Raw genomic sequence first — 131,663 nt, 5'->3', positions numbered from 1 at the left:
GATTTGTTGGATTGAAATTATCATTTGAATGCCCCGCATAGGAGGCAGAGTCCAAGTTGGCCTCTGGGAGAAATCTTTCCAGTCTAAAGGCAGCATCTCTGCTACAAGGAGGTGTCTCAGTGGAAGCAGAGCTGTCAAATTCTGGGACAGGGCTGCCCACTTCGAGCAGTATTTCCAGTAAGTCTGTCAGGGGGTTGAAATAGCACAAGTTTGAAAGCTGTGAACAGCAACAGTAATTGTTAAGGCTTCGATGTAAGCCACATTGAGCCTGCAAAGAGGTGGGAAAATGTGGGATATAAATGTAACAAATAAATAAATACTGGCTACTGTCCATTTTGCATGTTTCATAAAAATTCAAGGGTTGATAGTCAAAGAGATTTAGCTGGCCAGAGATGGCTCCTGGCTAGTACTAGTTAAATTGCTCGTTTGGGACAATCCGCTAATATTCAGCCCCACTTAACTGGTTAGTGCCACTGAGTATCACTACAGACCATTAAACTCAAAGCCAGCTATTTTGTGGGTGGTCCTTGGGTAAATTTGGCACTTATGCGGTTAAGTGGGTTTATGCGGTTGTCTATCTCATATGTGGTTAAGTGCAATATTCAGAGCTTAACTGCTTATGGGGGTCTTTTACTAACATAGTAACGTAGTAAATGACGGCAGATAAAGACCTGTACGGTCCATCCAGTCAGCCCAACAAGATAAACCCATTTTACATGGTTTGTGATACTTGATATATATACCCGAGTTTGATTTGTCTGTGCCTTTCTCAGGGCACAGACTGTAGAAGTCTGCCCAGCACTGTTCTTGTACTAAAAGGTCAGAAGATTCTGGAATCCTAAAGAGTTACAAGATTCCAGAATCCCAATTAGTAGCAACATTCCATGTAGAACCCCAAAGAGTAAAATAGTAACATAGTAAATGATGGCAGATAAAGACCTGTACTGTCCATCCAGTCTGCCTAACAAGATAAACTCATTTGACATGGTATGCGATACTTTATACTTGAGTTTGATTTGTCCTTGCCATTCTCAGGGCACAGACCGTAGATGTCTGCCCAGCACTGTTCTTGTGCTAAAAGTTCTGAAGATTCTGGAATCCTAAAGAGTTACAAGATTCTGGAATCCCAATTAGTAGCAACATTCCATGTAGAACCCCAAAGAGTAACATAGTAAATGACGGCAGATAAAGACCTGTACGGTCCATCCAGTCTGCCCAACAAGATAAACCCATTTTACATGATTTGTGATACTTGATATGTATACCCGAGTTTGATTTGTCTGTGCCTTTCTCAGGGCACAGACCGTAGAAGTCTGCCCAGCACTGTTCTTGTACTAAAAGGTCAGAAGATTCTGGAATCCTAAAGAGTTACAAGATTCCGGAATCCCAATTAGTAGCAACATTCCATGTAGAACCCCAAAGAGTAACATAGTAAATGATGACAGATAAAGACCTGTACGGTCCATCCAGTCTGCCCAACAAGATAAACTCATTTTACATGGTTTGTGATACTTTATACCCGAGTTTGATTTGTCCTTGCTTTTCTCAGGACACAGACCATAGAAGTTTGCCCAGCACTGTTCTTGTACTAAAAGTTCTGAAGCTAACGTTGAAGCTCCTTAACATTTACACTCCAGCCCAGCCATATCTATTCAGTCACGATCAGGGCACAGACCTCAGAAGTCTGCCCAGCACTGGCTTTGCTTCCCAATTGCCGCGGTAGTGTTTTTAGCTTGTGGTAGAAATCAGCTGGCAGTAAATTATATTCCTATGGGCGTCTTGGCATTTACCGGCCGCTGATTTCTACCGAAAGCTATAAAGCTACCATGGTTTAGTAAAAGACCCCCTAAGTTTAGCAGTTAAATCAGACCACATTAAAGTCAGTCCTATCTTTATGTAGTGTCACTTATACGGTTAAATGCTGAATGTCACACGTAACTATATAATTCTCCTAACAACAACCGTTAGAATTACAAAAATCTTTTTTTTTTTTTTTATTCTTTATTTATCAATTTAGATATATTAAAACAAGCAAAAACAAACTTGTCAAGTAAGTAACATCACTGTTCAGGTGTATAAGGAAACAAATTAATATTCAAACAATTACAGTATGTTAATTAAAGTCCACATTAGTGAGATTCAAAAATTACAACATGGATTCCTGAAGAAAATATTTAAGGAAGCTTTCCCTTATCGGACGCTCATAAAAGATATCTTCTCTTAATATATAGGGTTCTAAGTTAATTACTCCCTTGTCCTTTTGCAGCTAGAAAAGAAGAAAGCTGTGCCGGCTCATAAAACACATATTTATTGGATTGATACTTAACTAGGCATTTGCACGGGTACTTTAGAAAAAACGTACCTCCTAACTGAATTACACCAGGCTTCATAAGTAAAAATCGCTGTCTACGTTTTTGGGTCTCCTTAGTCACATCAGGGAAGAGACTAACTTTTAAACCAAGGAAATTCTTATCCTTATTTTGGAAGAAAAGTCTCATCAGCCAGTTTTTATCTGGCGATAAGGCTACTGTGGCAATTAAAGTAGAAGCTTGGACTAGTTCAGTATCTGAGGATTCCAATATCAATGAGATGTCCAATTCTGAGTTTTCTTGGGGCACCTGGCGCTTCAGGGGCAAGTAATATATTTGTGTAAATGGTGGAACCATTTCCTCTGAAGCGCCAAGTGTCTCAGTAATATACTTTCTAAGCATTTCCCTTGGTAGAACTCCAACTTTTTTTGGAAAGTTTAAGAAGCGGATATTATTATTTCTGGTTACATTTTCCAAGAATTCAGTACGTCTCCTCAAGGAAATTAAATCTTTAATCATAGTCTCTTGGTTTAAATGAACCTCTTTCACTTGTTTTTCCAATTCTTTTTGATGTTTCGATATTGTCTCTACCTTGAGTTCAGTCTGTTGAACCTTATGGTCCATATTAACCATTTCTTGAGATAGTTGTTTAATTTGTGGACTTAGGGAACTTCCCAAGTCCACAATCAAAGTATATAGAGTCTCTAATGTAATTTCAGTAGGTTTCTGAAATTTAGGAAATTGTACCTCTGTAACTGCAACGACGGGCTGTAGTGCTTTATCTCCGGTCACAGCTTCCATCTGGTGCTGGTTATTAAATGTAATATCTCCCCCTCGAGAGGCACCTAGATCACAAAGAAGGTCCACACTATCCGTAGTTCGATTCTCCTCCTCGGTCCTATGGACGACTACACTCTTCGGTGGCGTCCTGCTAGGATCCGGCGTCGACGTGCTCGCTCCCAAGGGTTGCGGGGGAGGTGCCCTATCATCGGGGCTGAGCGATAGCTCCAGTCCAGCGGTCTCCGAAGTGGTTCCATTTCCACCCGGTCGTACAAAAATCTTTTAATTGTATTTATATAAATCTAATTTTATTGTTCTATCTTATTAACTCATAGTCATAACAATTTTTTTTATCACACACAAACACTACCATTCTCTCTCATTCACACATTTCAACAAATAAGCAAAAATGATACAAATATACTAAGACTGGTACTAAATAAGGAGTAATGCATCAAAACAGAATTAACAAATGCTGATTGAGCACACCCAACAAATGAGTCCTTTCCCCGTAGCAAAATCTCGTCCAAGTTGTGTACTGGATTCCACTCACAAAGGGCTTCAATACGAATGTTCTATACTGAAGTTGGATATCCTTTAAATCATCAATATTAAATGGGCGACGATCTTCAACCCACGTATAAGGGCTCGACAGCTCCACATTAGTACTACAGTCAACTGTTAGTTGATAATCTTCCTCATGAGATTATATCGCAATAAGTAGTCGATACACCACAGAACCTGGACCCGACATGATCATGTTTCGCTAGCGTCTTCAGGGGTCTTGTGCTCGGCTCTTCAAGGTGGTTGGGCACTCGAATCCAGCGATGTGCAGGTGAAGACGCCCCTAAGGACGCTCACCCATATTCACTGCCAGTGCCCGGACATGGTCTGGCATTGAATTTTTTTTTATTTTTATTTTTGTTACATTTGTACCCCGCACTTTCCCACTCATGGCTCAATGCGGCTTACATATTATATACAGGTACTTATTTGTACCTGGGGCAATGGAGGGTTAAGTGACTTGCCCAGAGTCACAAGGAGCTGCCTGTGCCTGAAGTGGGAATCGAACTCAGTTCCTCAGGACCAGAGTCCACCACTCTAACCACTAGGCCACTCCTCCACTGTTGCTACTATTTGAGATTCTACATGGAACGTCCACTAGCAACATTCCATGTAGAAGTCGGCCCTTGCAGATCACCAATGTGGCCGCGCAGGCTTCTGCTTCTGTGAGTCCGACGTCCTGCACATACGTGCAGGACGTCAGACTCACAGAAACAGAAGCCTGCGCAGCCTTCTACATGGAATGTTGCTAGTGGAATAGCAACATTCCATGTAGAATCTCCAATAGTATCTATTTTATTTTTGTTACATTTGTACCCTGCGCTTTCCCACTCATGGCAGGCTCAATGTGGCTTCCATGGGGCAATGGAGGGTTAAGTGACTTGCCCAGAGTCACAAGGAGCTGCCTGTGCCTGAAGTGGGAATTGAACTCAGTTCCTCAGTTCCCCAGGACCAGAGTCCACCACCCTAACCACTAGGCCACTCCTCCACATAACATCCTGTCATAACACTGGTGGTGGCCAAAAAATGCTGACTGGCTGAATATTTACCCCATTAATGCTTGTTAAAGCCAATTATTGATACTTATCGCCAACTGAGTGACAATTTAGTGACAACCTTATTAGATAATTGAATGTTGCTGCTAATTGGGTTTCTGCCAGGTACTTGTGACCTGGTTTGGCCACTGTTTGGAAAACAGTATACTAGGCTAGATGGACCATTGGTCTGACCCAGTATAGCTACTCTTATGTTCAGTCGATTGGCTAAGGGGGCATCGGTACATTTATAATGTTAACACGTATTTTTATAGCACTATTAGATGTACACAGTGCTGTACAGTGTATAATAGGTATGATCTGTCTTCGAGTTTGTGCCATAAGACATGTGAGAAGAGACTGGAGGTCTTGAATATGTAGATGTTAGAGGAAAGGAGAGAGAGGAGGGATATAACACAGACATTTAAGTATTTGAAAGGTATTAACATTCAAACAAAGCTTTTCCAGAGACGATAGGGGTGATAGACCTAGAGGACACGAATGGAGGTTGCAAGGATGTAGGCTGAGGAGTAGCCTCAGAAAGTACTTTTTCACAGAGAGGGCAGTAGATGCCTGGAACGCCCTTCCAGTAGCAGTGGGATAGATACAGGGGCTACCCAAATAAGATGAGGATGGAAACACAGCATGGCTGTTGAAGCGTTCGGAAAGAGTATTGGGAGCTGAGGCCGATGCCGGACAGACTTCTATAGTCTGTTTCCTGCAAATGGCAAAAGACCGGTGAAGCTTCTGCAACTCCAGTGTTGTAGGTCACTTTATTGCAGTGGCGTAGCCAGACTGCCAATTTTGGGTGGGCCTGAACCCAAAGTGGGTGGGCACAAAACTTTCTCTCTACCCCCCTCCCCCAGCAAAATTTAGTCACACTTTTCAGTGAGCTTTCAGAGGCCAAAACCTCCTGCCTCAGGTCAGTATAATGCTGTTACGGTATCCTCTCCTGACCTAAGGAAGGAAGTATTGGTCTCTGAAACTTTATTAACACAGGTACCATATTACTTTATCCTAAATTAAAAATAAAATTATTTTCTTTACCTTTGTTGTATGGCCATTTACTTTTTCTCATTGTGTTGCTCCCAGTCTCTAGATTCTGCTTTCCTTCGTCTTTCTCTTGTCAGGGTTTTCCTGTCCGTTCATCACCTATGGCTTTTCATCTTTTCCTCACCCTTGTTCTCCACATGCCCCTTCCTCTTATTCTCCAGTCTTTCCCTACTCTGTCCTCTCCCTCTTTCCATCCAGCAGCTCCCCTCTTTCTCTCCCCATCCTTCCAGTGTCTCCCCTCTTTCTTTTGCATCCAGCGTCTCCTTTTTCTCCCTACCCTTCCATCCAGTGTCTTCCCTCTTTCTCTCCTTATCCTTCCACTCATCTACCCTCTCTCCTGATCCTTCCATCTAGTGTCTCTATCTCCCCTCTCCTTCTATCCAGTGTCTATCGCTCTACCCTTTTCTGTTCAGTCTCCTCCCTCTCTCCACATCCTTCTAGTTTCTCCCCTTTCTCTCTGCATCCTATCATCCATCTCCCCTCTTTCTCTCCCTATCCTCCCATGTCCAGCAGCTCTCTTCCCTCTAGTCCCTTCTTCCTCTTCCTTCCTTGTCCAGCAGCTCTCTAGCCCCTTCCTCCTCTCCCTCCCATGTCCAGTAGCTCTCTCCCTTCCCGCCAGTCCCTCCCATGTCCCAGCAGCTCTCCCTTCCCGTCAGTCCCTTCTTCCTCTCCCTCCCATGTCCCAGACGCTCTCTCCCTTCCCTCCAGTCCCTTCTTCCTCTCCCTCCCATGTCCCAGCAGCTCTCTCCCTTCCCTCCAGTCCCTTCTTCCTCTCCCTCCCATGTCCAGTAGCTCTCTCCCATCCAATCCCCTCCTCCTCTCCATCCCATGTCCATCAGCTCTCTCCCTTCCCTCCAGTCCCTTCTTCCTCTCCCTCCCATGTCCAGTAGCTCTCTCCCATCCAATCCCCTCCTCCTCTCCATCCCATGTCCCAGCAGCTCTCCCTTCCCGACAGTCCCTTCTTCCTCTCCCTCCCATGTCCAGTAGCTCTCTCCCATCCAGTCCCCTCCTCCTCTCCATCCCATGTCCAGCAGCTCTCTCCCTTCCCTCCAGTCCCTTATTCCTCTCCCTCCCATGTCCAGCAGCTCTCTCCCTTCCCTCCAGTCCCTTATTCCTCTCCATCCCATGTCCAGCAGCTCTCTCCCTTCCCTCAAGTCCCTTATTCCTCTCCCTCCCATGTCCCAGTAGCTCTCTCCCTTCCTCCTCTCCCTCCCATGTCCCAGCAGCTCAGCCATTTTCCCTCCAGCCCGCCCATCCACAACCTTCCCGCTGCCCTTTTGTCCCGCGGAGGCAGCGTTTCCTTCCTGCCCTGTCTTTTCCCCAAGCTCCGCTGCATCGCCCCAAGTGGAATCCTTCTTCTTTTCGGCCGTCACGCTGCGCTGCCGTTCACACAGGCAGCTTCGCTCCTCCCCCACCGCGTTCATCCGGCCCTAACAGGAAGTGCATCAGAGAGGGCCAGAATGGACGCGGGGGAGGAGCGAAGCTGCCTGTGTGAACGGCAGCGCAGCGTGACGGCCGAAAAGAAGAAGGATTCCACTTGGGGCGATGCAGCGGAGCTTGGGGAAAAGACAGGGTAGGTCGGAAGGAAACGCTGAACGCTGCCTCCGCGGGACAAAAGGGCAGCGACAGCGTGCGAAGGATGGGCGGGCCTGGAGGAAAAATGGGTGGGCCTGGGCCCGTCCAGGCCCACCCGTGGCTATGCCCCTGCTTTATTGTCGCATGCTCAGTTCAGGGGGAGGAGAAGACAGCAGCAATACTTGGGGATGATATATGGTTATAATCAAGACTCCATTATTATTATGATTATTATTATTATTATTATTTATTGCACTTGTATCCCACATTTTCCCACCTACTTGCAGGCTCAATGTGGCTTACAAAGACCTGTTATGGCATCGCCATTCCAGGGTCAAAGATACAATTGGTGTTACAAAAAGATCAAGGATGACAAAAAAGATCTAAGCAAACAGTTATAGAAACATGACTTTCAGAATAAAGGTGAAGTGGTGAAGTGTTATAATTAAGCTATGGATTCTCGTGGTAGGCCTTGTTGAAGAGATAGGTTTTCAGAGATTTGCAAAAGTTAGTTATTTCGTTAATTGTTTTCAGGTTAGTTGGTAGTGCATTCCACAGCTGCGTGCTCATGTAGAAAAAGCTGGTCGCATGTGTTAGTTTGTATTTTAATCTTTTACAGCTGGGGAAGTGTAAATTAAGAAATGTGCAGGCTGATCTTTTAGCATTTCTGGGAGGCAGGTCCACGAGGTCTAGCATGTAGGTCGGGGCTTCTCCGTGAATGATTTTATGAACAATCGTGCAGATCTTGAACGCGATACGTTCTTTAAGTGGGAGCCAGTGAAGTTTCTCTCTTAGGGGTTTTGCACTTTCATATTTTGTTTTTCCAAATATGAGCCTGGCTGCGGTATTCTGGGCTGTTTGAAGTTTCTTGATAATCTGTTCTTTGCAGCCAGCGTACAGTGCTTTGCAATAGTCCAGGTGACTTAGCACCATTGATTGTACCAGGTTGCGAAAAATGGATCTCGGGAAGAAAGGTTTTACTCTTTTGAGTTTCCACATGGAGTGGAACATATTCTTAGTTGTATTCTTCACGTGGGTTTCGAGTGTGAGATTTCGATCAATGGTAACTCCAAGAATTTTCAGATTGTTTGAGATGGGAAGGGAAAAGTTTGGTATGGTTATGGTGGTGAATTTACTTGTATTATGTTGTGAGGCGAGTATAAGACATTGTGTTTTCTCTCTATCATGTTTGGCTGCCTGTATGGTTGGCATGGTGGAGTCTTGACAACCATCATTTAAGCACGGTTGACTAGGGCCCACACTGAGTGGTGGGCGCTGCTCTGGCCACCTTGTTGGATGGACAGTACGGGTCTTTATCTCCTGTCAGTTAGCATTACTGTGTTAAAGCTCAAGGAAGCCCAACCAAGGAATAGAAAAAATAACACTGATAAAAAAAGAACATTTAATTGGTTTTCCGCAATATTTATAATAGATTCTAGAATATTTTCTCCTAATCTAATGTTAACTTTGTACTTTTTGGTAAGAAAAGTGACGATCACAATTTTTTCAGCAGTATTGTAGATGTGTTTGTGCTGCCATTTTAGTGACCTACATGTCTGTTGCCCCAAGCTGTCACAGAGCCCTGATATTTGGGAGGAGTAGACTAATGGTTAGCACAGTGGGCGTTGAGCCTGGCAACCTGGGTTCAATTCCCACTGCAGCTCCTTGTGACCTTGGGCAAGTCACTTAACCCTCCATTGCCCCTGGTACAAAATAAGTACCTGAATATATATAAACCGCTTTGAATGTAGTTGCAAAAACCTCAGAAAGGCGGTATATCAAGTCCCATTTCCCTTTCCCTATTTGAGATTCTACATGGAATGTTGCTACTATTGGAGATTCTAGATGGAATGTTGCTACTATTGAGATTCTGTTGCTAATATTTGAGATTCTACATGGAATGTTGCTATTCCACTAGCAACATTCCATGTAGAAGCCTGCTCTTGCAGATCAGCAACGCGGCCGCGCAGGCTTCTGTTTCTGTGAGTCTGACGTCCTGCACGTACGTACATGCAGGACGTCAGACTCACAGAAACAGAAGCCTGCACAGCCGCATTGCTGATCTGCAAGGACAGGCTTCTACATGGAATGTTGCTAGTGGAGGAATAGCCTAGTGGTTAGTGCAGTGGACCTTGATCCTGTGGAACTGAGTTCAATTCCCACTGCAGCTCCTTGTGACTCTGGGCAAGTCACTTAACCCTCCATTGCCCCAGGTACAAAATAAGTATCTGAATATATATAAACCACTTTGAATGTAGTTGCAAAAACCTCAGAAAGGCGGTATATCAAGTCCCATTTCCCTTTCCCTATTTGAGATTCTACATGGAATGTTGCTACTATTGGAGATTCTAGATGGAATGTTGCTACTATTGAGATTCTGTTGCTAATATTTGAGATTCTACATGGAATGTTGCTATTCCACTAGCAACATTCCATGTAGAAGCCTGCTCTTGCAGATCAGCAACGTGGCCGCGCAGGCTTCTGTTTCTGTGAGTCTGACGTCCTGCACAGCCTGCGAGGCTGCGTTGGTGATCTGCAAGGGCAGGCTTCTACATGGAATGTTGCTAGTGGAGGTGGAGTAGCCTAGCGGTTAGTGCAGTGGACTTTGATCCTGGGGAACTGAGTTCAATTCCCACTGCAGCTCCTTGTGGCTCTGGGCAAGACACTTAACCCTCCGTTGCCCCTGGTACAAAATAAGTACCTGAATATATGTAAACCGCTTTGAATGTAGTTGCAAAAACCTCAGAAAGGCAGTATTTCAAGTTCCCTTTCCCTATTTGAGATTCTAGATGGAATTTTGCTATTCCACTAGCAATATTCCATGTAGAAGCCTGCCCTTGCAGATCAGCAACGCAGCCGCGCAGGCTTCTGTTTCTGTGAGTCTGACGTCCTGCACGTATGCAAGGGCAGGCTTCTACCTGGAATGTTGCCAGTGGAGGAGTAGCCTAGTGGTTAGTGCAGTGGACTTTGGTCCTGGGGAACTGAGTTCAATTCCCACTGCAGCTCCTTGTGACTCTGGGCAAGTCACTTAACCCTCCATTGCCCCTGGTACAAAATAAGTACCTGAATATATGTAAACTGCTTTGAATGTAGTTGCAAAAACCTCAGAAAGGTGGTATATCAAGTCCAATTTCCCTTTCCCTTATGACATCACAATATCAGAAGTGAGCCAAGTATCGGGCAATCAAGCCATTGTGACATCACTGATGAGGTTGGTTCTTATTGGTGGAATGAGTGGAGGAGTAGCCTAGTGGTTAGTGCAGTGGACTTTGATCCTGGGGAACTGAGTTCAATTCCCACTGCAGCTCCTTGTGACTCTGGGCAAGTCACTTAACCCTCCATTGCCCCAGGTACAAAAACTTAGATTGTACCTGCATATAACGTGTTCAGCGCTGCGTGTGTCTAGTAGTGCTATAGAAATGATTAGTAGTAGTAGTCAGTGAATGTTTTCTAGCAAAAAAGGTGCCGGTACTCAAATGCCAGCTCACCCTTCAGGGACCCACCCCACAATAGCCAGGCCCCCTGCAACCAATCACAGAATCTATGGCACAGCAGAATTGGTGTGTCGAGCCTGAACTCTTTCAGTAAAACTTGGGGACCATGGGTCAATTTTAGCAGACAATGGAAAAGGTGCCGGTACTCAGTACCCCCAAGTACCCCCTCAAAAAAAGTCCCGGTGGTAGTATTAGTTATGATGTAGATGGGAACTTAAAGGCAGTGACTTGCCCAAATGTCACAGTGTCTGTGGCAGAAACAGCATGTGATCCCGGCTTTAAGGGTTACCAGCCCAGTGCTGCAACCACCAGGCCACTTCCTCTCCTCAGACCACTTCCCTTCTGTCACTACCTACACAGTCTCAGGACTGTCACCGGGAGCATGGAAGCCCAGGCAAACACTGCCATTCGTGTTCACTATCATCCGCTCCTTCTCCCTCCTGACTGAAAAGCAGTGGACACTGCACCGCACAGCAGAAGTGCAACATTTCCAGCTGGGGATAATGGCAGCAGTTCTCATGGGGGTGGGGGGGGGGGGGGGGGGGGGGGGTGGGTAGTGGGGAAGCAGAAATAGGGACCAGTACGGGCATTTCAAGTCTGAGTCTGCATCTGAAGGGTAATTCTATAACTGGACATGTGCAATTACGCACGTAAGAAGCGCCTTAAATGGCAGTTATGCGCACTAGTGCTCTGTGCTACTCTATAAGGGATCACGTAAGTGCTATAGTGCATAACTGTACACATAGGTGGAGCATGGGCGAGACATGGGCATGTCTCCAGGGGTCTGTGCTGGGACTGCTGCTTTTTAACATATTTATACATGATCTCAAGATGGGAATAACTAATGAGGTAATTAAATCTGCTGATGGCACAAAGTTATTCAAAGTTGTTCAATCGCAAGAGGATTGTGAATAATTGCAAGAGGACATTACGAGAGTGGGCATCCCAATGGTAGATGATGTTTAATGTGAGCAAGTGCAAAGTGATGCATATGGGAAAGAGGAACTGGAGGAGTGGCCTAGTGGTTAGAGCACCGGTCTTGTAATCCAGAGGTGGTTGGCTTAAATCCCATTGCTGCTCCTTGTAATCTTGGGCAAGTCACTTAACCCTCCATTGCCTCAGGTCCAAACTTAGATTGTGAGCCCTCCTGGGACAGAGAAATATCCAGAGTACCTGAATGTAACTCACCTTGAGCTACTACTGAAAAGGGTGTGAGCAAAATCTAAATTAATAAATAAAGATTCTAGAATTCTAAAGAATAACAAGATTCCATAAAGAATTTTGAAGTGTAGCAACATTCCATCTAAAACCACAAAGAGTAACAAGATTCTTGTGATCTTGGGCAAGTCACTTAACCCTCCATTGCCTCAGGTACAAACTTAGATTGTCAGCCCTCAAATATCCAATATCCAGAGTACCTGAAAATAACTTACCTTGAGCTACTACTGAAAAAGGTGTGAGCAAATCTAAATAAATAAATATTTGAGATTCTACATGGAATGTTGCTACTATTTGAGATTCTACACAGAGTGGAGGAGTGGCCTAGTGGTTAGATTTGTAATCCAGAGGTGGTTGGCTCAAATCCCACTGCTGCTCCTTGTGATCCTGGGCAAGTCACTTAACCCTCCATTGCCTCAGGTACAAACTTAGAGCAGTGGAATATGGAATGTTGCTACTATTGAGATTCTGTTGCTACTATTGGAGATTCTACACAGAATGTTGCTAGTGGAGGAGTGGCCTAGTGGTTAGAGCACCGGTCTTGCAATCCAGAGGTGGCCAGTTCAAATCCTGCTGCTGCTCCTTGTGATCTTGGGCAAGTCACTTAACCCTCCATTGCCTCAGGTACAAACTTAGATTGTGAGCCCTCCTGGGACAGAGAAATATCCAGCGTACCTGAATGTAACTCACCTTGAGCTACTACTGAAAAAGGTGTGAGCAAAATCTAAATAAATATTCTTTGGGATTCTACATGGAATGTTGCTACTCTCTGAGATTCTGTTGCTACTATTGAAGATTCTACATGGAATGTTGCTACTGTTTGAGATTCTAGATGGAATGTTGCTACTGGAGGAGTGGCCTAGTAGTTAGAGCACCAGTTCAAATCCTGCTGCTGCTCCTTGTGATCTTGGGCAAGTCACTTAACCCTCCATTGCCTCAGGTACAAACTTAGATTGTCAGCCCTCCTGGGACAGAGAAATATCCAGAGTACCTGAATATAAGTCACCTTGAGCTACTACTGAAAAAGGTGTGAGCAAAAATCTAACTAAATAAATATAGCTAGGAGACATTATGGTTCCATATTAGGAGTCACCACCAAGGAAAAGGATCTAGGTGTTACTGTTGATTTATATTTCTTCTCTCAATGTGTAATTAAACCCTGGAATTCATTGCCAGAAAATGTGGAAAAAGCAGTTAGCTTAGCAGAGGTTTTAAAAAAGTTTGGATAACTTCTTATTTATTTGTAGCATTTATACCCCGCTCTTTCCCGCTCGATAGCAGGATCAGTGCGGCTTACAATGTATGGGTACTGCCAGATTCTATATAGTGCACGCGGAGGGGCATAATCGAACGCGAACGCCCATCTCCATGGGCATCTACGTCCGAGAACGGGTACGTGAAGGGGTGGGACAGACCGTATTTTCAAAAAAAAAAATGGGCATCCATCTTCCGTTTCGAAAATACGGTTTGTACGGACCAAAATGCCATGGATTTAGTCGTTTCCGAGCTGGGCGTTTGTTTGTTTTAGCGATAATGGAAACTAAAAACGCCCAGCTCAAAAACGTCCCAATCCAAGGCATTTGGTCGTGGGAGGAAAAGTCCATAAGCCATTATTAAGATGGATAGACTTGGGTAAAATCCACTGCTTATTTCTAGGATAAGCAGCATAAAATCCATTTTACTGTTTTGGGATCTTGTAACCTGGATTGGAAACTGTTGGAAACAGGATACTGGGTTTGGACTTTTGGTCTGTCCCAGCGTGGAAACACTTATGTTCTTATACATTGAAATCTTGTGCTCAGTGTGCAGCAGCAGCGAAGAAAGCAAAGAGAACAATGCTCGGCAGAGGGTTGGAGACAACGGAAGGAAGATGCTCTGGACTTGGGGTAAGGAAAGAAAGGAAGACAATGCTGCAAACAAAGAAGTAGAGGGGTTTTTTTTTGGGGGGGGGGCATGGGGAGGGCTGCCGGGGAGAGGATAAGAGAATGTTATCTGAAATATTTTATTAGTGTTTAAGATTTTTTTTTTTATTTTCAGTAATTGTTATTCTATATTTGTTTAGCATTTATTTTGATTTTATATTACGATCTTTTATATTTCTTAATTTAGTCGATATTTGCTGAACTATACACATTGTATTTATTATCGATTAGGATGCTGTATAACTTCTTAATTTTCTGTTGAGGCATGATGGTTCTGTTTGTCTACTTCGCACTGAATGGAGAGTCTGATTTCTTGCAGTTTCCATTTCAGTTTTCTGTCTGCACGCTTCTATTTTTAACTCATGGTCACTCATTCTGTGTTTGGCGAGGGTCTGTCTATTCAGAGCGTGACAGAGGTCAGGTGTTCTGCTAGCATGCAGTGTGTGTGAGAGCTAGAGAAGCCCAGCTTGTTATGTTTTCTCAGTAGAAGGTGTTTTAGGGCCTCTAGTAAACATTTGGAGGTGTTGCTTTATGTCTTCTGGCAGTTGGTACTGTTCTGGTATGGCAGGTTTACTATAGAGGTTCTGAGTAGGGTTTTTTTTTTCACAGTTTTCAGTAATTGTCCTGGTTGGTACCACAGCAGTGCATGAAAATGCAAAGGCTTATTTTATAACAAGCTTCTTAATTTTTACAGCAGGCAGGCACTTAAGTTACACCAATTTTTAAAGGGAAGTATGTGCCCACAGGAAATAAATACCCACATACAGATGTATATGCATGTTATAAAAACTTGAACTCTAAAAGCCAGTGGCGTACCTACGTGGGGTCTTGGGGACCTGGGCCCCCCAAATTGGATCCAGGGCCCCTGGTTTGGCTAGCGGGGGTTCCCAACCCCCGCCAGCTGAAGCGTTTCTTCAGCGCTGTCCTCTGCGCATTGCCTGCCCTGCTTCCCCTCACGCACATGCTCAGTTTCACTAAAACCCAAGAACGCACGCGACATGAGGGGAAGCAGGGCAGGCAATGCACAGAGGACAGCGCTGGAGAAACACTTCAGCTGGTGGGTACTGGGGACCCCCGCCAGCCAAAGTATGTGTGGTTGCAGTGGGGCAGTGGGCCAAACTGTGCCCCCCCCCCCCCCCCACACACTTTGGGCTCCGGACTTCCCAAATGCCCAGGTCTGGCTACGCCCCTAAAAGCGATGATAGTCGATTCGGATGACTTGGGAAGATTAAACGGGGTGAATCCTTGGAACAGCTGTTTCGGCGAAACATAATTCATGTCGGACCTGCAGCACCCCAGGTACCGACATCACTAAGGTAAGTCATAGACTTTAGATAAAAGTAAAGATGTGAAAGCGATAATAAAAGATAGGTTTCAGAAAGACAAGCTGAACTGAAACTCCTTTTTGGATAACAGTGGGGTACAAGAATGCATAAATAAATATCTATATAAAAGAAAGGAAGACCAGTGACGATTTGGGAGTATTTCTTCAATGGACTATAAGTATACTCTTCCATGAAATAACCCAGCTGAGGTCTTCATAAAAACATAAAAATCATTTGATTTTTGAATGGTGAATTACATAGACCATTTGCACTTTATGATTGTTGTTATAAAAACTAAGCATAAGTATTATAAATAAAATGGCGGCACAAGTCCAAGCCCTATCTAAACCTTGCCCCAGGAATGCCTTGGACCAAGTCAGACAAACTTACGCATATACAGGCATAGACACGTATACATAGAGGCGTGGAGGGGCATAATCGAAAGGGGCGCCCAAGTTTTCCTGAGGACGTCCTCGCAGGACGTCCCGGCAAAGGGGTGGGGAAACCCGTATTATCAAAACAAGATGGGTGTCCATCTTTCATTTCGAAAATACGGTCGGGGACGCCCAAATCGCGAAATTTAGGTCGACCTTAGAGATGGTCGTCCTTGGAGATGGTCGTCCCCGATTTTCGGCGATAATGGAAAACCGAGGACGTCCATCTCAGAAACGACCAAATCCAAGCCATTTGGTTGTGGGAGGAGCCAGCAGTCGTAGTGCACTGGTCCCCCTGACATGCCAAGACACCAACTGGGCACCCTAGGGGGCATTGCAGTGGACTTCAGAAATTGCTCCCAGGTGCATAGCTCCCTTACTTTGGGTGCTGAGCCCCCCAGCCCCCCCAAAACCCACTACCCACAACTGTACAACATTACCGTAGCCCTAAGGGGTGAAGGAGGGCACCTACATGTGGGTACAGTGGGTTTCGGGTGGGTTTGGAGGGCTCACATCTATCACCACAAGTGTAAAAGGTAGGGGGGGATGGGCCTGGGTCCACCTGCCTGAAGTGCACTTCACCCACTAAAACTGCTCCAGGGACCTGCATATGACATTTGATGCTGGCATAAAGGCTGCCAAAAAATATTTTTAAAGTTTTTTTTTTTTTAGGGTGGGAGGGGGTTAGTGACCACTGGGGGAGTAAGGGGAGGTCATCCCCGATTCCCTCCGGTGGTCATCTGGTCAGTTCGGGCACCTTTTTGAGGCTTGGTCGTAAGAAAAAATGGACCAAGTAAAGTCGGCCAAGTGCTCATCAGGGATGCCCTTCTTTTTTCCATTATCGGTCAAGGACGCCCATGTGTTAGGCACCCCCCAGTCCCACCTTCACTATGCTTCCAACATGCCCCTGTGAACTTGGTCATCCCCGCGACGGAAAGCAGTTGAGGACACCTAAAATCGGCTTTTGATTATGCTGATTTGGGCGACCCTGGGAAAAGGACAGCCATCTCCCAATTTGTGTCGAAAGATGGGTGCCCTTCGCTTTTGAAAATAAGCCTGCAAGTTACCCAGTTCCAGGCTAGAGACTTTTTGGTTTTGCCCAAAGCAGTGTGAGATTTATACTGCCTGATCCTGCCCATTCCAATCAGGGTGTAAGTCCCATAATGCACCAGGATGGGGTGGTCAGAAATCCAGGACTGTCCCCAAATCTCCAGCCTGGAACTTGGCATCTCTCCATATATCCCAGGCCATTTTAGAAGAGACCCTTTATATGCACATACAATACTACAACTCCCAACATGCAATAGGAGGGAGGAGGGGGTGGGCAGGGGGTAGGCAGGGAGGATGAAATAAGAACTGAATCAGCCTTTTTGGTTGACATGGGGTGAGGTCACAACCATAAGCAAAAGCATCTGTTGATTATGTGATTTTGGAGAGTTATTCTATGTGTTTTTTTAAAACAGTTTTTAAAAGATTGTACTTAAGGGTCATTGGTAAGGGTAGGAAAGCCAGACAACAGCCCAGGTCACTGATGCATCTCATTCAGGGACTGGGGTACAAGCACTCCATGCTACTGCTGCTATAGTATCAGTAGAAAGTCCTTTCAAGTCCTAAAAGCATCTGCTACTGCAGTGCTTCCCAACCCTCTCCTGTTGGGTTTTCAGGATCACCATAATTGATATGCATGAGATAAATTTGCATGCAATGAGTCTCCATTATTTGCAAATCTCTCCAGCTATATTCATTGTGGTAACTGTGAAAACCAAGGGTGCCCCAAGGACCCCTTTTCCTAGTGTGTGGTCATATCGTTGAGTTTGAGGAGGGAGGCAGGGGGGAGCCCTCCACACATGCAACTGGAACCTCACACAGGTCTGCCTCTAAATGGAATAACGGGCTCTAGATGGGTGGCAGTGCTTTCCATATCTTATCTCTGTACTGGAGTATTTAACAATTGCTTTTAAGGATTTTTTGTTGCCTGGGCGGAGGGATGTAGTTGTAGCTTCTTTTTCAACTCTGCCCTGTCTCTCAACAAATGCCGCTTGAGGTAAAACCGCTGCAGAATGGCCGAGAAGAGGCTGTTCTCACGTGCAACATTTTAACTCTCCATATTTGATCACGGTGGGTGGGTTCCTTCCATCCCTTCGCTAGATGATCTGCGGCCCTGACGCCATTCACATCTAGAATTTATGAAGCCCCTGAAGCAGGCATTGTGCCGAAATATGTCAGGCATCTGATATTTGGTGAACGTAATTGTGACGGATGAATGGTGGACAGTGACTGCATCACCGCTGACATTCTTATGTCCTTTGTGAACCCACATGATTGTATTATTTATGTGTTTTTATAGGTAATTGTTCTGCGTATTTGATTAGATATTTGCATCAGTCATTTGCAAGCCTTTGTCCTGATTACTACTGTGTGTGTTCATTTACTTCTTTGCAGTTGTGTATTATTTTATTTATCAGGATTTATTTATCGCCTTTTGAAGGAATTCACTCAAGGCGGTGTACGGTAAAACTATTCAAATAACTATATGTGGTATACTACTTACAATGTCAACACAATACGTGATAGAACATTTTAATTGACAGTGAAGGGTATATGCAAAGACAGAACACATAGATAGGTACGAGAGTAAGAAGATTTAAAAATTAAGGTGACTAATCTAAAGAAAGTTGCACGGTTCCCTTTCTTGCATGCTTTTCCTCCCTGGCAGAAGGAAAGCTGCTTCCTTCCTGCCGTCTTACCCAACATGATCAAACTGGTGCTTGCTCAGCAGTGATTCACATTTTGGCCTGCATGTAGAGAGGCCCTGGGCTGACATGGAGCTGGCAATGATTTTGACAATAATGGGCAAGGCAGCGGGAGGTATTCTCCTGTCCTTGAAGGGAGATGGGTGGTGCAGGGAGGTTGGGGGAGGGGTCAGATAACATTGTTGTTTTGGGGAGCGGCTGGAGTGTTGGGAGTTCTGTGCAGGTTTGTTGTGTCATGAAGAGAAAGGTAAGTAATAGGAGTTTGCATGGCTAAAAAATTTGGTTTGTCTGTTTAAAATGTCCTTTCCCCAATTTTCAGGTTTTTGTTTGCGACGACCTCGGGGGGAGGGGGGGTGGAGCGGCAGCTGCGACCTCGGGGGGGGGGAGGGGGGAGCGGCGGTGGCAACCTCGGGGGGGGGGGGCCTGGGGGCGGCCTTGCCCTGGGCCTAGCCCAGTCTCTCGGCGGCCCTGTTGAGATCTTTAAGTCTGTCCCTATACGCTTTAAAGTACGCAAGTATATACTGCAGTTCTGTCCCACTCTGTCCAAAATGCGTTCCTCAGAATGCTGACACATAGAAGACATAAAAATATCATGCTTTTTTTGGCATACATACTGGCATGAAGAAAACCAAAAGAAGGGATGGACGAGTAGTCTTCCCAGCAAGACCACAGAAACACTTCAGAGGTAGGATCAAAAACAGTCAAATGTTTATTGAGGGGCCCTTTTACAAAGGCATGGGAGGGTTTACACGCATACAGCACATGCCAAATTGGCACTTCTGCCTGGTTAGCACGTAAGCCGAGTGGTAATTCCCAATTTGGCATGTGCCAAATCCCATGGTAGAAAAGAATTTTCTATTTTCTAACACGGGGGTAGCACAAGACCTTACCACTAGGTCAACGGGTAGTGGTAAGATCTCAGGCTGAAAATAGACGCGTGCTGGTTTCAATTATTTATTTATTTATTGCATTTTTATCCCACATTTTCCCACACATTTTCCCACACATTTGCAGGCTCAATGTGGCTTACATTGCTCCGCCATGGTATCGTCATGTCATTATAGCGCACATCTGTTTTCCAGCCCCTTAAAAAAAGGCCCTTTCCCCTAGATGCGGTAAAAAATGGCCCGGTGGGTGCCCAAAAGACACGTTCGCAATACCACAGGTCACTTTTTACCGTGGATTAGTAAAAGGACTCATGAAGCATCAAACTGGAGAAAGACTCATCTGTCCCTAATTTGTTTTTCTTGATTCTGTGTTTCCACATAGGTTTGTTTCTTCATTTTTGTAACAGTTCTGACTGAACGCATGCCGGTATTTACAGTGTGTCAAACGTACTTTAAATGTGGAATATGCTTTAGAGAATTAACCCCTTGATTGTAACCCTACGGATAGATATCAGTGATCAATTCAATATAGCCCAAGTTACAATGCTTGATGACAATGAGGTTAGTTTTATTGCACTCAGCTGACACACCCTGAAGTAGGAAGAGTTGAAAGAAAGATTTTATGAATCTCATTATTGTTAGAAATATTGGACAGTGCACAGAATGCCGGGAGATGGCTCAGATTTCACATTGGAGAGCATTCTGGTTGCAGCACTGGTGCTGTGAAAGGCTAGAATATTTGTAGGCTACAAAAGATTTTCAAGGAACTGCAACAAAACAGATCTAGTCGTACATGAGCTTTTTAGAGCACCCAGGACTTTGGAATAACACTTTACGAGTCCCTGATATATAGATAATAATATCTGCGATCTCAAAGGGAAAGTGAAAACGTTAACGAAGACTAACAGAACAGAGAGCATCAGAGTCATCTCATGCTCATCTCCTCTTCCCCTTTCTTCCATGCCCCATATCACACTTAAATGTGACTCAGAGAGAAGTCTTTATTTTAGGACACCTGATCAAAAATATTTTTTGTGTGTTGTGTTATCGGGAAATATGCTAGTTTTGCTCTGCACCTAAAAATATTTCTGATCAGGTGTCATCTCAGTAGAACAACATAAACCTTTTCCATTACCAAGCACATTGGGAAGTAATACAAAATGCTTGATTACACTGAGGTCAGTTTTATTGCACTCAGCTGGCACACCCTACCAGCAAATCTACCATACCATAACAACGTCAACTTCAAAACCTCACACAACGAGCCTACCCAGAAAAGAACAGCACTGTAAGTAATGTATTGGGGCCCTACAACATCCACAGCCCTCGGGGGCCACAACTCAGTCAGGTTTTTAAGATTTCCACAATGAATAGGCATGAGATTGATTTGCATGTGCTGCTTACATTGTATGCAAAAAAGCAGTGGCGTTCCTAGGGGCGCTGACACCCGGGGCGGATCGCCGATGCGCCACGCCCCCGGGTGCAGCGACCCCCCCCCGGAACAGCGTGACCCTCCCGGCGAAATAACCCCCCCCGGGTGCAGCGCGACCCCCCCAGCGAAAGAAACCCCCCCCCGGGTGCACGCCGCTGGGGGGGGGTGCCGCGCGCCTGTCGGCTCTTTGTAACCTGTTCCGGGGCAGAGGGAGCATGAAAACTAAGAGCCGACAGGCGCGCGACACCCCCTCCAGCGGCGTGCACCCGGAGCGGACCGCCCCCCCCCCCCCTTGGTGTACGCCACTGCAAAAAAAGATCTCATGCATATTCATTGTGCAAAATTTTGTGGCATAGGGAGATGGAGGGGAGATGCTGGACATGGCAGGGACATAGTGAGAAGCTGGACACAGGAGGTAGCATAGGGAAATGCTAGACATGAGGGAATTGAGATTGGGAATGAGAGGTGGAGATGCTGAACACAGGAGAGATAGGGAGAGAGAGAGAGGAGAGATGTGGGACACAGTGGATAATAGTGATAGAGAGAGGGGAGATACTGGATACAAGAAGGATGGGGAGAGAGAGAGAGGGGAATTGCAGGACATGGAGGAAATAGAGAAAGAGAGAGAAAGAAAGAAAGAGAGGAGATGCTCCAGGAGCCCAGAGCTCCCACCAGCTGCCTTCCAGGTGCTGTGGAGGACTTGCAGCCCATCTGCATATCCTCACAGCCTTCTCTGGGGTGACTCCCAGGTCCACCCCAATCAACCCAGGGCCTCCGCTCCAGGTACCCGGCACTCCCTCCAGCTGCCTTCCAGGTGCTATGGAGGACTTGCAGCCCATCTACATATCCTCACAGCCTTCTCCAGGTTGACTCCCAGGTCCACCGTGATCCACCCAGGGCCTCTGCTCCAGATGCCAGGTGTTCCTGCCAGCTGCCTTCCAGGTGCTGTGGAGGACTTGCAGCCCATCTGCATATCCTCACAGCCTTCTCCGGGGTGACTCCCAGGTCCACCCCGATCCACCCAGGGCCTCCGCCCCAAGTGCCCGGCATTCCCTCCAGCTGCCTTCCAGGTGCTATGGAGGACTTGCAGCCCATCTGCATATCCTCACAGCCTTCTCCAGGGTGACAACCTTGGGGTCATCTTTGACTCCTCCTTTTCTCTGCACATATCCAACAGACTGCTAAAACCTGTTGTTTCTTTCTCTAATATCACCAAAATTTGTCCCTTCTTTTCTGAGCACACTACTAAAACCCTTATCCACACTCTTATCACCTCTCGCTTAGACTAATGCAACTTGCTTCTCACAAGCCACCCACTAAGCCACCTCTCTCCCCTTCAAAATTCAGCTGCATGACTTATATTCTGCCAGTGTCACTATGCTCATATTAGCCCTCTCCTCAAGTCACTTCATTGGCTCCCTATCCATTTCCGCATACAGTTCAAACTCCTCTTATTGACTTACAAGTGCATTCACTCTGCAGCTCCTTTTTTCTCTCCCTACATTCCTCCCTGGGAACTCCGTTCATTGGGTAAATCTCTCTTATCTGTACCCTTCTCCTCCACTGCCAACTCCAGACTCTGTTCCTTTTATCTTGCTGCACCATATGCCTGGAATAGACTTCCTGAGTCAGTTCGTTAAGCTCCTTCCTTCTTTCCTTCCTTTCTGCCTTGCCTCACCCCATGCTTGGAACAAACTCCCTGAGCCCATACGCCAGGCCCCCTCCCTACCCATCTTCAAATCCTTGCTCAAAGCCCACCTCTTCAATGTCGCTTTCGGCACCTAATCACAACACCTCTACTCAGGAAATCTAGACTACCCCAACTTGACATTTCGTCCTTTAGATTGTAAGCTCTTCTGAGCAGGGACCGTCCTTAGTTATTAATTTGTACAGCGCTGCGTAACCCTAGTAGCGCTCTAGAAATGTTAAGTAGTAGTAGTAGTTCGTTAAGCTCCATCTCTGATCATCTTCAAATCTAGGCTAAAAGCCCACCTTTTTGAGGCTGCTTTTAACTCCTAACTCCTATTCACTTGTTCAGTACCCATGTCTGTTTTATCATTCCCACCTTAAGTATTTCCCTTATTTGTCCTGTTTGTCTGTCCTGATTAAGTTGTAAGCTCTGTCAAGCAGGGACTGTCTCTTCATGTTCAAGTGTACAGCACTGCGTACGTCTAGTAGTGCTATAGAAATGATAAGTAGTAGTAGTAGGAAATAAGGAGAAGGAGGGAGGGACAAACATTTTATGGGGGAAATAGGAAGAGAAAATAAGGGGAAATAGTGAATACAAGGGAATAGGGAGAGAGAGGGGCAATGCTGAAGATGGGCCATAAGGAGAAAAAGAGAGGGGAAATGTTGCATATGGGGGAATAGGGAGAGGGGAGATTCTGGATGGGGGAAGAGAAAGCAAACGAGAAGAGGATTGGAAGAGAGAGAGAGTCAGGGGGAGATCCTAGAGAGGGGAGGAGAGATGCTAGACCCAGGGTGAGGAAAGAGAAAGGGGAGAATTAGTTAAAGACTGGAGAATAAGAGGCTGTGTTGAGAGTTGCAGAGCCATAGGTAGATGCAGGAAAAGAGGGAGATTGAGTCTGAATGGTAAAGAGGAGTAAAATCTGAGTTGATAGAAATATATAAAAGTAAATGGAAGAAAGCTAAAATGAAAAGATCACTGTCAGAGATATATATAGGGGAGGAAGTAAAGACTGGAGAAGAGAGAAGAAATGACAAATGGACAGGAGACCCTGAAAGAGTTAAGAGAAGGCAGAGGAAAGCAGAAACCAGAAATGGGAGTTAGACAATTAGAAAAATAAAATGGCCAGACAACAAAAGTAGAATAAAGAATTTTGTTTTTGATTTAGTGAATGACTATGCCAGTATATATATATTTGCTTACAGGAGATCTGCACCTCATTATATTTATCTAGAAGTATACAGTTGTCTTGTTGGGGTTTCAATTTAATTTTTGTGCACATTTCCATGTTTAGTTTGTGGTCACTTGTTCTATACTTAGTGAGAGTCTATCTGTGTTCTGAGTGTGTAACTATCACCAGGTGTTCTGTTAGGATGGAGTTTCTATGTGGGAATATGTAGTAACATGGCTTGTTCAGTTTTGGCATAAACAGTTATATTAAAACTTTGAATTAAAAAAGTGAAAGCAGTGCCAAAAAGATATTAAACAAAGGAGTTAGCACAGAACCTCAGGGAACACCACAGTTTTGCCCTCTAAGTTGAGGAGTGTGGTAGCCGTGTTGTTAGAGGTAGCCCTCTAAGTTGAAAGGTAGCATCACCTGTATTGAAAGCACAAGTACGTCCACTGAGAAAAGAAAAAAAAAATGTCTCAGAGCTACTCCATCCACCCCAATCACTTGTAAACACTGTAAAAGGAGACGATGATCCACAAGGTTGAAAGCGGAAGCTACATCAAGGGACACTGCCAGAACCAAATCTCCAGCTTCCAAGCTACCAAACACCTCTCTCAAAAATGCTGCTAAAGTTCTCTCAGTACTACAGCCTCACCTAAATGTCGATTGCTGAGGATGCAAAATATTATGTAACTCCACAAACTCTGATAAATGTTGAATATCTACTTTCTGGTGTTTACAAGAATGCTGACTGTGGCAGCTGTATATTGATCCGTATGTGTTTGTCATGCCCTTCACCTGTTCTCTGTGGTCTCCCGTAGCATTCCATGCCAAAAAGGATCTGTTTACTTCCTGGAAGCCCAGCACTTCCTTTATAGCCCTGAAAGAGGGTGCTGGCTAGGGTTACCATATGTCCTCTTTTAAGAGGACATGTCCTCCTTTTGGACTTCAGATATATCCTCTAGGTTTTTTAATTTTTAGGAAAATGTCTTCTTTTATGTGCCTGTGACCAACACACCTACCCATATAATGAGAGAATCTATCTCTGGCCTATTAGTCAGTCTGGACTATGCCATGCTAAGACTTGTATCTCAGAAGCCAGCCAAAAGTTGTTGCGGGATATCCACTCCTGATAAGTACGCTTGGGCTCAGACTCAGTCAAACTCAAATCCTGAAGTTTTTGAAAGTAGATTATTGTCTACTGCTGTATTGTAAGTCAGTCACTGTTTGATGCATGTTTATTAATTAAAATCCATTTATATATTTGCTACGATTAAATATTTCTTTAGCAAAGGTAGCAGTCATTTTTTTTTTTTTTTGTGTCCTCTTTTTTGTCTCCACAAATATGATAACCCCAGCATTGGCTGATGTCATCACTTCCTCTCTGGTAGTATATAAAGAAGTTCCTGACTCCCAGCCAGGGCCTTTACAACGGGTCACCTAGCCTGGTCCACTGTGTGTTGCAGCCTTGTTCCAGTTTGTCTCATGTTCCTGCCTGTGTCTAGTTTTAGCCCTGCTCCTGCCTTCAAACTCCAGTCTTGTCTTCAAGTTCCAACTTTGCCTTGTCTTCAGTCCAGCCTTGCTCGAGTGTCTCGTCTGCTGCTAGTCAGGGTCTAGCCAGCCCTTGGGTTGGCTAAGTAGCTTCATCTCAGCTGTGGCCCAAGGGCTCACTCCAAATCGTGACAGTGTTCTTGGCTGTGACCTCACCCTCTGTATAGTGTTTTGATGAAGACCATTATAGCAAGGGGTTAAATTACAAGTTAGGAGGCACTTTCGGACAAGCATTAATAACAGCTCCACAGAAAGCAGAATAATCAAAACAAAAAATAGGAATCTTAACAGTTTGCTTGTTTGAATAGACAACTGAATCACCTAAAAACCTCTTTGATTGCATCAGTGCTTTAAAAGAACAGGTCAGGTGGAGATGTCACGACCTTCTACTGGTCTGCAGTAGGCAGCTTTCAAGAGAGAGAATGTGGAAAAGGGGGAAACATTTGGCTAAATTAGGGACAGTCTTCTTCCCAAAGAGGAAAGACTGATGACAACTCTGCTTCAGTCTTATTCTGAAGAATAGTAACATAGTAGATGACGGCAGAAAAAGACCTGCACGGTCCATCCAGTCTGCCCAACAAGATAACTCATATTTGCTGCTTTTTGTGTATACCCTACTTTGATTTGTACCTGTGTTCTTCAGGGCACAGACCGTACAAGTCTGCCCAGCACCATCCCCGCCTCCCAACCACTGGCTCTGGCACAGACCGTATAAGTCTGCCCAGTACTATCCCCGCCTCCCAACCACCAGCCCCGCCTCCCGATCTTGACTAAGCTCCTGAGGATCCATTCCTTCGGCACAGGATTCCTTTATGCTTATCCCACACATGTTTGAATTCCGTCATGTTTGAATTAGTCATAGTTGGTAGTATAAAGTTCTTATCCCCAGTTTGGCCCTGGAGAAAGCTGGATTCTTGGCAGATTTTGATATCTTATAAGTGGTCCAGCTTGAACTTCATCCAATGATGTAGAAAAAAGGGGTAGCCGTGTTGGGATGGTGTAATAAAAATGACGGAGGCAGGTGGCAGATTAGTTTATAAGGTGCCACCTATCTCTGGCATTTTCATTCAAAGATGTTGTACCTATGCTTTCAGGGCCACTTTGGTCCCTCCCTCAGATATGTATTCTCAAAAATTCATGACTCATCTTGGTTAGGTCTTACTTTGGTATCAACTAGTTTTTTATTAAGCCATTAGATCTAATGCAAGTGAAAAACCTATCGCCATCTCCTGCCCTGTATTAAGCAGCTGCAAATTTCAAAGCTACACGCTAGCTTCATCCACCATACATCAACCTATGGGAATATATGAAACAGTTTAGCAAAGCAACAAGTGAAATTGACCATTCTTTCAGCCACATCAAACTGAGTCACATATGCCCCAGGTTAACAGTAACTCAAGCATGAAATGAAATTGAAAATGCAGTGAGAAAGCTTTGCAAACTGAGAGAAAGCCATGCTGATGAGTATAGAAGGCAGAAGAATTTCTTTTATGGATCCCAGTAACACAGCAACTTAGGGCCCAATATTCAAAAGACTTTACCTGGGCAGGAGAGGCTCCTGCCTGGCTCAACCCCACTGAGCTGTCCCTCTGGCGATATTCAGTGGTACTTAATAACAGCTGCTGAATATCAGCTCTGACTGTCGCAGCACTGAGTAGTGCCAGGCAGGGTTAGGAGTTACGGACCAAGAAAGGGATCTGGGTGTCGTCGTCGATAACACACTGAAACCTTCTGCTCAGTGTGCTGCTGCGGCTAAGAAAGCGAATAGAATGTTGGGTATTATTAGGAAAGGTATGGAAAACAGGTGTGAGGATGTTATAATGCCGTTGTATCGCTCCATGGTGCGACCGCACCTTGAGTACTGTGTTCAATTCTGGTCGCCGCATCTCAAGAAAGATATAGTAGAATTGGAAAAGGTGCAGCGAAGGGCGACTAAAATGATAGCGGGGATGGGACGACTTCCCTATGAAGAAAAACTAAGGAGGCTAGGGCTATACAGCTTGGAGAAGAGACGGCTGAGGGGAGACATGATAGAGGTATATAAAATAATGAGTGGAGTGGAACAGGTGGATGTGAATCGTCTGTTCACACTTTCCAAAAATACTAGGACTAGGGGGCATGCGATTAAACTACAGTGTAGTAAATTTAAAACAAATCGGAGAAAATTTTTCTTCACCCAACGTGTAATTAAACTCTGGAATTCGTTGCCGGAGAAAGTGGTGAAGGCGGTTAGCTTAGCAGAGTTTAAAAAGGGGTTGGACAGATTCCTAAAGGACAAGTCCATAAACCGCTACTAAACGGACTTGGAAAAATCCAAATTTCCAGGAATAACATGTATAGAATGTTTGTACGTTTGGGAAGCTTGCCAGGTGCCCTTGGCCTGGATTTGCTGCTGTCGTGGACAGGATGCTGGGCTCGATGGACCCTTGGTCTTTTCCCAGTATGGCATTACTTATGTACTTATGTACAGGGTCGATTCAAGAGACTGTGGTGCCCTGAGACAACTTTTGGTGTGCCCTTCAATGGCATGCCCCCCTCCAGGTCTTCTTCCCCCTCAGCCTACCTTTAAAGGCAATCTCCCCCTCCTGAATACCAACAGCGTTTCACCTAACGCTACCTGCATCAGCCCTTAATTCTTTCCTCTGCCACGCCCCTGTGGAAACAGGAAGTTGTGTCAAAAGAGGGGAGGGCACGGCGTGCTAGAAGGAAGACGCTGGGGCTGATGTGGGTAATGTTAGGTGAAATGCTGTCTGTGTTTTGGGAAGGGAAACCTGCCTTCACAGGTAGACAGGAGAAAGTGGATTGAGATAGAAAAAGGAAGGCGGTTGCGGGCTCTTCTTTTCACCTTGCACACGCAATCCCGCCAGGTAAAGTCTGGACCAACTTAACCTATAGGGCCAGTCACATCACTGGCTCAGACATTTGGCACCCTTTATCTTCAGTGCCCTGGGCCAGAGTCTCACCTGGTCCATAGGTTAAGCCGGCCCTGGTGCCAGGGCAGTCTGGGGATAGAGTCACTACTTACTACTACTACTTAACATTTCTAAAGCGCTACTAGGGTTACGCAGCGCTGTACAATTTAACATGGAAGGACAGTCCCTGCTCAAGGAGCTTACATTCCGAAAGACAGGTGTACATTCCTAAGACAAGTGTACAATCTAAGAGACAAGTGTAGTGTCAATCTGATAGGGCAGATAGATTGGGGGGCATACTATATTTCTCGAAAGGTTAGGTGCCGAAAGCAGCATTGAAGAGGTGAGTTTTCAGCAGAGATTTGAAGATGGGTAGGGAGGGGGCTTGGCGTAGGGGTTGAGGAAGATTGTTCCAGGCATAGGGTGAGGCAAGGCAGAATGAGCGGAGCCTGGAGTTGGCAGTGGTGGAGAAGGGTACTGAAAGGAGGGATTTGTCCTGTGAGCGCAGGTTACGGGTGGGAACATAGGGGGAGATGAGGGTAGAGAGGTAGTGAGGAGCCGCAGACCGGGTGCATTTGTAGGTACTTAACCGGTTAGCAGTGATATTCAGTCTGCTAACTGATTAAGAAGTGGATAAAGTTAGGGTAGCAAAAAGACTGTCTTAAGTTTACCAGCTAATATACGATTAGCTTCTGGGTGCTTGGACATAGCCTAACATTGAATATCTATGCTCACTTCAGCCCATGGTTATAAGTGGTTTAAAAAAAATGCTGACCGCTGTGGACTGAATATTGACCCCTTAGTGAATGATAGCAGAGAAAGACCACAATGATCCATGATCTGCCCAGTTGAGACTTCTGTAGATGTGTATATGAGCTCCCACAGGCATCTGAGCCCAAATTTTCTCTTTGCATCTTCTACCTGATGTTTCACCCTCTTATCCACTGCTCTATATCCTCCCCAGAATGCCTCAAATTTGCTTCTGTAATGGCCTCCCCTAGCGCTACTGATTATAGGGTCGTGACACTTCATGGAATTATACAGATTCAAACATACAGCAATATATATTTTAGCATATAGTTCTTGAAACCTATGCAATGACTTAATTTATTATGGAACACCCACAGGCTTTATGGTTGCTACTGTTAATCTGGAGGCTACCAATTCACATACAAGTAAAATGTCCCATCATTCACTGGGCGTCAACACAGAGCTTTGTGTTCTGAAGATCAGGGATCAGGGCAGGGTAAATTTGTGGCGTGAGTAGCTCAGTAGAATCATTATAATCACTTAACTTACTTCAGATTAAACTGCTACTCATGCCACAAATTTACCCTGCCCTGATCTTCAGAACAGCTTTATCTCTCCACACCAGAAATCACTGCGGATACCCAGGCCAAAGTCTCGGCCTGCTTATCCGACATTGCTGCCTGGATGTCCAACCACCACCTGAAACCGAATATGTCTAAGACTGAACTTATTGTTTTCCCACCCAAACCCACTTCCCCTCTCCCTTCACTCTCTATCTAAGTTGATAACACCCTCATCGTCCCCGTCTCATCTGCCCGCAACCTCGGTGTCATCTTCGACTCCTCCCTCTCCTTTTCTGCGCATATCCAGCAGATAGCCAAGACCTGTCGTTTCTTCCTTTATAACATTAGCAAAATTTGCCCCTTCCTCTCTGAGCACACCACCCGAACTCTCATCCACTCTCTCATTACCTCTCGCCTTGACTACTGCAACCTACTCCTGACCGGCCTCCCACGTAGCCATCTATCCCCCCTTCAGTCCATCCAGAACTCTGCCGCACGTCTTATCTTCCGCCTTAACCGATATACTCATATCACCCCTCTCCTCAAGTCACTCCACTGGCTCCCAATCAGATACCACATACAGTTCAAGCTTCTCTTACTCACCTACAAATGCACTCGATCTGCGGCCCCTCCTTACCTCTCTACCCTCATCTCCCCTTACGTCCCTACCCGTAACCTCCGCTCTCAAGACAAATCCCTCCTTTCAGTACCCTTCTCCACCACCTCCAACTCCAGGCTCCGCCCCTTCTGTCTCGCCTCACCCCATGCCTGGAACAAACTCCCTGAGCCCATACGCCGTGCCCCCTCCCTACCCATCTTCAAATCAATGCTCAAAGCCCACCTCTTCAATGTCGCCTTCGGCACCTAATCACTACACCTCTTCTCAGAAAATCTTAACTACCCCAACTTGACATTTCGTCCTTTAGATTGTAAGCTCTTCCGAGAAGGGACTGTCCTTAATTGTTAATTTGTACAGTGCTGCGTAACCCTAGTAGCGCTCTAGAAATGTTAAGTAGTAGTAGTAGTAGTAGAACACAAAGCTCTGGGTTGACACCCAGTGAATGATGGGACATCTTACTTGTATGTGAGTTGGTAGCCCCCAGATTAACAGTAGCAACCATAAAGCCTGTGGGTGTTCCTTTTAAGAAGGTGGAGCTGGCCTCAAGATTTGAGCAATGTGAACTTAACCCACCCCAAATTTTCTGAAAAGATAAACTCCTTACATGTGGAACCCAAACTCACAGACTAGAAGAAGCCCTCTGGTACCCCAGGTAATAAGTACATATGATGAAGGGTTAAACTCTCTTCTTCCTGTTTTCTTCTCTCTCTCTCTCTCTCTATATATATATATATATGTATTTATACTTGTATTTTATAAAATCACTTCTTTAAAAGATTTCTATCGTGCATTATCTAAAAATCTAAGCAGGTTACATTCTTACACATTCCATAAACGTATATACAAATAATAAATACCAATTTACAATATTAAAATAGACAATAAGTCACGCTCCACAACATAAAACGATAATTCCCAATAATGATCATTAATAATCATTCTCTGGCAATACTCCCAAATTTAGCCAGGGACTCTACAGAGCAAGGAAAGCATGCGTAAACAAACGGGCTTCCAGTAAACTCATGAACTTCACCAGTTGTTTAATCAACCTCAGTTTTAATGACAATGAATTCCAACACACCGAACCAGTCCCGGAGATAATTCAAGAAGGAACGTCCAACACTCCTTGGGTTGGGGATCTTACTGATCAAGAAGGGTGATGCAAGGCGGCAGAAATATATTCAGGCACATTATTATACAATGCCTAATAGAACTTAATGCTAGCACTTTGAACTGAACGCACCAAATAACAGGGGCCAAGAAAGACTGTTTAAAACAGATGAAATACATCAAAACAAGAGACCTAAGGCATGTGCAGCTGCATTTTGAATTGATTGTAATGACTGTAACAAAGACTTTGATAATCCCACATATAAGGCGTTACAATAATCTAGATGTGAAATAATCAGATTCTGTACTGCCCCCGTTTTTTGACATGGGGGAAATACAATTTTTTTAAAAATCTTTCTCTTGACGCTCAGCTCTGCAACCTTTTATGCACTCACAATTGCTTAGCATTCCCGCTCATATCCTTCACTACACGATATCCCATTTGGCTGTGTCTTACCTGCTCAAACCAAGTCCTTCTGCTGTGGGTGCTTAACAAGAAGTGAATTACTGCAAAAAGTCCCTCCAGACAGAGACGGCAAATGGCTGTACGTGGGAAAACCCCCAAAAGACAGTTACTGTACGTTTGAATCATTTCATATTCCACAAACAATACACATCTGAGAGTGAAAGTTCAGGGCAGAAGAGGGATTTCGTTTCAACCTGTTCAGTTCAAGAGCACGGCCATTGCCCGTGTCCAGTTCTCTCCATGCCCGTACGTACTACAGACATATACTGAATGAAATAACTATCCTGGAATGACTATGTCATAACAAAACTCTGTAAGCCACATTGAGCCTGCAAATAGGTGGGAAAATGTGGGATACAAATGCAATAAATAAATAAATCTAAAGAACTTCATTACCTATCCATAGAACTCCATGCACTTGGTTAACTGCCCAAAAAATTCAGGAATCCATATGGGATGCCATTGGAAGCGTTTCCTCACAGCTAGGAAGGGTGCGTGTAATTGGTGCAGGGTACTAGGGTTGCCAACCTTTTGAAAGAGAACCCCCCCTTGCCCCACCCCCAACAAATCACCATAGTGAAAGCAGTGTAGCATTCAGCCTCTGTGAGCCACATCCCATGGGGGGGGGGGGGGGAGGAGAAATATAAGGATCTGAACACACTAGTTCCAATTGAACCACAGCTACCTCTTCAGTCCCTCAGCACACATATACTCTCCCATACACATGGTCCATCCCCCAGATCCACCTATATATATATATATATATATATATATATATATATATATATATATATATTCCCTGAAACAAAGTACCTCCCCAATACACTACATGCACACACATGCTCTGCTAAGGGCAGTATGTGAATCAAAGTACCATCCACAGGCCTCCCAACCTCCAAAGTTACCAACTCACCCCAGGTCAACCGAACAGAGTGACCCAGTTCTAGTTGTGCTACTTGAATTTCTAGTTCTGATCAAGAGAAATGAATGAGACAATTAGAAATACATCTCCATTTATGCAAAAGGACACACCACCTGTTTAGTTGACCTTGGATGACTGTACCCTAGTGGTTGTGACTTCTCAACCCCTCCAGCAGAGAATTACTATCCAGCTGCACTCATCATTCACCATCAGTCTTTCTAGACTCCCTGGCCTGGTTCAGCTTCCTAAGTGCAGGGGGTAAGGGAGGGGGCTCAAGCCCGATGTCTCCGGTGATGCCATGCCTCACTTAGCAGGAGTGTGTCACACTCATTTGAAGGCTCTCACATTTCATACTCCTTGAGCCCCTTCTCTCACCCATTGGAGACTCAGTACCAGTGCACTGATCCTGATTACTGTTTTTGTGAGAAGAAAGCCTGAAAAGACAAACCACCTGCCCCAACCAGTAGGAAGAAATATGAGCATACCTTCCTGTGTACTTTGCCTGCCCTATTCTTTTTCTGCTGTACCTGCAAGTACATGTGCTCTGAAACTTATGCACATACGTTTGGCCACGAGTGGAGGACAGTTTTTAATTTGGGAAATTTACACAAGTAACTTATGTTTAGTTATTGAGCTAATTCCTTTGAAAAATGTCTCACGCTGAGGGGCATTTTCGATTTGACGTCTAAGTTCAACTTTGGACGTTTTGCACAAAACAGCTAAAATCTGATTAGGAAAGAAGGTCATTTTCAGAAAAAGAAAAATGTCTACCTTATTTTTCAGAAATACCATTTCAAACAAGGTTTTGTGCTTTGTACGATTTTTTTTGACAATTTTCGAACCCCTCCCCCCCCCCCCCCCCCCACACACAAGTGAAAAACATAGCAAACCAAGCCATTGGGATGTAGGAGGAGCTAGCATTTTTAGCAGACTGGTCCCCCAGACATCCCAAGAGAGCAATGGAGCCCCCTAGGGGGCACTGCAGTGAACTTGAAATAAATGCTCCCAGGTACACAGATCACCGTTGCTCCCTTATCTTGTCTGCTGAGCCCCCCAAATCCCACCCAAAACCCACTATCCCCAAGTGTACACCACTACAATAGCCCTTATGGGTGAAAGGGGAACCTATATGTGGATACAGTAGTGTTTGAGTGAGTTTAGGAGGGCTCACGTTTTCCACCACAAGTGGAACAGGTAGAGGGAGGTGTGGCCTTGGGTCCATCTGTCTACAGTGCACTGCACCCACTACTAGACTACTCCTGGGACCTGCATGCTGCTCTGAAGGACCTGAGTATAACATCTAAGGCTGTCAAGTAATGTTTTTAATCACATTTTTGGCAAGTGGGAGGGGGGTCAGTGACCACTGGGGGAGTAAGGGGAGGTCATCCCTTATTCCCTCCAGTGGTCATTTAGGGCACCTTTTTGTGCCTTATTCATTCTAAAAACAGGTCTAGCTCAAAATATCTTAATTTTAGCTCTGGACAGTTTGGTTTTGTTCCATTATGGATGAAAAATTTCCAAGTCTTAGGAACACCCAAACCCCACCCTTAACGCACCTTCGACATGCCCCCTTGAGATTAGCACTACAGATGAACAGCATAGAAAAACATCTGAAAAATGGGTTTTGAAAATACAGGTTTGGACGTTTTTGTGATAAAAGCATCCAAATGCTGCTTTATGCTACTTTTGAAATGTTTTTTTCTCTTTCGAAAATGAGCCCCATTGTCTCCTCTCTGTCTGTATCCTTTCAGAGGCTCCAAGGAAAAGCAAATAACATTTTGTGCTGCTTTTTTCATTTATAAAACAATGTAATCCCCCCCATTATAATGGGGATTACTAAGTGATGTCAGCCCTTCCCTAGAGTTATGGGGGGGGGGGGGGGATTGGTTGGTAATGGAGATGTGAGAGGCCCAGACCTAAAGGGAATATTTCGGGAAAAGTGCAGAGGGAAAAGGCTCCTGGTTATTGAATGGCATTTGAGGAGGAGTGTATTTTGGGGAGTGCACGAGGTCTTTGGTTGCCTTCACCCCCTCCAGGACCCATGGGAGGAGAAGGGGTGTCCCCCAGAAAGGCCAATAACCTAAGGCTGGATAACAGGGGAAACAATTGCCAACCACAGCAATAACTGAAGAATGAAAAGTGCTCCGGGTGGGCCAAGGGGAGTCCGGCTTGGGAGCAGGAGCAGGAAGAGCCTGTTCAAGGCCAGAGATTGTAGTTTGGGGAACTGCAGCTCTGGAAGGAGAGGACAGACAGGGAGGTCTGATCCGCTTGTTGTAATGTAACCTGCGGTTAAATATTACTTTGTTTACCTGCAGGGGGGAGGCTCATTGCAGGCAGGGGGGGGGGGGGCTCAGGGTAGCCCACAAATAGCCCATAATGGCACTAGGACCAGTATATAAGATAAATTGTGCTTCTCTTTGGGGGTTTAAGAGAGTTTTAAAAGTGTAGATTTTCACATAATTCTCCTCAAAGCATGGCTGTAAGATGTTGTATGGTGTTAAGGGTGAAAATGAGAGGTTTCTTTAGAATAATTTTGACTGCTTTAACTGTGAGCTGTGAAACCAATCAGATTAAAACAGTCAAAATTATCCCCCATACTCTCTAGCATTTCCCCTCTGTGTCCCTATCCCCCTGTGGCTCAGCATCTCACCTTTGTGTCCTTGTCCCTATATTTATCTTCTCCTCGTGTCCACCATCTCCCCTCTGTGTACCTATCTCTTTCTCCATCATCTGTGTCTCTCTATTTCCCTCTTCCATGGTGATCCAGCAGCTCTCATCAGTGTCAATATCACTCTCCCCCCTCCCCAACAGCCCCAATGTCCAACTTCACTCCTCCTCAGCCACTGCAGCACCTTGGGTCCAGAACCTACAGCAGAGGTATATAAAATAGAAGGAAAGTGTGGTGCCTGCTTTATGCCCGTGTGTACGCTGTCATGTCCCACCCCCTCAAAAACAGGAAGTGCATTAGAAGGGCAGGATGTGGCAGAACCTCTTCACCATGCACATACCCTGTTTCCTCGAAAGTAAGACATCCCCCCGAAAATAAGACCTAGTAGAGGTTTTCCTGAATTGGTAGATATAAGGCCTCCCCCGAAAGTAAGACCTAGCAAATTTTTGTTTGAAAGCAGGGCCGCCGAGAGCCGGACAAGACCGCCCCCGGGCCGCCCCCCCCCCCACCTGAGGTCGTCGGGCCCCCCTCCACCCACCCTCCGTCGCTCCTGGAACTAACCTTAAACGCCTCCTTTCACCTTCGCAGCAAGCAGCAGCAGGGCAGACCTCTCCTTCCTTCCGTGCCCCGCCCTCGCGGACATTACGTCAGGCGAGGGCGGGACACGGAAGGAAGGAGTGGCTTGCCCTGTTGCTGCTTGCTGCAAAGGTGAAAGGAGGCGTTTAAGGTTAGTTCCAGGAGCGACAGAGGGCGAGCGGGCCAACCCCGATCCAACCCCGATGTTTCCCCGAAACAGCCCTTGAAAATAAGACCTAGCACATTTTGGGGGGCAAAAATTAATATAAGACAGTGTCTTATTTTTGGGGAAACACGGTAGGTTGGTTTTATGTCCTGCTGGGTCATCAGTAGGTCCTGTTTAGAAACCTACTAGGCTGGCCAAAGGGTGCATAGGGAGAGAAGAAAGCAAGACTTTGCCATCTCCACACACACACAAAAAAATAAAAGTCTGTTCCGATTAGCCCCTTCTTTGCTCGCCTGTGGCAGGAACACTAGTTGTAAAGGTAACAAACTGCAGAAAGATCAGTGCAGGGGTTTCAGAGCTGGTGCAGGGGACACATGCCCTGTGAAGTCCCACCTTTGCATAGGTTTCCATGACAACTGCTGAGGAAGGGGTGGGACTTCCACGGGGCACGGGGCCCACACGCCAGCTCCAAAGCCCTGCACCGAAGCTTTTGCTCTTTGTTACTACAGTGTTGCCAGGGCTGCGGATTCCCGCCCAATTGGGCTCCTTTCCGCAACTCGCTGCGGCTTTTTCACGCCGCGTGCGGGTTGCGGGATTTTGGGCGGCTTTTTCTTGCCCCGCCGGTGTTTTTTTTCACCTGCCGTCGGCTGCGGGTTGGCTCAGTTTTCCCGCGGCCACGGCCAATGGAGGCGGGCTTAATGATGTCATTTGTATGCAAATGGCCTCATTAATATTTATTAATTATGTTGTTCATATGCAAATTGACTCATTAATATTTATTAGTGATGTCATTCATATGCAAATTGACTTTGTGCGGTTTGGGGCGTGAACAATTTTTTCCATCTGGCAACACTGACTACAGTGGCTACTGTCCCTGCAGCCAGCAACATGGCAACAGCGGCTTCACTCCAGCACCTATCAAAATTTGGTGCCAGTGGCAGTTGTCTGTGTTGCCTGTGCCTAAATCAAAGCCTGGAAAGGGCTATTGTTTTAAGATATTCTTTTCATGCAGCTGGAAGGTAGATGACCTTAGAGTAATCATAAGATGACTCATTCCTCTCTTTCCCTCCTACACAAGAATAGTCCAGCTCCCCTCTTGGTAATACATGAGGGTAAACAGGAAGTACTGAGAGTGTTTACGTGCTGACGGAGATATTACTCAAGTTCTGGCTCCTTGGCACGTGGTGCTGGTTTGCAAAGGTACCTGACTAATAACGCGACTACTGGACTGTACATGATTCACTGTAACTGCAGTGCTACCAGGTGATCAATGAAGTTAACTACAGACTAAGACTATATCATCCCTAAAGAAATGTTGCCACTATTTTACAGTGGTATAAATGAAACTCATTATGTGGACGCGTAGCCGTCTTTTGTTTCTTTGGTTTCTGTAGGGAAACACAGTGAGGTTCATGCTTAAGGTAGGAAACCCTTTCCTTTGATGCCTGCTCGTCAATGTTAGACTAAGTACATTGGCGACTAGCCGCACTCGAGGAGCCTCATGAGAAATAAATCAGAAGGGCATGAAAGCCTTGCACTGAAAAGGAAGCTAGTGAGCTGTCATGAGACCCCAACCCAGAAAAACCTCTTTCCGTCTCCAGACTGCAGAACTTTTCCCATGTGATGTGGTGCTGCCTCACTACACATATAAGCACATAAGCACTGCCATAATGGGAAAAGACCAAGGGTCCATCAAGTCCAGCATCCTGTCTCCGACAGCGGTAAATCCAAGCTTCAAGAACCCGGCAACCCCCCCCCCCCCAAAAAAAAAAAATATATATATTTAATAATGTTCAATGGACTTTTCCTTCAGGAATCTGTCCAAACCCCCCTTAAACTCCGTAAGGCCAGCTGCTGTCACTACATTCTCCGGTAATGAGTTCCAGAGTCCAACTAAACGCTGAGTAGGGCTTTGTTTTACTTCCAATACAATTTGATTTTTCTTAAATTCATAAAATTATATCTATGCTTCTATTGGTTCTGGTCCTCAAAGAGACTACACCTATGTATGTATTGGCTCCTTGTGAATTGGGGCTGAAAGTTACCCCAGAGATAGGTATATAGTCAAGAAGTAGTGCCTATGGCCAAATTTGTACCCATCATCTCTTAACTTTACCTCATGCCATACAATCAAAACCAAGTATGCGCAATGTGAGGGGAAGTACTGAGCAGGGCAGGCAATGTGGCGGAGAACAGCGCTGGAGTAAGACTTCTGCTGACGGGGCTTGGGGAACCCCACCAGCCAAGGTATGTGGAGTTGCGGCGGGGACAGGAAGGTGGGGCAAAATGTACCCCTCACTTTCAGCTCCAGCCCCCCAATCTTTCAAGTCTGGTTATGCGCATGGAGACAGGGGCCTGAACGAGTGAGCGAGGGAGGGGTGGCAACTGCGTCCAGAATGTCTCAGAAGTGACAGAATACTCCAACTCATATCCAGCAGGTTACAATATCCCACAAGCACCCCTCTCTCTTCCCAACTTTTGATTGCCTTTGACTAGATCTGACCGGTTCTTCCATCTGAGTCGGAGATTTGTAGAATGCGGTAGTGTTGATGGAAGTGCCAGCAGTCCTTTCCGAGATGGCCCACAGCACTACTTCCTTTCCCTCTGTCTCTTGCATTTTAGTTGCTTTGATATTATTTTTTGCATAAGGAGTCCCTCTTTTCTGTCATACCAAAATTTCATAACTCTTCTATGATATAACTGAACAGCATATGTCAGGAGCACTTGTTGTAACTGTGTTAACAGATCATGAAGACACCTAAGGTGACGATAAAATGTCATGGCTAATAACACAAACTTGGGACTGAGTACACAGAGATCCCCGCTGCGGAAGCAAGGACATACAAGAATTAGCCTCCAACACAACAGAAAACCTTGTAGACTTCAATTACTGCACTTATCTGCTTCTGGTAATCTTATCTCAGCTGCATAACACAAGTACTAGCTGCCTTGTCCACAGGGTGTTTAACCAGAAACAGAGGCATCCTAAAGAATATTGAGGTCTGAGAAAATCTGTCTGTCTTAGTATTGATGGCCACATATAGCTGCTTTCAGCAGGCATTGCTAAGGCTTGCATGTTATCGGTGCATTTCCACAGCAAACCCATATAGAGATACTGGCCCAAGAAATAAAGAGCCTCAGCTTGGTAGTAACCAAAGTTTATTGCCATGTGCAGTCATTCTGAACCTGAGGTTAAATGAGATGGTGATCCTGTAAGACTAGCTGGGACTGTCCAATTGGTACTGACATGAGTAATCTTAGCAGAGATGCCAAGAGCCAATTTGGTCGCTCCTAATAAGGTTGTATTTATTTATTTATAACATTTGTATCCCACATTTTCCCACCTATTTGCAGGCTCAATGTAGCTTACATAATTCCGTAAGTGGTGATTACCAGTTCCGGATAGGAGAAATACATAGTTGGGGTAAAGGGGCGGATTAGGTTAGGTTACAAGAGGAAAGTTCGTCCTATGATAAGAGCTAAACATAATAGGTTAAACTTCATTCATGACAAAGAAAGTTTGAACAATTAGGATCATTAAACTGGAAATCAAGATAATTAGCAAAAACTGTTGAGATATAGAGAATACATGTTGTATAGTTGCGTTATATGAATTTGGATTTATGATGAGTTGTTATTATATACTTTCTTAAATAAATAAGTTTTCAATAGTTTACAGAATGTCACTATCCAGCTCATAATCGAAAGTGATCGCCGGCCATTTCCCGACACAAATCGGGAGATGGCCGGTGATCGCGGAAAAGCGGCGAAATCAGTATAATCGAAAGCTGCTTTTTTTTGACAGCATCGCCGCTTTCCCATCGCCTCGCCGGCGAAAGTTCAAAGGGGCGTGTCGGCAGCGAAACGAAGGCGGGTATGGGCGTGGCTACCAGATAGCTGGCTTTCGCCGATAATGGAAAAAAAAATACGGCGTTAAGCAGTATTTCGCTGGGTTTACTTGGTCCTTTTATTTTCACGACCAAGCCTCAAAAAGGTGCCCAAACTGACCACATGACCACCGGAAGGAAGCGGAGATGACCTCCCCATACTCCGCCAGAGGTCACTAACCCCTTCCCACCAAAAAAACCCCACTTTAAACACTTTTTGTTTCCAGCCTCAAATGCCGTACCCACCTCCATGACAGCAGAATGTGTTCTGTCCTCCAACAGCCTTTGCTGCTTGTGATGTGGCTCTGGGGTGAGTGTGACACCTTTTCTGTTATTTGCACTGCAGAGTCACATCAGCAATGCATTGTGGTGGGTGTAGGTATTGGTAGTTGGTAGGCTCTACTCCCCTGGTGCTTTCCCGCTGCTTACTGGGTCAGAGTGTGCCCTGTTTTGTTTCCTGTTGTAGTCCATGTGGTAGTGGCCATTTTTGTAAGCCAGTTTTAGTTCCCTTTCCTGTGTTACCCACGTTAGAGAACTTAGTTCTTACCTTGAATGGTGCTGAAAGAGGGCATTGTACACCATTGTGCCAGCTCTGACCTACTGCTCATCTTAGTACCAGGGGGCTCTTTGCCAGTGGGGCACAACCTCTGATCTGCAGTTAACTGTGAGTAAATGTGCTTATTCAAATAAAGGACTTTTTCAAAGAGATTAGTCTTCAGGTGTCAACTGGTGTGCCAAAGTTATACAGCAGAAATAAGTCCTAGAGGCTGTATGCAGGTCCCTGGAGCAGTTTTAGTGGGTGCAGTACATTTGTGGGTAGTGGGTTTTTGGGGGGGGGGGGGTTGGGGGGCTCAGCTCCAAAAGTAATGGAGCTATGCACGTGGGAGCTTTTCTGAAGTCCACCGCAGTGACCCCTAGGGAGCCTGGTTGGTGTCCTGGCATGTCAGGGGGCCAGTGCACTAAAAATGCTGGCTCCTCCCATGGCCAAATGTGTTGAATTTGGCCGGGGTTTGAGATGGCCGACATAACTTTCCATTATCACTAAAAAACGAAGCCGGCCATCTCAAACCCCGGCCAAATCCAATGCATTTGGCTGACCGGAACCGTATTATTGAAACAAAAGATGGCCGGCCATCTTTTTCGAAAATACGGGTCTGGCCAGCTGTTTGCAGCGCCACCAAAATACATCGCCGGCCATGTATTTCACCGGCGCCGTTCGGTTATTCCCCTCTATGTCGTGTGTTATTTTTATGGATTTTGGTAATTCATTCCAAATTTGAGTGCATATGTAAGAGAAGCTGGATGCATATGTTAATTTATATTTCAGTCCCTTACAGTTTGGGTAGTGGAGATTCAGGAATGTTCGTGATGAGCTGGTAGAGTTCCTGGTTGGTAGGTCAATAAGGTCTGACATATATCTTGGGACCTCACCGTGTATGATCTTATGAAGCAGGGTACAAACCTTAAAAGCAATACGTTCTTTTAAAGGGAGCCAGTGTAATTTTTCTCGTAGGGGACTAGCACTTTCATATTTCATTTTGCCAAATATGAGTCTGGCTGCCATGTTCTGTGCAGTTTTTTTTGTTACATTTGTACCCCGCGCTTTCCCACTCATGGCAGGCTCAATGCGGCAGGCAATGGAGGGTTAAGTGACTTGCCCAGAGTCACAAGGAGCTGCCTGTGCTGGGAATTGAACTCAGTTCCTCAGGACCAAAGTCCACCACCCTAACCACTAGGCCACTCCTCCACCCACTAGGCATCAAGCATAGATGGCATTGCAGTAGTCAAGCTGGCATAATACCAATGATTTTAGAATCGTGTCCATTTAACATCTACATGCTATGGGAGAAAACTAGCATTAAGAACATCCATGACGGCTGGAACTCCAAAGCTAATCCTACTGCATTTTTATAGTAACATATTTAATTAAAATTTTATTTAGATTTTATTGAAGTTTTCAATAACAAAATGTAATAAAACAAGGAAAACAGTTGACAAATTTATAACCAATATAAGAGGATTGGAGGCGTGTACAACCACCGTAACTTATGCATATTTTATTAAAAACAAAACAAATCAACGCAGTAGAGCTGCAATACAACAGGATTTTTTTTTCCTGGCTCGCAAGCAAGGACTGCAGCTTCTCAGTAAACAGCTGGATTCCATCAGCCTCGGCATGCCCCCTTTCTTCAGAACCAGTGACACACACAAAAGACTTTACATAGATAGGCAAAACCAAAAGGACTCATATTCAAACAGCTTATTCATAAACAAAATAGCTAAAGTTTAACAAAAACGAAACTCTAGAGTAGGTGAGAGATCCTGAGGGAGTTTGATGTACAATGGGAATAGCTCTGTATAGTATAGATAGCAGTGAAAGATTCCACAGTGCTGAATGCACAAGACTCTTCATTCTATAATCTGAGGGGGGGGGGGGGGAATTCTATATAAGGCACAGTTTACAGAATATGCTCACGTGCTGCTCTTGCAACTGAAATTCAGGTGTACCCATTTAGACCACCTAAAACCAGGCCTAAATACCTGCGCCTCAGTTAGGTGCAGATCAGGCGTGTTCCATAATATGGTTATATCACCCATTTTCAGCATGAGTTTAGTGGACGTATTTGGCCATGTCACGACCCGGAATGTCTTCAGCCAGTTCCAACTTAACCAGCCAGCACTGAATATCGGCTTCACAACACAATAACTTGTGTTGAAAGGCTTTCTAAGAGCAGATATAAGCTTCTTAATAAACTTGATGTGAGTTATACTAATATTTAATACACAGATTTATTATCTGCTCATTATAATATCAGTTTAAGGCAGATTACAAAAGATTTATGATTAGTCATTCCTATGACCTCACATTAAAAAAAACATTAATTAAAATTCTAAATTCTCAAGAGAAACATTTTTAAAATAAAAAAAAAAGTCTTCAATTCACACTGGAAAGATACTTTTACTAAACTGCATGAAGCCCTAATGTGCACGTAACGTGAGCAAAACGTGTTAAACTGTTTTGCGTTAATTTGCCTATCAGCACACACTATTTAGGTTTTTTTTTTGTTATTTTTTCAAGGGGAGGGGGCATGTCATCCAGTTAGTGGGTTTGCATTAGTGTGCCCTAACTGGATAGCACAGAGTTAACGCAGGAGCATTTATGACCTCCTAAATAGGCAGTAAGGTATCCCGTGTTAGCTTTTTACCAGTATCGTGTACTAACGTGAATATTAGCATGCAAAAAAGTCTTTTAATTATGCCACATTGAGGGCTCCTGTTACAAAGCAGTGCTACTGATTAATATGTGCTGAATGCGAAGAGGCCCATGGGAATTGAATGGGCTTCTTCACATGCAGCACCCTGCTAATTGGTAGCACCGCTTTGTAAAAGGAGTCTAGACTCGGGGCTTAGCAAGCGGAAAAGTCCCACATTAAGATGCGCTAAGCCCAGATTCTAATGCCCTTTATTAACCTAAGAATAGCCATACTGGGTCAGACCAATGGTCCATCTAGCCCAATATCCTGCTTCTAACAGTGGCCAATCCAGGTTACAAGTACCTGACAGAAACCCAAAGAGTAGCAACATTCCATGTAGAACCCTAGAGAGTAGCAAGATTCCATTCAGAATCTCAAATAGTAGCAACATTCCATGCTGTATTGCCTTAGTATTTGCAGCCTGCTCACAGAAAAAATTACGACAGATTCTTTTAGATTCGTATTGGGTAAATGAAACTCTTTATTTGCACTTTAATTGAAGAGTGTATAAGTCACAATTGTTACTGCACCACAAGGATTAAGAAATACACACACTAATTGAGTACATTACTAAAGGAAGGATATAGAATAGCAAAATGATTATATATATATATATATATATATATACACACATACATCATCACTGGTCGGGAATTACATCATTCAGGCCCTTATCTCATCTGCTGGGGGGCCTGTTGCAGTGAAAAAGCCTGAAGTCTCCCTAACACCAGGAACAAGTCTTTTCTGCACGATGCGTCCATCCACAGAATGAGCCCCAGAGTTCTGCTGCAACAAGCCCCCCTTTTAAGCTAAAACTTATCCAGAAATGTGCATGGGGATGCCGCCACACTCTCTCGGTTCAAGAAAACAAACCACTGACCAGGTGACTTATTTACCAAACCTCAAGAGTACCCGCCCCCCCCCCCCCCCTCCTGCACAAGCTGGCTTCAGGGACATACATTGTTCTTGAGAGGTGCCTTATCTTCCAGCCTATTCTTTGAGATATACCAGGAAAGTCACTTTTGGGTCAAAGAGAGGGGATTTTAAAAATGTATTATTGATTAAAGCAAGACTGAAAAGCAATTTTTAATATTTTCCATCACACATGCTACCAATCCCAGGGCAAGCAGTGGCTTCCCTATGTCTATCTCAATAGCAGACTATGGACGTTTCCTCCAGGAACTTTTCCAAACCTTTTTAAAAACTCAGATACGCTAATCGCTGTTACCACATCCTCCAGCACCGAGTTCCAGAGCTTAACTATTCTTTGAGTGAAAAAATATTTCCTCCTATTTGTTTTAAAAGTATTACCATGTAATTTCATTGAGTGTCCCCTGGTCTTTGTACTTTTTGAAAGAGTGAAAAATCAATTCACTTTTACCCGTTCTACACCACTCAGGATTTTGTAGTAAAAAGGGCCCCTAAGAGAATTAATTAGCATTAGGAAGAACATTCCAAATCTGAACTGTTATCAATATCCAAAAGACGAAATGAAAAATGTTTTAAATGTAAGATTAAATTGTAACTAGAATGTAAAGACCTATTTGAAGCAGTGGTGTAGCTACATGGGGCCTGAGGGGGCCTGGGCCTCCCCATAGATTTGGCCCTGGCCCCCCTGCCGGCGAACCCCTTGAACCCCCCTCCCCCGCCGTCGCTGCCCGCCCCGCCGCCACATCAGATACCTTGTTTGCTGGCGGGGGTCCCCAAACCCCGCCAGCCGAGTCTTCTTCAGTGCCGGAGTAGCGCCTTCGTTCAACGAAGTTCCTGGTGCGATCAGCTGTTTCGACGCCTTACGTCCTGCATGGGGCTACATGCACGGTGCAGGACGTAAGGCGTCTAAACAGCTGATCGCACCAGGAACTTCGTTGAACAAAGGCGCTGAAGATGACTCTCTTCGGCTGGCGGGGTTCGGGGACCCCCGCCAGCAAACAAGGTATCTGATGCGGTGGCGGGGTGGGCGGCGACAGCGGGGGAGGGTTGGTGGCGGGAGGGTGGTTCAAGGGGGTCATCGGCAGGCCGGCAGGGGGGGTCCAATGTGGCGGGCGGCCAAATAGTGCCCGCCCACCTCGGGCTCTGGCCCCCCCCCTCCCGCCGAGGTCTGGTTACACCCCTGATTTGAAGAAGGTAAAATAAGAAGTGAGGTCATAGAAGAAGGAACCAGAGATTGTATAAATTTTAAAAACAAAACAACAAATTTTACATTGAATTAGGGCTTTTACTGGAAGCCAGTGAAAATCGCACCACACACGAGTGATTCGATCATATTTTTGTATTTGAGAAAGAACTCTTCCTGCCATATTTACTGTAATGTCTTACAGCATTTCTTCTCTTAAGAGTACAGTTTATAATCTCCAGAGTTTGATTCAGATTTTTTTCTGTTGTTGTTTTTAATTTTTGCCTGGGGGACAGTCCCTGGTTGAGTCAGGCCCTGTGGGAACAGGCCTCAGAAGGGTAGATCAAAAGAAAACTGTGCACTCCTTTTAGTCATGTCCTGTTCCTTGAAGAGTAAGTCGTATCATTTTTTGAGTAATCAACTAAACACGTACTCAAGAGATAAGAATGATTTAATATCTGAGTTTGATGATCACACATGTAAAGAGAACCTGTGTCAATGTTTCGTCGTTTATTTTAACACATACACAAGACATCCAAGATCAAATAAAAGTGTCCACCCTGGATTCAGTACAGGTTGCCAAGTTTTGGGGCGGCACTTAGCATCCCCAATAATTTTGAAAAGTTAGCTCCCATGGTGCACCCTCAATTGATTAACAAGCCAATAACAAGCCAATTAATGCCAATAATTGAAGGCTAACGATCACCTACTGGCATTAACTGGCATCAACTGGGAATTGTGTGCACATTTTTTTTTTATTTTTAACATTTTTAGAAGTCTTTATTGAGTATTGAGAACAAAAACATAGGCAAGATGTACATACAAGAGAAAGCATAGCCCCGCAGAATGAACTGGTGTGCACATCTTTTTGCACCATATTCTAACACACTGCGCACTTAAAACTCATAACGTCAATGCAAAAAGGGGGTGGCCAGGGGCGTAGCTATGTGGGGCCACGGGGACCTGGGCCCCCCAGATTTGGCCCTGGCCCCCCCGCCACCGCCCCTTTCGACCCCTCCTTCCCGCTGCCGCCAACCCGCCACCGCCGTTGGGTACCTGTGCTGGCTGGGGGTCCCAACCCCCGCCAGCCGAAGTCCTCTTCAGCCAGCCTCCGGGCCAGCGCGTTGCTGCAGCTGATGTGGAAGCCTAGGATTCTGTTTCTGTGCGAGTTGTCCTGCACGTTCAACGTGCAGGACGACTCCCGCAGAACAAACAGAAACCTTGTCTTCCACATCAGCTGCAGCAATGCTTGCCCGGAGACCGGCTGAAGGGGACTTCAGCTGGCGGGGGTTGGGGACCCCCGCTAGCACAGGTACTTGACTGTGGCGGCGGTGGGAAGGGTGGGTCGAAAGGGGAGGGGCGGCGGGGGGGCTAAAATGTGACTCCTCACTTCGGGCTCTGGCCCCCCTCCTGCCGAAGTTTGGCTACGCCCCTGGGCGTGGCTATGGGAGGTTCATTGGCAGGTCAGGGGTATTCTCCCAAGTCAACGTGCAGTGTTATAGAATCCTGGGGACGTGTGTCCAACTTAGGTGCCAGGATTTACACCAAGTTTCAGTTGACATAAATTCTTGTGACCAAAGTTGGGCATGGGAATTGGGGCTAAGTGCTATTCTATAAAGACTGCTCATCTCGGAGCACGCTTTATAGAATACCGTTGAGCACTGATTTTCAGCGCCATTTACTGAATCCGGTCCTATGTACCACAACTCCTGCATTCAGCAAGCAAGTATGAAGTTACCAGTCTAAAGCCGTGACTGCTAAAGCTGAAATTATATTAAATCACTTTATATTCAGTCTAAGAACTTGCCCGGTCTAGAAAAGTGGTCCCCCACCTCTAGTCCTTGAGGGCAGCAAACCTCTCGGGGTTTCAGGATTTTCACAATGACTGTGCATATGGTATACATGTATCCACTGCCGCCTCCACATAAAAATATCCTGTATTCACAATTACCACAGAGATCCTGCAAACCCAACTGGTTTTCAGCTCTTGCGTACAAGGTCCGGGAGCCACTGGTCTAGAGAAAGGGCCAGTATTTGTTTTCTTAAAAACATGACTTTATCCCAGTATGCCAGGTTTTTTTTTGTCAATTTTCATCCTTCAAGATGGTGAGTACCTTGGCCTTTTAATGCTACATTGTACATTCCCTAAATAGGCCCTTACAACACTGATAAAAACAGGAAAACGGCTGCTGGATTTAGGCTACCTGTGTAGGGAGTGAGCGAGTCACGCTTCAGCTATGGGGCTGTGTCTTGCTTTGCACCTGTGATAGGACCTGTGCAGGCATCTCCGTTTTACAAGTGCAGTAAGAAAGGTGAATAAACCAAAAAATAATTACATAAATCCTCTTTCCTCCAGGGCCCTGGGATGCCCGTTATGTCTTTATCTTCATTTAGGGCCCCTTTTACCAAGCTGCGGCAAAAAGGGGCCTGCGCTGGCATCGGTGCGTGTTTCTCACGTGTGCAGAGGCCCCCCCCCCCTTTTACCACATCGGGTAAAAGGGAAGTCTCTCTTTCCTGCAGGAAATGGCTATGCAGCAAGTAAAGCACTTGCTGTGCGGCCATTTTCGGGGGAAGCCCTTACCATCACCCACTGAGGCGGTGGTAAGGGCTCCTGCGATAACCTGGCAGTAACCACGCAGCACATGGCACTGCTCAATTACCACCAGGTACACTCCGTTGCTACAAAAAAAAATATTTTTGTAGTGCCGGATATAGGGTTACCATATTTTGTCCCCCAAAAAGGACACATGCCCTGCCCCGCCCCACCCCTTTCACGCCCTCGCTCCGCCCCCTGTCACATACCCCGTCACCCCCCTCCCCTTACTACTGCCCTGGTGGTCTAGTGACCTCTTCCGCCTTTGGGGCAGGAAAGAGCCCCCTCTTTCCTGCCCGGAGCACTGCCCTGCATGCATCCTTCCTCCTGTTGCTGATCTCGGCGCCGATTCAAAATGGTCGCCGAGAGTTGAAGTCAGGGCAGTAGTATGGGGAGGGGAGGCTAGCAATCTGCCCATTTGTCCGGATTTCTGGATAAACGGGCAGATTAGCAAAACCCGCCCGGTTGCCCAGACGTGTCCGGGTAAATCCGGACATACGGTAACCCTAGCCGGACATGACAGTGCGCTAGGGGTGGGAAGTACTTTATATCTAAATTGGATGCCTTTGGTCTGTTTTTTTTGAAGAGCCAGATTCTGTTCCCACTCTTCTTTCGGCTCCTACTTCAGCGTTTGACCATAATCTCTCAATCCGGACATTCTAACGTTCCTGTTTGGTCTGTATCCTTTGAAGACACCTCACCCTGAACCATGTTACATTATTCTTGAGTAATGAGCAAACACTGCAGCTCTTTGTGACTCTGGGCAAGTCACTTAACTTTCCATTGCCCAAGGTACAAAACTTAGATTGTGAGCTCACTAGGGACAGAGAAAGTACCTGTGTATAATATATGCAAAATCACTTTGGTTGTACACACAGAAAGGTGGAAAATCAAATCCATGACCCTTTACACTTGACTCAAAAGTGACTTGTCTGACCCCGATGGACCGGTAGCATCGCTCATGTAAAGGTATATGTCAGCTTTTCATTCTGTTTTAGCACACACATACGAGGGGATATGACTTAAATACTTGAAAGGAATTATTGAAGAAACAAGCCTTTTCAAAATGAAGAGAAGCTCTTAAACTAGAGAACATGATATGAAGCTACAGGGAGGTAGAGTCAAAGCCAAATGGCCTTAGCATACGGGGAAACCCCATCTAAGGACATGCTAAGGCCCTAAAATTAACATGTGTTGCCAGGAAATGTTTTTTCATGGAAAAGGTGCTGGATGCCTGGAATGCGCTCCCGAAAAATGGTTATGGAGCAAAACCAGTGCTGGAGTTCAAAAAGGAATGAGGTATATACAGTGGATCAGGGGCGTATCTGGGATTCGGCGGTAGGGGGGGGCAGAGCCAGAGTGGGGGGGCATATTATAGCTCCCCCCCGCCGCCAATGCCACCCCCCTGCCGCCACCGTCACCACCACCCCCTACCGCCGCCAACACCTACCTTTGCTGGCGGGGGACCCCAACCCCCGCCAGCCGAGGTCCGCTTCCTCTAAAAATATTCGTTGAGCTCTTTTAAGTTGTTCGTCCTCGCTCCCACTCCTCCCTGCTGCTGTTGAAACTCTCCGGAATCCAGTTTCGCAGTCTGTCTGACGTCGCTGCATGTAGGTAGGTGTTGGCGGCGGTAGGGGGGGTCCAAGGCGAAATCTGCGGGGGCCCAGGCCCCTGTGGCCCCACGCAGATACGCCCCTGCAGTGGACCCTTAAAAGGCAAGAGTATGTAAACCAAGCATAGAGCACTTCAGCAACTGAATTCAATTACTTTTGCACTTCTCAGAAATCATGGAGAAAGTAATCTGCACTGTCAGGGGGAAAGGGAATGGGACTTATATACTGCCTTTCTGTGGTTTTTCCAACTACATTCAAAGCAGATTACATATTATATACAGATACTTATTTGTACCTGGGACAATGGAGGGTTAAGTGACTTGCCCAGAGTCACAAGGAGCTGCAGTGGGAATCGAGCCCAGTTCCCCAGGATCGGAGTCCGCTGCACTAACCACTAGGCTACTCCTCCAGGCCCAGGGCAAATAATATTAACAGGTCAGCCGCTGCCGCACACCCCGCCCCACCCTGTAAGGCAGCTAAAACCCAAACAACCTTCCTGAGAAGACCCAATGAGCCATGCTAGTCATTTTCCGCTGTCCCTATGTTACTATGTGTTCCTGCATGAATACTGGTCCTTCGGCATTATTGGGTTTAAAAATTGCAATCTCCTTTTTTAAAAGTTAGCGCTACCATTACCAGTTCCTCCTGATTAAGGCGGAACCATGTCCTTATGACAGACTCCCTCTTCCTCCAAATGTTGCATAGTTCCTAACAAGTCTAAGTGGGCAATTGGAACATTACTCACATAGTTAGGTTAAATTTATTCCTAACTGCATTAACACCTGTCCACATTAAATCTCATTTATAACACAGATGTCCAGTCCCCGCCCCAGTTTTGCAAGGTCCTCCTGCATTTCCTTCATGTTTTTTTTTTACTTTTGCAAACATTTTTCATTAAAGTGTATTTAAACAGTCATTAGTGGAATTAAAAAAAAAAAAGTTAACAAAGGAAAAACATTAACAGTCTTCTTTAGACCACAAAAATGGGGGTGGAGTTTAACAAATATTCAGGAGATAAACCAGCAAGAATATATAGCTTTGCACAAACTATCCAGACCATAATTTATAATCTCAATCACTGACGTCAAATTGTCACCAGTTTCTTTGATTCTACAAAGATTCTTAAATGATCAGGATTGAAGAAGATATATTTGATCCCTAAGTATTTTATAACACATTTACATGGATAATTTAGGAAGAAGGCGGCACCTAGTGCCAAAACATCCTTCCTAATTGCAAGAAAAGCTATTCTTCTTTCCTGTGTTTGTTTAGTTACATCCATATATATCCAAATCTTTTCACCATAAAATAAGGATTGAGAATTTCTGAAGAATAGACGTTTAACCGCTTCTAAATCTCGTTCAAATGTAAAAGAAACTATTTAAAGTCATACGTTCAGAAACTTCTGACAAGGATGATTCTAATAATTGGAGTAACATCCTTCTTATCTGTTCCCTTCTCCGCTACTGCCAACTCCAGACTTTGCGCCTTCTGTCTCGCTGCACCCTACGCCTGGAATAAACTTCCTGAGCCCCTACGTCTTGCCCCATCCTTGGCCACCTTTAAATCTAGACTGAAAGCCCACCTCTTTGACATCGTAACCACTCGCCTCCACCTACCCTCCTCTCCTCCCTCCTGTACACATTAATTGATTTGATTACTTTATTTTTTGTCTATTAGATTGTAAGCTCTTTGAGCAGGGACTGTCTTTCTTCTATGTTTGTGCAGCGCTGCGTACGCCTTGTAGCGCTATAGAAATGCTAAATAGTAGTAGTAGTAATAATTCAAATGTTCTTTTCTTCAATCTTGAGTTTCTTCTTTGGGATATAATAAATTCTGTTAATTGGTGGAATATGTTCAGGAGAGTATTTCAGAACTTCAATCAGGTATTTCTTGAACGCATCCAGGGGAGAAATCCCCAAGAATTTAGGAAAGTTTAAGAGACGCAAGCTCAGTCTACAATTATTATTTTCCATTTGCTCTATTTTCCTATGAATAAACAGTTTATCTTTTATAGTTGTAGTGGAGAATTCTTGTAATTTTTTTAACATCGTTCTTTATCTCTAACATTTGATTATCGGAATCTTTCTTAACTCCGTCTAAAGATTTGGAAAGTAAATCAATAGTACTCACTAAGGCAGCGATTTCTCCAGTAGAACTAGTGAGCTTAACGTCGAGATGTTGGAGAGCTTCCCATATGCTCTCAAGTGTAATCCGCTCCGGTTTTGATAACAAAGCTCGTGGCTGTGTTTGGGACACAATTCGTCCCAAACCTCCGTTGGCTCGACTTCCCTCAGCGCCTCCTTCCTGAGTTCCTCCTCCTTCGACTTCCGCAAGGGGGGTTCCCGCCTGAGAGAAGGGGCCAACGGGCGGAGGTGGTGGATTGAGCTCCGGGGGAGAAAGAGTGACATTCAGTCCTAGGTCTCGGAGTTCTCCTCCCTCCGAAGCAGCAGGACCTCTCCCGGAGTCTTTGTCTGGCGTACTCACGAGAAACTGCTCGATGGATTGTTGCATAGGAGAGGAAGTCCTGGGCGCGGAGGCTGCACCTCTGACTGAACATTTACGCTTAGTATGTGGCATCTCGGAATAAATTTTTTAGAACGCTACTCCTCGAGGTACGTTAACCGTGAGCACTTCGTGCCGCCATCTTGAAACCCAATTCCTTCATGTTTTAACTTCTTTGAATTATTTGGCATCATTTGTAAACCTGCCCACCTCACTCATTGCTCCCTTTTCTAGATTATTAATAAGTAATTTACAGCAGTAGTCCCAGTACAGATCCTGTGGCACCCCACTATTTACCTCTGTCCACTGGGAAAAATATGTTGTCCTACTCTTAGTTTTTAGGGGTTGATATTCAAAGCAATTTAACCGGGCAGGAGAGGCTCCTGGCCAGTTAAAAGCACATGTGCAGGGCTACTTGCAGATATTCAGTGCGGGGTCATTGGAGGGGGGGGGGGGGGTCAAGATTCCCTGGGCTCAGCCTCCAAAGAAGGTCCAGTGTCGGCAGCCTAGGTGAGATCCAGCATATTCCCCTCCCTTCCAACCCCCCCATCCTCTACTTGCCTGGAGTCATTAAATGGCAGGCAGCAGCGATCGAGGGTCATTCTTCTTGCTGCATCCCACCTCCTGTGAACTAACTTCCTGTTTCCGCATAGTCGGGAGAGGGGTGGGGTGTGCGGCAGCGGCTGACCCCTTAATATTATTTGCCCTGGGCCTGGCTTTGTCTCTCAGAAGCTCCGATTCAGCAGCACTTAACTGGATAGTGCTGCTCAAACTCCCCTCTAACCAGTTATGTTTTGGGTTGTGCGGGGGCGGAGTCAAGGCAGAATCAGCACTTACGTGATTAAGAGCCAATATTCAGTACTTAACTGCACAAGATAACTGGACAAATGTGGTCGCCGCATCTCAAAAAAGATATAGTGGAATTAGAAATGGTGCGGAGAAGGGCGTCAAACGATAAAGGGGATGGGACGACTTCCCTATGAGGAAAGGTTGAAGCTCTTCAGCTTGGAGAAAAGACGGCTGAGTGGAGATATGATAGAGGTCTATAAAATAATGACTGGAGTGGAACAGATAGCGTCTGTTTACGCTTTCCAAAAATACTAGGACTAGGGGGCATGCGATGAAGTTACAAAGCAGTAAATTTAAAACAAATCTGAGAAAATGTTTCTTCACTTAACGTGTAATTCAAAGCTGGAACTCGTTGCCAGAAAATGTGGTAAAGGCAGTTAGCTTAGCAGAGTTTAAAAAAAAGTTTAGACGGCTACCTAAAGGAAAAGTCCATAGACCATTATTACATTGGACTGGGGGAAAATATTTCTGGGATAAGCAGCATAAAATGTTTTGTACTTTTTGGGGGGATCTTGCCAGGTATTTGTGACCTGGATTGGCCACTGTTGAAAACAGGCTCCTGGGCTTGATGGACCTTTGGTCTTTCCCAGTATGGCAATACTTATGTACATAAAACACAGTCCTATCTCTGTCTGGTTTCACTTATTCAGTTAACGGCTGAACATTGGCCCTCAACCAGAAAAATGCTAGCTGGCTGCATATTCCTTGATATTAAATGCCGGTGGTCATACATGGCCTGGCATTGAATACTTGGGAATAAAGCTGGCATCAGCTATAAAATCACTCAACGCTTCCAGTTGAATATACACCCCAATGTCTTTAATCAGTCCAGAAGAGGATATTTTCTCCATTCCCACAGCCTTTTAATTTCATAAAGAGACTCTCATGAACCACTTTATGAAATGTCCTCTGAAACCCCAGATACAGTAATAAAATTTCCATGTCAGATCTGAAACTATTTATAAATGGTACCAACAAGCTACTCTCTACAAAAAAAAAACAAAAAAAAACCTATTATAAAGGTCCAGAGGCAAACATGCCACAGGAGTGCTGAAGAAAGGATACTGAGACCAGGGGCGTATCTGCGTGGGGCCACAGGGGCCTGGGCCCCCGCAGATTTCGCCCTGGACCCCCCTACCACAGACCCTCTCCACCTCCCCCTCCCTCCCGCCCGCCACCAACCCGTCGCCGATCTTTGCTGGCGGGGGACCCCAAGCCCCCGCCAGCCGAAGTCCTCTCTTCCGTGCAGGATGCAAGTTTCAACGCTTCCTGTTCTTCTGAGTCTGACGTCCTGCACGTACAACGTGCAGAATGTCAGACTCAGAATTTGGAATTCAGTCTGACGTCCTGCGCTTTGTACGTGCAGGACGTCAGACTCAGAACAGGAAGCGTTGAAACTTGCAGCGGCGCAGCCTGCATGGAAGAGAGGACCTCGGCTGGCGGGGGGTTGGGGTCCCCCGCCAGCAAAGGTAAGTGACAGCAGCGGGAGAGGGTGTCATTGGTGGCGAGGGGGGGGTCCGGAAATGGCGGGGGGGGGGGGGGGAAATCGGTGGCGCTGGGGGGGGGGGCTAAAATGTGCCCCCTTCCTCTGGCTCTGGCCCCCCCTACCGCCCGAGTCCAGATACGCCCCTGACTGAGACTGAATGACAGACTAGAGTAGGGACAGAGAGCAAGAGAGTGATATGATTTGCTAGCATTTGTTATTGTTGCTTTGCTGGGAAATGATCACTTCTGTCTCTGGAATTGTGCATTGGCCAGATACAGCTTGTTTATAAACATTTTAAAAAAAACATTATAAAAATGTCACATGTCACCCAGGACCGGCATTAAGGAAGTATAAATAGGGCAACTGTCATGGGCCTCCATGAAGCTGAAGAAGGCACAGCCTGCCAGTGGGCTTTGGGGTCCCTCCTTAATTTCTGCCCTGGCCTCAGCATGTTAAAACACCGATCCTAATAATCATCTCACAAATACCACCTAATTCTATGAAAGTCACCGAAATTTGGGTGTGCGCCCAATTTGCACATGCAATTTAATTACATGAGATGATTAGCGCCAATAATTGGCTTTATAACAACCAATTACTGGCACTAATTAGATTTAATTGGTATCTATGCATGATCTGAAAAAGAGGGAGCAGCAATGGGAGGGTCGTTCCTAAAATGAACGTGCATTGTTCTAGAATAAGGGAAGATAGGCACCTAACGTACATTTGCACCACGTTCCCGTTGGTGCAAATGGCTGGTCCTAAAGTTAGGCGCGATTCCCGGGTGTAAGCACTATTCTATAAACCATGCCTAACTAAGCACTGCTTATAGAATAGCACTTTTTTGGCGCTCTATGTAGAATCTATCCTATAATGGACTGGTCTATAAGGGAGTAGGGCTCCAGGTTAACTACTAGTAGCAAGAATAGACCCATTTGACCAGGACATCATCTGCTGATCCAGAATATTGTTCCTGCGCTATAAGTCACACTAGTAAATACTACTACTACTATTTAACATTTCTAAAGCGCTACCAGGGTTGCGCAGCGCTGTATAATTAAAGAAGGACAGTCCCTGCTCAAAGGAGCTTACAATCTAAAGGACAAAAAAGTGCAGTCAATCAAATTGGGGCAGTCTAGATTTCCTGAAAAGATGTATAATGGTTAGGTACCGAAAGCGACATTGAAGAGGTGGGCTTTGAGCAAGGATTTGAAGATGGGTAGGGAGGGGGCGGTGGTGGAGAAGGGTACTGAGAGGAGGTATTTGTCCTGTGAGCGGAGGTTATGGGTAGGAGAGTAAGAGGAGATGAGGGTAGAGAGGTAGTGAGGGGCTGCAGATTGAGTGCATTTGTAGGTTAGTAGGAGAAGCTTGAACTGTATGCGGTACCTGATCGGAAGCCAGTGAAGTGACTTGAGGAGAGGGGTGATATGAGCATATCGGTCTAGGCGGAAGATAAGACGCGCAGCAGAGTTCTGAACGGATTGAAGGGGGGATAGATGGTTAAGTGGGAGGCCAGTGAGGAGTAGGTTGCAGTAGTCAAGGCGAGAGGTAATGAGAGAGTGGATGAGAGTTTGGGTGGTGTGCTCGGAGAGGAAAGGGCGAATTTTGCTGATGTTATAGAGAAAGAAGCGACAGGTCTTGGCTGTCTGCTGGATATGGGCAGACAAGGAGAGGGAGAAGTCGAAGATGACTCCGAGGTTGCAGGCAGATGAGACGGGGAGGATGAGGGTGTTATCGACTGAAATAGAGAGTGGAGGGAGAGGAGAAGTGGGTTTGGGTGGAAAGACAATGAGCTCGGTCTTGGCCATGTTTAGTTTCAGGTGGCAGTTGGACATCCAGGCAGCAACGTCGGATAAGCAGGCCGACACTTTGGCCTGGGTTTCCGCAGTGATGTCTGATGTGGAGAGATAAAGTTGGGTGTCGTCAGCATAAAGATGATATTGGAAACCATGAGATGAGATCAGCGAGCCCAGGGAAGAGGTGTAGATTGAAAAAAAAAAAAAAAAAAGGGGTCCAAGGACAGATCCCTGAGGAACTCCAACAGAGAGCGGAGTTTGCTTTCTCTTGGTTTGACTGTACCCAGCTACTACAGATCCATCCGAGTGGTCACTTCCATGTAAAAATTGCCTTCACCATCCTCTTCTTCCTTAAGCCCCATCAAATAGTGCTTAACACCATTGCCTTCATCCAACGGAAGGACTTTGTCGTGTTCCAAGCCCAGCATCCTTTCAGAGCTGCAGGGTTGAATGAAATAGGAAATATTCTCAAATTTGGTCGGGCATTTCAAAAACGGGAGATGGCGCTTCTGAAAAGGGGGAAAGTCCACAGAAGGGGTAAACTGGCCACAGTTTAGCATCACAGCTTCCGAGCTTTTCTTTTGCTGTAAGAGACGCAAATTTGGATTATCTGTTAGCTTATGCAGACAGTCCAGGGAATTGCCTTCCTTATTAAGTAATGGATCTCCTGGACTGGAGTTTCCAAAATTCTTCAAATGGTCACATATGTCAAATGTCAAAGCATGAACTACATTACTGTTTCTGTCCAGTGTTCTCCCATTTAGGGGGTTGTATATGGATCCGGTGTCGTTACAATGTTGACCACCACTGTTCATAGAACTGGACTGACTGTCTCCAATTTCATCATTTTTCTCATTCTTTTCATAAGTCTCATTGAAATAAACATGGGACAGGCTGTCAGAACAGTCACATTCACGATCCCTTCCTGGGGACAAATCAGGAGTGCCAATACCTCTTTCCGTATAAGTGCTTTGTATAGATGCACAGTCGAAAGGTTTACACCCGGATTCTTCTGGAATAGTTTCATTTGGTGACCCACAGTTAACTGTTTGATCATCCTGCATTTCGGCTTGTTTAACAGCATTATCAAAACTTTGGTAACCGGGCATACTCAATATGGTACAGTTAGTTGAGGACACGCAATTGTTAACTTTTGGATATGTTATTTCATGCAGTCCTCTGGTTGGCTTTAAGAAAGAAAGTCCTTCTCCGTCTTGTGAAGAAAAGAGGTCAGATTCCATATTCGTAGGGCAACATTCAACATGAATGGCGTTATCTTTAGATCTGGAGAGAGTACTGTCAAAGCTACGGTAGTCAGCATCAAAACACATGTTTGATTCATGTGTAACTCCCCCCAAACCATCTCTGAAGGCTTCAAGATCAGACAGACCTTGGGAGTCTAGCATAAACTTGACCAGGTCTTCTTCCGTTTCACTTTTACAACCATGGTGACTGGACTCTACAGGTTTAACTGACTGCACAAAATGTTTTCTGTAGTTTTTCTCAAGTGATCCGTTGTCCGTGAAAAAAGGCAAATGTTTTGAGCAAAGAAGCTGATCAGAGTCTCTGTAGATTTCTTGATTTGTATTTTCTGTTTCATGGCTATTACAAAATTTATATTTATCTTCAATAAAGTCCGAGTTTGTCTGCCAGGTTTTGGTTCCTATAATGTTTAGGAATAAGTCTTGTATACAGGGATCAAAAGGAAATATGCTGTTGATGTTGGCTTCTTCTGCATCTTTATCTTCCAACTTTTCGCAATCTTCTTCAAAGGGAAGTGCTGTGTCAGGTTCTAGTGGATATATCTCCAAACTTTTAACCAAGGTTTGCTCTGGTATCAGTATTCTTCCAGCCTCTTCTGGAATCGCAGCTCTTTGATCTCCTATTTTACACTTGTCTTCTTTGCACTTAACTACTTCATGGGTATAACCTTCATGCCAACAGTTTTTACCCAGTGAAAAAGGAATACGTTTGGAAATCCAACTCCCACTATTTAAGATAAGAAGAAAAGCATATTTAGTGCGGACATAATGGAGAAATCATTAAAAGACTGAAGTATACAGTTTCATAAAATGGAGATACTTACAAATTTTTTCTCATATGCTTTAGTATTGTGTCATGAGAAGATGTCTTCTGGTCACAAACACACTGTTTTTTTCTTAATCCTGAGGACTAAAAGAGAAGTGAAAAATGAGTGATAACAGTCAATAAAATCAATAAAAATCAATTATAAAGTCAGTTGCATTATATTGTAGAAACAGAGAAAGGTTCATTTTAGAATTCAACATCTGTGAATAGATAGTTTGATTTTTTTGCCCACTATATTACAAGAAACAATATTATATTTTGTTCAGGCTAGAAGACGTTCGTACTGTAGAAAATCATCAGTTAAAAATGATATAATCTATATCTACCTACTGTTTGTGGTCAGAAGACATCTTCTCATATATATGAGACCTAAGATTGAAATAAAGTCTGTCGTCGTCTCAAAGGACTACACTGGTCACACAATATGGAAAACAGGTTGATGCTAACTGATCAAAGTGTACCATTTCCTTTATGAATAGGTCTGGGATGTTGTGAAAGCAGCATTCACAACCCCTTATAGAGGGAATACTAGTCATTACTCAACAGTGACATCTACTGGTCAGACTCTGAGCATGCATACTGCAGTCTGTTGCTCCTGGACCCAAACTGGCATTATGATGACTAGGGGGTCCTTTTACTATGCCGCGGTAAAAAGTGGCCTGCGGCAGTGTAGGCATGAGTTTTTGGAGCGCACAGAATTATTTTTGAGCGCACCTACAAAAAATGCCTTTTTAAAATTTTTGCCGAAAATGGACGTACGGCAAAATCAAAATTAGCGAATGTCCATCTGGGGTCTGAGACCTTACGGCCAGCCATAGACCTAGCGGTAAAGAATCTGGGCGGTAATGATCTACACACATCAGATGCCACTTGGCGCATGTCCACTACGCGCGTCCGAAAATAAAAAACATTTTTCAGATGCGCGTAGCGGACGTGTGCCAAAAATGAAATTACCGCAACAGGCACACGGTAGTCGGGCGTTAAGTCCATTTTGGCGCGCATTGGGCACACACAGAGCCTTACGCGATTTAGTAAAAGGGGCCCTCGGCTATATAGGGCATGTGGCATCTCAACTTTATTCATTGCTAATTCAATCAACTTTAAAGGAAAAGAGCGGTCTGCGTTCAGTATGGGAATCTGACTTACAATGTTCATTTACTAACTATCAATGGAATACTTTTTGGGCTAAAACAAGCAAACCCATTGCTTCATCAACCTTCCTTCAATCTCTCTTTTTTCTGCATCATAGAGTCTTATGGACTCCTCAAAAAATGAAGGTTGCAGGTTTGTTGAAAGATAATTTATGTTGGTCATGTAAGGAACATCAAGGGACTCTTCTTCATTTAATCTTTGAATGCTTCGATTCTAACCGATTTTTGGTATTGGAAGAGAAGATTTCATACAATGTTCTCTTTAAAAGCTGCCAGTTTTTATTTAATTTGAAAGCAGAAGGAAGCCCGTATAAGCCTCTAAGCGCTGGTAGTGAGAGACAGGGCTGCCGAGAGACTGGGCCAGGCCCAGCTGCCACCCCCGCCGCTCCTGCCCCCCCTGAGGCCGCCATGCCGCAGCCCCCAGTCTCCACTCACCCACCCCCGTCGACAGCCCCCCTTCGTCCGCCACCGGGCCGGGTCCCCTGCATTCAAATCACAGCACCTCACCTCCATATCAAAGCGCAGCAGCGGCAGATCGCCTCCCTTCGGGCTTTCCCTCCCTGTGTCCCGCCCTTGGGGAAGTTACATCAAATGAGGGCGGGACACAGGGAAGGAAGGCCCGAAGGGAGGCGATTTGCCGCTGCTGCGCTTTCACACGGCGGTGAAGCGCTGTGATTTGAATGCAGGGGGCCCGGCCCGGTGGCAGGCGGTCCACGGAGCAGAGGGCGGGCGGGTGAGACCGGGGACTTTGGCACCGGGCCCCCCTTGGAGGCCCTGGCCCGGGGAATTTTGTCCCCCCTGCCCCCCCTCGTGGCGGCCCTGGTGAGAGATGAATGTATGCCAGTCAGAGCAAACCCGAAAAGTGAAAGCACACATTGGTTCCCATTTTATGCATGCAAATCTTTGAAAACATCTCTGTTCAACAAAGTCTACAAAGAGAACCCATAGCCCAACAATCCACCTCACCAATCCATCCAGCTATGAAAGTCCACCTTCTAAACTTTCTCACCCAACCACTTCCTTCTTCTTCCCCTTACTCAATCTTTACAGATTACTAATTGTATCCAATTTCCTGGGATGACAATATCATAACTAAACTATGTAAGCCACATTGAGCCTGCAAATAGGTGGGAAAATGTGGGATACAAATGCAATAAATAAAATATAGAAACATGATGGCAGATAAGAGCTGAGTTGCCCATCCATTCTGCCCATCCTCAGTAACCACTAACTCCTCCTGTTCCTAAGAGATCCCACTTGTCTGTCCCACGCCTTCTTAAACTCTGACACAGTCCTCATCTCCGTGATCTCCACCGGGAGGCCATTCCAGGCATCCACCACCCTTTCCGTGAGAAAACACTATTTCATGGAATTCCTCCTAAGCCTATTTCCTCTTAACTTCATCCTATGCCCTCTCATTCCAGAGGTTCCCTTCATTTGAAAAAGACTCACCTCCTGTATATGAAAAGCCACTGAGGTATTTAAACGTCTCTATAATCTCTGAAAAGCTTATATTTAAAGGCACAGAACGATGCCGATATGTGCTTTGCTTCTGGGTTTGCCTGGCGCATGCGTATAAGGGCTGTGCTTATTGCAAAAAAACTCGTGTGAATGCAAACAGTGCGCATATCAGGGGCGTAGCCAGACTTCAGCAGGAGGGGGGCCCACAGTCCGAGGTGATGGGGCACATTTTAGCCCCCTCTCCCGGCACCGCCGCTCCCTCCACCACTTTCGCACCCTCCCAGCGCTGCCGCCACTCCCCATCCCTTTCAACCCTTCCCCCCTCCCGCTGCCACCAACCCTTCCCCGCCACCGCCGGGTACCTTTGCCAGCAGGGGGTCCCTAACCCCCGCCAGCCGAAGTCCCCTTCAGTGCCGGTCTCAGAGTCCAGCATGTTCGCCGATCTGGATTCTGTTTCTGTGAGTCCTGACATCCAGCACATTCCTATGTGCAGGACTCACAGAAACAGAATCCAGATCAGCGAACGCGCCGGAGACCGGCGCTGAAGAGGACTTCGGCTGGCAGGGGTTGGGGGACCCCCGCCAGCAAAGATACCCGACGCCAGCAGCGGGGGAGGGTTGGTGGCGGGGTTGAAAGCAGAGGGGGCCAGGGTTAAACCTGCAGGGGCCCATGCCCCCACTTAACTACGCCCCTGGCGCATATCATTTGCATCTTTTTACAGTTGCGCATTGGGGAGATATTTTTCAGTGCTGCTCCTCGTGGTATTGATCAGGTGCTGCTGCATGTAACGCCGAGTTCTGAGAATCGGCCCATGAATGTGTGTGTTGAAAATATTTTAGTCTGTTCTCATACCTGGAACACATTAAAATTCTTCACAGCAAAACTACTTTTGGCTGGATCTGGAATATTGTTCCACCACTCTTCTTTATACCTGTGAACGCAAAAGAAAAAGAACACCCAATAGCACTCCTTTAATTTGCATATTCTTTGGTCCTGCAACCAACTCTGTTTCTTTCCATAACAATGAGAGCATTGTTCATACATTTTATGAGGCTGGAAGCACATAGAAAACTGGGGATATAATAGTGATGCATTTTCCTACTGAAAGGTGTCCAGTTTAGGTGGGATTCACTGCTTTATTAAGCGGTGCTAGCAGGAAGTAAAGAGAGAAACTAACTGTTCAGTCTTCTAGGTGCAAGTTAGCCTTTGGTGTTATCCTGATATTCTCGGCACTTACTGGATAGTTGTTCTGGGGGGCAGTTACCATTATTATTAATGTCATTATGATTTGCATAACACATACAAGATGTGTGCAGTACTTTGAGGCAAAGATGATTAATATTTATTTATTGCATTTGTATCCCACATTTTCCCACCTCTTTGCAGGGTCAATGTGGCTTACAATACATCATGAGTAAGAGAAATATATCAGAAAATAGACATTTAATGTTACAGCAGGATTTTGGGTAACATGATAATGATAAAACATGATAGTAGTATAACAAGCAGTTATTGTAAGACAGTTCTGAATATATGTGGGGGAGTTGTCTATATTCACATTGGTTGATTTTTATTGTATGCCATGTTAAAGAGATGGGTCTTCAGTAGTTTGCGGAAGTCCATTAGTTCGTAGACTGAGTATTGTGTCCAGTTCTGGTCGCCGCATCTCAAGAAAGATATAGTGGAATTGGAAAAGGTGCAGCGAAGGGCGACTAAAATGATAGCGGGGATGGGACGACTTTCCTATGAAGAAAGACTAAGGAGGCTAGGGTTTTTCAGCTTGGAGAAGAGAGACGGCTGAGGGGAGACATGATAGAGGTATATAAAATAATGAGTGGAGTGGAACAGGTGGATGTGAAGCGTCTGTTCACGCTTTCCAAAAATACTAGGACTAGGGGGCATGCGATGAAACTACAGTGTAGTAAATTTAAAACAAATCAGAGAAAATGTTTCTTCACTCAACGCGTAATTAAACTCTGGAATTCGTTGCCGGAGAACGTGGTGAAGGCGATTAGCTTGGCAGAGTTTTAAAAGTGGTTAGACATTTTCCTAAAGGACAGGTCCGTAAACCGCTACTAAATGGACTTGGGAAAATTCCATAATTCTAGGAATAACATGTATAGAATGTTTGTACGTTTGGGAAGCTTGCCAGGTGCCCTTGGCCTGGATTGGCCGCTTTCATGGACAGGATGCTGGGCTCGATGGACCCTTGGTCTTTTCCCAGTGTGGCATTACTTATGTACTTATGTAATTTGCGCGGCAATGCGTTCCATAACTGTGTGCTCAAGTAGGTAAAGTTTGACGCGTGCATTAGTTTGTATTTTAGACCTTTGCAGTTAGGGAGTGCAAGTTGAGGAATGTGCGGGATGAACTTTTGGCATTCCTGGGTGGTAGGTCTATCAGGTCTGACATGTAGGCTGGTGCATCTCCATGAATGATTTTATGGACTAGAGAGCATATTTTGAACGTGATACGTTCTTTAAGTGGGAGCCAGTGTAGTTTCTCTCGTAAGGGTTTAGCACTTTCGTATTTTGTCTTACCAAATATGAGTCTAGCTGCAGTGTTCTGGGCTGTCTGAAGTTTCTTGATTATTTGCTCTTTACAGCCGGCGTAGAGTGCATTGCAATAGTCTAGATGACCGAGCACCATAGATTGTATCAGGTTGTGGAAAACTGACCTTGGGAAGAAAGGTCTTACTCTTTTTAATTTCCACATAGAGTGGAACATCTTCTTGGTTGTGTTTTTCGCATGATTCTCAAGTGTTAGGTGTCGATCGATGGTGACTCCAAGAATATTTAGGGTGTCCGAAATTGGAAGGTTCAAATTTGGTGTGTTTATGGCGGTGAATTTGTTCTTATTATGTTGAGAGGTGAAAGGCATTGGAGATCGTGGTTAAGGTTATGAAGATGGCAGAGTTCAAAAGACGTTTTGACAAATTCCTTTAGGAAAAATCCGTAACCAAACTCGGAAATGCCATTATCCCTGAAACAGAACTACTTTTTGGCTTAGCCAGGCCTTACTAAGTGCAGCACATGCTCTGCATATTGCATTTCTTTATCTTCCCAATCCTCAGCCATCTCCTTGAAGCTCTTCCAACCTCTGGTGGGTTTCAGTACTTCTCATTTATGCAGAACACGTTTGAAAACATAGATGTGCCTTGGACTTGAAAAAGGTCCAAGAAAACAACAGGGCAGTCAATCTGCAAGACCCAAGATGGCGACACAAAAAGCAGAACAGACGAAGAAATCTATATGATGACAAACTTATTCAACCAACATGGTTGAGTAAAGTCATCGTCGTATAGATTTCTTCGTCTGTTCTGCTTTTTGTGTCATCAGTCACAAACAGAAGAAAAAAAAACTCCACAAACAGGATGCACCAGGCGAAAAACAGTGGAGGAACAGAAAAGAAAACTTCTCCCAGATGGTGCCCAAAAACCTTTTTTATTTCGGTAAACTTGAAGATCAATAAAGGAGCGGTGTTGTCCAATGTTTCTTTTTCAGTAATTACCAAGTGGAGACTTTTTCTGATGATTTTTCTGGGAATATGTAAGATATGACAAATTCCTAGACCCCTGATGCAGGCCAGTAGGGCTGAAACATGAGTCGTGTCGGGTCTCCTTTATTGATCTTGAAGTTTACTGTTTTTTGCCTGCTGCTTTTTGTGTCGCCATCTTGGACTTCAGAAGGACAGGAAACACTGCTGAACATAGAGGGGAACCAGGCTGGGAAAGGAGAAGGGAAATACTGATCCCAAACGCTGACACTACAGCGCCCCCTGTAGTTCAACTCCATTACCCATACACCGGACTAATGAGATGTGTTTGTTTTACATCTATGGTTCATCTATCCAATGCTATGCTAAGCTGAACTCAGAAGTTCGTATGTGTTTACTATGGAGCAAGGGTTCCTGATGAAGGACTGAAATGGGGCTCTGTCGGACCAGGGGCGTAGCCAGACTTCAACGGTAGGGGTGTCCAGAGCCGAGGTGAGGGGGCACATGACTAATATTCTGCCAGGGTCGTTAACGCTCATATTAGCCCTCTCCTCAAGTCACTTCACTGGCTTCCTATCCGTTTCCGCATACAGTTCAAACTCCTCTTATTGACCTATAAGTGCATTCACTCTGCAGCTCGTCAGTACCTCTCCACTCTCATCTCTCCCTACATTCCTCCCCAGGAACTCCGTTCTCTGGGTAAATCTCTCTTACCTGCACCCTTCTCCTCCACCGCTGACTCTGTTCCTTTTATCTTGCTGCACCATATGCCTGGGATAGACTTCCTGAGCCGGTACATCAAGCTTCATCTCTGGCCGTCTTCAAATCTAAGCTAAAAGCCCACCTTTTTGATGCTGCTTTTAACTTCTAACCCTTATTCACTTGTTCAGAACCCTTATTTTATCATCCTTATTTTTTTTTTGTTACATTTGTACCCCGCGCTTTCCCACTCATGGCAGGCTCAATGCGGCTTACATGGGGCAATGGAGGGTTAAGTGACTTGCCCAGAGTCACAAGGAGCTGCCTGTGCCTGAAGTGGGAATCGAACTCAGTTCCTCAGGACCAAAGTCCGCCACCCTAACCACTAGGCCACTCCTCCACTCCATGTAACATTTCCTTATCTCTTGTTTGTCCTAATTAGATTGTAAGCTCTGTCGAGCAGGTACTGTCTCTTCATGTTCAAGTGTGCAGCGCTGCGTACGTCTAGTAGCGCTTTAGAAATGATAAGTAGTAAGTAGTAGTCTGATTGGCACTGATTAGAATTTAGGCACGCAACTCGCTAAGCGTATTCTGTAATGATGTGCGCTGAACCAGGGGGGCCAGGACTAAATATGTGGGGGCCCATGCCCCCGCGGCCCCGCCTAGCTACGCCCCTGCACATGACTAGAAAGTATCTCACATGGTTCAAATCAGCAGACACACCCAGGGTGGCAAAGGAGAACATGGCCTTATGTGTAGCTGCTTTTCTCCTCATAACATGTGATCAAGATGGGGGTGGTGAACCAGGAAAGGCACTCGGGAGAATGTTAAAGGCTACTGATGAAGCCTTCTTTGTATTTCTGCTGTACTGCACATTTCAAGTCACCACCGTCTCCCGGACCCCATGCGAGGGTAATTCTGTGTAAATTCTGCACTGTGCAGTTGCATAGAAAATTCCCCCAAGAATACTACTCGCTTTGCAAGTTTAACTTGTCGAAGGTGCATGCACGCATTATATGTGCCAGTTTTCTAATGCACCTGGAAAGAACTTGTATCACATACCATGTAAAATGAGTTTATCTTGCTGGGCGGACTGGATGGACCGTTCAGGTCTTTATCTGCCGTCATTTACTATGTTACATGATTCCAACGCAGGTGAATGGACACTGCAACCAGGGGCGTAGCTACGTGGGGCCCCCGTAGATTTGGCCCTGGACCCCCCCTCCCGCCGCCAGGAAGAAGAGAACCTCGGCCGGGGGGGGGGGGGGGGGTTGGGGTCCCCCGCCAGCAAAGGTAGGTGACGGCGACGAAGGATTGGCCGCGCTGGGGGAGGCTAAAATGTGCCCCCTCACCTCAGGCGCTGGACCCCCCCTCCCGCCGCCAGGAAGAAGAGAACCTCGGCCGGGGGGGGGGGGGTTTGGGGTCCCCCGCCAGCAAAGGTAGGCGACGGCGACGAAGGATTGGCCGCGCTGGGGGAGGCTAAAATGTGCCCCCTCACCTCGGGCGCTGGACCCCCCCCCCCTCCCGCCGAAGTCTGGCTACGCCCCTGATTGCAACCCTGCTGCTAGGCAACAGATCAGTCCTCCATTGTTTCAAATGGAATCTATGAGTGCTTTTAACAGTTAAATCTACTGCTCTGCTTTCTAAACTTTTGACACCTTTATTATTAGCAGTCGGAAAAAAAAAAAAAAAAAAAAAAAAAAAAAACTTACTTGTCACAGCAGTAATAACATATTACGGCCAAAACCACTATCACTATGGAGAATATAGGCACGTTTATCCAAAGAGGAATGGGCGGCGAAGACTCAGATTCTAAAGAATGAAAAAAATAAATACAAGTAACGTTGGACTATCTGCTTAGTTTAATATGTAACCTTCTTATATAAATAAGTATCTGACAGTTCTGAAAAGCAGCCCACATTTAAAATAAACTTTTTCATAAAGAGAACAGAGTAGTACTTCTGCACTACGGTGTTTACTTTAGAACTGCCATTGCATTTTAGACACGTATAAACTGGCATTCAGCAGAACAGTTATCAACATGGGCTACCCTTAAGATGTTATTTTATTTTATTTTTGTTACATTTGTACCCCGCGCTTTCCCACTCATGGCAGGCTCAATGCGGCTTACATGGGGCAATGGAGGGTTAAGTGACTTGCCCAGAGTCACAAGGAGCTACCTGTGCCTGAAGTGGGAATCGAACTCAGTTCCTCAGTTCCCCAGGACCAAAGTCCACCACCCTAACCACTAGGCCACTCCTCCACTGTTGCTACTATTTGAGATTCTACATGGAATGTTGCTATTCCACTAGCAACATTCCATGTAGAAGTCGGCCCTTGCAGATCACCAATGTGGCCGCGCAGGCTTCTGTTTCTGTGAGTCTGACGTCCTGCACGTATGTGCAGGACGTCAGACTCACAGAAACAGAAGCCTGCGCAGCCTTCTACATGGATTGTTGCTAGTGGAATAGCAACATTCCATGTAGAATCTCCAATAGTATCTATTTTATTTTTGTTACATTTGTACCCCGCGCTTTCCCACTCATGGCAGGCTCAATGCGGCTTACATGGGGCAATGGAGGGTTAAGTGACTTGCCCAGAGTCACAAGGAGCTGCCTGTGCCTGAAGTGGGAATCGAACTCAGTTCCTCAGGACCAAAGTCCACCACCCTAACCACTAGGCCACTTACTACTAATATGCTATTATAATACAGGTCTCATTTTATGCAATGAGACCTAGGAGCACTTTTACTAAAACGAACAGGTGCCCACGTCAGCGGTGTAGCTAGGTGGGGCCATGGAGGCATGGGCCCCCACAGATTTAGTCCTGGCCTCCTCTACTTTTGACCCCCACCCCCCCACCCCGCCGACCCTCCCCTGCCACTTTTGACCCGCCGCCCCTGGCGGGGGTCCCCAACCCCTCCAGCCTTAGTCTTCTTCAGCGCCGGTCTCCGGCGCATTCAGATCAGCGAACGCGCCAGAGACCGGCGCTGAAGAAGACTAAGGCTGGTGGGGGTTGGGGACCCCCGCCAGCAAAGGTACCTTGCGGTGGCGGGGGGGGGGTTTAAAGTGGCAGGTCAGGGTCGGCGGCAGGGGGGGGGGGTCGATGGCAGGGGAGGTGGGCTAAAATGTGCCCCCCCCCATCTTGGGCTCTGGACCCCCTTCCCACCGAGGTCTGGCTATGCCCCTGGCCTACGTGCGTACAACATGCTTCAAATTAGAATTACCGCCCGGCTATCACGTGCCCATGGTGGTAATTCTAATTTCTACGCGCATCCAAAATATGTGGCAGAAAATAATTTCTATTTTCTACCGGGTGGCACTAACCGGATGGTAACCAGCAATGTACGTGCGCTGACAATTACCGCCCGGTTAACTTGCAAGACCTTACCGCTAAGTCAATGGGTGGCAGTAAGGTCTCAGGCTTATACTATTTCAGCTCATCAGCTGTCTTGCAAAGATCTGTACGTGTGCAACGTTTCAAATAAGCTACCAGGAAGTACTACTCGCATTTCTGTATTTTTTTGTAAAAATTTTGAAAATACTGATCTGGAATGGAGATGTGGTTTTTGCCAGTCAGTCGAAACAGTAAGGGGAAATCATCAACCAAGGAGGTTTTATGACAGCAGACGGCATAAGCCTATCTGGCCCATTCTCCCTGTTGGTTAAATGACACATAGAAGAACCTTCTTGGAGTTCATGTGGCTGCCCAGACATTGTTTCACTTTGACTATAGCTGCTCTGCCGCCCCCTTGAGGTTGCCACCTTAGGTGACTGCCTAGTCTGCCTGATGGTTAAGCTGGCCATAAAGCATTCCATCAACTTATGATATAGCTCCTTGAATATTGTGATGCTGAATAGTCGTCATATAACTTACCTTTGCGCCATTCAGCCACAGAACTCCATTCACTCGGCTGCCCTTCATATTCCTTTGGCATGGACCGGACTTTGGCAACATAGTCACCTGGATCCAACTCCCTCATCAGGATTTCGTAGGATGTTTCAAGATTATTGATCATTTTTGTATGGATCTAAAAAGAATTTGGAACGCAAAAGCTAGTTAACCTGGAAAAGCTTCTCAAAAACTAACCACCTTCTATGTGGGTAGAAGTGCCCACGTTGTAAACAATGGTATGGGGTAATTTTATTACAGGGTTATCAATATCAAAGCTCCCAAAAGGCATCTTTCTTATACCTATTTAATGATGAAAATATTGGCCCCATGCACCTCTACAAAACAGAAAGCCAGAACAATCCCCAGCAGCGCACAAATTCACATCTGCTCTGAAGGTGTAAACATGTGTGCTCCAGTGGCATAGCTATGGATAGACATGGGTGGGCATAGGCCCACCCATTCTTGGCTCAGGCCCATGCTGAATGGCCCACCACAAAAGTTTAGTGGCAGCCATCTTGCTCTCCTCTCTCTCTCACCACCAGATATGGTATTCCCCTACTGTGGCTCAGCAACTCCCCCAGAAGTTATTGTTATTCCCAGAATTGTGGATTTTTCCCAAGTCCATTTAGTAGCGGTTTATGGACTTGTCCTTTAGGAAACCGTCAAACCCTTTTTTAAACTCTGCCAAGCTAACCGCCTCCACCACGTTCTCCGGCAACAAATTCCAGAGTTTAATTACGCGTTGGGTGAAGAAAAGTTCCTGTGTGTTCCAGTAGCAAGGTCTAAATGAATCTACTCCAGGTTTTGCCATTAGTCGCCAGCAGACTTTCATTGAATCCTACAAGTAGCAATGCTTCCGTTTCTGGTTTTACTCCAACCAGGGAAGGAAAACTCAGTTCATTATAAGCTCAAGGGGAATGGAACCTCTGTATAGCAAAGACGCCTCACAAATGTAGTATCTAGAGAGCAAACACAGGCTCCAGATGTAACATGGAAACATAACGGAGACTGAAAGAGATAACCCAGCAAGCTCAACCTTCCAGTGCTCTAGACCTCTCTCCCAAACTTGGTCATCTAAACCCCAACCAGGTCTGATTTCCCAGCTATCTCAATTAATATTCATGAGCTCAGGGCCGGTCTTAGCAATTGCAGGGCCATGTGCAGACCAGTTCTGTGCCCCCCCCCCCCCCCCCCCCCGCCCACATCCAGCCACCATAAACCATAATTCCACATCCAGCCACCATAAACCATAATTTTTCAGTTTAAAAGGAGGTTTAGAGCTCTCGGAACCCCACCTCGTTTCAATAGATACCGGCAGACACTAGCAACAATTTTCATATTCTCAGCAGCTAGGCCAGAGCCTCTTCGCTGCTGCATCCCACCCTTCATACCACCAAGCACGGCAGCTGCCATTTATTTGATTACAAGGGATCCAAACCTTCCAACAGAAAATTCTAATTACCTTTTCAGGATTCCGCTTTTCGTAATAAGTAATTTCAAAACCAAGTCTGTTATAAAGCAAGTTGGATTTTTTGTAGGATTTATCCCAGCGTAGGAGGAAATTGCCATTCTCATTCTTCGTAACCGTGAGATTTTTTGGTGGTTTTGGCTTAACTTTTTTTTTGTTTGTTTGTTTTTGAAAGAAACAATGAGAAAAAATATATTATAAATTTCAAAATGTATCGGAGGGTATAGAAGCAACATTACACCCTTCATTGCAAATATGTTTGCTAAGCATTTCCTACTAGGTAATACAAATTTAAGGCCTCTTTATCAAGCTGTGCGGCAATGGGCTTTGTTGGTATTAACGCACCGGGAGCTGCTAGCACGGCTTAATAAAAGAGGCCCTTAATCAGTGGCGTTCCTAAGTCAGCTGCCACCTGGGGAGGATTGCTGCTGCGCACCCCTCCCCCCAGGGTGCAGCACGACACCCCCCCTCCGGCTGTCTGCTCCGCTGGCTCCCTCTGCCCCGGAACAGGAAGTAATCTGTTTTGGGGCAGAGGGAGCAGGGAACCAGCGGAGCCGACAGGCACGCGGCTGGTCTCTGCACCCCTCCAGCAGCGTGCACCCGGGGCGGACCGCCCCCACCGCCCTTGCTACGCCGCTGCCCTTAATTAATCTGGTGAATTCTGATAACCTGTCTTTCTCTGAAAGCACAAAGTAGGTCACAATAAAACTTTATAACAGAAAATATTAGCTACGGTATAAAATCCATAACAAACAATAACAATTAAATACAGTTGAATAGCAATAAACAACATCCCCGGGATTCTATATATCACGCCTCGGTTTCCACGTGGAAATCGAAGCGTATTCCATAACAATGTGCATAACTTAAGTTAACAAGCTAATCAGCGCTGATAATTGGATGTTTTACAGCACTAATTGGTGTTAATTAGAATTCCTGCGCACTACTTGCTAAGCATATTCTGTTACGTGGTGCATGTAAATTCTAAGTCGCATAGTTGAAAAGTGGGCGTGGTTATGGGTGTGGAATAGATGGGTCATGAGCGTTTCTACAATCTATGCGCGTTGTTAGAGAATACACCCGCTCCGCACCTAATTTAGGTGTTGGGATTTACACCAGGTTTTACTTGGTGTAATTGACTGTGACTAAATTTAGTCGCGCGGAGCAGCACTCGGCATCAAACATATAAACGGCGAGTGACCGTACTCACTGCAAATGCGCAGTAGAGACTTCCCTCTCTGTCCCGCCCCCCCCCCCCCCCCCGTCATCACGTATTGACGCGGGGGCGGGACAGAGAGGGAAACTGCGCCGCCGACGTTGCTACCGCTCCCCCCCCACTCGGAGTCGCCGCCGCCACCCCTCCACCCGGCCCGGGCCCTCTCTTCCCTTCTGAACTTACAGATCCATTTGCCGAACGCAGCAACGCACATCAGCTGAGCTGCAGTGAGCCCTTCCTTCTTTGCCTGTGGCCCCGCCCTCCTGTGACGTAACGTCAGTGAGGGCGGGACACACACAGGCAGAACAGGAAGGGACAGCTCAGCTGATGTGCGTTGCTGCGTTCGGCGAATGGATCTGTAAGTTCAGAAGTGAAGAGAGGGCCCGGACCAAGTGGAGGGGTGGCGGCGACGACTTCGAGGGGGGGGGGGGAGCGGTGGCGACTTCGCGGGGGGGAGGGGAGCGGTGGTGACCGCGGGGGGAGGAAAACCTCTATACCAGCCCGTTTTTACGGGCTCAACGGCTAGTATTCTATAACGTATGCCTAAATTAAAGAATACATTTTGATTTCCACAAGGAAATCAAGGCGCGATATATAGAATCTAGCCCCATCTCCTATATAATAATTTGCACCTCCAACATTCCATGTCTGGCTGCCTAGATTTGTAACATCTCCTGAGGTCAGCCAGCCTCCAACATTCCATTCCTCCTCACCCCGCCCACGCCCCTCCCATGGCTACACCCCCTGTTGTGATCTGCACATTAGAATTTACACAGATCACTTCACAGTATATGCTTAGAAAGTTGTGCGCATACATTCTAATTAGTGCCAATGAGTGCTGATACTTGCTTGTTATTGGCCAGTTATGGGCGCTGATTACCTTGTTAAACAATTAGCTTCCACGGAAAATGGCTCCATGTACAGATGCGCACCTAACTTTAGTTGCCGTTTGTAGAATGTGGAGGAATGTGCATTAATTATAGCATTCTATCATTTGCATTCATATAGGCTCCGCCCAAACTGTATTCATGCATAAATGCACTGGCAAAGTAAGTGCCATCAAAACGGTCTGTACTTTTCCACAAGTTAGTATTCTACAAGAGGTTATAAACATGTTTAAGTAGCTACTTATGCATGCAAATGACGAGGAGTGGCCTAGTGGTTAGGGTGGTGGACTTTGGTCCTGAGGAACTGATTCCCACTTCAGGCACAGGCAGCTCCTTGTGACTCTGGGCAAGTCACTTAACCCTCCATTGCCCCATGTAAGCCGCATTGAGCCTGCCATGAGTGGGAAAGCGCAGGGTACAAATGTAACAAAAATAAAATAGATACTATTGGAGATTCTATATGGAATGTTGCTACTATTGGGAGATTCTAAATGGAATGTTGCTACTATTGGAGATTCTACATGGAATGTTGCTATTCCACTAGCAGCATTCCATGTAGAAGGCTGCGCAGGCTTCTGTTTCTGTGAGTCTGACGTCCTGCACGTACGTGCAGGACGTCAGACTCACAGAAGCAGAAGCCTGCGCGACCACATTGGTGATCTGCAAGGGCTGACTTCTACATGGAATGTTGCTAGTGGAATAGCAACATTCCATGTAGAATCTCAAATAGTAGCAACAGTGGAGGAGTGGCCTAGTGGTTAGGGTGGTGGACTTTGGTCCTGGGGAAACTGAGTTCCATTCCCACTTCAGGCACAGGCAGCTCCTTGTGACTCTGGGCAAGTCACTTAACCCTCCATTGCCTCATGTAAGCCGCATTGAGCCTGCCTTGAGTGGGAAAGCGTGGGGTACAAATGTAACAAAAAAAAAAACCAAAAAACAAAAAAAAAATGACCAGTGGTTCCCAAACGTTTTTATTTCACGGCACCCTTGTGTCCGAGCAATTTTTCGCGGCACCCCCCCCCCCCCAGCCACACAGGTCTCCACCTCCCCTGGCCACACAATTCTCTACTGCTCCCCCCCCCCCCATTTTTCCCACTGCTTACCTTCAACTGGAGCAGCCAGAGGGGAGGGGGGAGCTTCTCTGCAGTCTCCAGTTCCACTGCTATGCTGCTCCTGCTTAGGGTTACCATTTTGTGTCCTCTGAAAAAGAGGACACATGTCACGCCCCCTACCCCGCCCCCGCCACATACCCCGCCCCCACCACGCCCCCTTCGGGTCCTCGTTCCGCCCCTCTATTCCCCGCCCCCCATCACATGGTTCCCCCCCCTTACATATTCCCCCCCTCACTTACTATCTAGCCCTGGTGGTCTAGTAGGGTCTTCTCTTCGGGGCAGGAAAGAGCCCCCTCTTTCCTGCCCGGAGCGCTGCCTGTCCTTGCCTGCTGCATCCTCCTCGGTCTGGCTGGAGATTCAAAATGGCCACCGAGAGTTGAAGTGGCCTCGCGAGAGTTCAACTCTCGGCGGCCATTTTGAATCCCCAGCCAGACCGAGGAGGATGATAGACAGGGGAGGCAGCGCTCCAGGCAGGAAAGAGGGGGCTCTTTCCTGCCTCGAAGACGTCACTAGACCACCAGGGAACATGGTAAGGAAGGGGAGGGGACGGGAGTAGGGTTACCACGGCGCCGATCGCCCGCCCACACGCACGCGCCTGCCCGCACCCGCGCCGTTTGTCCAGAAATCCGGACAAACGTGGGTGCAGGCAAAATCCGCCGGACGCCCCGGACATGCCCTCAAAAAGAGGACATGTCCGGGGAAATCCGGACGAATGGTAACCCTACTCCTGCTTCTTCCGAGCATGGTTTCTCTCCTTCCTCTCCATCCCCAAATTGAGATGCCTCCTCTCCCAACGCCCCCTTCCCCGTGTCTACTTCCAAATGCGTCTCCCTCCAGAGGTACCCGGCAGTGACAGAATTTTACACAACGCTGCCGGCGACAGTCCTGAAACCTTCCACCTGCCGAATTCAGCTCCCTGTGATGTAACTTCCTGTTGCTGCAAGGGATGAACGCAGCAGAAGGAAGACTCCGGGACTGGCTGCTGGGGACCCCTGGAGGGAGACACATTTGCATGCAGATACCGGAGGGGGTGTTCAGAGATGGGGGTAAGATTAGGGTTACCATTTTGTGTCCTCTGAAAAAGAGGACACATGTCACGCCCCCTACCCCGCCCCCGCCACGCCTCATGCCCCGCCACGCCCCCTTCAGGTCCTCGTTCCGCCCCTATTCCCCGCCCCCCCCGTCACATAGTCCCCTCCCCCCCCTCCTCACTATCTAGCCCTGGTGGTCTAGTAGCGTCTTCTCTTCGGGGCAGGAAAGAGCCCCCTCTTTCCTGCCCGGAGCGCTGCCTGCCCTTGCCTGCTGCATGCTCCTCGGTCTGGCTGGGGATTCAAAATGGCCACCGAGAGTTGAAGCGGCCTCGCGAGAGTTCAACTCTCGGCGGCCATTTTGAATCCCCAGCCAGACCGAGGAGGATGATAGACAGGGGAGGCAGCGCTCCGGGCAGGAAAGAGGGGGCTCTTTCCTGCCCCGAAGACGTCACTAGACCACCAGGGAACATGGTAAGGAAGGGGAGCGGATGGGAGACCAGACCCACGGCGCCGATCGCCCGCCCACACGCACGCGCCTGCCCTCACCCGCGCCCACGTTTGTCCAGAAATCCGGACAAACGTGGGTGCAGGCAAAATCCGCCGGACGCCCTGGACATGCCCTCAAAAAGAGGACATGTCCGGGGAAATCCGGACGAATGGTAACCCTAGATAAGATGGACCTGGGGCAGAGGGAGGGAGCCACGTAGGGGATGGAACACAGCAGGAGGAGCAGGTGAGGCGTGTTTTCAGCAGAGAGTAGGTGGCGGCAGGAGGAAGGTGCACCCCCGACAATTTGCTGCGGTGCATCAGGATGCCACAGCACACACAGGCAGATGATCAAAAGCCCCGCGCTGCATGCAAATTTAAGCAGGCGCAATTATCTCTGATCAGGAGGTAGAAGTGCGGGAGAATTGTGCCTGAGCATGTGCTCAGCACAATCCTCCCGCACTTGACAGATCTGGGCTGGAGACCAAAGAAAAGAGAAGGACACCCATCTTTAAAATCAGAAGATGGACGTCCTCAACTGCCCTGTTGCAGGGATGGCCAAATTTCAAGGGGGTGTCGGAGGTGTAGCAACAGGGCAGTTAAGGATGTCCAAATTTTTGATGTTTCTGCAATGGGCAGTTAAGGACGTCCAAAATTGGATATTTCTATGAGAAAGACGTCTTTCTCATAGAAACATCCAATTTTGGACGCCCTTAACTGCCCATTGCTGAACCGTCCAAATTTTGAACGTCCTCAACTGCCTTCGCTGGCAGGTTTGCTGTAGGGGGGAATGGGGACAGGGCTCACCATTCCTCCCCAATGATCTGCAAACCCTAAACGCCAGCTCGGAGCTGGCGTAGAGTTTGTTGCGGCCAGCAACCCAATCTTTGGTGCGCTGGTCACTGATCATTGGGGATGAATGCATTAAGCGTTGATTAGCATGCATTTGCATGCTACTTGTGCTAAGAGCCCTTGAATGCATTGTTTCACGCGCTCGAGGGCTCTGATCATGGGGCAGTAGCAAACGCCGGCGCTAGTATGGCGCTAACAGCCTCCAGCGCCGGCGTTTGCTTTTGATCATCTGCCTGTCAGTTTGGGAACTGCTGGATTAGACTACTACGGTACCATTTATGTGAATTCCTGCCTCCTAAAACCCCCAATACCATTATTCTTATATGTAAGTAGGATGATTTCTTAGGTAATTCTTACCAGTATCTGAAGGAATGACTGTTTCATTCAGTACCACTGTCTTATTATATAGAATCTCTATATTATATTCATCTGTTACTATGAAGTAGGGCACAAAAATTGAGCAGGTGCATTTGGAAAATGAAATGTAATCTTCCACTTTCACGTTTTCTGGAATGCAGGTCTTATTCCTGAAAAAGAACAGAAAAAAACTTAAGTGATGACTGCATGCTAAATATCCCACACTGCAGCTTTGACCATGGTAATTCTACAGGAAGTTTTCCCAGAGGCTTGCAGGCTACCATCTTAGTTTGGGTGTCATAATAGTAACATAGTAACATAGTAGATGACGGCAGAAAAAGACCTGCACGGTCCATCCCAGTCCGCCCAACAAGATAAACTCACGTGCCATTTTTTGTGTATACCTTACCTGGATTTATACCTGTCCTTTTCAGGGCACAGACCGTATAAGTCTGCCCAGCACTATCCCCGCCTCGCACCACCGGTTCTGGCACAGACCGTATAAGTCTGCCCAGCACTATCCCCACCTCCCAACCACCATTCCCGCCTCCCACCACCGGCTCTGGATCTTCTGTACTTTTAATTGCCCAGATACTGAGGAAAGAGAGGCAAGAACTGAGGGGGGAAGCTTTACATAAACACTCAGAGGCCGATGCACAGTGGCACCTGTTAAATATGGGTGCCGCTGAAAAAAATGAATGAGTCGCAAACAGCGACCAATGCACAACAGGGATAGCATGCAAATGAGATGCACGGCTCCCCTTTCATGCATCGATCACTCTTTGCTATTCGAAGCTGTCAAATGCATTTGAGCTTGCAGAAATCCCTGGTGGTCCAGTGCTACCTCCCGACCCCCTCCCCCCGTCACTGCATCCCCAACAGAGCAAAAATATCTCTTGTGGTCCAGTGGACCGTCTCTGAACAGAGAAGTGGATGGGTTTGAAGTACTTATAATTTTGAAAAAAAAAAAAAAATCTCAAAAGCAGGTTTAAAGTCTGTGACACATTCAGCTTGTCATTCTTTCAGTCATTCTTTCAGGGGTCCTTTTACTAAGGTGCGTTGAAAAATGGCCTTCGCTAATGTATATGTATTTTGGACGTGCGCAGATCCATTTTTTAGCGTACCTGCAAAAAAGGCCTTTTTGTTGTTTCTGAAAATGGATGTGTGGCAAAATAAAAATTGGCACGCATCCATTTTGGGTTCGAGACCTTAACCTCCACCCATTGACTTACAAAGTTGTAAGGTCTCAGGCATTAACCAGGTGGTAATGGTCAACATGAGTACAATGCCGATAACCGCCCAGTTAGCGCCGCACACTGGAAAATAAAAAAAAATTTCCGGCACGTGTACCGCCCGGGCCATGTGATAGCCAGACGGTAGCTCATAATTGATGTGTGTAGGGCAACTACACAGCTTAGTAAAAGGGTCCCTCAGTAAGTGTTAAAGTTCAGTTTCAGTCCATTTGCCTTAACTGCATCTTTTCAGAAAAGGCTTCAAAGAAATGAAATGAAGCTTTACTCCAGCTCTCTGTTTACACACACTAGCCTCTACTGCAGTGGCGTAGCCAAGGGTGGGCCCAGGCCCACCCAGTAGCAGCACATCTATGATGTGGCTGACCGGGATCCCCAAGACCCACCAGCCAAAAACTCCCCAAAACTGTCCCTCCTGCATACCTTGTAAATAGCAGATCTTCACCTGTAGTGAGCAGTGACTGATACATGCTGCTCGCACCAGTCTCACAGCCTTCCTTCTGATGTATTCCTGCCTATGCGGAAACAGGAAGTTACATCAGAGGGAAGGCTGTGGGGCCAACATGAGCAGTGTGTTTTAGTTGCTGCTCGCTGTTGGTGAAAATCTGCTATTTAAAAGGTATGCGGTGGAGGGGGTGATGTTTGAGAGACCATATGGCATGCAGGTGAGAGAGGGAGAGACCAAATCACTTGCGGAGTACTTCTGCCCAGCCATCTTGGGCCTAGGCCCACCCAAAATTGGGTGTCTGGCTACGCCCCTGCTCTACTAGTAGGATGTAACATAAAAACTTATGTTAAATCGTTTTTCCCCCTGTTGCCGATGCAATTCTAAAATAAAAGAAATGGTCCTTTCCCTCGCTAACGAAGTGGCTTCATAAAATGTGGTCTATCTGTGAGATGGAACGTCTTTTGGCAGAGCGTAGACACCGGAGGCGTGTTTGGGAATCTATTTGGGAGCCATTCATATCACACTGTTCTGCATAAATTACGTTTCGAGGAGCCTTGGCTCCCGTTTCTTGGGGGGGGGGGAGGGATAATTAGAAGGTATTATTGAGCTATTGGGGTGGGGGGGAGGGGACGTTATACTTTTATTTTCACAAAAATTTTAAAAAGTTTTGAAGTTGAACTTGCATATATTAATATGTACGGGTTGGAGGGACCGCTCGTTTCATGTGTTGGTTATCATGGGCAAGACGTTGTAATGTTATGGTGGCATTTTGTAACCTGTTATGTACCCTTTGACTATACACTTAATAAAGACTTCTCATAAATTAAAAAAAAAAAAAAAAAAAAAGGTCCTTTTCTCCCCCAGTAAACCTAATTATTTTAAAGTATAAAGGGGTTTATTTATTAAGCCGCACTAGCAGCTTCTGTGCATCATTGCCGACACAACCCTTTCAAAGTGATTTGGACGTTCTTATGAAAAAAAGAAAAAAGTCCATCTGCCACTTTGTGCCATTTTTCTCTTTCAAAAGTTAGCCCCATGGTGTCTTCACTGGCTGCCTATAATGGAGAAAATTACGTTTTAGGTACTGGGCTAGATTCTATATATTATGCCTTAAAAATTCCACGGGGATAAATAAAACACCTGGGCGCATTCTCGATTTAGATGTACTTTATAGAATACTCTTAAACAAGCTGTTGAGCCCATTAAAACGGGCAAGAAAGCGGTCGGAGCAACGCCAGGTGCAGCCGAGCCCCCGCACAGGAATGCCGCCCCGGGGGCTGGTGGCAGAGGAAAGCGCCCGGGTCACAGCGGTGAAGGCAGCAGCTCTTCGTACCTGTCGGAGACGGAGTGCGTCTCGGAGCTGCTGTCAGACGATCCCCGCCCGCCAGGTGCTCGCCGGTCAATTTCAGAATTCGGAAGAGATTTGTGACGTGCCGCGCATGGTCACTCTTCATTTATACGGTAGGATTTTAGTGCGGTTTACAGAATACACCGAGCGGCCGTCTATGTGACTAAATTTAGTTGTGGGCATTTACGCAAAGTAAAACTTGGTGTAAATGTCTTTGACTAAATTAGGCGTGGTCTGGGTGTATTCTATAACAATGTGTATAGATTTTAGAAATGCCCATGGTGACCTACCCATTCATGACCCCTTTTAGGCTATGCGCATCACTGTACAGAATATGCTTAGACAGTTATGTATGTAAATTCTAATTAATTCCGATCAGTGTCAATAATTGCTTAATTATTCAACCTAATGATGACCCCCCCTAGCCAAGACCTTATCCAACCAAGGACTTAACCCTTTCATCTATGCAGACGATGTCGCAATATACAATCCTTACAAATCTAAAGCTGACAGAAATCACCAAAGAAATCAAGATCAGCTTAAACATGGACTCTTAAGCAAATGCATTTCAACTAAAACTCAAGAAAAAAAACATAGTCTCGTCATCTCAGCCCAACACAACGCGGAGAACCCCACAATCAGCAACACCCCAGATTGCTGGCCTCCTACTTAGTCAGCTCTCCCCTCTCCAGTTGGTTCAAAACTCTGCTGCCCGTCTCATCTTCCGCCAGGGTCGCTTTACTCATACTACCCCTCTCCTCAAGACCCTTCACTGGCTCCCTATCCGTTTTTGCATCCTGTTCAAACTTCTTCTACTAACCTATAAATGTACTCACTCTGCTGCTCCCCAGTATCTCTCCACACTCGTCCTTCCCTACACCCCTTCCCGTGCACTCTGCTCCATGGATAAATCCTTCTTATCTGTTCCCTTCTCCACTACTGCCAACTCCAGACTTTGCGCCTTCTGTCTCGCTGCACCCTACGCCTGGAATAAACTTCCTGAGCCCCTACGTCTTGCCCCATCCTTGGCCACCTTTAAATCTAGACTGAAAGCCCACCTCTTTAACATTGCTTTTGACTCGTAACCACTCACCTCCACCTACCTTCCTCTATTCCTTCCCGTTCACATTAATTGATTTGATTTGCTTACTTTATTTATTTCTTGTCTATTAGATTGTAAGCTCTTTGAGCAGGGACTGTCTTTCGTCTATGTTTGTGCAGCGCTGCGTATGCCTTGTAGCGCTATAGAAATGCTAAATAGTAGTAGTAGTAGATTACACCCTCCCTATCTCAGACAGCCTGAAAATCCTCTGCGTCACAGTGGACCGTAACTTAACACTAGAGAGCCAAGTGAAAACCACAACAATGTTCCACCCAATGTGGAAACTCAAATGTGTGAAACAATTCTTCCCGAGGGAAACATTTCGCAACCTAATACAAATCAATGGTACTAAGCCATTTAGACTACTGCAATGGAATTTATGCGGGATGCAAAGAACAAACCTTAAAGAAACTACAGACCGCTGAAAACACAGCAGCCAGGCTCAACTTCGGGAAAACACGATCTGAAAGTGCAAAACCCCTCTGCGAAAAACTACATTGGCTCCCAATCAAAGAACGCATTGCTTTCAAAATCTGCACTATGGTTCACAAAATAATCTTCGTGAAGCCCCGGGATACGTGACAGACTTGATCGACCTACCAACTAGAAACACATTTGAATCAACATGAACGTACCTAAACTTGCACTACCCCACCTACACTTCCGGAGAACACTAAAAAAACAAAAACAACTTACCTGCTTAAAAAGGCATACCCTACCAATCTAACATAAATGCTTGATCTCTGCAACACACATACACACACACAAAAAAGGAATTGACATAATACAACCCTTCCATGGCACGATTCCCTTATGTGGCTACACCACATGAATTTTATCTTACCACAATTTCACTTTGTATTTGTTTACACCGGAGTCTGCAAATGCCTCTCCGGTACCATGTAAGCCACATTGAGCCTACAAATAGGTGGGAAAATGTGGGATACAAATTAACAAATAATAAATAATAATAATAATTAATTGGCAATTATAGGCCCTGATTTTTTTTTTGTTACATTTGTACCCCGCGCTTTCCCACTCATGGAGGGCTCAATGCGGCTTACATGGGGCAATGGAGGACGTCAGACTCACAGAAACAGAAGCCTGCGCAGCCTTGTACATGGAATGTTGCTAGTGGAATAGCAACATTCCATGTAGAATCTTCAATAGTAGCAACATTCCATGTAGAATCTCTCTATATAAAAAGCAACACCAACGTTCTATGAAGCCTCCAGCCGGAAGTGTGAAGGGGGCGAGATATCCGGTTTCCCTATGAGTGTCTGCCCCGCCCTCTCTGTAACACAGTCAGTGAAGGAAAACAGCAGAGCACGAAATCAAATCGCTGGCTCTGTAACAGTGAAGGACTCAGAGGGGGGAGGGGAGAGAGGCCAGAGGGCAGGGACACACACACTCCCACATGCACACAGAAGAAAACATTGCTAGCCCCCGTTTCATTTGCATCAGAAACGGGGCTTTTTTACTAGTCTCCAATAGTATCTATTTTATTCTTGTTACATTTGTACCCTGCGCTTTCCCACTCATGGCAGGCTCAATGCAGCTTACATGGGGCAATGGAGGGTTAAGTGACTTGCCCAGAGTCACAAGGAGCTGCCTGTGCCTGAAGTGGGAATCGAACTCAGTTCCTCAGTTCCCCAGGACCAAAGTCCACCACTCTAACCACTAGGCCACTCCTCCACTGTTGCTACTATTTGAGATTCTACATGGAATGTTGCTATTCCACTAGCAACATTCCATGTAGAAGTCAGCCCTTGCAGGTCACCAATGTGGCTGTGCAGGCTTCTGCTTCTGTGAGTCTGACGTCCTGCATGTACGTGCAGGACGTCAGACTCACAGAAACAGAAGTCTGCGCAGCCTTGTACATGGAATGTTGCTAGTGGAATAGCAACATTCCATGTAGAATCTCCAATAGTATCTATTTTATTCTTGTTACATTTGTACCCTGCGCTTTCCCACTCATGGCAGGCTCAATGCGGCTTACATGGGGCATTTTCAGCAGCAGGTTCGCTAATGTGGAATAAGCTCCCATTGGAGCTACATAAAAAGGCAAAACTGGAGATTTTTAGAACAAGCTTAAAGCATTTTTATTTATAAAAGTAGCTGATGATTATCTTTTGACTTTTTGGATATTATGATTCTGTTTTGTGAATTTGTTTATATTTTTTAATGGGGTGTGTGTTTTCATGTAGTGTTTATGGTCTGTATATTTTTATAAATTGTACGTTACACTGGGGCACTGCAAACAAGGTTTTGCATAGATCGGCATGGCGTGCAAGAAATATTTTTAAGTTAAAAAGAAAAATGAAATAAATAAAATATGCAACGTAAAATGTTTTCAGTTTTGTCTCTTGGATGTGGGCGTTTCTCCAGTGAGATCTGCAGAGATAGACGCATTCAATCAGTTTGTTTTCTTATTCATAATGTGCCCTTTGCACTCATAAAGAGGGCAGTAATTAAACCCTGTGCAGTATTTGCAGGCTGGTGGATGCGAAGTACCTGTGGGTTTGTGAACTAAATTCCCTGCAGAGTTTCACTTTCAATCTTTGGAAGCCATGAGAAACTAGATACTTTGTAGCTCTTGATTGTATCCCTGCAAGATAGTAGGTACCAAAGGAACCATGGGAGTGTATGAACCAGAGGCGTAGCCAGACAACAGATTTTGGGTGGGCCTAGGCAAGAAGTGGGTGGGCACCAAGTGTTCCTTTCACCCCCCCCCCCCCCCACTCCAAAAAAAAAAAAAAAATTCTCAGCTGGTGAAAAAAACACTCCTTTCCACCTTGGCAGTCTGTAGCAGGCATGCGCCGAAGCTGAGCATGCGCAGGTGCCGGTATTGTGGACAGTAGCGTTTTCGTTACCATCAGGGGGGAGTCTTCAGCTGGCGGAGCTTGGGATCCCCACCAGCTACCGCTAAACGTGTGCTAATATTGGGTGGGCCTGAGCCCTAAGTGGGTGGGCCCCGGCCCACCCAGGCCCACCTGTGGCTACGCCACTGGTACGTACAGAGCTTCCATGAGACGCCTGTACTATGCTGTCCCAACCCCTGTTTCCTCCCCAAATGGCCCCCATTTTCAGCACAGACAGCTGTATGTGGGCTGTTATTCATGCTTCTCAAGCTGGTCCCGGAGTACTTTTCTAGTCAATCTAATTTTTAAGTATCAGAATGGATATGCACATGGGGGCAATTCTATAATGGGGCAACCAGAATTACAGACCTGCCGATTCCCCCGCTTTCATTTCCCGCCGAGAAATCGGGATCTCCTGCTGGAGTCGCCTCCCATCCAGTGATAGCAGGAAGCGCCGTCATAAAGCACCAGCTCCTGCTACCGCTGATCCCACGCCAGCAGGAGATGACATTTTAGGAAGCCGTTCCCCGCTGACGCCGGACGGGGATACCATTCATGTAGCCGCTTGCTGTGAATCAGCTGTGCTGGGGCACAGAAATGGACGGAGTTTTGGGTGGAGTTGGGTGGAGCAGTGGGCAGGATGGGGCGGAGCTGGGGTGGGCTGGAGGCAGCCCCTAAATCTCCCGCTGAGTGGATCGCCCCCTTGGCAGCTCCAGAATTAGATGTCTGGAAGGTGTGCGGTAAGACCCTATTCTATAAAAGAAAGGAGGAACCTGTTTTCCTTTAAAGAATAGTAGAATAACTAGGTAAGGTATATACAAGCTTAAGAGTTATTGCATTTATTTCCAGGGGGCTTGATACACCCTACTATGCAGTTTACAGTACTAATATAAAATAAATGGGGAGGATCAAGATCATGTATGTATATGTAGTATCGTAACATACCTCATGTTATGGATCCTCAGGAGCTTAGCCGAGATTGGGTGGCAGAGCTGGTGGTGGGAGGCGGGGCCGGTGGTTGGGAGGCGGGGATAGTGCTGGGCAGACTTATACGGTCTGTGCCAGAACCGGTGGTGGGAGACGGGGCTGGTGGTTGGGAGGCGGTGATAGTGCTGGGCAGACTTATACGGTCTGTGCCAGAGCCGGTGGTTGGGAGGCGGGGCTGGTGGTTGGGAGGCGGGGATAGTGCTGGGCAGACTTATACGGTCTGTGCCCTGAAGAGCACAGGTACAAATCAAAGTAGGGTATATATAAAAAGTAGCACATATGAGTTTGTCTTGTTGGGCAGACTGGTTGGACCGTGCAGGTCTTTTTCTGCCATCATCTACTATGAGACAACATATCAATAAATGAGGGGGGAGACAATAGAATGAAGATTATCCAATGCGCTCAGAGAATAAGTGGGTTTTTAGTTGTGATTTAGATTTGCTATAAGAGGTTTCAGTGGCGTTCCGACCCTAGCTGACACCCGGGGCAGATCGCCAACGCGCCCCCCCCCCCCCCCCCCCGGCGAAATGACACCTCTTCCCCCCCACCCCGGTGAAATGACACCCCCCCCCCGGGTGCACACCGCTGGTGGGGGGTGCCGCGGCGCGCGCCTGCTGCCCTGTCTCAGTCCAAGTTCGCAATTCGCATGTGTTCACTGCTCCCTCTGAGTCTGCCCCGGAACAGGAAGTAACCTGTTCCGGGGCAGACTCAGAGGGAGCAGTGAACACATGCGAATTGCGAACTCGGACTGAGACAGGGCAACAGGCGCGCGCTGCGGAACCCCACCCCCCCCCACAAGCGGCGTGCACCCGGGGCGGACCGCCCCCACCTCCCCCCCTTGGTACGCCACTGAGAGGTTTCTATGCAGAGAAGGGGTGGGAGGTCATTCCAGAGAGTGGGACCAACAAAGCTGAAAGATGATTCCTGAGAAATTGTTAGACAAAAGGAAAGGAGGGAAGGTACAACTAAAGTTTGCAGTGGAAGAACTTAATATGTGCAGAGACCGGCAGCCGGTGTTCCAAGCAAAGTAGTGATTTGATGTGATCAAAAAAGTGAGCCAAATGCAAAAGTTTAACTGCAATCAATTGAATGAGCTGAAGGCGCTTGATGTATAGAGGGAGACCAGCATGAAGTGAATTGCAGTAATCTCAAATAGTAGCAACAGTGGAGGAGTGGCCTAGTGGTTAGGGTGGTGGACTTTGGTCCTGGGGAACTGAGGAACTGAGTTTGATTCCCACTTCAGGCACAGGCAGCTCCTTGTGACTCTGGGCAAGTCACTTAACCCTCCATTGCCCCATGTAAGCCGCATTGAGCCTGCCATGAGTGGGAAAGCGCAGGGTACAAATGTAACAAAAATAAAATAGATACTATTGGAGATTCTACATGGAATGTTGCTACTATTGGAGATTCTACATGGAATGTTGCTACTATTGGAGATTCTACATGGAATGTTACTACTATTGGAGGTTCTACATGGAATGTTGCTACTATTGGAGATTCTACATGGAATGTTGCTATTCCACTAGCAACATTCCATGTAGAAGGCTGCGCAGGCTTCTGTTTCTGTGAGTCTGACGTCCTGCACGTATGTGCAGGACCTCAGACTCGCAGAAGCCTGCACGGCCACATTGGTGATCTGCAAGGGCCGACTTCTACATGGAATGTTGCTAGTGGAATAGCAACGTTCCATGTAGAATCTCAAACAGTAGCAACAGTGGAGGAGTGGCCTAGTGGTTAGGGTGGTGGACTTTGGTCCTGGGGAACTGAGTTCGATTCCCACTTCAGGCACAGGCAGCTCCTTGTGACTCTGGGCAAGTCACTTAACCCTCCATTGCCCCATGTAAGCCGCATTGAGCCTGCCATGAGTGGGAAAGCGCAGGGTACAAATGTAACAAAAATAAAATAGATACTATTGGAGATTCTACATGGAATGTTGCTACTATTGGAGATTCTACATGGAATGTTGCTATTCCACTAGCAACATTCCATGTAGAAGGCTGTGCAGGCTTCTGTTTCTGTGAGTCTGACATCCTGCACATATGTGCAGGACGTCAGACTCACAGAAGCAGAAGCCTGCGCGGCCACATTGGTGATCTGCAAGGGCCGACTTCTACATGGAATGTTGCTAGTGGACGTTCCATGTAGAATCTCAAATAGTAGCAACAGTGGAGGAGTGGCCTAGTGGTTAGTGTGGTGGACTTTGGTCCTGGAGAACTGAGGAACTGAGTTCAATTCCCAGCACAGGCAGCTCCTTGTGACTCTGGGCAAGTCACTTAACCCTCCATTGCCCCATGTAAGCCGCATTGAGCCTGCCATGAGTGGGAAAGCGCGGGGTACAAATGTAACAAAACAAAAAAAAAAATACGAAGCTGTGGATTTTCATGGAGTCAGAGAAGGTGAGGGGGTGGTTGTTGATCAAAGGAGTTGGCAGAAGGTGGCGATCCTGGATTAGAGAAAACAACGGCTTCACATTAAGAAGGGATCTGTACTGCGTGCGCTGCTTTTTAACATATGTATAAATGATCTAGAAATGGGAATAACTAATGAGTTAACTAAATTTGCCAATGACACAAAGTTTTTGAAATGTTTAGTCTCAATAATTTGTTAGCCACATTGAACCTGATCTATTGGGATAATGTGGGATACAGATGAAAGAGAGCAAGGCTTTTGCAGGTGCGCTGAAAAATGGACCTGCACGCGTCCAATACACGTGTCCAGGGCAGTGCCAACATGGTAAGCGCTGCAGGGGGGTGCCTGCCTTCAAGGGCGCCGCGTCGTCGTGTTGTATTTTTTTTTTTAAACCTTACTCCTCCGCTCCCCTCCATCCCCGGCGCTTTAAATTTACCTCACTTCGCCTCCGACGTCTGCGCAGTGTCAGTGAAAGCGCTGCCTGTCTGATGTCTCTCCACCAGCCCAGCCTTCCCTTCACTCGTTCGTTCCCTCTGTGTCCCGCCCTCAAGGAAATGACGTCAGAAGAAGGCGGGACACAGAGGGAACGAACGAGCAAAGGGAAGGCTGGGCTGGTGGAGAGACGTCAGACAGGCAGTGCTTTCACTGACGCTGTGCAGACGTCGGAGGGAGGTAAATTTAAAAGTCCGGGGGGGGGGGGGCGCACACACGCCAATTGATAGTCTGAGGGGCGCCAACTGATGTTCTGCAGGGGGCGCCAGAGACCCTAGGCACGGCCTTGCACGCGTCTACATCAGTGCAGGCCATTTTTCCAGCGCAACTTAGCAAAAGGGCCCCTTAGTGCTTTTTTTCCTGCTTCCCTATTTCATTTATTCTCTTTTGGTTCTGAGCTGTAAACCACCTTGCTGCAAAGAGTGGTCAAGCAAATGTAAATAAATGAAAAAAATGAAATAAAATACAATTTAATCTAAGTATGTGCTTTCATCTTCATGAATTTGTTTTAATATAAAAGCAAAATGCAAAAAAATGCCTTTAGGATATTTTTGAAACTGAAATCCTATATAATAAAACTGACCCTCAACGTTCTGAGGACACTGATGTCAGTGTCACTTCCTGCGGGCACTTCCTTCAGGTTCGAAGGGTTCGTGGTGGTGAAGCCACCGAAATCACTGTTTCTGGGCCCCGCCCTTGCGTCAAACATGATGACGTCGGAGGGCGGAGCAATGGCGTCAAAGATCGAGGGCGGAGCAATGGCGTCAGTGGACGAAGGTGGCGTGCGTTGATGAGGTGCGGAGCAATGGCGGTCAGTGGCTTCACAATGCCGAAGGGGTGGGTAGGGAGTGGGGGTTCGGGAGGAAAACCTTGCTAGCGCCCGTTTCATTTCCTCCAGAAACGGGCATGTTTTACTAGTGTGATATAATCAGCTCCCTTAGAGATTAAGTAAATTGTGGAGATTATACAAGAGTCTTCACATCTAAAGAAGAGGTCTATGTGGTCAGAAAATCTCATGTACTACATCACCTTCTTTTTCTTAGCTCTTTCAAAGATCTCACAGCCTACAAAGACTCCAGTTTTCTCCAAGACCAACACACAGAGTTCCTAGAACTGGACTAGCTTTGGGTTGGTCGTGTTCGGGTCACACCGACTGGCTGCGAATATGCATTTTTGCTGCCTTAGAACGTCTGGGAAGCTCTTGGGACTCTGCTTCCCAAGTAAACAGAAGCATTGATGGAGGATCTTTGTAAAGGTTGTATGCTACTGAAGGACCAATGGATTTTCTAAGGAAGTGTTTTGACTTGATGAAGGGCGTGAAACTCTGAAAAGATTCTCCTAAATAAAAAAGGTGCCACAATATTTTTGTTGTTACATAGTAACATAGTAGATGACGGCAGAAAAAGACCTGCATGGTCCATCCAGTCTGCCCAACAAGATAAACTCATATGTGTATACCTTACTTTGATTTGTACCTGCCTTTTTCAGGGCACAGACCGTACAAGTCTGCCCAGCAGTATTTCCCGCCTCCCAACCACCAGTCCCGCCTCCCATCACCGGCTCTGGTACGGACCGTATAAGTCTGCCCTCCACTATCCTCGCCTCCCAACCACCAACCTCTCTTCCCCCACCTGCTCCGCCACCCAATTTCAGCTAAGCTTCTGAGGATCCATTCCTACTGCACAGGATTCCTTTATGCATATCCCACGCATGTTTGAATTCCGTTACCGTTTTCATCTCCACCACCTCCCGCGGGAGGGCATTCCAAGCATCCACCACAAGTTAGTTGTTGACTAACTTCTTGTATTCACATGGCCTAATATGGCAACTGCCAAACAGCTTTCTGCCAAAGTCAAAAGCTGTGGAAAAGTCAGGTGGTGTTTGCACCCATTCGTTATTGACAGAATGACAGGATGGGATAGAGAACAGTCTATCATTCGGATACAGAAGAGAACTAAAGTCTTTACAACACTGCTTGGTCAACTCCTTTGCAGTAGGCTGTCAATGATAAAAGGAATACAACAGATGCTGTCAGTATGTTTAAAATTCACAGCGCATTATCGATGAAGCTTTGAATTCAGATAAGTCTGCACTTGTTGACTTTTATTTTCCAACGCTTCAACCTTGTATAAAGAATCAGTGTATGCTCACCTAATTGGGGTTACTCTCATGGGGGTGGCAGTTTTCACCCGGCGAGTTGAGGTTCCTAATTATCCTATATAATAACTAGCAGTTGAGCCTGTTAAAACGGGCTAGTATGGGGTTTTGGCAAGGCCCCCCTCCCCTCACCGCTGGCCCCCACCGGAGTCGCCGCCACCACCCCTGCACCCGGCCTGGGCCCTCTCTTCGGTATTGAACTTACATCGGCGAAACGCAGGCAGCACGCAGATCAGTTGAGCTCCCATTGGCCTTCCTTCTCTGCCTGTGTCCCGCCCTCGTGTGACGTAACGTCGGCGAGGGCGGGACACAGGCAGGGAAGAAAGGGCGACTGGAGCTCAGCTGTTCTGCGTGCTGCGTTTCGCCGATGTAAGTTCAATACCAAAGAGAGTGCTCGGGCCGGGTGGAGGGGGGGAGCGGTAACGAAGTCGGCGGCTTCGCACAGTTTCCAATCCCTCTCTGTCCCGCCCCCGTCATCACGTATTGACGCGGGGGAGGGACAGAGAGGGAAGTCTCTACTGCGCATTTGCAAGTGAGTACAGTCACTCGCCATTTATATGTTTGACTAGCCGTTATGCCCATTAAACGGGTGAGATTTCCAGCTACCCTCCTCGCCAGGTCGCCCGCGTCCCTGCCTCCCCCCCCCGAGGTCACCGCTACCGTCCCCCCCCCCCCGGAGTCGCCGCCTCTCCACCCGGCCCCTCTCTTCGCGATTCAACTTACAGTGCCGAAACCGCAGCAGGCAGATAAGCTGAGCTGCCGTCGGCCTTCCTTCTCTGCCTGTGTCCTGCCCTCGTGTGATGTAACGTCGGCGAGGGCGGGACAGAGACAGGGAAGGAAGGCCGATGGCAGCTCAGCTGATCTGCCTGCTGTGTTTTCGGCGCTGCAAGTTGAATTGCGAAGAGAGGGCCCGGGCCAGGCGGGTGGAGGGGGGGGGGCAGCAGCGACCTCGGCGGTTCCCTCCCTCTCCTTCGCGCAGTTTCCCTCTCTGTCCCGCCCCGTCATCACGTATTGACGCGGGGGCGAAACAGAGAGGGAAAGTCTCTACTGCGCATTTGCGGGTGAGTACGGTCACTCGCAATTTATATGTTCGATTCTCACCTCCAACATTCTGACTTGCCTGGGACCGTGGCTCATTCCGAATTGGTCTGCTAGGCTCTGTAGATCAGGCTGACATCACCGTAGCCATTATGATGTCAACTTCAGAACCCAGGAGAAAAGAAAAACAAAACATGCCTCACAGCTGATCCATGTCCAGAGGAGGGTCGCTAGACATGGGTGGCTGCAGGGGGAGAGGAGGGTCACTGGACATGGGTGGCTGCAGGGGAGCCGAGGAAAACCTTGCTAGCGCCAGTTTCATGTGTGTCAGAAATGGGCCTTTTTTTACTAGTTTGTAATGTTTACTGAATCAACACACATACTTCATATTTAATTACTTTACGTCACTTTATGGCAGTGGTTATAGTTTCATACACAAAAATAGAGGAATGCATGAGAGTACAGCATGATGTATAGAGCTATATAGTGAGCCACATTATAGCGTCATGTCTCACTGATTTAAACGCTCGGCTGTGGCTGCAGCCTAAACTGAACTCTCCAGGCTCTTGCCAAAACAATTTTAAAGATATAATATACAACTTTTCAACCAGACTAGTGTTTCTTCAATACACATTGTTTTGTTATTATAGAGATTGACTCTTTTTGAGATTTTGATTATTTGTCTCTCTCGGTGGATTTTCAATTAGTTAATCGATTGTACAGTACTTACGGCTGGGGATTGTTCAGACGTTCATACGTTAGCAAATACTGGTCTCTGCAGCTCGTCAAATCTTCCACCTCCCACAAACAAACCATCTCTCGGTCATAATCATTGTAGCACTCCAGGTTCTTAACCTGACCATCTGTGGTTACTAAGCAGAAATGAAAACAAATGAAGAAAAATACAGTGTATCAGAGGCCATCTGCACAATTACAAAGAGAAAGGGAAGTTACAATGATGTGAGCGTGCAAAAGCTTTTCTGTCAACAAGCAGGACTCAGGCAGGCATACAAGTGGATGACATCATCAGACGGTGCCAGGACAGAACTGCTTTCCCAGAGCAGTCCCTGTATGCTGGAGTCCCCTCAAATCCTCAGTTTTGTTTTTTTCGCTCAGCAAAAGATTTTCAGACAGCACCAATTATGGCCCTATATGGCCTATCATCTTCTACAGAATACTAGTGGAACAGGTTAAATATGCACCTATACTTCTCGTGTCTAAATTGTTAACACTTACATAAATTATAGTATTCTAATCATTTATATGTGTAACTGTGTGCCCCACCTACACTTCACTCAAACTCTGTCCATTTGTTCTCTCATCATCAAACTACCCACCAATGCCTTTAGGCAATTTTTTTATAGACCAGTGCGTAGCCAAAATATTGGCATTTATGTGGGTATGAGCACACGTATGCACATGGGGGGCAATTCTAGAACTTGGTGTCTTAAGTTAGGCACCTTGATGTCAGGTGCTGGCCACAAATTTTATAACGGAATGTTGACGCCAACATTCCATTGTAGAATCCTAGTGTTGGGTCAGCATTGATGCACCTACATTATGGCTGTCATAAGTTGGCGTGCCTAAGAGCACCATGTAATGCATGCCTCTTATAGCTTTCTATAAGGTACATGCAGAAGTAGACGACATGGCCATGGCCCGCTCATGCTCCATCCACGTGTATGTCCCCTTGCATCCCCTTATAGATTAGTGTGCTTGTGCATAAAATGCCAATTAAAGCATCAGGTACGCACGTAAGGTGTGTGTAGCTGAATTCTCCCAGTCAAAGAATTGGCCTTATGTAATGTCAAGTCACGTACATGTGTACTCAATAGAAATTCCTTTAAGAATTGCCTCCTATCGTTAGAAGACTCTTTTCCAACCATTGTTAGAGTTTACTATCTGCCGAAGAAAAAGAAGTCTATAGATAATTAGACTTTTATGACAACTGATTCTTTGGAACAATCTTCTATTCTTGACGCTGATTTAGCTACATTAGTTGTGATTTTGGTTAACAGTGCTCAAAAGGACAACTTGTCGGAAAACTTTTTTTTTTTTTTTAATAGAAATAATTTTTTTAAAGGGAGGAAGAGATATATATGTCTTTGCTGATATCTCATGGGAGACCTGGAAGAAAAGGCATCAGTTGTTACTGATGCACTCAGCAAGCCTCATTTCATCTACAATCTTACGTAATGTATTGCAAGACATCAGGAGTGAAATAGGTTTTTTTGGGAACTTCCCATTTATCATCTTTTCTGGCAACCAGGGTAGTTTCTGGTATGAGCTCAGGCAATTGCTGTGGGGTGACGTGCAAGAGTATGCTTGAAACTTCGGGTATTAAGATAAATCTACCATATTGCCAAGTGTAATTTCCTTTAATTTTCCTCCGATTTCTGATATTGGGACCCTCCTTTTTAGTGGAGTTTATTTTTTTCCTATTATTTCCTCTTTTATAGTGTTTGATTTTTCTTTTTTTTTTTTTCGGAAGCTTTGCTATACAAGGTGTATACTTTGCTTGAATTGTATGTTTCATTTTCTATAAATAAAAAAAATGTTAAAAAAGTAAAAAAGATGTTTATGTCTAAAGTCAATTAAATATTAACGTAGGGGTGAGATACCTGAATCAGTCAGATGAATGTCAGAAAATGATCACGATTTAAATCATCTGAGGAACGCAGAGAGAGCACAATACACAGAGACCGGCTATTCACTGGGCTAAGTGTTAAGTTCCTGTTCAGCCATTTTAGAGGTTTTGGGCTGATGATGAGGAAGTCCAACCCCTTATAGACTTTTTTATCAGTCATGGGGGTTTCTCGAGGCCTTTCCTCTTTAAAAGTACTTATTTATTTAATTGCATTTGTATCCCACATTATTCCACCTCTTTGCAGGCTCAATGTGGCTTACAATAAATCATTCTTGGTGGTGATAGATTAGAACGTAATCACTTATTGTTACATAGAGATGTTGAATAACGTATTAGAGTTTAAAGCAAGCAGATATTATAAAAATGGGTCTGAGTAAAGATGTGGGAGATGTATACATTTATAATTGTTATTCTATATGCAGTGGCGTAGCAAGGGGGGGGGGCGGGAGGGGCGCTCCCTGCCAGCTCCCCCCCCCCTCGGCGAATCGACACCCCCCCCCCACCAGCTCCCGCACCCTACCTTTAAAAAGAATATCGGGAGGCAAGGCGCAGCGCCTCGCGCCTGCCCTGCACGTAAAAGAAATGTGGACCGTCAGGTCTTCCCTCGCTCTATCTGTCCCGCCCTCCGCTGACGCAACTTCCTATTTCCGCAAGGTCGGGACAGAGCGAGGGAAGGCCCGACGGTCCACATTTCTTTTACGTGCAGGGCAGGCGCGAAGCGCTGCGCTTCCCAATATTCTTTTTAAAGGTAGGGTGCGGGAGCTGGGCGTCGGGGGGTGCAATGGCGAACCGCCCCGCCATGGGTGGCAGCCCCCCCTGCTACGCCACTGTCTATATGGTATGCCTTTTTAAAAACTTGTTATCTAATAACTTGCAGTTTCAGTACCTTTATTATTTTCTGACATATGTCTAAAGTCAGATAGTAAACCAAACAAAAATGAATTTCACAAGCTAGGGTGACTGTACTGAATTATTTCTGAGGCCTTGCCAGGCTGATAGGTAGATAATCGGTTATCTCCCACTAAATATCCAGTTAGGCGCTGATGTGCTATTTAACCAGTCAGCGGCTGCTTCTGGTCAGTTAAATAGATTTGAATATCATGGAGGGGGGGGGGGGAGGGATATCTTATCCATTTAAGTTTAAGATCACAAGTTCAGTGGTCACCGAAAATCCACTTAAAAAGATATCCAGGTAACTTGTCCAATATCTTTAAATGGTGACTGCCCTGCAGACTGTTGTCCTCAGTGTATTGCATGTGTGTCGGGAGGGTGAAAGTGAGTAGTAATAATGATCTCAACTTTGTTTAGGGGTACTGTGTGTGTGTTTGTTTCAGAGTGATCGGTAGATAGTCATGGTCCAGGACACAGAGCAGGGCAGAAAAATACAGAAATATTTCCCATCATTTTGGGTGTCACAGGCTTGATAGAAAAGAGTTTCCAAACACACCTCGATAAGTTGCCTATACATGTTACAGACTCTAGAAGGAAGTTCTCTTTGGTACAATGCCAGTACTAAAGGGAGCATCAGCAAGAAATCAGATCGACTGACTCATACTCCACATGCCCTGTTTTTTTTTTTTTTTCCTTTGTACCCCGCGCTTTCCCACTCATGGCAGGCTCAATGCGGCTTACATGGGGCAATGGAGGGTTAAATGACTTGCCCAGAGTCACAAGGAGCTGCCTGTGCCTGAAGTGGGAATCGAACTCAGTTCCCAGGACCAAAGTCCTCCACCCTAACTGAGGCAGCCATAGGCATAATTATATATATAAGAAATCATATTAAGTGTTAATTCTGGTTTAAAAATCCAGGGTTTAAAGGTGCTCAAATACTATTTTAACTTTCACTCTGCAAGTGAAGGAACAGACAAAAGAAAGAGAGCAGAAGGAACAGACAGAGGGAGAGACAGCAGAAGGAGAGAAGCAGCTGAGACAGAAGCCACAAAGACACAGAGAGCTGAGAAAGAGAAGAAGAGACTTAATGCTGATGTTCTACTTTGTTTGCTGGCAAATAAAGAAGATTTCTCTCTCATTTTGATGTGTGCTGTCTGACTCCTGAAGTACCACAAATTCATGCATCCATTCCTGCAACATAACCACTAGGCCACTCGTTTAGGAGTGAGGTTCATTCCTGTCATGGTACACACAAAACTAATACACCAAAATGAAGGATCTAGGAGGAATAGGTCAGGGGCATAGGTACGTAGGACCATGGGGGCATGGGCCCCCCGTAGATTTGGCCCTGGCCCCCCTGCCAACCCTCACCTGCCGCGTACCTTTGCAGGACGTCAGACTCACAGAAACAGAATCCTTGCACTACAGATCAGCAACGCGGCTGCGCCGGAGACCGGCACTAAAGAGGACTTTGGCTGGCGGGGGTTGGGGACCCCGCCAGCAAAGGTACCCGACAGTGGTGGGAAGGGGGGGTCACCGGCACCGCAGGGGGGACTAAAATGTGTCCCCTCACCTCGGGCTCTGGTCCCCCCTGGAATAGGTATTCACAATTCCAACAGTTATGTGAATTCCTCTAAACATATGGATATAGATAAAAATCTTCTATTAAAGTCATAAAGCCTCAGAATCTATATATATATAAAAGGCACCACTGAAGCCTCCAGCCGGAAGTGTGAAGCGCCAGAGATATCCGGTTTCCCCATGAGTGAAGGAAAACAGCACAGCAGGAAATCCCACGAAACTGTGAAGGACTCAGAGGGGGGAGGGGAGAGAGATGCCCTCTCTCTCTAACAAAAACACAGAACAGCAGGAAACAACACTGAAGGACTGGACTCGGAGGGGGGAGGGGGAGGGAGAGGGAGAGAGGGCAGAGGGCACGGACATACACACTCCCACATGCACACTCTGAAGAAAACCTTGCTAGCCCCCGTTTCATTTGCATCAGAAACGGGTTTTTTTTTACTAGTATTATATATATATATATATATATATATATATATATATACACACACACACATAAGGAAGAAAAACCCTCAACAGACTCTTAGAATCATGGAGTTCTTGCTGTTAACATTTGCTGGAAAAAAACCTCCTATGCAACAAAAATATTTGAAAGCAAGACTAATATCAAACGTGAAAACTGTACTCAAACACTTCAATGTGCTGAAATTCCTCCTGCAATTACTCCATGGTCGATGGTGGCCAGCGTTTTGACTACATGCCTCAGGATCTGTGGAAAATAGCCTTTACACTCCAGATACTCGGCTGCGAGTCTGTTGAGGTTTTTTTTTTTCCTCCTTATGCAAATATATTCTGAGGCTTTATGTCTTTAATAGAAGATTTTTATGTGCAAAACTAACCCATCTGGAGAAATTGCTCCCAGGGAACCCTACCTTCTGCACATCAGCAGTGGTACCTTTCAAAGGATCAGAAAAAACAGGTGAAGGCGTGGGACCTCAGGGCGGGGCACTGCTACTGACCTATGGAACTAGTCGGTTGCGTGGACTTTTAAAATAGTTCTTGTTATATAAGCTGGGAAGAGGGGGAAGGGAGAGAGATACACTTTTATTTAAATGAACCAGTGCAATAAAAATGGGAAAGGCTTCTGTGCATAATTTTCTGCGACTGCCAATGCTACAAGGAATTATGAGCAACCTGCGTGTGAACACTCGTGCTGACATCAGCACACAGCTCATTTAAACCCCGTGGTAATAAAGACATGACCTATTAAATCCAGATGCAAATAAATGCACAAGGGAAAGGGAATTGATATACTGCCTTTCTGTAATTTTTGCAACTACATTCAAAGCAGTTTACATAGTATATACAGGTACTTATTTGTACCTGGGGCAATGGAGGGTTAAGGGACTTGCCCAGAGTCACAAGGAGCTGCAGTGGGAATTGAACCCAGTTCCCCAGGAGCAGAGTCCACTGCACTAACCACTAGGCTACTCTTACACCAGCAACAATCAATATAGAATCTCAAATAGTAACAACATTCCATGCAACATAGTAACATAGTAGATGACGGCAGAAAAAGACCTGCACGGTCCATCCAGTCTGCCCAACAAGATAATTCATTTGCTACTTTTTGTGTATACCCTACTTTGATTTGTACCTGTGCTCTTCAGGGCACAGACCATATAAGTCTGCCCAGCACTATCCCCGCCTCCCAACCACCAGCCCCGCCTCCCAACCACCGGCTCTGGCACAGACCGTATAAGTCTGCCCAGCACTATCCCCGCCTCCCAACCACCAGCCCTGCCTCCCGATCTTGACTAAGCTCCTGAGGACCCCAAAGAGTAGCAACATTCCATGTAGAATCTCTTATCACCTCTCGCTTAGACTATTGCAACTTGCTTCTCACAGGTCTCCCACTAAGCCATCTCTCTCCTCTTCAATCTGTTCAAAATTCTGCCGCACGACTTATATTCCGCCAGTGTCGCTATGCTCATATTAGCCCTCTCCTCAAGTCACTTCACTGGCTCCCTATCCGTTTCCACATACAGTTCAAACTCCTCTTATTGACTTATAAGTGCATTCACTCTGCAGCTCCTCAGTACCGCTCCACTCTCATCTCTCCCTACATTCCTCCCCAGGAACTCCATTCACTGGGTAAATCTCTCTTATCTGCTCCCTTCTCCTACACTGCTAACTCCAGACCCTTTTATCTTGCTGCACCATATGCCTGGAATAGACTTCCTGAGCCGGTACGTCAAGCTCCATCTCTGGCCATCTTCAAATCTAAGCTAAAAAACCCACCTTTTTGATGCTGCTTTTAACTCTTAACCCTTATTCACTTGTTCAGAACCCTTATTTTATCATCCTCACTTTAATATTCCCTTATCTCTTGTTTGTCCTGTTTGTCTGACCTAATTAGATTGTAAGCTCTGTCGAGCAGGGACTGTCTCTTCATGTTCAAGTGTACAGCGCTGCGTACATCTAGTAGCGCTATAGAAATGATTAGTAGGGGACTTGATATACTGCCTTTCTGTGGTTTTTGCAACTACATTCAAAGCAGTTTACATCGTATATACAGGTACTTATTTGTACCTGGGGCATGGGAGGGTGAAAAAGTGACTTGCCCAAGGTCACAAGGAGCTGAAGTGGGAATTGAACCCAGTTCCCCAGGATCAAAGTCCACTGCACTAACCACTAGGCTACTCCTCCACTAGCAACATTCCATGTAGATTCTACAAATAGGGAAAGGAAAATGGGACTTGATATACCACCTTTCTGAGGTTTTTGCAACTACATTCAAAGCAGTTTACATATATTCAGGTACTTATTTTGTACCAGGGGCAATGGAGGGTTAAGTAGCTTGCCCAGTATCACAAGGAGCTGTAGTGGGAATCAAACCCAGTTCCCCAGGATTAAAGTCCCCTGCACTAACAACTAGACTACTCCTCAACAGACCTAGTTCCTTGTTCTATAACAGGGCATCATTTGTATAGAATACCAGCACATAATAATGCCCAGTAGACCATGTGGGTGTGAGCTGTGGGCTCAGAGGTACATTCTATAATGTGAAGTATACAACTGCCTTAGCACAGAAACGTAAGTGAGGGTACAAGTGGGCGGAGCATGGGCGATACATTGGTTTGTCTCTCACATGCAGGCTCACTTTAAATTGCTAACTTTGATTTTCAAGGGCCCTTTTACTAAGCCGCGTAGGTGCCTACACGCACTCAACGCGCGCCAATCTGGAACTACCACCTGGCTATCACATGGCCCGGGCGGTAATTTAATTTTTTTTATGAGTGTCCCCCTATGCGCGCCAGAAAATACTTTATTTTCTGGCTTGTGGTGCTACCAGGTGGTAAAATGCATTCTATGCATTTAGACCATTACTGCCCGGTTAATGCGTGACCTTACCGCTAAGTCAATGGGTGGGTGGTAAGGTGTCAGACCCAAAATGGACATGCGCCAATTTTAAATTTTGCCACATATACATTTCCGGTCAAAATTTTAAGAAGGCATTTTACAGGTGCGCTGAAAAATGATTCTGCACGCGGCCAAGACACGCAACTACACTACCAAGGCCATTTTTCAGCGCACCTTAGTAAATGGATCCCTCAGAGTTTTATATTTTCAGAAAACGGATTATTTGAAGGAGAAATTGATTTCCTATATACCCACTACAAACTGGAGAAAACATTTATGGAATCCGTTGTCAGCGAATGTGGTAAAAGTAGTTCGCTTAGCAGGGTTTAAAAAAAGGTTTGGCTAATTTCCTAAAAGAAAGGACCATAATTAAGACAGACTTGAGAAAATCCATTGCTTATTTCTAAGATAAGCAGCATAAAATTTGTTTTACTGTTCTGAGATCTTGCCAGGTACCTGTGAGCTGGATTGGTCACTGTTGGGAACAGGATACTGGACTTGATGGACCTTAGTATAAAACGCTTATGTTCTTACCACACCTTAAGTTTTGCGGTTAAGATTTGGTAAGTGTAAAAAGCTTACCACAGTTTAGCAAAAGGGTCCAATAGGCACCCAGGTGCTTTTAGAAAATAATGCCCCTCTTTACTAAGCAGCATTAAAGGTGCGCTAGCGTTTTTAGCGTGTACTAACCATTAGCGTGCACTAACTGTGTAGGCACCCATACTATTCCTATGGACGCCTACACAGTTAGCACTAGAAACACTAACACACCTTAGTAAACGTACCCCTAAGTGACAAACAAGTACATGCTAGACCTCTCAGTCTATAATAAAATGACTCGACATGTTGAAGTGTCATCAGACCTTACCCAGCTGAAATCCACAGGAAAGAAGCAGCAGCCAAAACAGACTCATCCTAGCAGGCTGACCTCTGCCCTTCAGATGATCCACCAGTCACGTTGTTCTTGTTGCAAGAGGAGATGTTAACTACCTCAAAAGACAAAAACAAAAAACAAACAACTTTAATGTCAATGAACACAGCTTTAGATAACCTAACCAATAGTTTACTTTAACAATTAAATTATTTTACACTGAGCCAGAATTGCACCCTGTGAGACACCCCCCAGCATCCCACCCCAACCACTGCACCGCAGCCACCACAGGGGAGACAATGGAGACGTGGGAAGAGTGGCCTAGTGGTTAGAGCACCGGTCTTGCAATCCAGAGGTGGCCGGTTCAAATCCTGCTGCTGCTCCTTGTGATCTTGGGCACCTCACCTAACCCTCCATTGCCTCAGGTACAAACTTAGATTGTGAGCCCTCCTGGGACAGAGAAATATCCAGTGTACCTGAATGTAACTCACCTTGAGCTACTACTGAAAAAGGTGTGAGCAAAATCTAAATAAATAAAATAAATGGATGGATGGATGGGATGCGGATTTTGCACCATCTCCCTTGCACAGCACCCACACAGCCCTCAGGATGGGCCTGATATTAAATGCATTAAAGCAGAGGGCTCTCCACTAAGTCCACGGGCACACCAAGCCAGTCAGGTTTTCAAGATATCCACAATGAATATGCATGAGATAGATTTACAAACCATGGAGACAGTGCATGCAAATGTAACTCATGCATATTCATTACGGGTATCCTGAAAACCTACTGGCTGGGTGTGTTCCAAGGACTGTATCGAGAACCCCTGCATTATAGTGACTGGAAGGCACAGTGTACACGAGGGACAGATTAAAGCTTACACTGGATTAATCCACCCTTTGCTTTTTGGTGATAAATTTATTCAAGAGGAAAAGATCACGGTAAGGAAGCTCTGGAAGGTAAGATGTTACATACGGAAAATTTTCTTCATACAAAAGGCGATAAATGAATGTAACAGACCCCCCCCCCCCCCCCCCCCCCCCCCCCCCCAAGCAGAGATCAGGGAATTGAAAAAGCAGAGTCCCTAGTGGTGGTGCAGGGAGTGAAGTTAGGTTTTATTTTATTTTTTTTACATGTGTATCCCACATTTTCCCACCTATTTGTAGGCTCAATGTGGCTTACATAGTACCGGAGAGGCCTTTGCAGGCTCCGGTGTGAACAAATACAGGGTGATGTTCTGGTAAGATCAAGTTCATGTGGCACAGCCACATTAGGGAATCGGAGAACGGAAGAGTTGTGTTATGTCCATTACGTGCTTTAGTTTGGTTGTGTTGCAGAGATTAGGCATTTAACTGTGGGGTATGCCTTTTTAAACAGGTTAGTTTTTAGTGCTTTCCGGAAGTTTAGGTGGTCGTATGTTATTTTCAAGGCTTTCGGTAATGCGTTCCACAGTTGTGTGCTTATGCAGGAAAAACGAGATGCGTAAGTTGATTTGTATTTAAGTTCTTTGCAGCTTGGGTAGTGCAGATTTAGATAGCAATTAGAAATACATCCGAATCACCTAAGTCGATCAAGTCTGTCATGTAACTCGGGGCTTCTCCATAGATGATTTTGTGAACCAGGTTGGGAGATCAAAATAGTTTTGCCACAAATACAGAGAATGAACAGCCTAGAAGATCTGCTAACAGGATCTGGGCCCCTTGTACTAAGCTGCGTAACGGTCTATGCACACCCAACGTGCACCAAAATGAACTCACCGTGCCTCTTGGGTTAACTTCATTTTTGGCATGCGTCCGCTGAGCGCGTCTGAAAAAAAAAAAAAATTTTATTAGCGGACGCACGCCAAGTGGCACCTGATGCGTGTAGGTCGTTACCATGCAGATTCTTTACCGCTAGGGCTACGGCTGGCGGTAAGGTCAGACACCCAAAATGGACGCACGGCAATTTTGATTTTGCCGCACGTCCGCTTTCGGAAGAAAATTTTAAAAAGGCATGTTTGGGACGTGCGCCGAAAAATATTTCTGCGCGCGCCCAAAACCTGCACCTACACTACCGCAAGCCACTTTTTACCGCGGCTTTAGTAAAAGGACCCCTCTGTTTTTATCAATCTTTCGCACGGAACATCCCATTTTCTACCCATGCTTAGATACATTATCGTTCTTTGAAAGAGAAAGATGCTTTTCCACAATGTGAAGACAGCATCCCCCAGTTTCATTTTATTTGAGGCCCAGCAGTTTCTCTCAGAGGAAATGTCTCCAAACAGGTTATTTCTGTGCCAAATCATTGCTCTACTGCATGTTTATAAGATCCATTGTACCTGTAATCAATTATGCATACGTCAAAGAAAGCAAGCTCTGAACTAGATTGATAGAGCATAAGTATTGCATCACAGTGGCAAAATTATCGGCACCCATGGTAAAAACCACTGAATAGAACATCAGCAATTTAGTGATTTAAAGTGTATGGCGATTGATCAGGTGACTGAAATGTAGAGGGGACATTACCAAACGATGGCGACAATGTGAACAATGATGGATTTATAAACTTCAAACGGTGTATCCGCGGGGCTTAATAGCCCTTTGGAACGGGACACATTCTTCTAATTCAGGAGTGCGTGTCCCTTTAAGCTTTTCTGGTATGCTGATCGGCGACGCTGTGATGGCGTCTTTAAGTTGACTCGTCACCCGTCTTGAGTCTACAAATCTTGTTGCAAATCTGTTCCTCCTCCTGAAGCAGCTTTTGCGAAACAAGGGGGCCCTTTGTCAGGGTATTGAATTTGAGCCTCGGAGACACGAGACAATGCTTCACGTTTTTTTTTCAAAGACTGAGCAGAGTAAGCAGTGGAGCAGCGTTGTGCTGCAAAACTAAGTATTTTATTGTCCTACTAGTAAAAAAAGGCCCGTTTCTGGAGCCAATGAAAAGGGCGCTAGCAAGGCTTTCCTCTGGCCCCCCCCACCCAACTCACCTTCGTCGTCAGTGACGCCATTGCGCCGCCGTCGATGTGAGTGAATTGCTCCGCCCTCAACGTCATAACGTTTGACGCGAGGGCGGGGCCCCGAGACTGTGTTTTTCTTGGCTTCAGAGCTTCGAACTTACGAACCTTGGCTTCAGTGACGTCAGACAATAGAACGTTGAGGGCGAGTTTTATATTTATAGATGTTGCCTCTGTTCTATGGAACTGACACATTTAAGACTTGAATAGAAAAGAGTTTAGTAGACACTGTGGCTTTTAATTTGGATTTATAGACTTTTAGGATTTCACTGTTTTTTTCAATGGTGTCCTCCCCCCCCCCCCCCCCCCAAGAAAGGAGAGTGGTTTTGCACCATTGTTTTTTTCAGGCAGGCAGAAGCTAACGATAGATAACTCTGCTGAGGTTTGTTAAAAAGTGGACTTCCCTCAGGGTGGTAGAGGTTTCTGTTTAAATTGTAAAATAATCTTCAGCCAACTACCTTCTTTAATAGTAGTTAGAGCAAAGGTTAATAAACAGATTACGTTTGGTCAGTAGCGTACCAAGGGGGGGGGCAGTGGGGGCGGGTGCCGTGCGCCTGTCGGCTCTTTGTTTTCATGCTCCCTTTGCCCCGGAACAGGTTACTTCCTGTTCCGGGGCAGAGGGAGCATGAAAACGAAGAGCCGGCAGGCACGCGGCATCCCCCCCCCGCAGCGGCGTGCACCCGGAGGGGTTTCATTCGCCGGGGGGGGGGGGGGGGGGGGGCGCGCATCAGCGATCCGCCCCGGGTGGCAGCCCCCCTAGGAACGCCACTGAGTTTGGTTATTCTTGCACATACAGTGACAGTAATGAACCTCACTCCTAAGCCAGGGCATGTGGAGTATCATCTCAGTTTGCAGTGGCGTTCCTGGCCTGGATGGCACCCAAGGCGGAGCACCGATGCGCCCCCCCCCCCCCCACAAGATGACCCCCCCCCCCCCCCCCGGGTGCACGCCTGCTCCTCCGAGTTCGCTAAACTTCGTTTGATCGCTGCAGCTCCCTCTGCCCCGGAACAGGAAGTAACCTGTTCCGGGGCAGAGGGAGCTGCAGCGAACGAACGAAGTTTAGCGAATTCGGAGAAGCAGGCGCGCGCTGTGGCACCCCCCAGCGGCATGCACCTGGGGCAGACCGCCCTCACCGCCCCCCCCCCCCCTTGGTACGCCACTGTCAGTTTGTCAAACTTACTGCTAACACACACTGTAAAACTTGCATTGTGTCAAAGCGAGAGTTTCCTTTTGGAGTTCATAAGATGTTACATATACTGGCAATTTGTCCAGGTGGGAGATTCAAGTGACTACCCTTGTAAAAAAAAATGCTTTTGGCTTATAAATAAATAATTTAATATGAGTATGGAAACCAGGGGACACAAGATGAAGCTAGAATATGGTAGATTTAAAACAAATAGGAGAAAGTTTTTCTTTACTCAGCGTGTAGTTAGACTCTGGAACTCGTTGCCGGCGAATGTAGTGACAGCAGCTGGCCTTACGGAATTTAAAGGGGGTTTGGACAGATTCCTGAAGGAAAAGTCCATTGAACATTCATTAATTTTTTTTTTTTTTTTTTTTGGGGGGGGGGGGGGTTGCCGTGTTTTTGAAGCATGGATTGGCCACTGTCGGAGACAGGATGCTGGGCTTGATGTACTTATGAAATATTTTGTTCTAGAGAAATTTAGACACTTTGGATTTACTATTTTTAATCTGCCTTTGTCTAAGGCAGCTTACAAAATTACATACATAAAATCATGTAAACACATAAATAAAATCTTGTAAATATACACAATTATACTAAACAATAACATCCAGGCCATTTAGGTGATTCAAAGAAGTAGTATTAGCAACACTCAACGTGTTATTAAACTCTGGAATTCGTTGCCAGAGAATGTGGTAAAGGTGGTTAGCTTAGCAGAGTTTAAAAAAGGTTTGGACGGCTTCCTAAAGGAAAAGTCCATAGACCATTATTAAATTGGACTTGAGGAAAAGCCACTATTTCTGTGATAAGCAGCATACAAACAAAAAAGCAACACTGGGCCTTCAAGACAGACAACAGGAGTGTTTTATTAGTAAATGACCCGACATGGGCCGTGTTTCGGTGTAAAGCTACGCCTGCCTCAGGGGTCAGGGTTTGGGCATAAATTATGTGAAGTATATATGTATTCAATGCCTCCGAGATTAAACGGAGAGAATCTTTAAAGCCAAGAGAGCCTGTCACGACGGACAGCAGCGATTTAAAAGAAACCACCTGTTTTAGTCTCCTGTTTTGCAAAATTAAATCTCTTCTTTAGCATCTGACTTGTTTCTCCGATGTAGCAGCTTTCGTTGCATTTTTTTTACACTGAATGATATATACCACATTGGAAGATGAGCACCAGAAAGATTCCTTAATGTTGAATATTTTTCCTTTGTGAATGACCGTTAGGGACCTGTGAAATATTTTGGCATAGTTTGCAGCTGGATATATTGCAAGGATTTTATACGATAAGCAATTGGCAACCACTTTGAGTTTTTTTTTAAATATGCTGTGATATGATCAAACTTTGACAAACTAAACAGCGAACGCAACATCACAGCTGTGTGTTTACATTTACAGGAACTCCAGACAATAACACAGATTCAGGAAAAGTGGAGGTTGAATTTCCACAGACATACAACAGTTCTGACTTATTTCCAGTAAGTGTCAAACGATTCTTTGACAACCATCCAAACAAACGTCAAATATAGTCTGCAATTTACATACTACATCTGAAACAGAATCTGTTGCTGAGAAAAAAAATGGGATGTCTTCAGCGTATATGTGATAGGATACTTGTAAAGATATTAACAACTGACAAAGTGGGGCCAATATATATATTAAATAATATGGCAGATAAGGCCGAACCCTGTGGTACCCCTGTCTGCAGAGGCCAAAGCATCAAAGTGGCATCCCCAAGACACACCACCTGTTGTCTTTCACTAAAAAATAAATAAATAAAAAGATGCAAACCATGTCAATACCCTTTATTTTTCTTTATTTATTTGTAGCATTTGTATCCCACATTTTCCCAACAATTTGCAGGCTCAATGTGGCTTACATTTGCCGTAATGGCGATTGCCCATTTCCGGGTAACAGAATTACAAATGGTAATGTGTTAAGTTGCATGCATACATGGTAACACATATGTAATATAACATACGTGAACAGATCATGGTATAGATATATATCATGTGCATATATATGTTAAGGAAGAATAAATTATCCCACATGCATTTAGACAGTTCAGCATATCGTGATCCAGAAAGTCAAATACTGAGGAGATATCTAAAAAGGCAAAGACTTAATTTAGTCGCTGATCAAGATCTAATCTGACTTCTTCAATTGTGGCAGCAACAAGACAGCTGGGTGCTCTCCGGAACCCATATTGATGCTTATCCAAGATTACATTTCGTGACAGAAAATCATCTAGCTGTTCATAAACTGCTTGCTCTAATAGTAACATAGTAAATGACGACAGATAAAGACCTGTACGGTCCATCCAGTCTGCCCAACAAGATAAACTCATTTACATGGTATGTAATACTTTATATGTATACCCGAGTTTGATTTGTCCTTGCCATTCTCAGGGCACAGACTGTAGAAGTCTACTCAGCACTGTTCTTGTACTAAAAGTTCTGAAGATTCTGGAATCCTAAATAGTTACAAGATTCCGGAATCCCAATTAGTAGCAACATTCCATGCAGAACCACAAAGAGTAACATAGTAAATAATGGCAGATAAAGACCTGTACGGTCCATCCAGTCGCCCAGCAAGATAAACTCATTATACGTACTATGCGATACTTTATATGTATACCCGAGTTTGATTTGTCCTTGCCATTCTCTGGGCACAGACCATAGAAGTCTGCCCAGTACTGTTCTTGTACTAAGTTCTGAAGCTAACATCGAAGCCCCTTAAAATACACACTCCAGCCCATCCCTATTTATTCAGTCCCGATCAGGGCGTAGACCGTAGAAGTCTGCCCAGCTCCCATTTTGTCTCCCCAATTACCGGCGTCGCCACCCAAACTCCGCTAAGATTCCATGGAGAAACTCCCTTATATGGTGTATAGCCCCGCCCAGTGCATCCCAGGATACACTGGGCAGGGCTCACCATTCCTCCCCAATGATCTACAAACCCTAACGCCAGCGCAGATCTGGCATAAGGTTTGCCGCGGCCAGCGACCCAATCTTTGGTGCGCTGGCTGCTGATCATTGGGGGTGAATATGTTTAGTCCTGTTGCGTTCAGAGCCCTCGAGCGCGTTGTTTCACGCGCTTGAGGGCTCTGATCATGGGGCGTTAGCAAATGCTGGCACTAGTATGGCGCTAACAGCCTCTTGCACTGGCGTTTACTTCTGATCATCCCCCTGTTAGTGCAAGCTTTAATTCTGATTAAAATTGACTATTGTAATATATATTTGGGATGTATGAAACATCTAAATTAGAAAACTCTGCATGATTCAGAATATGGCCATTCGACTTATCTGTGGTTTAAAGAAATTTGACAGGAGTTTCTTGTTATTATGCCCTGCTCCACTGGTTACCAGTGGAAGCTTGGCTAAGTTTTAAAGCTTGCTGCTTTGTTTAAGCTTGTCCAAGGTTTTGCTCCAATTTAATCGATATCATTTGATTACATTACTAACATCTATCTACAATACTCCAAACTACTTATGTTTATCTTTGTCTTCTTCTAAAGGATTGTGTTTTAAACAGTGGCGTACTGAGGGCGGGGCGGTGGGAGCGGTCCGCTCTGGGTGCACGCTGCAAGGGGGTGCAGAGAGAAGTCACTTGTCTGTTGGCTTCGCCGGTTCCCTGCTCCCTCTGATGTTACTTCTTGTTCCTGGACAAGGAACCAGCAGAGCCAACAGCTGCGTGACCGCTCCCAGCACCCCAAGGAGGTAAGAGCAATGCGCCGCGCGGGGGGGGGGGGGGGGGGGTGGGGTGCAGCGGCGATCCACCCCAGGTGGCAGACAACCTAGGAATCCCACTGGTTTTAAGAAAATGTTTTCTAATTCTTTTGTTTATCAAGTTCCTAAAATCTGGAATGTGTTGCCAGCCTCTCATATGACTCTCTTCTTATACTTCCTTTTGTAAACTTCTTAAAGGCAGTCCTTTTCAGGAAACATGTACTTTCAGGTTAAAGTTGACTAATTGTTATATTATGATTAAGTCTCTTTTATAAGTTCTCATTTATGGTACTGGTTTCTATTGTTAGTGTAATCTGCTCCAAACTACTTTTCAGTGTGAGTGGAATAGAAGTCTTTGGTAATGTAATGTGTGCTTGGAAAATATTTTTAATAAGGCCTGTGGTACCCAAAACAATGGGAAATATTTCTGTATCTTTCTACCACATTTCCTTGGTCTCAGACTGAATTTCTTGGACCACAAATCACAGCAGTGGTCCTCAGTCACAAATCAGGCATCAGGGCTTCTCCAGGACTTTGCAATCATCAACCCTAAACTTGGCCAGTAAGTGAGTGGGTCTCCCTCCTACACAGCACCTCCAGCACCCTAGCCCGCCTGAGAGGAAAGAAGGCCTGACCTGGGAACTGAATCCAGATCCTCTGTATGGCAGCATAGAGCATTGCCAATGAGCTACCCTACTGATCCAACAGGGCTTTATATTTTTAGGAGGGACTTTTCTCTCATACCACTTCTTTATACAAAACTGCAGTCCTCCGCAGTTTTATTTTAGCTTAATTTGAACTTAAGTTCAATTCTGGTTTTAATCTGGAAGGCAGAATGTACAGAAAAGGAAGAAAATAATTAACATTGTAACCCAACTGTGAAACTGTAAGCCACTTTGAACCAAAACTTGTTTTTGGATAACAGTGGGATACAAGAATGAAAATAATAATAATAACAACAAGCCTATTGTATTGTTGCATGAGAAATAAAACATCGTATGCAAACATATGAGGAAAATCCAAGTGATTCCACCTAGTCATAAGGCCAAATGGTATTCACATGATCTAGCAAAATTGAAAACAAAGTGTCGGCGCTTAGAACATCGTTGGCGTCGGTTTCAAGACCCTTTTCACTGAACAGAGTGGAAGAACGATGTGAAAACATATAAATCTGCTATGTATAGAGCGAAAAAAATTACTTTTCTTCACTTGAAGAAGGTGCATCTTCCTCTTCAAAATAGTTTTTCGGTTTATTTAGGACATTAGTGCCAAACACCTTATCGGATGTTGATGAAGAATGTTTAAAGTTGACCCACTACAATGGCAAAAAATATGTGAAGGTAAAAAGCCTCAAAGAGCTCCAGGCCAGCCGGTCTATAGAGCTGAAAGCGATCAATATGATCTGTTCCTCATCATTGGCTGAAATAAAACCTTCCCTCGGAGGGAGGGGATTTGGATTTGGGGGAGGGGGAGAGACAGTGCTAGGGCTTGGGGTTCTAAAACGAAAAATGAAAAGCACCCATTTCAGTACAGCTCTGGTCTCCGGGCATTCTAATGGAGCAAAGGAGATGAGATATATGTAATAGAGCATTGCAAAGAATAAAGCATAGGGCTCCTGACGTTTTGAAGTGGGGTGTACTGACGTTATGCACAGCAATGATGACTTTCTGAATCGTTAAATTTTTGTACTCTGTTTGAGGTGTTTTTTTTTTCACTTAATAAAAACATTTAAAAAAAGAAATAAAACCTTCCCTAATGTTCAACGAAATATCGTTGTGGAACAAAATCGTCAGTACTAATGATACAACATCAAAACATACAAAACCCAGAAGCACACTTACTTAGGGTGTCAAACGCTGTCAAAAAACATATTGTCCATCTGCAACACAAAACACACTCAGCTCAAAAACTCCAGGATTAAGTACTTAGCTTGGATAAAGTCGCCTGGCCTGAAGTCATCTTTTCAACTCTAAACAATCCCCCAGACCAACGTTGGCCAGCATTTTGCTTTAGCTCAAATAAGCAATGCTACTTCAAGGTCCAGATAATTTGGGGGGGAGGGGGTGGGGGGAAAGACAGCAGACAACACTGCTTAGCTGGTGCATAGTGAATTCATCAAGTCATTATAACAAACATTCGATTTTTTTTAAGGCACCATATATAGCATCTCCCCCTTTGTGTCTTAAATTCAACCCTTTTCGGTTTTTGATTGTTAAACCGCTTTGAACCTCTGTTTAGAGACAGGGTTAGCGGTATACAAGAAAAAAACATCACATCACATCATACAAGTTGCATACCTTGCCTAACCTTTTTTGTTTTTCTTACATCAATGGTCAAACCAAAAGGCAAATTCAGGATCTCCTTGAAGAGCTCAGGGCAGCTTCAGGCTTGTGCCCCATGGACTAGTTTGTTCAGCAATGGAGTGAGAACTGTCGTTCATGATCTCACTAATCAGTTTTAAACTGACATGATTAGGACACTGAACTGTAAGAACATAAGCATTGCCATACTGGGACAGACCAAAAGGTCCATCAAGCTCAGTATCCCGTTTCCAACAGTGGCCAATCCAGGTCACAAGTACCTGGCAAAATCCCAGAACAGTAAAAAGAGATTTTATGCTGCTTATCCTAGAAATAAGTCCCACTATTTGAACTTTACTCTACCATTCGTTGGTTGTATATGGTGTATATTTTTGGTAGATTACCGCCATCACAATTTTGACAGTATCCTAGACATAAGCAGTGGATTTTCCAAAGTCCATCTTAATAATGGCTTATGGATTATTAGGAAATTATCCAAACCTTTTTTATACCCTGCTAAGCTAACTGCTTTTACCACATTCTCTGGCAACAAATTCCAGAGTTTAATTACTCGTTGGGGGAAGAAATGTGCTCTCCGATTCGTTTTAAATTTACTACTTAGTAGCTTCTTTGTGTGCCCCCTAGTCCTAGCATTTTTGGAAAGAGTAAACAAGCAATTCACGTCTACCTGTTCCACTCCACTCAGTATTTTATAGACCTCTATCATATCTCCCCTCAGCCGTCTCTTCTCCAAGCTGAAGAGCCCTAGCTGCTTTAGCCTTTCCTCATAGGGAAGTCGTCCCATTCCCTTTATCATTTTCGTCACCCTTCTCCGTATCTTTTCTAATTCCACTGTATCTTTTTTGAGATGAGGTGATCAGAACTGCACACAGTATTCGAGGTGCGGTCACACCGTGGAGCGATATAAAGGCATTATAACATTCTCAGTTTTGTTTTCCACTCCTTTCCTAACAATTCCTAACATTCTATTTGCTTTCTTAGCCGCCGCTGCACATTGAGCAGAGTATTTCAACGTATCATCAACGATGGCCCCTAGATCCTCTTCCTGGGCGATGCCTCCTAATGTGGAACCTTGCATCACGTAACTATGGTTTGGGTTCCTCTTTCCCACGTGCATCACTTTGCACTTGCTCACATTAAATGCCACCTGCCAGTCTCCCAGTCGCGTAAGGTCCTCTTGCAATTTTTCACAATCCTCTTGTGATTTAACAACTTTGAATAACTTTGTGTTATCAGCAATTTTATTTACCTCACTAGTTATTCCCATCTCCAGACCATTTATAAATATGTTTAAAAAACAGTGGTCCCAGCACAGACCCCTGGGGAACCCCACTATCTACCCTTCTCCATTGAGAATACTGACCATTTAACCCTATTCACTGTTTTTTCTATCTTTTTAACCTGTTTTTAATCCACAATAGTACATTACCTCCTATCCCATGACTTTCTACTTTCCTCAGGAGTCATTCATGAGATACTTTTCGGCTCATTTTCAAAACAGAAAAACAACATCTAAAAAAAAAAGTGGCATAAAATCTGCATTTGGACGTTTTTCTCACAAAATCAGTATTTTCGAAACCTATTTTTAGACATTTTTCTATGAAGTCCGTCATAAGTGCATCCAAATCTCAAGAGGGGCGTGTTCAGGCCAGGACTTGGGAGTTCCTAAGACTTAAGACATTTTTCAGCCACAATGGAATAAAACAAAAATCATTCAGGACTAAAACTTAAAGCGATTTGTGCTAGACCTGTTTTTATAACGAATAAGGCACAAAAATGTGACCTAAATACACAGATGACCACTGGAGGGAATCAGGGATGACCTCTCCTTACTCCCCTAGTGGTCACTTACCCCCTCCCACCCCCCCCCCCCCCCCCAAAAAATGTGATGAAAAACTTTACTTGCCAGACTCTATGCCAACCTCGGATGTTATACTCAGGTCCATTGGAACAGAATGCAGGTCCCTGGAGTAGTCTAGTGTTGGGTGCAGTGCGCTGCAGACAGGTGGACCCAGGCTCCTACCTCCCCCCTATCTGTTACACTTGTGGACGAAACTATGAGCCCTCTAAAACTCACCAGAAACCCACTGTACCCACATATAGGTGCCCCCTTCACTCGTAAGGGCTAGGTAGTGGTGTACAGTTAGGGGTAGTGGGTTCTGGGGGGGGGGGGGGGTTCAGCAGACAAGGTAAGGGAGCATTTTATGAAGTCCACTGCAGTGCTCCCTAGGGTGCCCTATTGCTTTCCTGGGATGTCAGGGGTACCAGTCTACTAAAAAGGCTGGCTTCTCCTACATCCCAATGGCTTGATTTTGTGTGTTTTTTCAAAAATGGACCAAAAAACAAAACGTCCAAATCATAAACCTTGTTCAAAATGGTATTTTTGAAAAAAAAAAAAAAAAAGACAAAAATTTTCTTTTTTGAAAATGGCCTTCTTTCCTATTCAGATTTTGGATGTTTTTTGCAAAACGTCCAAAGTCGGACTTAGACATCATATCAAAAATGCCCCTCCACGTCAAATGCCTTTTGAAAATCCAGATACACAATATCGACCGGCTCACCTTTATTCATATGCTTATTTACACCTTCAAAGAACTGTAGTAGATCGGTGAGGCAAGATTTCCCTTGACAAAATCCACATTGGCTTTGTAATGTTAATCTGTGCTTCAGAGGCATAGCTAGGTGGGTCGCCAGGGGAGCGACTGCTCCCCCAAACGGACTTCTGATGGTGACGGTGCTTTGGCAGTCCACTCTCCGCTTACGTATATGCTCTGTAATTTTGTTCTTTATACTAGTCTCTACCATTTGACCGGCATCGACATCAGGCTTACCGGTCTATAATTTCCCGGATCACCTCTGGAACCCTTTTTAAAAATTGGCATTAGATTGGCCATCCTCCAATCTTTCAGTGCCATGCAAGTTCATTTTTCAGTTCCATCAGTACTCCGGGATGTAAACCATCTGATCCAGATGATTTGCTACTCTTCAATTAGTCAAATTACTCCATTACATCTTTACAGAGATTTGTTTCAATTTCTCCCACTTGTCAGCATTGAATACCTTTTCTGGCATCAGTATCTCTCCTACATCTTCCTTGGTGAAGACCGAAGCAAAGAATTAATTTAATCTCTCCACTATGACCTTATATTCCCTGATTGCCCCTTTTATTCCTTGGTTATCTAGCAGTCCAACTGATTCTTTTGCTGGCTTCTTGCTTCTAATATACCTAAAAATGTTATTATTCTATATTTTTTGCCTCCAATGCAATCTTCTTTTCAAAGTCTCTCTTTGCCTTCCTTATCAGTGCTTTGCATTTGACTTGCCATTCCTTATGCTCTTTCCTATTATTTTCAGTTGGATCCTTCTTACAGAGTAACATAGTAGATGACGGCAGAAAAAGACCTGTACGGTCCATCTAGTCTGCCCAACAAGATAAACTCATATGTGCTACTTCTTGTGTATACCTTACCTTGATTTGTATCTGCCATTTTCAGGACACAGACCGTAGAAGTCTTGCCCAGAACTAGCCCCACCACCCAAACACCAGCCCCGCCTCCCAATCTCGGCTAAGCTTCTGAGGATCCATTCCTTCTGCACAGGATTCCTTTATGTTTATCCCGCACATGCTTGAATTCCGCTACCGTTTTCATCTCCACCACCTCCCGCGGGAGGGCATTCCAAGCATCCACCACTCTCTCCGTGAAAAAATACTTCCTGACGTTTTTCTTGAGTCTGCCCCCCCTTCATTCTCATATCATTTCCTCCTTCCTTTTTAACCATGCTGCTGTTTGCCCTTCCTTCCTCCTTTTTAAATACATGGAATATTTCTGGTCTGGGCTTCCAGAATGGTATTTTTGAACAGCATCTATGCCTGATGTAAATTTTTGACCTTTGCAGCTGCTCCCCTAAGTTTTTGTTTTTTTTAACAGTCTTCTCATTTTATCATAGTCTCCTTTTTGAACATTAAATGCTAACCTATTGGATTTCTTATGTGTACTTTCTCCAGAGCTGATATCGTATCTGATCACATTATGATTACTGTTATGAAGCGGTCCCAGCACCATTACCTCCTGCACCAGATAATGTGCTTTAAGTCTAGGTCTAGAATTTTTCCCCCTCTTGTTGGTTCCTGAACCAGCTGCTCCACAAACCAGAAGAAAGCAAAACTAATAAAAAAAAAATATTAAAAAAAAGTGCCCTAGAATAAAAAAGAAAAGGGAGAAACATATCCCTGGCCAGGATGGGACAGATCAGTTCCAGTTGCAACTTCAAAAAAGGGTAACTTTCAAGACTTTTTCTATTGGCTACAGTGAGCTGAAATTATAATGCAAATATTCTGAAAACATGACAAACCGTTGTGATTTTCAGTCAGGTCACCAACACAGCAGCAAATTTTCTTTTTCTGATCTTGACGCAGTTTAAAATCCTGGTGCGAGTGGAAACGTGCTCCATGGGCTAGGAGGAAGCAGCCACTGAAGAACTACATACTTGGTACTTTTTGTTAAATTTTTTTTAATTAAATTAAATAAATATAAACACCACACAGCCCTGAAAACAACACTTTGATAGGAATGAGCACCACCACCATCACTTTGTCATTTGTATAGCAACATTGAAGCAGGAAGCGCTGTACACACACGCAGATAAGACAGAGTATCTGCCCCGGAGAGCTTACAATCGATTTAAAGCCAAGATTATCCTCAAGGGCTGGAGCTGTGCTGTCCAGCCTGAGCCCACCCAGAGGTCAAGTCAGCCAACTTTCAGCTTACCTTGGTGATGAAATTCACATCCTTCAGGATCATTTCACTTCGACATAACCCCTCACAATCCTACCCCCCCCCCCCCCCCCAACACACAGAATTTCACTTATCAGTGACAGAAAATGTCAAACTTCAGCCTACACCATTTCCTTTACATCGTACGTGCCAGTGGGCGTCTGTAATCTCTTAAATAGATTTCCTTCCCCTTAATTAAAAAAAAAAAAAAAAAACCGAGGAGGACGTATTGCTAATGAAGATTTGGAGGGGGGGGGGGGGAGGCCAGATCTTTATTTCATTTGAAATGTATCAAGAGAAACACACCTAGGCAAAGAAATAGAAAGTTATTCCCACTCCTGCGTCCCTTTCACGGACAAATACGGTTTTCAGGTTCATAGCAGGGTTAGGCGGAGAACGATAACTTATCCGCACACGCCCGATCGCTCCGCTCCTTCCCTCCCTCCAAGTCCTCAAACGCCAGAGTAAACCGGACTTTAGCGATTGAAAGCACAAGTAACGGCACAACTTACCTGATTGAAGTTTCTTTTTATTTCTTTTCTGAGCCGTAGCAGCACCGCCGCTCCTCTTTCCTCCCCGGCTGTCCGGGCTTCCCCGTCAGCAGCCAGACCCGGCCCACAAAAATCTTGGCAAATGAGTTGTGTCTTCCTGTACAGCCCCGATCACAAGGGTTCCCAGAAGTTGCACATGACAAACACACATTTACGACTTTTCGCCAGCTGCTGCTTAAATCTACAGTCCAGGGAACTGATAAGAGGGAAGGCAGAAGTTTATTGGACTCATTCAAAGACTGATTTGCCCTAATTGGCCATTAGGATCTAACTCTGAAAGAAAGCTGCTTTTGCTAAACTTTGGGAGGCGGATGTTGTGGTAGTACTTGCAGTGACATTTTTCAGTTCTCCTTTTTGAATGCTAGAGTTATTGGGTTTTACCCAGGGCTTTTTTTCAGGGGGTACTTTGGGGTACTGAGTACCGGCACCTTTTTCATTGTCTGCTAAAATTGACCCATGGATTGCAAGTTTTAATGAAAGAGCTCAGGCTCTACACAACAATTCTGCCTTGTCATAGATTCTGTGACTGATTGCAGGGGGCCTGGCTATTGTGGGATGGGTCCCTCAGTGATCACCCTAACTCTGAAGGCAGTGGCGATCCTAGGTCGGCTGCCACCTGGGGCGGATTGCCGCTACACCCCCCCCCCCCCCCGAGTGAAGCAGTCCGTCCCCCCAGGGTGCAGAACGACACCCCCCCCCCGCGCAATGACATGGAGGAGTGGCCTAGTGGTTAGGGTGGTGGACTTTGGTCCTGGGGAACTGAGGAACTGAGTTCCATTCTCACTTCAGGCACAGGCAGCTCCTTGTGACTCTGGGCAAGTCACTTAACCCTCCATTGCCCCATGTAAGCCAGATTGAGGCTGCCATGAGTGGGAAAGCGCGGGGTACAAATGTAACAAAACAAACACCCCCTCCCCGGCACATCACCCCCCTCCCCAGTGCATCAAGCCCCCCCCCCCCAGGTGCATTCTTGGCTGCTGGAGGGTGCAGAGAGCAGCCGTTCGCCTGTCGGCTCTACTGGCTCCCTGCTCCTTCTGCCCCGGAACAGGATGTAACGTGTTCCGGGGCAGAGGGAACAGGGAACCAGAGGAGCCGACAGGCGTGCGGCTGCTCTCTGCACCCTCCAGCAGCGTGCACCCGGGGTGGACCCCCCACCGCCCCGCCCTTGCTACACCACTGCCTGAAGGGGTAGCCCAGCATTTGCGTACCAGCACCTTTTTCGATAGAAAAAATGCACTGGTTTTACCATTTCTACACAAAGTCTGCCTTCATAACCGTACCACAAGTTAAATGGGTGGGACCCTAGGTATCAATTGTAAGAATCATAGAAATAGGGAAAAATGTAGGCAGATAAAGACCAATATCCCTTAGAGATCCCATGTACAGTGAAACCAAAGTACACGAATGTGGAATGTATTACCAAAGAGCGTTAAAAAAATGCCCGCCCATCAAGACTTTAAACGAACTTTAAAGACTTACCTGTTCCGCAAGACCTACCTTCTTGATTCCAACTAATTACCTCAACCCTTTACATTGTAATGAATTTTGGAATTTAAACTCCACGTCCTTATTGTATCCATTTACCTCTATCTACCTGACCCTTTTAATTTTTGTATTTGTTTAATCCTGCCATACTTGACATCCACCATGACGGTATTTTGTAAGCCACATTGAGCCTGCTAATTTGTGGGAAAATGCGGGATACAAATGTTACAAATAAATAAACCCCCAATATAATGTTCCCCACAATAACACAAATCTGCATATAACACGGTCATGTCTTGGCTCCCCTTTTTTTTTACATACAGCTCCTCTGTCGGCAATGTCTAGCTAGCTACACTGGAGTGGGGCCCACTCTGCCTGCATGAAAAACACTCCACTCCAGTGTGAAAACAACTTTGGGGGCGCTCTGCCTACGTAGCTGAAGGCCACTCCCAATTCCGGTGTGAAAACAACTTCGGGTGAGCTCTATTGACCCCCGCTATAATGCGGGCTCAATATTTTAAAAAGCAATGATATTTTATGGATCCCAATCATCGCATTATATCAGGATTCCACTGTACTTGTCCCCAGTGGCGTAGCAAGGGCGGGGCGGTGGGGGTGGTCTGCCCCGGGTGCACGCTGCTGGAGGGTGCAGAGAGCAGCCGTGTGCCTGTCGGCTCCGCTGGTTCCCTGCTCCCTCTGCCTTGGAACAGGTTACTTCCTGTTCCGGGGCAGAGGGAGCAGGGAGCCAGTGGAACCGACAGGCACGTGGCTGCTCACTGCACCCACAAGCAGCAAGAATGCACCTGGGATGGGGGCTTGATGCGCCAGGGAGGGGGGTTGATGCGCCGGGGAGGGGGGTGTCATGCTGGACCCTGTGGGGACGGACGCCACTGCACCTGGGGGGGAGTGCGCAGCGGCGATCCACCCCGGGTGGCAGCCAACCTAGGATCGCCACTGCTTGTCCCAGGCTCTCTTGTATTCAGATACTGTTACCGTCTCTCCACCAGGAGGCTGTTCCACGAATTCACCACCCTTTTGTGAAGAAGCACTTCTGCAGGTTTATTTCTGAGTCTATCCCCTTTCACCTTCATCCTATGCCCCCCCCCCCCCCCCCCCCCCCCCCCCCGGTTCCACAGTTTCCTTTCAGTTGAAACAGACTCGCCTCCTGTGTATTTATGCCTCGTGTAGGTATACACGCTAATAGAAAAGCACCAATACACTCTCTTCTGAATTCTCTTCCCCTTACTTTCACTACACTTAAAACTCCACCCACAGATAAAATTGTTACACCCTAATGTTCTCTTGCTATTGTTCTATCGTCCTATCATTTCCCCATTGCTACATTCCATTGTTCTATTCCCAGATGATACTTGACTTTGACTTTGTCTTCCCATAACTCTCCACAACGTACCCCATAATCGTACTGTGACCAATTGTATTTCGATCATTCACAATGTATTGTAAGCCACACTGAGCCCGCAAATAGGTGGGAAAATGTGGGATTCAAATGCAATAAATAAATAAAAATTTAAATGTCTCTATCTTATCTCCTGCCTTTCTTCCAAAGTATACATGTTGAGATCTTTAAGTCTGTCCCCCTACGTTTTAGGATGAAGAACACTGACCATTTTAGTAGCCACCCTCTGGCCCGACTCCAAGTTTTAATGAAAGAGCTGAGGCTCTACGCACCAATTCTGCCTTGTCATAGATTCTGTGACTGGTTGCAGGGGGCCTGGCCATTGTGGTGTGGGTCCCTCAATTATCACTAGGGTTACCATATGGCTCCAGAAAAAGGAGGACGGATTGAGCCAGCCGGGTTTTATTTCCATTGCTTTGAAAGCAATGGAAGTAAAACCCGGCTGGCTCAATTATTTCCATTGAAAGCAATGGAAGTAAAACCCGGCTGGCTCAATCTGTCCTCCTTTTTCTGGAGCCATATGGTAACCCTAATTATCACCCCACCCCTGAAGGGTGGCCTAGCATTTGAGTACCACCACCTTTTTTTGCTAGAAAAAATACACTGCCTAAATGAAGCCGCACAAGATATATCTAGGGTTACCATATTTCCGGTGTTACCCGGACATGTCCTCTTTTTGAGGACATGGCCGGGCGGGTTTTGCCAGGCTGCCCGTTTGTCCGGATTTCTGGACAAAATTGCAGGCTGGCGGGCCTAGTGGTGTCCTATCATAGTCCCCTCCCCGTTACCTTACTATACTGCCCTGGTGGTCTGGTGACCTCTTCGGGGCAGGAAAGACCCCCCCCCCTCTTTCCTGCCTGGAGCACTGCCCTGCATATTGTTGCTTGTCCCAGCGCTGATTCAAAATGGCCGTCGAGAGTTGAAGCGAACTCTCGATGGCCATTTTGAATCGGCGCCAGGACAAGCAACAGTATGCAGGGCAGCACTGCGGGCAGGAAAGAGGGGGGCCTTTCCTGCCCCGAAGAGGTCACTAGACCACCAGGGTAGTACAGGAAGGTAAGGGGAGGATAGGACACCCTTAGGGGGGTGTGATGGGGCGGGGTGTGTGAAAGGGGTGGGGCGGTATGTGGCAGGGGGCAGGGTGGGGTGTGATGGGTGGGGTGTGTGGCGGGGGCAGGACATGTGTTCTATTTTTGGAGGGAGCAAATATGGTAACCCTACGTATACCTAATACATGACTCCCCCTGATTTCCTATCTGCAATTGCAATTCAGTCCTCTCAGTGCACTGTGATGTATTGCCTTAGGGCCCCTTTTACTAAGCCGCATAGGTGCCTACGCGCACCCAATGAACGCCAAAATGGACTTACCGCCCGACTACCGCGTGGCTCTTGCGGTAATTTCATTTTTGGCGTGCGTACGATACGCGGGTCTGAAAAATATTTTTTATGTTATGGCATGCGTAGCAGGTGCGCGCCAAGTGGCATCTGACATGCGTAGGTCATTACCGCCCAAATTCTTTACCGCTAGGTCTATGGCTGGCGATAAGGTCAGAGACCCAAAATGGACGCACAGCAATTTTGATTTTGCCACACGTCCATGTTCGGGGGGGGGGGGGAGGGGGAAGATGCCTTTTTTTTACAGGCGTGCTGAAAAATGATTCTGCGTGCGCTCCAAACCTGCGCCTACACTACCGCAAGCCACTTTTCAGCGTGCCTTTGTAAAAGGACCCCTCAATGACATATGGGGCTCATTTTCAAAGCAGTTAGACTTACAAAGTTTGCATAGTAGCTATGCAACTTAGTAAGTCTAAGTGCTGTGAAAATATTTGGTGTCAGTCATTCAAATTAATATTTTAATTATTTCGAGAGGGAAATGGATCTTAGTGACCAGTGCTACGAAGAGAAGTGGAGGAGAAAAATTGAGGAGGCTGAGGGTGGAGAAGGGGCAGGAAGAGAAGAGAAGAACTGGGGGATGGAAAACCACTACTTGGAGATCCTGGATCAAAGAGGGGAAGATCTAAGATCAGGAGAGAGTTTTAGATTTAGCTTTCAAAAGACAAGTTACAAGTACAGCAGTAAATGCTCTTCCCCAGAGGGTTTAGAAGCTGTGATAACAGCAGCACACACTAAACTGCGTTATCAATAGCAAAAGGGAAATGACACGTGGAAGCTGCCTTTATCACAAAGTTAAGTGAAGGGCAGAAAGGCTCTTAGCATAAGCAGATGCTTCGCTTTGGATAATTTTATAAGGTGGCCCATAGTTTATTTATTTATTTCAAATTTCTATTCTGCACAATCCTACATTCTTGGCAGATTACATTACATACACAGGAATAATATCACAAATACTCGAGGTGCAGTCGCACCATGGAGCGATACAATAAGGATATCATTCTGCCGTTGTATCACTCCATGGTGCGACCACACCTCGAGTATTGTGTTCAATTCTGGTCGCCGCACCTCAAAAAATACGGTGGAATTGGAAAAGGTGCAGAGAAGGGCGACAAAGATGATACAGGGGATGGGATGGCTTCCCTATCCGGATAGGCTGAAGAGGCTGTGACTCTTCAACTTGGAGAAAAGGTGGCTGATGGGAGATATGATAGAGGTCTATAAGATAACGAGTGGAATGGAACGGGTCGATGTGGAGCGTCTGTTTACGCTTTCCAAAAATACTAGGACAAGGGGGCATGCGATAAAGCTGCAGTGTGGTACATTTAAAACGAATGTAAAGAAAGTTTTCTTCACTCAACGTGTAAGTTAAACTCTGGAATTCGCTGCCAGAAAAGGTGGTTAAGGCGGTTAACTTAGCGGACTTGAAAAAAAGGGCTGGACAGCTTCCTGGAGGAAAAAGCCATAGAATGTTATTGAATGGACGAGGGAATAATACAGTACTTCTAGGATGGGCGGGACAAATTGCTTGTTCTTTTGGCCGCTGTCGGTGACAGGGTGCTGGGCTCGATGGAACCTTGGTCTGTCCCAGCATGGCGATGCTTATGTACTTATGTACTATGTACTTATTTCCATAGCCATGTACTTGCCCCTCTACCTCAAAAACCTGTGAAACCTCCCACCTCCTCAAACATGTTTAGACATGAATAATGCAGTAAATTATGTTTTAGTCATTTATGCCTGTAAGTGGCAACATACAGCTGTGAATGGCCTGATACTAAAAGCAGATAAGGTTGTTTGCATGACACATACTTTCACTGTGGGTGTACATAAGGGGAAGAGCACAGTCAGTATGTGCATGGCAACATACAGCTGTGAATGAGTGGAGTTGAACGGGTTAGATGTGAAGCGTCTGTTCACGCTTTCCAAAAATACTAGGACTAGGGGGCATGCGATGAAGCTAAAATGTAGTACATTTAAAACGAATCGGAGAAAATGTTTCTTCACTCAACGTGTAATTAAACTCTGGAATTTGTTGCCAGAGAATGTGGTAAAGGCGGTTAGCTTAGCAGAGTTTAAAAAAAAGGTTTGGCCGGCTTCCTAAAAGAAAAGTCCATAGACCGTTATTAAATGGACTTGGGGGAAATCCACTATTTCTGGGATAAGCAGTATAAAATGTTTTGTACATTTTTGGGATCTTGCCGGGTATCTGTGACCTAGATTGGCCACTGTTGGAAACAGGATGCTGGGCTCGATGGACCTTTGGTCTTTCCCAATATGGCAATGCTTAAGTACTTATGTACTTTTATACTAAAAGTAGATAATGTTGTTTGCACGACACATACTTTCACTGTGGGTGTGCATAAAGGGAAGAGCACAGTCAGTATGTGCATGGATTATAGAATACTGTCATTTCTGTGTGCTCTTGTAAAACCTAGGCAGGGTCATTTACACCGGCTATAGAGCAGATGTAAGCGATCATACCTTAAATTAAAGCCTGTTTTCTGCCACTTGCACTAGTATTGAAGGCTCCTACTTTTCTTTATCAAATAGGCTTGAAAAAAGGTGTTCAATTATAAAATGACCCTTTATTCCCCCCATTCTATAATCTTGTGCACACATTTTCACAGTTCACACGCAAAATTGCACGCGCAGGCTATGGAAACCCACGAGCGACACGTGTAATTAATGCACTGACAACCAGTGATTAATGGGGTTAATTGGCCATAATTTGCAGTTACATAATGCAGGTTGACACTATTTTATAATGTTAGTAACTAATTTGTATAGTGCATAACTGCAAGAGGCAGTAGCCAAAAAGAAAAATGCTAGGAATAATTAGGAAAAATATTATAATGCCTCTGGATCAGTGGCGTGGGAAGGGGGGGTGGTGGGGCGGTCCGCCCCGGGTGCACGCCGCTGGGGGGTGTCGGCGCCTAGCTGGTTCCTTGCTCCCTGTTCCTTGCTCCCTGTTCCGGGGCAGAGAGAGCAGGGAACCAGCGAGGCGCCGACACCCCCCAGCGGCGTGCACTCGGCGGATTGGCTCTCCCGCCCGCCCCTCACCGCCTTCCAGGTATGTTCTCGGGGGGGGGGGGGGGGGGGTTGCTATATTGGAGAAACAGGCCAGATGCTTACATAGACATCACAAGAACAATACAGCCAGTAGGGCCCCCACCACGGTGGGACAGCACTTCACAGAACCAGGACACTGTACCAGTGATTTCACAGTGAGAATACTGAAAGGTAACTTTAAAACCATACAAGAACGTAAGACCTTTGAAGTCAGAATGATTGAATATTTTAACACCCAACAGAAAGGACTTAACAAGGATCTGGGGTTCCTAACCCATTATAAACCATAAAGCTGTATGTCTCTGTTGATCACCCTCCCCTCACCTATCCCACACCCATCCTGTTAGAATATCAATGATATGCTTTGATGTCCCCATGCATACCTCCGACCCACCCCCATCCTCCCACCCTGTCAGACTGTCATAGTAATGCTTGAATGTTTTCACTTATATACACTGTCAGCTAGCACATTTGCTTATTTCCGATCTGACGAAGAAGGGCAACCTTCGAAAGCTAATCAAGAAATGTATTAAGTTATGTCCAATAAAAAAGGTATCATCTTATTTTCTTTTCCATGTTTTATTTTGTTTGATTTCTATTGATAACCTTAAGAGTGGACTAACACGGCTACCACACTCCTCTACATGTAGAATCTCAAATAGTAGCAACAGTGGAGGAGTGGCCTAGTGGTTAGGGTGGTGGACTTTGGTCCTGAGGAACTGATTTTGATTCCCACTTCAGGCACAGGCAGCTCCTTGTGACTCTGGGCAAGTCACTTAACCCTCCATTGCCCCATGTAAGCCACATTGAGCCTGCCATGAGTGGGAAAGCGCGGGGTACAAATGTAACAAATAAATATTTTGCTTCCCTTAATGTGGGCTTGAATTTTATTGTGTTCTTTATAGTATGGAAATGGTTTTTTTTTTTTCTTTTCCTATTGGTTATTTCTGAAAATGTATGTTTCTTTTGAAACTGATATAAATAAAGAGTTAACAACAAATAAAGATGCTTTTCACAAGTGATGGCTCTTTCTCTTGTTGCAACCAGGCTCTCCTTTTTTCAGATCTTCCCAGTTAGTGCAGATAAGTAGATGCTTTTATCGGGGCAGTGTGGGGAGCCATAGCAAAGATGTTCATGTGACAGTCCCCTGTCAGATTCCTGTGGATATGCAAACCTTGATGCATACACTGTCACTATAAATTCATGGGCTGGAGATACTGGTAGCCCTCTGTCATCTTGGGGAGCCCTGGTTTTGGCATATAGAGCTATGGTATAGTTGTTTTCATAAGTCTACAAACAGCTAGGTTATAGGATGTAGTCATATCATCATCAAACATATAAACGGCGAGTGACCGTACTCACTGCAAATGCGCAGTAGAGACTTCCTTCTCTGTCCCGCCCCCGCGTCAATACATGATGACGGGGGGGGGGGGGGGGGGGGCGGGACAGAGAGGGAAACTGCGCCGCCGACGTTGCTACCGCTCCCCTCCCCACTCGGAGTCGCCGCCGCCACCCCTCCACCCGGCCCGGGCCCTCTCTTCCCTTCTGAACTTACAGATCCATTCGCCGAACGCAGCAACGCACATCAGCTGAGCTGCAGTGAGCCCTTCCTTCTTTGCCTGTGGCCCCGCCCTCCTGTGACGTAACGTCAGCGAGGGCGGGACACACACAGGCAGAGAAGGAAGGGGCAGCTCAGCTGATGTGCGTTGCTGCGTTCGGCGAATGGATCTGTAAGTTCAGAAGTGAAGAGAGGGCCCGGACCAGGTGGAGGGGTGGTGGCGGCGACGACTTTGAGGGCGGGGGGGAGGGGAGCGGTGGTGACCGCGGGGGGAGGAAAACCTCTATACCAGCCCGTTTTTACGGGCTCAACGGCTAGTAGGAGTAGATTCAAGGAAGGGAGCCTAAAGTTAGGTGCAAAATTACAGTGAGCTGAGCATGAATTCCATAATGGCAATTGTGCACACAATCACCATTACAGAATACTAGCATAAGTCCAGGTATACATGCCTTAATCTAAGTGCAATCATTTATTCCATGTCAAAGGCTGGAGTAGGCATTTAGGTGCGTAAATGCTACTATTCTATAACATGCGTGCATAACTGCTAGGCATTTCACTGACCTGCCCATGCCCCTCCCATGGCCACACCCCCTAGTAGGCGCGCATGATAGAATTTGCGAGCACACATTATAGAATACCAACTACGGGTACTTGTGCATGTAACTGCTAATTGATGCCAATTAGCAACAATTAAGGGTAATTGCAACCTATTATTGCCTGCTAACACCAATTATCAGTTCATTGTTAAATTAACTTAGGCACGCAACTGAGCTTAGTCTAGCATGCAAGTCTTGTGTGTTAGCACACCACCTTTGTTTCAAATACCTATGCACAGGGGAAGGTGGTGGAGTGCCAAAACAGTCTTGATGGTATATCTTCTAATACCAATGGACAAGCTCCTCTTATTGTGTAATTTAAATCTGTGGAATGTAATAAAAGTAGTATTCAACATTGAAACCTCACAGTTTTTTCCCCACCATTTGAAAAACATACAAAAAAGATTAAGAAAAAAAAAAGAATTAACCGATCACTGAACAAAAGCGAGTTGGCTGACAGCCCTAACTCATACTTCCATTGCAGCCAACAATTGGGCATTTTCTAAGAAAATAAAGGCTGCCTGCCCCGTCATCTTGAGTAAACATTTTTTTTTAATAAAACCTCAATACCAGTGCTTGCCATCATGATTGTGAGATATTATTCAGTCTGTTTGCACAAGGTTGCATAACAGATGAGTGTCGGTTACTTTATAATAGGTGACTATACGGTCACTGAATTTCTATTTACAGTGGGTTTTTTTCACATGGGCAGGTCTTCTCCTAACTATGAGTGCAGTGATCCATTTCCAGTTTAGGCGGTGGAAATAATACCTTTTGAACTAAAAGCAGGAAGAACTTTTCACTCTCCTGTATAGAAAATGTAAATCAAATCTATATAAAATTCACCATTTCAAAACGATTTCACAATCTAGCAGAATAACTAAGATAGCAGAGACCAGATTTACTGTACAGGATTGGAGCTTTTATTTTGGCTAAAACATGCCAGTAAGCTGCACAGCTGAGACACAGGAGCTCTTCTGTTGTGGCTGGGAACTACCTGAAATAAAAGTTTGTTTGTACCAGTTGTTAGTCTTGGGCTGGCATGAAATAATTTCTATCAATGAAAGAGAGGGGAGCCTATTCATTTTACTTGAGTTGAGCCAGTGAGCCGGTTGAAAGTGGCTTATGATTTACATTTTGGTGGAGTTACAATAGGGTTGTGCAATGTGGAGAGGGCATCTATACTTTGTGTGATTATTCATGGAGTTTTGAAGAGATAGATTTGAAGAGAAAAAGATAGTGGTAGTTTTTGTGTTTGATTGTAGAGTTTTGATGATATTTATTCATATAGTTTTTGAAGAGGTAGATTTGAAAGGAAGGTGATGATATCTTTGTGATTAGCTGTAGAATTTTTTGAAGTGGTAGGTTTTCATTTCTTTTCTGAATTGGAGGAAATTTGTGATGCTTCATATGATTTTTGGTATCGAGTTCCACCATTTGGAACCCAGGTAGCTAAATCCTGCTGTGTAGATAGTTTTGTAGATGGTGTTTTTGCAGTTGGGTAGATGTAGGAGTAGGTAATTTCTGTTTTCTGATGTGGGAGTAGGTAATTTCTGTTTTCTGGGCTGGCATTTCTTGAGGATGGTTCAATCATGTTACGCATATATTCGGTTGCCATTTCGAATAGGATCTTGAAGATTAGGGTGCTCGCTTTGAAAAATATTATTGCCTTGACAAGTAGCCAATGTAGTGTTTCAAGCAGTGGGGTTGCTCTTTTGTATTTCGATTTCTTGAAAATCAGTCTTGCTGCCGTGTTTTGGACTGTTTGCAGCTATTTTAGTGTGTTTTCCTGGCACCCTACGTATGCTGCATTGCAGTAGTCTAGTTGCGATAGTATTGTTGATCGCATCAGTATCCAGAAAGATTGTCTAGGGAAATAGTCTCTTATTCTTCTCAGTTTCCATAGTGTTCTGAAGCATTTTGATGTTACTGCTGATATTTGATTGTCCAGTGTTAGATGTTTGTCAAGAATGATTCCTAGTATTTTAAGTTGTGTTTCGATGTGGTGTGTTTGTTGGCTGATTGTGATTTTTTGGTAGGATGTGGGGTTGTATGGGCTGGATAGTACTAGTAATTTAGTTTTGTCTTGTTCAATTTGAGTTTGAAAATTGTTGCCCATTCTTCCATGAAGTCCAATCCTTTTTTTTATTTTGTCCTGTATGTTTGTGATATTGCTTTGGAAAAGTATGAAGATGGTGACATCGTCTGCATATATAAATGGGTTGAAACCCATTAATTCAATTTTTTCCCAGAGGCACCATCATTACATTGAACAATATTGAGGATATTGGTGATCCGTGTGGTACCCTGCACTCAGGGATCCATGAGGTTGATGTTTGGTTGGACATCTTTACAATGTAGGATCTGGTCTTTAGGAAGCCATTGAACCACGTTGCCACTGCACCGCTGATTTCTATGTTGTCGAGCAGTGTCATTAGTGTGGTGTGGTCTACTAGGTCAAACACACTTGACATGTCGAATTGTAGTAGTAATACGTTTTGTCCTTGGCATACTATGCTTCTGAATTTTGTTATGAGGGTGGTTATGACTGTTTCAGTGCTATGTTGTGGTCTGAAACCTGATTGGGATTTATGAAGAATCGAGAATTTTGTCAGTTATTCCATTAGTTGCTGTGTTACTAGACCTTCCATCATTTTGGTCAGTAGTGGTATTGAGACTGCTGGTCTGTAATTTGTGATATCGCTGATCTTGCTGGTAGTGATTTTGGAGATAGGTGTGAGCACTATGTCGCCTTTGTCTAGTGGAAATTGACCTTTTTCAAACATGTATGTGATGTGTTTGGTGAGGTACTCGATGAACCAGTCTGGTGGGTTTTTCATCATGTAGTTGGGGCATTTGTCAAGTAGACGTGTACTTACACACACATATATACCCAAATAATTTTACAAAAGCCATTTCCACATGTAGAACATGTCTCATACACAGAAAATACTTTATGAAATTATATTCAAAGTGGTAAAAGGGGAAAATTTATTTTTAAAAATCACAGCTACTAACCATTTGTATAGTGCTAGTAGTTGAAGGCAGCTGTACACTTTATTTGCAGGTACTTTCTCTCTCCCTAGTGGGCTCATCTAAGGGTATTTTTTTTAACCTGGGGCAATGGATTGTTAAGTGACTTGCCCAGGGTCAAAAGGAGCTGCAGTGGGAATTGAACCCAGTTCTCCATGATCTCAGTCTACTGCACTAACCATTAGGCTACTCCTCCACTCTATTCCAACTGAAGCTACAGGTCATAGAAGGGTCTTACATTTCCAGATTCAAAGGCGTTAAAAGTGTAATGCGTGTTGTATGTGGAAGTCCATGCTTGTGTAAACTTCAGTGCAATGCAGGAATCTAGGAGACACTTTACAGGCTCGGGATGCCCTTTACTGGTGTGGTGTGGTGGGGGTTTGACAGGGCATGGTGGGGGTGTGATAGAGCGTGGCATGGGGGTGTGATGGGTGACCTCTTTTTTTTTTTATCACAGCAAATATGGTAACCCTACCCATTGGCTTTAAATCTCCAGCATTGCGGTGGTAAATCTGGGCCAACTTTGCGCAAGCACTTACCATGTATTTAATTCGCACATGTCCAGGCCGCCCACCTTAGTTATTTATTTTTCTTTGGGAATGGTAGCTGCCTCAACCAGTCACAAACTTTGTCACAATGGATAGCGGCTTGTATCTTTTTCTACTATGAAAATGAAATTCCGCAAGACACAGCTCATCGTCTTCAGACTTTGGCTAGTAAAAGCGCATCTTCAAAGAGATTTGTAAAGCAGCCGCATGAGTATCCTTGCATACTTTTACACAGCACTAACTGCATCAATCAATGCTGCTTCATCAACCGCAAGGAGGTTTAATAGACAGGAGACAAAGTGATGTCAAAATGTTGAAACCAATTAGGCCAGTCTCAGTTTCCCCTTCCCCACTCAGCTGTCATTGCCATACTCTCAAAACAAAGCAAGCAAACCTAGGAGCTGCTGCATCCACGTTGTCACTCTTTCTTGTTGGTAGCATTCGTATTTAATCTCACTTATATTTTCAAACATGCTGGCTTGTGCAGCATACGAATGTACACAGAGGAAGTATAATAACGGAATAACTTTTCATAGGTAGAGTAGTAATTTGTAATCAGTGTGTCATTTGGTTGGAAGGGCTAGTTATAGGGACACCCTAGCACGTGTTATATTAGTGTAGAGATTTTTTTTCTCCTGGTAAAGGGTCACTAAAACAGACATCATGTCATGAGAATTAGTTGCTCAACATTCAGAGTTTCTATTTATTTATGACATTTATACCCCACAATAAACATGAATTAGGTTGAAACCTGGGAGCATTTTAAATCTTTTTTTTTTTTTCTGTGCCTAGATCAAAAGAAAAAGATGGCATGTGGGAACTTGATCCTTTGTTTTTGTGGATTGCAGAAGTATATTATATGTGGGAGAAGTTCTGACTAGCTCCCTGAAGGGCATAATTGGGCGTTTGAGGGCGGAGCTCCCGATGAAGCGTTTGGCAAACGGAAGCTTTCTGTCGAGCACACCCTCCAGTCCACGCCGTAGCCCAGATAAGTTTTGATATCTTACCATACCATTGTTTGAAGTATGGATTAAGCATGGACTAAGTTAGCAAAGGTTTTGATTAATGAGGAACCTGTATCATGATCTCCTAAGTAAAAGATGTTGGAGATTGGTGTCAGTCTGTAATTCACGGTGACATTTTGTGAATACAGAGTTTCTGAAGTCTTTCCTCGTGAATGCTGCACTCAGTATTATCCTTCTTGCCTGTATTGTATAGTAGTAGTGCTGAGGGGCAAGTATCAGCATTTGGGTGAAATATCTATAATAAAGCAATCTATTCTCTCAATCAGAGTAATAGTTACTTTTAACGGAGGAAAAGACTTCAGAAGCTCAACCTGCTTTGTTACTTATACTACTACTACTACTTGACATTTCTAAAGCGCTACTAGGGTTACGCAGCGCTGTACAATTTAACATAGAAGGACAGTCCCTGCTCAAAGGAGCTTACAATCTTGAGCATTGCATGGTTGATGCTGAATTATCCATTAATCAAGGAAGTTCCTTGTTTTTTAAGGATATTTGGCCGGCTCCTCATTAGTCAAAAAACCTCCCGAAAGTTGTTACAGTCTCTTACTGTCAAGTATATAGATCATAGCTACACTTATCTGAGCTTAAATCTGGCTGGGGACGCTCTACAGCAAGCTTCTGTTTCGCTTATTGCTTCTTTACGAGCAATATCCACTGCCTTTCTCGATGCTCTGAAAATACATATATAACTGTAAGAGTTGAGAGACCTAGGGTAGAGTTTATAGATTTAAGGATTCTTCATTGAGAAGTAGCTTACCTTAAGGAGTGCAGCCTTTAAATATTTTTTAACAAAAACTAATGAAGTTAAAGTGGCCGGCCAAATATCCTTAAAAAACAAGGAACTTTCTTGATTAATGGATAATTCGGCATCAACCATGGAATGCTCAAGACTATAAGTAACAAAGCAGGTTGAGCTTCTGAAGTCTTTTCCTCCGTTAAAAGTAAATGTTACTCTAATTGAGAGAACAGATTGCTTTATTATAGATATAACATATGTTAATCAGCAGTCATCCATCAGTTATTTGAATTATAGAAGTATATTATAAAAATGCACAAGAGTTCAAGAGGCGACCCTTGTACTTTTTCTTGCATGCCAAGGCCACTTTTACTATTATAGATATTGAATAATGAGGGCAGTGCTAACTTCATGCAGAAGTCCAGAGTCAGTCTAAATGTGACAACATTGTCAAGTTCAGCATACTATTAGCCACCGAGTTCCTACAAAGTTAATTATGTTCAGTGGAAAATAAATCTGTTGGCTCAGGTTGCCTGCTATGTGAAAAATCCATCATTGTTTCATTATTGTTACCATGTATTACATATGGGCATTTGCTTTAAACTTTGATTGTTTTAATTTGTTTATCCAGACCTTACATACACATGGTTTGCTTTTTAACCCAAAGGTGAATCCTAAGGGTGGTTGGACAATTAGGTATAAACTGTGTTGTTTCTGACTTTAGTTTTTTTGGAGTGCTTTGGGTTCTGCTGATCTATACATCTGCTGTCTGGAATTTTGGAAGATGGAAATAAGGAAATAAAAATTAAATTTTGGATGTACTCTGTAGAAGTTGTTGTTTACTTTTGCAGTGTGTTAGATGCCTGTTCTGGTGTGTGCATATGGTAATCTTTGAATAACTGCCTATACTTATGGCTATGATTTTTGAACATGTGGTATCATTAAAGGACAAACTTTGAAATGCCCAGTTGGGAATTTATTTATTTATTTATGTGTTGCATTTGTATCCCACATTTTCCCACCTATTTGCAGGCTCAATGTGGCTTACAATTTTCCGTCATGGCTTATGTCGTTTCAGAATATATATACAATTGGTAATATATATGGAACATGAATGCTAAATATATGCTAATCTCAGCTTTGTTAAATGTTTCAGACATATCCATCTATTTGTTCCCATGATATAACTGAATTCTATTATTCTGTCTCACTGTATTTTCAAATGTAAGCCACATTGAACCTGACTGCTTGGGATAATGTGTGATATAAATATAAAAAAAAATTATTTTTTTAAAATCCTTTATCCTCCACCTTTTAGAGCACTGCCTATCCAACTGAAACAGCTTTAGACTGCATAGATTTGCTTGCTTTGTTTTGAGTGTATGCCAATGACGGCTGCGTGGGGGGGGGGGGGGGAGTGGAAACAGAGATTAACCAAATTGGCTTCCTTGCTTACAGTGGAATAGATAGGCTCACTTCCACTCTTGTCTATTAAACCTCCTTGCAGAGGCTCATAGGTTTGCTTGCTTTGTTTTGACTGAATGGCAATGACGGCAGGGAGGGGGAGTG

At 45.4% G+C, this 131,663-nt stretch overlaps 1 protein-coding gene across 4 annotated transcripts; it reads right to left on the bottom strand.

The window, feature by feature from the left end:
- Nucleotides 1–56,234: 56,234 nt before the first annotated feature.
- IL4R (interleukin 4 receptor) lies at nucleotides 56,235–125,330 on the bottom strand. Of its 4 annotated transcripts, XM_030212890.1 has the most exons (12): nucleotides 125,320–125,330; nucleotides 116,899–116,908; nucleotides 109,060–109,063; nucleotides 99,677–99,794; nucleotides 91,057–91,198; nucleotides 76,235–76,404; nucleotides 70,288–70,439; nucleotides 68,808–68,961; nucleotides 66,644–66,743; nucleotides 61,590–61,668; nucleotides 58,124–58,209; nucleotides 56,235–58,026 (listed from the first exon to the last, which is right to left on the bottom strand). In XM_030212890.1, exons 4-12 carry the CDS (start codon nucleotides 99,720–99,722, stop codon nucleotides 56,328–56,330), a joined length of 2,628 nt encoding a protein of 875 aa, XP_030068750.1. In that variant the 5' UTR covers nucleotides 99,723–99,794; nucleotides 109,060–109,063; nucleotides 116,899–116,908; nucleotides 125,320–125,330; the 3' UTR covers nucleotides 56,235–56,327. The 4 variants fall into 4 exon arrangements, with proteins under 4 accessions (XP_030068750.1, XP_030068752.1, XP_030068751.1 ...); XM_030212892.1 differs by lacking the exons at nucleotides 109,060–109,063; nucleotides 116,899–116,908; nucleotides 125,320–125,330 and adding an exon at nucleotides 115,191–115,212; XM_030212891.1 differs by lacking the exons at nucleotides 109,060–109,063; nucleotides 116,899–116,908; nucleotides 125,320–125,330 and adding an exon at nucleotides 101,437–101,475.
- Between the last annotated feature and the right edge of the window lie 6,333 nt (nucleotides 125,331–131,663).

This window comes from Microcaecilia unicolor, chromosome 8, assembly GCF_901765095.1.
Source record: "Microcaecilia unicolor chromosome 8, aMicUni1.1, whole genome shotgun sequence".
In the NCBI taxonomy this organism is placed as follows: Eukaryota; Metazoa; Chordata; class Amphibia; order Gymnophiona; family Siphonopidae; genus Microcaecilia; species Microcaecilia unicolor.
The sequence above is the reverse complement of the archived record's forward strand: the minus strand, read 5'-3'. Positions and strand labels throughout refer to the sequence as shown.

Bases quoted from the DNA above. Each gene is read 5' to 3' on its own strand.
- IL4R (XM_030212890.1), bottom strand. From the start codon at position 99,722: ATGAGTCTGTTTTGGCTGCTGCTTCTTTCCTGTGGATTTCAGCTGG. The intron at 91,199-99,676 runs GTAAGGTCTGAT...ATTTCTGCTTAG, and splicing joins TTCCTGTGGATTTCAGCTGG to TAACCACAGATGGTCAGGTT. The intron at 58,027-58,123 runs GTAAGTATCTCC...TATCTTAAATAG, and splicing joins AAGCATATGAGAAAAAATTT to TGGGAGTTGGATTTCCAAAC.